We start from the raw sequence: 144179 nt of genomic DNA on the forward strand, positions 1-144179 counted from the left end.
TGTTTCATCGTCAATGAGTATGTCCAAGGAATACATTGAACCTGGAGTGGTGTATCGGAAACTAATACTGGTCTCACAGGGAAAGCTCAAAGCACCGACTGTACGAGGAGTCTCTATTCTTGCACTTATGGCGGCATTGTGCCATTTGTATTTAATTCCGATGTAATTTCAGTGTTTCATCGTCAATGTGTATGTCTAAGCACTACATTGAACCTGCAGTGGTGTATCGGAAAATAATACTGGTCTGACAGGGAATGCTCAAAGCACCGACTGTAAGAAGAGTCTCTATTCTTGTACTTATTGCGGCATTGTGCCTTTTGTATTTAGTTCCGACTCGATTTCTGTGTTTCATCGTCAATGCGAAGGTCCAAGGAATACATTGAACCTGCAGTGGTGTATCGGAAACTAATACTGGTCTCACAGGAAAGGATCAAAGCACAGACTCTAGGAAGTCTTACTCATCTTGCCGTTAAGGCGGCATAGTTCCTTTTGTATTTAATTCCGAAGTAATTTCAGTGTTTCATCGTCAATGAGTATGTCCAAGGAATACATTGAACCTGGAGTGGTGTATCGGAAACTAATACTGGTCTCACAGGGAAAGCTCAAAGCACCGACTGTAAGAAGAGTCTCTATTCTTGCTCGTATGGCGGCATTGTGCCTTTTGTATTTAATTCCGATGTAATTTCAGTGTTTCATCGTCAATGTGTATGTCTAAGGAATTCATTGAATCTGCAGTGGTGTATCGGAATCTAATACTGGTCTCACAGGGAATGCTCAAAGCACCAACTGTAAGAAGAGTCTCTATTCTTGTACTTAGGGCGGCATTGTGCCTTTTGTATTTAATTGCGATGCGATTTCTGTGTTTCATCGTCAATGTGAAGGTACATGGAATACATTGTACCAGCAGTGGTGTATCGGAAACTAATACTGGTCTCACAGGGAATGCTCAAAGCACCGACTGTAAGAGGAGTCTCTATTCTTGCACTTATGGCGGCATTGTGCCATTTGTAATTAATTCCGATGTAATTTCAGTGTTTCATCGTCAATGTGTATGTCTAAAGAATACATTGAACCTGCAGTGGTGTATCGGAATCTAATACTGGTCTCACAGGGATTGCTCAAAGCACCGACTGTAAGAAGAGTCTCCATTCTTGTACTTATTGCGGCATTGTGCCTTTTGTATTTAGTTCCGATTCGATCTCTGTGTTTCATCGTCAATGCGAAGATCCAAGGAATACATTGAACCTGCAGTGGTGTATCGGAAACTAATAATGATCTCACAGGAAAGGATCAAAGCACAGACTCTAAGAAGTCTCACTCATCTTGCCGTTAAGGCGGCATTGTTCCTTTTGTATTTAATTCCGATGTAAATTCAGTGTTTCATCGTCAATGAGTATGTCTAAGGAATACATTGATCCTCGATTGGTGTATCGGAAACTAATACTGGTCTCACAGGGAATGCTAAAAGCACCGACTGTTATTTGAGTCTCAATTCTTGTACGTAAGGCAGCATTGTACCTTTTGTATTTAATTCCGATGCGATTTCTGTGTTTCATCGTCAATGTGGATGTTCAAGCAATACATTGAACCCGCAGTGGTGTATCGGAAACTAATATTGGTCTCACACGAAATGCTCAAAGCGCCGACTGTAAGAAAAGTCTCTTTTCTTGTACTGAAGGCGGCATTATGCCTTTAGTATTTCATTCCGATGCGAATTATGTGTTTCATCGTCAATGTAGAGGTCCAAGGAATACATTGAACCTGGAGTGGTATATCGGAAACTAATACTGGTCTCACAGGGAATGCTCAAAGTACCGACTGCAAGAAGAGTCTCTATTCTTGTACTTATGGCGGCATTGTGCCTTTTTTATTAAATTCCGATGCAATATCTGTGTTTCATCGTCGATGTGTATGTCCAAGGAATACATTGAACCTGCAGTGGTGTATGGGAAACTAATACTGGTCTCACAGGGAAAGCTCAAAGCACCGACTGTAAGAAGAGTCTCTATACTTCTACTTAAGGCGGCATTGTGCCTTTTGTATTTAATTCCAATGCGATTTCTGTGTTTCATCGTCAATGAGAAGGTCCAAGGAATACATTGCACCTGCAATGGTGTATCGGAAACTAATACTGGTCTCACAGGAAAGGATCAAAGCACAGACTCTAAGAAGTCTCAATCTTCTTGCACTTAAGGCGGCATTGTTCCTGTTGTATTTAATACCGATGTAATATCAGTGTTTCGTTGTCAATGTGTATGTCTAAGGAATACATTGAACCAGCAGTGGTGTATCAGAAACTACTACTGGTCTCACAGGGAATGCTCAAAGCAACGACTGTAAGAAGAGTCTCTAGTCTTGTGCTTATTGCGGCATTGTGCCTTTTGTATTTAGTTCCGATGTGATTTCTGTGTTTCTTCGTCAATGCGAAGGTGCAAGGAATACATTGAACCTGCAGTGGTGTATCGGAAACTAATACTGGTCTCACATGAAAGGATCAAAGCACAGACTCTAAGAAGTCTCACTCATCTTGCAGATAAGGCGGCATTGTTCCTTTTGTATTTAATACCGATGTAATTTCAGTGTTTCATCGTCAATGAGTATGTCCAAGGAATACATTGAACCTGATGTGGTGTATCGGAAACTAATACTGGTCTCACAGCGAATGCTCAAAGCACCGACTGTAAGAAGAGTCTCTATTCTTGTACGTAAGGCGGCATTGTGCCTTTTGTATTTAGTTTCGATTCGATTTCTGTGTTTCATCGTCAATGCGAAGGTCCAAGGAACACATTGAACCTGCAGTGGTGTATCGGAAAATAATACTGGTCTCACATTGAGTGCTTAAAGCACCGACTGTAAGAAGAGTCTCTATTCTTGTACTTATTGCGGCATTGTGCCTTTTGTATTTAGTTCCGATTCGATTTCTGTGTTTCATCGTCAATGCGAAGGTCCAAGGAACACATTGAACCTGCAGTGGTGTATCGGAAAATAATACTGGCCTCACAGGAAAGGATCAATGCACAGACCCTAAGAAGTCTTACTCATCTTGCCGTTAAGGCGGCATTGTTCCTTTTGTATTTAATTCCGATGTAATTTCAGTGTTTCATCGTCAATGAGTATGTCCAAGGAATACATTGAACCTGGAGTGGTGTATCGGAAACTAATACTGGTCTCACAGCGAATGCTCAAAGCACCGAGTGTAAGAAGAGGCTCTATTCTTGTATGTAAGGCGGCATTGTGCCTTTTGTATTAATTCCGAGGCGATTTCTGTGTTTCATCGTAAATGTGTATGTCCATGGAATCCATTGAACCTGTAGTGGTGTATCGGAAACTAATACTTTTCTCACAGGGAATGCTCAAAGCACCGACTGTAAGAAGGGTCTCTATTCTGGCACTTATGGCGGCATTGTGCTTTTTGTGTTTAATTCCGATGCGATTTCTGTGTTTCATTGTCAATGTCTATGTCCAAGGAATACATTGAACCTGCAGTGGTGTATCGGAAAACAATACTGGTCTCAAAGGGAATGCTCAAAGCACCGACTGTTAGAAGAGCCTCTATTCTTGTACTTAAGGCGGCATTGTGCATTTTGTATTTAATTCCGATGCGATTTCTGTGTTTCATCGTCAATTTGAAAGCCCAAGGAATACATTGTACCTGCAGTGGTGTATCGGAAACTAATACTGGCCTCACAGGGAATGCTCAAAGCACCGACTGTAAGAAGAGTCTCTATTCATGCACTTATGGCGGTATTGTGCCTTTTGTATTTCATTCCGATGTAATTTCAGTGCTTCATCGTCAAGGTGAACGTCTAAGGAATATATTGAACCTGCAGTGGTGTATCGGAAACTAATACTGGTCTCACAGGGAATGCTCAAAGCACCGACTTTAAAAGAGTCTCTATTCTTGTACGTAAGGCGGCATTTTTTCTTTTGTATTTAATTCCGATGCGATATCTGTGTTTCATCGGCAATGCGTATGTCGAAGGAATACATTGAACCTGCAATGGTATATCGGAAACTAATACTGGTCTCACAGTTAATGCTCAAAGCACCGACTGTAAGAAGAGTCTCTATTCTTGTACTTAAGGCGGCATTGTGCCTTTTGTATTTAATTCCCATGTGACTTCAATGTTTCATCGTCAATGTGAAGGTCCAAGGAACACATTGATCCTGCAGTGATGTATCGGAAACTAATACTGGTCTCACAGGAAAGGATCAAAGCACAGACTCTAAGAAGTCTCACACATCTTGCAATCAAGGCGGCATTGTCCCTTTTGTATTTCATCCCGATTTAATTTCAGTGTTTCATCGTCAATGTGTATGTCCAAGGAATACATTGAACCTGGAGTGGTGTGTCGGAAACTAATACTGGTCTCACAGGGAATGTTCAAAGCACCGACTGTCAGAAGAGTCTCCATACTTGTACTAATTTCATGGTCTCACAGGGAATGCTCAAAACACCGACTGTAAGACTGTAAGAAGAGTCTCTATTCTTGTACTTAAGGGGGCATTGTGCCTTTTGTATTTAATTCCGATGCGATTTCTGTGTTTCATCGTCAAGGTGTATGTCCAAGGAATACATTGAACATGCAGTGGTGAATCGGAAACTAATACTGGTCTCACAGGAAAGGATCAAAGCACAGACTCAAAGAAGTCTCACTTTACTTGTACATAAGGCGGCATTGTGCCTTTTGTATTTAATTCCGATGTAATTTCAGGGTTTCATTGTCAATGTGTATGTCTAAGGAATACATTGAACCTGCAGTGGTGTATCAGAAACTAATAATGGTCTCACAGGATATGCTGAAAGCACCGACTGTAAGAGGAGTCTCTATTCTTGTACGTAAGGCGGCATTGTGCCTTTTGAATTTAGTTCCACTGCGATTTCTTTGTTTCTTCGTCAATGCGAAGGTCCAAGGAATACAATGAACCTGCAGTGGTGAATCGGAAACTAATACAGGTCTCACAGGAAAGGATCAAAGCACAGACTCTAAGAAGTCTCACTCATCTTGCAGTTAAGGCGGCATTGTCCTTTTTGTATTTAATACCGAAGAAATATCAGTGTTTCATCGCCAATGAGTATGTACAAGGAATACATTGAACCTGCAGTGATGTATCGGAAACTAATACTGGTCTCACAGGAAAGGATCAAAGCACGGACTCTAAGAAGTCTCACACATCTTGCACTCAAGGCGGCATTGTCCCTTTTGTATTTCATTCCGATTTAATTTCAGTGGTTCATCGTCAATGTGTAAGTCCAAGGAATACATTGAACCTGGAGTGGTGTGTCGGGAACTAATACTGGTCTCACAGGTAATGTTCAAAGCACCGACTGTAAGAAGAGTCTCCATACTTGTACTAATTTCATGGTCTCACAGGGAATGCTCGAAACACCGACTGTAAGACTGTAAGAAGAGTCTCTATTCTTGTACTTAAGGGGGCATTGTGCCTTTTGTATTTAATTCCGATGCGATTTATGTGTTTCATCGTCAAGGTGTATGTCCAAGGAATACATTGAACCTGCAGTGGTGAATCGGAAACTAATACTGGTCTCACAGGAAAGGATCAAAGCACAGACTCAAAGAAGTCTCTCTTTACTTGTACTTAAGGCGGCATTGTGCCTTTTGTATTTAATTCCGATGTAATTTCATGGTTTCATCGTCAATGTGTATGTCTAAGGAATACATTGGACCTGCAGTGGTGTATCGGAAACTAATACTGGTCTCACAGGGATTGCTCGAACACCGACTGTAAGAAGAGTCTCTATTCTTGTACTTAAGGCGGCATTGCGCCTTTTGTATTTAATTCCGATGCGAGTTCGGTGTTTCATCGTCAATGTGAAGGTCCAAGGAATACATTGAACTTGCTGTGGTGTATCGGAAACTAATACTGGTCTCACAGGGAATGCTCAAACAACGACTATAAGAAGAGTCTCTATTCCTGTACATAAGGCGGCATTGTGCCTTTTGTATTTAATTCCGATGCGATTTCTGTGTTTCGTCGTCAATGTGTATGTCCAAGGAATACATTGAACCTGCAGTGGCGTACCGGAAGCTAATACTCGTCTCACAGGAATGGATCAAAGCACAGACTCTAAGAAGTCCCACTCTTCTTGCACTTAAGGCGGCATTGTGCGTTTTGTATTTAATTCCGATGTAATTTCAGTGTTTCATCGTCAATGTGTATGTCCATGGAATACATTGGACCTGCAGTGGTGTATCGCAAGATAATACTGGTCTCACGGGGAATGCTCAAAGCACCGACTGTAAGAAGAGTCTCTATTCTTGTACTTAAGGCGGCATTGTGCCGTTTGTATTTAATTCCGATGCGATTGCTGTGTTTCATAGTCAATGTGAAGGTCCAAGGAATTCACTGAACCTGCTATGGTGTATCGGAAACTAATACTGGTCTCAAAGGGAATGCTCAAAGAACCGACTGTAAGAAGAGTCTCTATTCTTGTACTTAAGGTGGCATTGTGCATTTTGTATTTAATTCCGATGCGAATTCTGTGTTACATCGTCAATGTGAAGGTCCAAAGAATTCATTGAACCGGCAATGGTGTATCGGAAACTAATACTTGTCTCACAAGGAATGCTCAATGCACCGACTATAAGAAGAGTCTCTATTCTTGTACTTAAGGCGGCATTGTGCCTTTTGTATTTAATTCCGATGCGATTCCGGTAATTCATCGTCTATGTGAAGGTCCAAGGAATACATTGAACCTGCAGTGGTGTATCGGAAACTAAAACTGGTCTCACAGGAAAGGATCAAAGCACAGATTTTAAGAAGTTTCACTCTTCTTGCACTTAAGGCGGAATTGTTCCTTTTGTATTTAATTCCGATGTAATTTCAATGTTTCATTGTCATTGTGTATGTCCAAGGAATACATTGAACCTGCAGTGGTGTATCGGCAACTAATACTGGTCTCACAGGGAATGCTCAAAGCACAGCCTGTTATATGAGTCTGCATTATTGTCCCTAAGGCTGCATTGTTTCTTTTGTATTTTATTCCGATGCGGTTTCGGTGTTTCATCGTCAATGTGAAGGTCCAAGGAATACATTGAACCTGTAGTGGTGTATCGGAAACTAATACTGGTCTCACAGGAAAGGATCAAAGCACAGAATTTAAGAAGTTTCACTCTTCTTGCACTTAAGGCGGAATTGTTCCTTTTGTATTTAATTCCGATGAAATTTCAGTGTTTCATTGTCATTGTGTATGTCCAAGGAATACATAGAACCTGCAGTGGTGTATCGGAAACTAATACTGGTCTCACACGGAATGCTCAAAGCACCGACTTTAAGAGGAGTCTCTATTCTTGTACTTAAGGCGGCATTGTGCCTTTTCTATTTAATTCCGATGCGATTTCTGTGTTTCATCGTCAATGTGAATGTCAAAGGAATACATTGAACCTGCAGTGGCGTATCGGAAGCGAATACTGGTCTCACAGGAATGGATCAAATCACAGACTCTAAGAAGTCCCACTCTTCTTGCACTTATGGCGGCATTGTGCGTTTTGTATTTAATTCCGATGTAATTTCAGTGTTTCATCGTCAATGTGTATGTCCATATAATACATTGGACCTGCAGTGGTGTATCGCAAGCTAATACTAATCTCACGGGGAATGCTCGAAGCACCGACTGTAAGAAGAGTCTCTATTCTTGTACTTAAGGCGGCATTGTGCCGTTTGTATTTAATTCCGATGCGATTTCTGTGTTTCATCGTCATTGTGAAGGTCCAAGGAACTTACTGAACCTGCTATGGTGTATCGGAAACTAATACTGGTCTCAAAGGGAATGCTCAAAGAACCGACTGTAAGAAATGTCTCTATTCTTGTACTTAAGGTGGCATTGTGCATTTTGTATTTAATTCCGATGCGAATTCTGTGTTACATCGTCAATGTGAAGGTCCAAAGAATTCATTGAACCGGCAATGGTGTATCGGAAACTAATACTGGTCTCACAGGGAATGCTCAATGCACCGACTGTAAGAAGAGTCTCTATTCCTGTACTTAAAGCGGCATTGTGCCTTTTGTATTTAATGCCGATGCGATTTCGGTGTTTCATCGTCAATGTGAAGGTCCAAGGAATACATTGAACCTGTAGTGGTGTATCGGAAACTAATACTGGTCTCAAAGGGAATGCTCAAAGAACCGACTGTAAGAAGAGTCTCTATTCTTGTACTTAAGGTGGCATTGTGCATTTTGTATTTAATTCCGATGCGAATTCTGTGTTACATCGTCAATGTGAAGGTCCAAAGAATTCATTGAACCGGCAATGGTGTATCGGAAACTAATACTTGTCTCACAGGGAATGCTCAATGCACCGACTATAAGAAGAGTCCCTATTCTTGTACTTAAGGCGGCATTGTGCCTTTTGTATTTAATTCCGATGCGATTCCGGTAATCCATCGTCTATGTGAAGGTCCAAGGAATACATTGAACCTGCAGTGGTGTATCGGAAACTAATACTGGTCTCACAGGAAAGGAGCAAAGCACAGATTTTAAGAGGTTTCACTCTTCTTGCACTTAAGGCGGAATTGTTCCTTTTGTATTTAATTCCGATGTAATTTCAGTGATTCATTGTCATTGTGTATGTCCAAGGAATACATTGAACCTGCAGTGGTGTATCGGCAACTAATACTGGTCTCACAGGGAATGCTCAAAGCACAGCCTGTTATATGAGTCTGCATTATTGTCCTTAAGGCTGCATTGTTTCTTTTGTATTTTATTCCGATGCGGTTTCGGTGTTTCATCGTCAATGTGAAGGTCCAAGGAATACATTGAACCTGTAGTGGTGTATCGGAAACTAATACTGGTCTCACACGGAATGCTCAAAGCACCGACTTTAAGAGGAGTCTCTATTCTTGTACTTAAGGCGGCATTGTGCCTTTTCTATTTAATTCCGATGCGATTTCTGTGTTTCATCGTCAATGTGTATGTCCAAGGAATACATTGAACCTGCGGTGGCGTATCGGAAGCGAATACTGGTCTCACAGGAATGGATCAAATCACAGACTCTAAGAAGTCCCACTCTTCTTGCACTTATGGCGGCATTGTGCGTTTTGTATTTAATTCCGATGTAATTTCAGTGTTTCATCGTCAATGTGTATGTCCATATAATACATTGGACCTGCAGTGGTGTATCGCAAGCTAATACTGGTCTCACGGGGAATGCTCGAAGCACCGACTGTAAGAAGAGTCTCTATTCTTGTACTTAAGGCGGCATTGTGCCGTTTGTATTTAATTCCGATGCGATTTCTGTGTTTCATCGTCATTGTGAAGGTCCAAGGAATTTACTGAACCTGCTATGGTGTATCGGAAACTAATACTGGTCTCAAAGGGAATGCTCATAGAACCGACAGTAAGAAGAGTCTCTATTCTTGTACTTAAGGTGGCATTGTGCATTTTGTATTTAATTACGATGCGAATTCTGTGTTACATCGTCAATGTGAAGGTCCAAAGAATTCATTGAACCGGCAATGGTGTATCGGAAACTAATACTGGTCTCACAGGGAATGCTCAATGCACCGACTGTAAGAAGAGTCTCTATTCCTGTACTTAAAGCGGCATTGTGCCTTTTGTATTTAATGCCGATGCGATTTCTGTGTTTCATCGTCAATGTGAAGGTCCATGGAATACATAGACCCTGCAGTGGTGTATAGGAAACTAATACTGTTCTCACAGGGAATGCTCAAAGTACCGACTAAGAAGACTCTCTATTCTAGTACTTAAGGCGGCATTGTGCTATTTGTATTTAATTCCGATGCCATTTCTGTGTTCCATCGGCAATGTGAATGTCCAAGGAATACATTGTACCTGCAGTTGTGTATCGGAAACTAGTACTGGTCTCGCAGGGAATGCTCAAAGCACCGACTGTAAGAAGAGTCTATGTTCTAGCACTTATGGCAGCATTGTGACTTTTGTATTTAATTCCGATGTAATTTTAGTGTTTCATTGTCAATGTGTATGTCTAAGGAATACATTGAACCTGCAGTGGTGTATCAGAAACTAATACTGGTCACACAGGGAATGCTCAAAGCACCGACTGTAAGAGCAGTCTCTATTCTTGTACGTAAGGCGGCATTGTGCCTTTCGAATTTAATTCCACTGCGATTTCTGTGTTTCTTCGTCAATGCGAAGGTCCAAGGAATACAATGAACCTGCAGTGGTATTTCGGAAACTAATACAGGTCTCACACGAAAGGATCAAAGCACAGACTCTAAGAAGTCTCACTCATCTTGCAGTTAAGGCGGCATTGTCCCTTTTGTATTTAATACCGATGTAATATCAGTGTTTCATCGTCAATGAGTATGTCCAAGGAATACATTGAACCTGGAGTGGTGTATCGGAAACTAATACTGGTCTCACAGCGAATGCTCAAAGCACCGAGTGTAAGAAGAGGCTCTATTCTTGTATGTAAGGCGGCATTGTGACTTTTGTATTAATTCCGAGGCGATTTCTGTGTTTCATCGTAAATGTGTATGTCCAAGGAATTAATTGAACCTGCAGTGGTGTATCGGAAACTAATACTGGTCTCACAGGGAATGATCAAAGCATCGACGGTAGGAAGATTCTCAATTCATGTACTTAAGGCGGCATTGTGAATTTTGTATTTAATTCCGATGCGATTTCTGTGTTTCATCGTCAATTGGAAGTTCCAACTAATACATTGTACCTTCTGTGGTGTATCGGAAACTAATACTGGTCTCACAGGGAATGCTCAAAGCACAGACTGTAAGAAGGGTCTCTATACTGGCACTTATGGCGGCATTGTGCCTTTTGTGTTTAATTCCGATGCGATTTCTGTGTTTCATTGTCAACGTGTATGTCCAAGGAATACATTGAACCTGCAGTGGTGTATCGGAAAACAATACTGGTCTCAGAGGGAATGTTCAAAGCACCGACTGTAAGAAGAGTCTCTATTCTTGTACTTAAGGCGGCATTGTGCATTTTGTATTTAATTCCGATGCGATTTTTGTGTTTTATCGTCAATTTGAAGGTCCAAGGAATACATTGTACCTGCAGTGGTGTATCGGAAACTAATACTGGTCTCACAGGGATTGCTCAAACACCGACTGTAAGAAGAGTCTCTATTCTTGTACTTAAGGCGGCATTGCGCCTTTTGTATTTAATTCCGATGCGATTTCGGTGTTTCATCGTCAATGTGAAGGTCCAAGGAATACATTGAACCTGCAGTGGTGTATCGGAAACTAATACTGGTCTCACAGGAAAGGATCAAAGCACAGACTCAAAGATGACTCACTTTTCTCGTAATTAAGGCGGCATTGTGCCTTTTGTATTTATTTACGATGTAATTTCAGTGTTTCATCGTCAATGTGTAAGTCTAAGGAATATATTGAAACTGTAGTGGTGTAACGGAAACTGATACTGGTCTCACAGGGAATGCTCAAAGCACCGACTGTAAGAAGAGACTTTATTCTTGCACTTAAGGCGGCATTTCGCCTTTTGTATTTAATATCGATGCGTTTCTGTGTTTCATCGTCAATGTGAAGGTCCAAGGGGTACATTGAACTTGCTGCGGTGTAACGGAAACTAATACTGGTCTCACGGGGAATGCTCAATCAACGACTGTAAGAAGAGTCTCTATTCCTGTACATAAGGCGGCATTGTGCCTTTTGTATTTAATTCCGATGCGATTTCTGTGTTTCATCGTCAATGTGTATGTCCAAGGAATACATTGAAACTGCAGTGGCGTATCGGAAGCTAATACTGGTCTCACAGGAATGGATCAAAGCACAGACTCTAAGAAGTCCCACTCTTCTTGCACTTAAGGCGGCATTGTGCGTTTTGTATTTAATTCCGATGTAATTTCAGTGTTTCATCGTCAATGTGTATGTCCATGGAATACATTGGACCTGCAGTGGTGTATCGGAAGCTAATACTGGTCTCACGGGGAATGCTCAAAGCACCGACTGTAAGAAGAGTCTCTATTCTTGTACTGAAGGCGGCATTGTGCCGTTTGTGTTTAATTCCGATGCGATTTCTGTGTTTCATCGTCAATGTGTATGTCCAAGGAATACATTGAATCTGCAGTGGTGTATCGGAAACTAATACTGGTCTCACAGGGAATGCTCAAAGCACAGCCTGTAAGATGAGTCTGCATTCTTGTCCTTAAGGCTACATTGTTTCTTTTGTATTTTATTCCGATGCGATTTCGGTGTTTCATCGTCAATGTGAAGGTCCAAGGAATATATTGAACCTGTAGTCGTGTATCGGAAACTAATACTGGTCTCACAGGGAATGGTCATAGCACCGACTGTAAGAAGAGCCTCTATTCTTGTACTTAAAGCGGCATTGTGCATTTTGTATTTAATTCCGATGCGATTTCTGTGTTTCATCGTAAATTTGAAGGTCCAAGGAATACATTGTACCTGCAGTGGTGTATCGGAAACTTATACTGGTCTCACACGGAATGCTCAAAACACCGACATCAAGAGGAGTCTCTATTCTTGTACTTAAGGCGGCATTGTGCCTTTTCTATTTAATTCCGATGCGATTTCTGTGTTTCATCGTCAATGTGTAAGTCCAAGGAATACATTGAACCTGCAGTGGTGTATGGGAAACTAATACTGGTCTCACACGGAATGCTCAAAGCACCGACTTCTGGAAGAGTCTCTATTCCTGTACATAAGGCGGCATTGTGATTTTGGTATTTAATTCCGATGCGATTTCTGTGTTTCATCGTCAATGTGTATGTCCAAGGAATACATTGAAACTGCAGTGGCGTAACGGAAGCTAATACTGGTCTCACAGGAATGGATCAAAGCACAGACTCTAAGAAGTCCCACTCTTCTTGCACTTAAGGCGGCATTGTGCGTTTTGTATTTAATTCCGATGTAATTTCAGTGTTTCATCGTCAATGTGTATGTCCATGGAATACATTGGACCTGCAGTGGTGTATCGGAAGCTAATACTGGTCTCACGGGGAATGCTCAAAGCACCGACTGTAAGAAGAGTCTCTATTCTTGTACTGAAGGCGGCATTGTGCCGTTTGTGTTTAATTCCGATGCGATTTCTGTGTTTCATCGTCAATGTGTATGTCCAAGGAATACATTGAATCTGCAGTGGTGTATCGGAAACTAATACTGGTCTCACAGGGAATGCTCAAAGCACAGCCTGTAAGATGAGTCTGCATTCTTGTCCTTAAGGCTACATTGTTTCTTTTGTATTTTATTCCGATGCGATTTCGGTGTTTCATCGTCAATGTGAAGGTCCAAGGAATATATTGAACCTGTAGTCGTGTATCGGAAACTAATACTGGTCTCACAGGGAATGGTCATAGCACCGACTGTAAGAAGAGCCTCTATTCTTGTACTTAAAGCGGCATTGTGCATTTTGTATTTAATTCCGATGCGATTTCTGTGTTTCATCGTCAATTTGAAGGTCCAAGGAATACATTGTACCTGCAGTGGTGTATCGGAAACTTATACTGGTCTCACACGGAATGCTCAAAACACCGACATCAAGAGGAGTCTCTATTCTTGTACTTAAGGCGGCATTGTGCCTTTTCTATTTAATTCCGATGCGATTTCTGTGTTTCATCGTCAATGTGTATGTCCAAGGAATACATTGAACCTGCAGTGGTGTATGGGAAACTAATACTGGTCTCACACGGAATGCTCAAAGCACCGACTTCTGGAAGAGTCTCTATTCCTGTACATAAGGCGGCATTGTGCCTTTTGTATTTAATTCCGATGCGATTTCTGTGTTTCATCGTCAATGTGTATGTCCAAGGAATACATTGAAACTGCAGTGGCGTATCGGAAGCTAATACTGGTCTCACAGGAATGGATCAAAGCACAGACTCTAAGAAGTCCCACTCTTCTTGCACTTAAGGCGGCATTGTGCGTTTTGTATTTAATTCCGATGTAATTTCAGTGTTTCATCGTCAATGTGTATGTCCATGGAATACATTGGACCTGCAGTGGTGTATCGGAAGCTAATACTGGTCTCACGGGGAATGCTCAAAGCACCGACTGTAAGAAGAGTCTCTATTCTCGTACTTAAGGCGGCATTGTGCCGTTTGTGTTTAATTCCGATGCGATTTCTGTGTTTCATCGTCAATGTGTATGTCCAAGGAATACATTGAATCTGCAGTGGTGTATCGGAAACTAATACTGGTCTCACAGGGAATGCTCAAAGCACAGCCTGTAAGATGAGTCTGCATTCTTGTCCTTAAGGCTGCATTGTTTCTTTTGTATTTTATTCCGATGCTTTTTCGGTGTTTCATCGTCAATGTGAAGGTCCAACGAATATATTGAACCTGTAGTGGTGTATCGGAAACTAATACTGGTCTCACAGGAAAGGATCAAAGCACAGATTTTAAAAAGTTTCACTCTTCTTGCACTTAAGGCGGAATTGTTCCTCTTGTATTTTATTCCGATGTAATTTCAGTGTTTCATTGTCATTGTGTATGTCCAAGGAATACAAAGAAACTGCAGTGGTGTATCGGAAACTAATACTGGTCTCACACGGAATGCTCAAAGCACCGACATTAAGAGGAGTCTCTATTCTTGTACTTAAGGCGGCATTGTGCCTTTTCTATTTAATTCCGATGCGATTTCTGTGTTTCATCGTCAATGTGTATGTCCAAGGAATACATTGAACCTGCAGTGGTGTATAGGAAACTAATACTGGTCTCACACGGAATGCTCAAAGCACCGACTTCTGGAAGAGTCTTTTTTCTTGTACTTAAGGTGGCATTGTGACTTTTGTATTTAATTCCGATGCGATTTCTGTTTTTCATCGTCAATGTGTATGTCCAAGGAATACATTGAACCTGCAGTGGTGTATCGGAAACTAATACTGTTCTCACAGGAACGGATCAGAGCACAGTCTCTAAGAAGTCTCACTCTTCTTGCACTAAAGGCGGCTTTGTGCCTTTTGTATTTAATTCCGATGTAATTTCAGTGTTTGATCGTCAATGTGTATGTCCAAGGAATAACTTGAACCTGCTGTGGTGTATCGGAAACTAATACTGGTCTCACAGGGAATGATCAAAGCACCGACTGTAAGAAGAATCTCTATTCTTGTGCTTACGGCGGCATTGTGCCTTTTGTATTTAATTCCGATCCGATTTCTGTGTCTCATCGTCAATGTGAATTTCCATGGAATACATTGAACCTGCAGTGGTGTATCGGAAACTAATACTGGTCTCACAGGGAATGCTCAAAGATCCGACTGTAAGAAATGTCACTCTTCTTGCACTTAAGGCGGTATTGTGCCATTTGTATTTAATTCCAATGCGATTTCAGTGTTTCATCGTCAATTTGAAAGTCCGTGGAATACATTGAACCTGCAGTGCAGTATCGGAAACTAATACTGGTCTCACAGGAAAGGATCAAAGCACAGACACTAAGAAGTCTCACTCTTCTTGCACTTAAGGCGGCATTGTGCATTTTGTATTTAATTCCGATGTAATTTCAGTTTTCCATCGTCAATGTGTATGTCCAAGAAATACATTGAACCTGCAGTGGTGTATCGGAAACTAATACTGGTCTCACAGGGAATGGTCATAGCACCGACTGTAAGAAGAGTCTCTATTCTTGTACTTAAGTCGGCATTGTGATTTTTGTATTTAATTCCGATGCGATTTCTGTGTTTCATCGTCAATGTGATGGTCCAAGGAATACATTGAACGTGCAGTGGTGTATCGGAATCGAATACTGGTCTCACAGGGTATGTCCAAAGCACCGACTGTAAGAAGAGTCTCTATTCTTGCACTTAAGGCGACATTGTGCCTTTTGTATTTAATTCCGCTGCGATTTCTGTGTTTCATTGTCAATGTGATGCTCCAAAGAATACATTGAACCTGCAGTGGTGTATCGGAAACATACTGGTCTCACAGCAAAGGATCAAATCACAGACTTTAAGAAGTCTCACTCTTCTTGCACTTAAGGCGGCATTGTGCCTTTTGTATCTAATTCCGATTTAATTTCAGTGTTTCTCCGTCAATGTGTGTGTCTAAGGAATACATTGAACCTGCAATAGTGTATCGGAAACTAATACTGGTCTCTCAGGGAATGCTCAAAGCACCGACTGTAAGAAGAGTCTCTATTCTTGTAGTTATGGAGGCATTGTACATTTTGTATTTAATTCCGATGCCATTTCTGTGTTTCATCGTCAATGTGATGGTCAAAGGAATACACGGAACCTGCAGTGGTGTATCGGAAACTAATAATGGTCTCACAGGGAATGCTCTAACAACGACTGTAAGAAGAGTCTCTATTCTTGTACTTAAGGCGGCATTGTGCTTTTTGTGTTTAATTCCGATGCGATTTCTGTGTTTCATCGTCAATGTGAAGGCCCAAGGAATACATTGAACCTGCAGTGGTATATCGGAAACTAATACTGGTGTCACAGGGAATGCTCAAAGCACCGACTGTAAGAAAAGTCTCTATTCTTGTACTTAAGGCGGCATTGTGCCATTTGTATTTAATTCCGATGCTATTTCTATGTTTTATCGACAATGTGAATGTCCAAGGAATACATTGAACCTGCAGTGGCGTATCGGCAACTAATACTGGTCGCACAGGAAAGGATGAAAGCACAGACTCTAAGAAGACTTATTCTTCTTGCTCTTAAGGCGGCATTGTACCTTTTGTATTTATTTACGATGTAATTCCTGTGTTTCATCGTCAATGTATATGTCCAAGGGATACATTGAATCTGCAGTGGTGTATCGGAAACTAAAACTGGTCTCACAGGAAAGGATCAAAGCACAGACTCTAAGAAGACTCACTCTTCTTGCACATAGGGCGGCATTGTGCCTTTTGTATTTAATTCCGATGTAATTTCAGTGTTTCATCGTCAACGTGTATGTCCAAGGAATACATTGTACCTGCAGTGGTGTATCGGAAACTAATACTGGTCTCACAGGAAAGGATCAAAGCACAGATTTTATGAAGTTTCACACTTCTTGCACTTAGGGCGGAATTAATTTCAGTGTTTCATTGTCAATGTGTATGTCCAAGGAATACATTGAACCTGCAGTGGTATCGGAAACTAACACTGATCTCACAGGGAGAGCTCAAAGCACCGACTGTAAGAAGAGTCTCTATTCTTGTACTTAAGGCGGCATTGTGCCTTTTGTATTTAATTCCAATGCAATTTCTGTGCTTCATCGTCAATGTGTATGTCCAAGGAATACATTGAACCTGCAGTGGTGTATCGGAAATTAATACTAGTCTCACACGGAATGCCTAAGCAACGACTTTAAGAAGAGTCTCTATTCTTGTACTTAAGGGGGCACTGTGCCTTTTGTATTTAATTCCGATGCGATTTCTGTGTTTCATCGTCAATGTGAAGGTCTAAGGAATACAATGAACCTGCAGTGGTGTATCGGAAATTAATACTGGTCTCACAATGAATGCTCAAATCACCGACCGTATGAAGAGTCTTTATTCTTGTACTTACGGCGGCATTGTGCCTTTTGTATTCAATTCCGATGTAATTTCAGTGTTTCATCGTCAATGTGTATGTCCAAGGAATACATTGAACCTGGAGTTGTGTGTCGGAAACTAATCCTGGTCTCACAGGGAACGCTCAAAGCACCGACTGTAAGAAGAGTAGCTACACTTGTACTTATTTCATGGTCTCACAGGGAATGCTCAAAACACCGACTGTAAGACTGTAAGAAAAGTCTCTATTCTTGTACTTAAGTCGGCACTGTGCCTTTTGTGTTTAAGTCCGATGCGATTTCTGTGTTTCATCGTCAAGGTGTATGTCCAAGGAATACATTGAACCTGCAGTGGTGGATCGGAAACTAATACTGGTGTCACAGGGAATGCTCAAAACACCGACTGTAAGAAGAGTCTCTATTCTTGCACTTAAGGCGGCATTGTGCCTTTTGTATTTAATTCCGATGCGATTTCTGTGTTTCATCGTCAATGTGTATGTCCAAGGAATACATTGAACCTGCAGTGGAATGCTCAAAGCACCGACTGTAAGAAGAGTCTCTATTCTTGCACTTATGGCGGCATTGTGCCTTTTGTATTTAATTCCGATGTAATTTCAGTGTTTCATGGTCAATGTGTATGTCTAAGGAATACATAGAACCTGCAGTGGTGTATCGGAAACTAATACTGGTCTGACAGGGAATGCTCAAAGCACCGACTATAAGAAGAGACTCTATTCGTGTACCTAAGGCGGCATTGTAATTTTTGTATTTAATTCCGATGCGATATCTGTGTTTCATCGTCAATGTGTATGTCCAAGGAATACATTGAACCTGCAGTGGTGTATCGGAAACTAATACTGGTCTCAAAGGGAATGCTCAAAGCACCGACTGTAAGAAGAGTCTCTATTCTTTTACTTGAGGCGGCATTGGGCCTTTTGTATTTAATTCCGATGTGATTTCTGTGTTTCATCGACAATGTGAAGGTCCAAGGAATACATTAAACCTGCAGTGGTGTATCGGAAACTAATACTGGTCTCACAGAAAAGGATCAAAGCGCAGACTCTACGAAGTATCACCCTTCTTGCACTTAAGGCGGCATTGTGCGTTTTGTATGTAATTCCGATGTAATTTCAGTGTTTCATCGTCAATGTGTATGTCCAAGGAATACATTGAACTTGCAGTGGTGTATCGAAAGCTAATACTGGTCTCACGGGGAATGCTCAAGGCACCGACTGTAAGAAGAGTCTCTATTCTTGTACTTAAGGCGGCATTGTGCCGTTTGTATTTAATTCCGATGCGATTTCTGTGTTTCATCGTCAATTGGAAGTTCCAAGGAATACATTGTACCTGCTGTGGTGTATCGGAAACTAATACTGGTCTCACAGGGAATGCTCAAAGCACCGACTGTAAGAAGGGTCTCTATTATGGCACTTATAGCGGCATTGTGCCTTTTGTGTTTAATTCCGATGCCATTTCTGTGTTTCATTGTCAATGTGTATGTCCAAGGAATACATTGAACCTGCAGTGGTGTATCGGAAAACAATACTGGTCTCAAAGGGAATGCTCAAAGCACCAACTGTAAGAAGAGTCTCTATTCTTGTACGTAAGGCGGCATTGTGCATTTTGTATTTAATTCCGATGCGATTTCTGTGTTTCATCGTCAATTTGAATGTCCAAGGAATACATTGTACCTGCAGTGGTGTATCGGAAACTAATACTGGCCTCACAGGGAATGCTCAAAGCACCGACTGTAAGAAGAGTCTTTATTCATGCACTTATGGCGGCATTGTGCCTTTTGTATTTCATTCCGATGTAATTTCAGTGTTTCATAGTCAAGGTGTAAGTCTAAGGAATATATTGAAGCTGCAGTGGAGTAACGGAAACTGATACTGGTCTCACAGGAAATGCTCAAAGCACCGACTGTAAGAAGAGACTATTTTCTTGCACTTAAGGTGGCATTGTGCCTTTTGTATTTAATACCGATGCGTTACTGTGTTTCATCGTCAATGTGAAGGTCCAAGGTGTACATTGAACCTGCAGTGGTATATCGGAAACTAATACTGGTCTCACAGGGAATGCTCAAAGCACCGACTGTAAGAAGAGTCTCTATTCTTGTACTTAAGGCGGCATTGTGCCTTTTGTATTTAATTCCCATGTGACTTCTATGTTTCATCGTCAATGTGAAGGTCCAAGGAACACATTGAACCTGCAGTGATGTATCGGAAACTAATACTGGTCTCACAGGAAAGGATCAAAGCACGGACTCTAAGAAGTCTCACACATCTTGCACTTAAGGCGGCAATGTCCCTTTTGTATTTCATTCCGATTTAATTTCAGTGTTTCATCGTCAATGTGTATGTCCAAGGAATACATTGAACCTGGAGTGGTGTGTCGGAAACTAATACTGGTCTCACAGGGAATGCTCAAAGCACCGACTGTAAGAAGAGTCTCCATACTTGTACTAATTTCATGGTCTCACAGGGAATGCTCAAAACACCGACTGTAAGACTGTAAGAAGAGTCTCTATTCTTGTACTTAAGGGGGCATTGTGCCTTTTGTATTTAATTCCGAATCGATTTCTGTGTTTCATCGTCAAGGTGTATGTCCAAGGAATACATTGAACCTGCAGTGGTGAATCGGAAACTAATACTGGTCTCACAGGAAAGGATCAAAGCACAGACTCAAAGAAGTCTCACTTTTCTTGTACTTAAGGCGGCATTGTGCCTTTTGTATTTAATTCCTATGTAATGACAGGGTTTCATTGTCAATGTGTATGTCTAAGGAATACATTGGACCTGCAGTGGTGTATCGGAAACTAATACTGGTCTCACGGCGATTGCTCAAACACCGACTGTAAGAAGAGTCCCTATTCTTGTACTTAAGGCGGCATTGCGCCTTCTGTATTTAATTCCGATGTAATTTCAGTGTTTCATCGTCAATGTGTAAGTCTAAGGAATATATTGATGCTGCTGTGGAGTAACGGAAACTGATACTGGTCTCACAGGAAATGCTCAAAGCACCGACTGTAAGAAGAGACTTTTTTCTTGCACTTAAGGCGGCATTGTGCATTTTGTATTTAATACCGATGCGTTACTGTGTTTCATCGTCAATGTGATGGTCCAAGGAGTACACTGAACTTGCTGTGGCGTATCGGAAACTAATACTGGTCTCACAGGGAATGCTCAAACAACGACTGTAAGAAGAGTCTCTATTCCTGTACATAAGGCGGCATTGCGCCTTTTGTATTTAATTCCGATGCGATTTCTGTGTTTCATCGTCAATGTATATGTCCAAGGAATACATTGGACCTGCAGTGGTGTATCGCAAGCTAATACTGGTCTCACGGGGAATGCTCATAGCACCGACAGTAAGAAGAGTCTCTATTCTTGTACTTAAGGCGGCATTGTGCCGTTTGTATTTAATTCCGATGCGATTTCTGTGTTTCATCGTCAATGTGAAGTCCAAGGAATACACTGAACCTGCTATGGTGTATCGGAAACTAATACTGGTCTCAAAGGGAATGCTCAAAGAACCGACTGTAAGAAGAGTCTCTATTCTTGTACTTAAGGTGACATTGTGCCATTTGTATTTAATTCCGATTGGAATTCTGTGTTACATCGTGAATGTGAAGGTCCAAAGAATTCATTGAACCGACAATGGTGTATCGTAAACTAATACTGGTCTCACGGGGAATGCTCAAAGCACCGACAGTAAGAAGAGTCTCTATTCCTGTTCTTAAGGCGGCATTGTGCCATTTGTATTTAATTCCGATGCGATTCCTGTGTTTCATCGACTATGTGAAGGTCGAAGGGATACATTGAACCTGCAGTGGCGTATCGGAAACTGATACTGGTCGCACAGGAATGGATAAAAGGACAGACTCTAAGAAGTCTCACTCTTCTTGCACTTAAGGCGGCATTGTACCTTTTGTATTTAATTACGATGTAATTTCAGTGTTTCATCGTCAATGTGTATGTCCAAGGAATACATCGAACCTGCAGTGGTGTATCGGAAACTAATACTGGTCTCACAGGGAATGCTCAAAACACCGACTGTAAGAAGAGTCTCTACTCTTGTACTTAAGGCGACATTATGCATTTTGTATTTAATTCCGATGCGATTTCTGTGTTTCATCGTCAATGTGTATGTCCAAGGAATACATTGAACCTGCAGTGGCGTACCGGAAGCTAATACTCGTCTCACAGGAATGGATCAAAGCACAGACTCTAAGAAGTCCCACTCTTCTTGCACTTAAGGCGGCATTGTGCGTTTTGTATTTAATTCCGATGTAATTTCAGTGTTTCATAGTCAATGTGTATGTCCATGGAATACATTGGACCTGCAGTGGTGTATCGCAAGCTAATACTGGTCTCACGGGGAATGCTCAAAGCACCGACTGAAAGAAGAGTCTCTATTCTTGTACTTAAGGCGGCATTGTGCATTTGTATTTAATTCCGATGCGATTTCTGTGTTTCATAGTCAATGTGAAGGTCCAAGGAATTCACTGAACCTGCTATGGTGTATCGGAAACTAATACTGGTCTCAAAGGGAATGCTCAAAGAACCGACTGTAAGAAGAGTCTCTGTCCTTGTACTTAAGGTGGCATTGTGCATTTTGTATTTAATTCCGATGCGAATTCTGTGTTACATCGTCAATGTGAAGGTCCAAAGAATTCATTGAACCGGCAATGGTGTATCGGAAACTAATACTTGTCTCACAGGGAATGCACAATGCACCGACTATAAGAAGAGTCTCTATTCTTGTGCTTAAGGCGGCATTGTGCCTTTTGTATTTAATTCCGATGCGATTCCGGTGTTTCATCGTCTATGTGAAGGTCCGAGGAATACATTGAACCTGCAGTGGTGTATCGGAAACTAATACTGGTCTCACAGGAAAGGAACAAAGCACAGATTTTAAGAAGTTTCACTCTTCTTGCACTTAAGGCGGAATTGTTTCTTTTGTATTTAATTCCGATGTAATTTCAGTGTTTCATTGTCATTGTGTATGTCCAAGGAATACATTGAACCTGCAGTGGTGTATCGGAAACTAATACTGGTCTCACAGGGAATGCTCAAAGCACAGCCTGTAATATGAGTCTGCATTATTGTCCTTAAATCTGCATTGTTTCTTTTGTATTTTATTCCGATGCGGTTTCGGTGTTTCATCGTCAATGTGAAGGTCCAAGGAATACATTGAACCTGTAGTGGTGTATCGGAAACTAATACTGGTCTCACAGGAAAGGATCAAAGCACAGATTTTAAGAAGTTTCACTCTTCTTGCACTTAAGGCGGAATTGTTCCTTTTGTATTTAATTCCGATGTAATTTCAGTGTTTCATTGTCATTGTGTATGTTTAAGGAATACATGGAACCTGCAGTGGTGTATCGGAAACTAATACTGGTCTCACACGGAATGCTCAAAGCACCGACTTTAAGAGGAGTCTCTATTCTTGTACTTAAGGCGGCATTGTGCCTTTTCTATTTAATTCCGATGCGATTTCTGTGTTTCATCGTCAATGTGGATGTCCAAGGAATACATTGAACATGCAGTGGCGTATCGGAAACTAGTACTGGTCTCGCAGGGAATGCTCAAAGCACCGACTGTAAGAAGAGTCTATGTTCTAGCACTTATGGCAGCATTGTGACTTTTGTATTTAATTCCGATGTAATTTCAGTGTTTCATTGTCAATGTGTATGTCTAAGGAATACATTGAACCTGCAGTGGTGTATCAGAAACTAATACTGGTCTCACAGGGAATGCTCAAAGCACCGACTGTAAGAGGAGTCTCTATTCTTGTACGTAAGGCGGCATTGTGCCTTTCGAATTTAGTTCCACTGCGATTTCTGTGTCTCTTCGTCAATGCGAAGGTCCAAGGAATACAATGAACCTGCAGTGGTATTTCGGAAACTAATACAGGTCTCACACGAAAGGATCAAAGCATTGACTCTAAGAAGTCTCACTCATCTTGCAGTTAAGGCGGCATTGTCCCTTTTGTATTTAATACCGATGTAATATCAGTGTTTCATCGTCAATGAGTATGTCCAAGGAATACATTGAACCTGGAGTGGTGTATCGGAAACTAATACTGGTCTCACAGCGAATGCTCAAAGCACCGAGTGTAAGAAGAGGCTCTATTCTTGTATGTAAGGCGGCATTGTGACTTTTGTATTAATTCCGAGGCGATTTCTGTGTTTCATCGTAAATGTGTATGTCCAAGGAATCCATTGAACCTGCAGTGGTGTATCGGAAACTAATACTGGTCTCACAGGGAATGATCAAAGCATCGACGGTAGGAAGATTCTCAATTCATGTACTTAAGGCGGCATTGTGAATTTTGTATTTAATTCCGATGCGATTTCTGTGTTTCATCGTCAATTGGAAGTTCCAACGAATACATTGTACCTTCTGTGGTGTATCGGAAACTAATACTGGTCTCACAGGGAATGCTCAAAGCACAGACTGTAAGTAGGGTCTCTATACTGGCACTTATGGCGGCATTGTGCCTTTTGTGTTTAATTCCAATGCGATTTCTGTGTTTCATTGTCAATGTGTATGTCCAAGGAATACATTGAACCTGCAGTGGTGTATCGGAAAACAATACTGGTCTCAGAGGGAATGCTCAAAGCACCGACTGTAAGAAGAGTCTATATTCTTGTGCTTAAGGCGGCATTGTGCATTTTGTATTTAATTCCGATGCGATTTCTGTGTTTCATCGTCAATTTGAAGGTCCAAGGAATACATTGTACCTGCAGTGGTTTATCGGAAACTTATACTGGCCTCACAGAGAATGCTCAAAGCACCGACTGTAAGAAGAGTCTCTATACATGTACTTAAGACGGCATTGTGCCTTTTGTATTTAATTCCCATGTGACTTCTATGTTTCATCGTCAATGTGAAGGTCCAAGGAACACATTGAACCTGCAGTGATGTATCGGAAACTAATACTGGTCTCACAGGAAAGGATCAAAGCACAGACTCAAAGGTGACTCACTTTTCTCGTACTTAAGGCGGCATTGTGCCTTTTGTATTTATTTACGATTTAATTCCAGTGTTTCATCGTCAATGTGTATGTCCAAGGAATACATGGAACCTGGAGTGGTGTGTCGGAAACTAATACTGGTCTCACAGGGAATGCTCAAAGCACCGACTGTAAGAAGAGTCTCCATACTTGTACTAATTTCATGGTCTCACAGGGAATGCTCAAAACACCGACTGTAAGACTGTAAGAAGATTCTCTATTCTTGTACTTGAGGGGGCATTGAGCCTTTTGTATTTAATTCCGATGCGATTTCTGTGTTTCATCGTCAAGGTTTATGTCCAAGGAATACATTGAACCTGCAGTGGTGAATCGGAAACTAATACTGGTCTCACAGGAAAGGATCAAAGTACAGACTCTAAGAAGTCTCACTTTACTTGTACTTAAGGCGGCATTGTGCCTTTTGTATTTAATTCCGATGTAATTTCAGGGTTTCATCGACAATGTGTATGTCTAAGTAAAACATTGGTCCTGCAGTGGTGTATCGGAAACTAATACTGGTCTCACAGGGATTGCTCAAACACCGACTGTAAGAAGAGTCTCTATTCTTGTACTTAAGGGGGCATTGCGCCTTTTGTATTTAATTCCGATGCGATTTCGGTGTTTCATCGTCAATGTGAAGGTCCAAGGAATACATTGAACCTGTAGTGGTGTATCGGAAAGTAATACTGGTCTCACAGGAAAGGATCAAAGCACAGACTCAAAGATGACTCACTTTTCTCGTACTTAAGGCGGCATTGTGCCTTTTGTATTTATTTACGATGTAATTTCAGTGTTTCATCGTCAATGTGTAAGTCTAAGGAATATATTGAAACTGTAGTGGCGTAACGGAAACTGATACTGGTCTCACAGGGAATGCTCAAAGCACCGACTGTAAGAAGAGACTTTATTCTTGCACTTAAGGCGGCATTTCGCCTTTTGTATTTAATATCGATGCGTTTCTGTGTTTCATCGTCAATGTGAAGGTCCAAGGAGTACATTGAACTTGCGGTGGTGTAACGGAAACTAATACTGGTCTCACAGGGAATGCTCAAACAACGACTGTAAGAAGAGTCTCTATTCCTATACATAAGGCGGCATTGTGCCTTTTGTATTTAATTCCGATGCGATTTCTGTGTTTCATCGTCAATGTGTATGTCCAAGGAATACATTGAAACTGCAGTGGCGTATCGGAAGCTAATACTGGTCTCACAGGAATGGATCAAAGCGCAGACTCTAAGAAGTCCCACTCTTCTTGCACTTAAGGCGGCATTGTGCGTTTTGTATTTAATTCCGATGTAATTTCAGTGTTTCATCGTCAATGTGTATGTCCATGGAATGCATTGGACCTGCAGTGGTGTATCGGAAGCTAATACTGGTCTCACGGGGAATGCTCAAAGCACCGACTGTAAGAAGAGTCTCTATTCTTGTACTAAAGGCGGCATTGTGCCGTTTGTGTTTAATTCCGATGCGATTTCTGTGTTTCATCGTCAATGTGAAGGTTCAAGGAATTCACTGAACCTGCTATGGTGTATCGGAAACTAATACTGGTCTCAAAGGGAATGCTCAAAAAACCGACTGTAAGAAGAGTCTCTATTCTTGTACTTAAGGTGGCATTGTGCATTTTGTATTTAATTCCGATGCGAATTCTGTGTTACATCGTCAATGTGAAGGTCCAAATAATTCATTGAACCGGCAATGGTGTATCGGAAACTAATACTGGTCTCACAGGGAATGCTCAATGCACCGACTGTAAGAAGAGTCTATATTCTTGTACTTAAGGCGCCATTGTGCCTTTTGTATTTAATTCCGATGCGATTCCGGTGTTTCATCGTCTATGTGAAGGTCCATGGAATACATTGAACCTGCAGTGGCGTATCGGAAACTGATACTGGTCGCACAGGAATGGATAAAAGCACAGACTCTAAGAAGTCTCACTCTTGTTGCACTTAAGGCAGCATTGTACCTTTTGTATTTAATTACGATTTATTTTCAGTGTTTCATCGTCAATGTGTATGTCCAAGGAATACATCGAACCTGCAGTGGTGTATGGGAAACTAATACTGGTCTCACAGGGAATGCTCAAAACACCGACTGTAAGAAGAGTCTCTATTCTTCTACTTAAGGCAGCATTGTGCCTTTTGTATTTAATTCCGATGCGATTTCTGTGTTTCATCGTCAATGTGTATGTCCAAGGAATACATTGAATCTGCAGTGGTGTATCGGAAACTTATACTGGTCTCACAGGGAATGCTCAAAGCACAGCCTGTAAGATGAGTCTGCATTCTTGTCCTTAAGGCTGCATTGTTTCTTTTGTATTTTATTCCGATGCGATTTCGGTGTTTCATCGTCAATGTGAAGGTCCAAGGAGTACATTGAACTTGCGGTGGTGTAACGGAAACTAATACTGGTCTCACAGGGAATGCTCAAACAACGACTGTAAGAAGAGTCTCTATTCCTGTACATAAGGCGGCATTGTGCCTTTTGTATTTAATTCCGATGTAATTTCAGTGTTTCATCGTCAATGTGTATGTCCATGGAATGCATTGGACCTGCAGTGGTGTATCGGAAAGTAATACTGGTCTCACAGGATAGGATCAAAGCACAGATTTTAAAAAGTTTCACTCTTCTTGCACTTAAGGCGGAATTGTTCCTCTTGTATTTAATTCCGATGTAATTTCAGTGTTTCATTGCCATTGTGTATGTCCAAGGAATACATAGAACCTGCAGTGGTGTATCGGAAACTAATACTGGTCTCACACGGAATGCTCAAAGCACCGACATTAAGAGGAGTCTCTATTCTTGTACTTAAGGCGGCATTGTGCCTTTTCTATTTAATTCCGATGCGATTTCTGTGTTTCATCGTCAATGTGTATGTCCAAGGAGTACATTGAACCTGCAGTGGTGTATGGGAAACTAATACTGGTCTCACACGGAATGCTCAAAGCACCGACTTCTGGAAGAGTCTGTATTCTTGTACTTCAGGTGGCATTGTGCCTTTTGTATTTAATTCCGATGCGATTTCTGTGTTTCATCGTCAATGTGTATGTCCAAGGAATACATTGAACCTGCAGTGGTGTATCGGAAACTAATACTGTTCTCACAGGAACGGATCAAAGCACAGTCTCTAAGAAGTCTCACTCTTCTTGCACTTAAGGCGGTATTGTGCCATTTGTATTTAATTCCGATGCGATTTCAGTGTTTCATCGTCAATTTGAAAGTCCGTGGAATACATTGAACCTGCAGTGCAGTTTCGGAAACTAATACTGGTCTCACAGGAAAGGATCAAAGCACAGACACTAAGAAGTCTCACTCTTCTTGCACTTAAGGCGGCATTGTGCCTTTTGTATTTAATTCCGATGTAATTTCAGTTTTCCATCGTCAATGTGTATGTCCAAGAAATACATTGAACCTGCAGTGGTGTATCGGAAACTAATACTGGTCTCACAGGGAATGGTCATAGCACCGACTGTAAGAAGAGTCTCTATTCTTGTACTTAAGTCGGCATTGTGATTTTTGTATTTAATTCCGATGCGATTTCTGTCTTTCATCGTCAATGTGATGGTCCAAGGAATACACTGAACCTGCAGTGGTGTATCGGAAACATACTGGTCTCACAGCAAAGGATCAAATCACAGACTTTAAGAAGTCTCACTCTTCTTGCACTTAAGGCGGCATTGTGCATTTTGTATCTAATTCCGATTTAATTTCAGTGTTTCTCCGTCAATGTGTGTGTCTAAGGTATACATTGAACCTGCAGTGGTGTAACGGAAGATAATACTCGTCTTGCAGGAAATGCTCAAAGCACCGACTGTGCGAAGAGTCTCTATCCTTGTACTTATGGTGGCATTGTGCCTTTTGTATTTAATTCCGATGCGATGTCTGTGTTTCATCGTCAATATGAAGGTCCAAGGAACACATAGAACCTGCAGTGGTGTATCACAAGCTAATACTGGTCTCACAGGGAATGCTCAAAGCACCGACTGTAGGAAGAGTCTCTATTCTTGTACTTACGGCGGCATTGTGCCATTTGTATTTAATTCCAATGCGATTCTGTGTTTCATCGTCAACGTGAAGGTCCAAGGAATACATTGAACCTGCAATGGTGTATCGGAAACTAATACTGGTCTCTCAGGGAATGCTCAAAGCACCGACTGTAAGAAGAGTCTCTATTCTTGTAGTTATGGAGGCATTGTACATTTTGTATTTAATTCCGATGCCATTTCTGTGTTTCATCGTCAATGTGATGGTCAAAGGAATACACGGAACCTGCAGTGGTGTATCGGAAACTAATAATGGTCTCACAGGGAATGCTCTATCAACGACTGTAAGAAGAGTCTCTATTCTTGTACTTAAGGCGGCATTGTGCTTTTTGTGTTTAATTCCGATGCGATTTCTGTGTTTCATCGTCAATGTGAAGGCCCAAGGAATACATTGAACCTGCAGTGGTATATCGGATACTAATACTGGTGTCACAGGGAATGCTCAAAGCACCGACTGTAAGAAAAGTCTCTATTCTTGTACTTAAGGCGGCATTGTGCCATTTGTATTTAATTCCGATGCGATTTCTATGTTTCATCGACAATGTGAATGTCCAAGGAATACATTGAACCTGCAGTGGCGTTTCGGCAACTAATACTGGTCGCACAGGAAAGGATGAAAGCACAGACTCTAAGAAGACTTACTCTTCTTGCTCTTAAGGCGGCATTGTACCTTTTGTATTTATTTACGATGTAATTCCTGTGTTTCATCGTCAATGTATATGTCCAAGGAATACATTGAATCTGCAGTGGTGTATCGGAAACTAAAACTGGTCTCACAGGAAAGGATCAAAGCACAGACTCTAAGAAGACTCACTCTTCTTGCACTTAGGGCGGCATTGTGCCTTTTGTATTTAATTCCGATGTAATTTCAGTGTTTCATCGTCAACGTGTATGTCCAAGGAATACATTGTACCTGCAGTGGTGTATCGGAAACTAATACTGGTCTCACAGGAAAGGATCAAAGCACAGATTTTAAGAAGTTTCACACTTCTTGCACTTAGGGCGGAATTAATTTCAGTGTTTCATGGTCAATGTGTATGTCCAAGGAATACATTGAACCTGCAGTGGTATCGGAAACTAACACTGATCTCACAGGGAGAGCTCAAAGCACCGACAGTAAGAAGAGTCTCTATTCTTGTACTTAAGGGGGCATTGTGCCTTTTGTATTTAATTCCGATGCGATTTCTGTGTTTCATCGTCAATGTGAAGGTCTAAGGAATACATTGAACCTGCAGTGGTGTATCGGAAATTAATACTGGTCTCACAATGAATGCCCAAATCACCGACCGTATGAAGAGTCTCTATTCTTGTACTTACGGCGGCATTGTGCCTTTTGTATTTAGTTCCGATGTAATTTCAGTGTTTCATCGTCAATGTGTATGTCCAAGGAATACATTGAACCTGGAGTTGTGTGTCGGAAACTAATACTGGTCTCACAGGGAATGCTCAAAGCACCGACTGTAAGAAGAGTAGCTATACTTGTACTTATTTCATGGTCTCACAGGGAATGCTCAAAACACCGACTGTAAGACTGTAAGAAAAGTCTCTATTCTTGTACTTAAGTCGGCACTGTGCCTTTTGTATTTAAGTCCGATGCGATTTCTGTGTTTCATCGTCAAGGTGTATGTCCAAGGAATACATTGAACCTGCAGTGGTGTATCGGAAACTAATACTGGTGTCACAGGGAATGCTCAAAACACCGACTGTAAGAAGAGTCTCTATTCTTGCACTTAAGGCGGCATTGTGCCTTTTGTATTTAATTCCGGTGCGATTTCTGTGTTTCATCGTCAATGTGTATGTCCAAGGAATACATTGAACCTGCAGTGGAAAGCTCAAAGCACCGACTGTAGGAAGAGTCTCTATTCTTGCACTTATGGCGGCATTGTGCCTTTTGTATTTAATTCCGATGTAATTTCAGTGTTTCATGGTCAATGTGTATGTCTAAGGAATACATTGAACCTGCAGTGGTGTATCGGAAACTAATACTGGTCTGACAGGGAATGCTCAAAGCACCGACTATAAGAAGAGTCTCTATTCGTGTACCTAAGGCGGCATTGTGATTTTTGTATTTAATTCCGATGCGATATCTGTGTTTCATCGTCAATGTGTATGTCCAAGGAATACATTGAACCTGCAGTGGTGTATCGGAAACTAATACTGGTCTCAAAGGGAATGCTCAAAGCACCGACTGTAAGAAGAGTCACTATTCTTGTACTTGAGGCGGCATTGTGCCTTTTGTATTTAATTCCGATGTGATTTCTGTGTTTCATCGTCAATGTGAAGGTCCAAGGAATACATTAAACCTGCAGTGGTGTATCGGAAACTAATACTGGTCTCACAGGAAAGGATCAAAGCGCAAACTCTAAGAAGTCTCACTCTTCTCGCACTTAAGGGCGCTTTGTGCCTTTTGTATTTAATTCCGATGTAATTTCAGTGTTTGATCGTCAATGTGTATGTCCAAGGAATACCTTGAATTTGCTGTGGTGTATCGGAAACTAATACTGGTCTCACAGGGAATGCTCAAAGAACCGACTGTAAGAAGTGTCACTCTTCTTGCAATGAAGGCGGTATTGTGCCTTTCGTATTTAATTCCGATGCGATTTCAGTGTTTCATCGTCAATTGAAAGTCCGTGGAATACATTGAACCTGCAGTGCTGTATCGGAAACTAATACTGGTCTCACAGGAAAGGATCAAAGCACAGACTCTAAGAAGTCTCACTCTTCTTGCACTTAAGGCGGCATTGTGCCTTTTGTATTTAATTCCGATGTAATTTCAGTTTTCCATCGTCAATGTGTATGTCCAAGAAATACATGGAACCTGCAGTGGTGTATCGGAAACTAATACTGGTCTCACAGGGAATGGGCATAGCACCGACTGTAAGAAGAGTCTCTATTCTTGTACTTAAGTTGGCATTGTGATTTTTGTATTTAATTCCAATGCGATTTCTGTGTTTCATCGTCAATGTGATGGTCCAAGGAATACATTGAACTTGCAGTGGTGTATCGGAATCGAATACTGGTCTCACGGAGTATGTCCAAAGCACCGACTGTAAGAAGAGTCTCTATTCTTGTACTTAAGGCGGCATTGTGCCTTTTGTATTTAATTCCCATGCGATTTCTGTGTTTCATTGTCAATGTGATGGTCCAAAGAATGCATTGAAGCTGCAGTGGTGTATCGGAAACATACTGGTCTCACAGCAAATGAACAAATCACAGACTTTAAGACGTCTCACTCTTTTTGCACTTAAGGCGGCATTTAGCCTTTTGTATCTAATTCTGATTTAATTTCAGTGTATCTTCGTCAATGTGTGTGTCTAAGGTACCCATTGAACCTGCAGTGGTGTATCGGAAACTAATACTCGTCTTGCAGGTAATGCTCAAAGCACCGACTGTAAGATGAGTCTCTATTCTTGTACTTATGGTGGCATTGTGCCTTTTGTATTTAATTCCGATGCGATTTCTGTGTTTCATCATCATTATGAAGGTCCAAGGAACACATTGAACCTGCTGTGGTGTATCACAAGCTAATAGTGGTCTCACAGGGAATGCTCAAAGCACCGACTGTAAGAAGGGTCTCTATTCTTGTACTTAAGGCGGCATTATGCCTTTTGTATTTAATTCCGATGCGACTTCTGTGTTTCATCGACAATGTGAAGGTCCAGGGAATACGTTGAACCTGCAGTGGCGTATCGGCAACTAATACTGGTCGCACAGGAAAGGATAAAAGCACAAATCCTAAGAAGACTCACTGTTCTTGCTCTTAAGGCGGCATTGTACCTTTTGTATTTATTTACGATGTAATTTCTGTGTTTCATCGTCAATGTGTATGTCCAAGGAATACATTGAATCTGCAGTGGTGTATCGGAAACTAAAACTGGTCTCACAGGAAAGGATCAAAGCATAGAATCTAAGAAGACTCACTCTTCGTGCACTTAGGGCGGCATTGTGCCTTTTGTATTTAATTCCGATGTAATTTCAGTGTTTCATCGTCAACGTGTATGTCCAAGGAATACATTGTACCTGCAGTGGTGTATCGGAAACTAATACTGGTCTCACAGGAAAGTATCAAAGCACAGATTTTAAGAAGTTTCACTCTTCTTGCACTCTGGGCGGAATTAACTTCAGTGTTTCATTGTCAAAGTGTATGTCCAAGGAATACATTGAACCTGCAGTGGTATCGGAAACTAACACTGATCTCACAGGGAGTGCTCAAAGCACCGACTGTAAGAAGAGTCTCTATTCTTGTACTTAAGGCGGCATTGTGCCTTTTGTATTTAATTCCGATACGATTTCTGTGCTTCATCGTCAATGTGTATGTCCAAGGAATACATTGAACCTGCAGTGGTGATCGGAAATTAATACTGGTCTCACACGGAATGCATAAGCACCGACATTAAGAAGAGTCTCTATACTTGTACTTAAGGGGGCATAGTGCCTTTTGTATTTAATTCTGATGCGATTTCTGTGTTTCATCGTCAATGTGAAGGTCCAAGGAATTCATTGAACCTGCAGTGGTGTATCGGAAACTAATACTGGTCTCACAATGAATGTTCAAAGCACCGACTGTATGAAGAGTCTCTATTCTTGTACTTACGGCGGCATTGTGCCTTTTGTATTTAATTCCGATGTAATTTCAGTGTTTCATCGACAATGTGTATGTCCAAGGAATACATTGAACCTGGAATGGTGTGTCGGAAACTAATACTGGTCTCACGGGGAATGCTCAAAGCACCGACTGTAAGAAGAGTAGCTATACTTGTACTCATTTCATGGCCTCACGGGGAATGCTCAAAACACCGACTGTAAGACTGTAAGAAAAGTCTCTATTCTTGTCCTTAAGTCGGCATTGTGCCTTTTGTATTTAATTCCGATGCGATTTCTGTGTTTCATCGTTAAGGTGTATGTCCAAGAAATACATTGAACCTGCAGTGGTGTATCGGAAACTAATACTGATGTCACAGGGAATGCTCAAAACACCGACTGTAAGAAGAGTCTCTATTCTTGTACTTAAGGCGGCATTGTGCCTTTTGTATTTAATTCCGATGCGATTTCTGTGTTTCGTCGTCAATGTGTATGTCCAAGGAATACATTGAACCTGCAGTGGAATGCTAAAAGCACCGACTGTAAGAAGAGTCTCTATTCTTGCACTTATGGCGGCATTGTGCTTTTTGTATTTAATTCCGATGTAATTTCAGTGTTTCATCATCAATGTGTATGTCCAAGGAATACATTGAACCTGCAGTGGTGATCGGAAATTAATACTGGTCTCACACGGAATGCCTAAGCACTGACTTTAAGAAGAGTCTCTATACTTGTACTTAAGGGGGCATAGTGCCTTTTGTATTTAATTCCGATGCGATTTCTGTGTTTCATCGTCAATGTGAAGGTCCAAGGAATACACTGAACCTGCTATGGTGTATCGGATACTAATACTGGTCTCAGAGGGAATGCTCAAAGATCCGACTGTAAGAAGAGTCTCTATTCTTGTACTTAATACGGCATTGTGCCTTTTGTATTTAATTGCGATGCGATATCTGTGTTTCATCGTCAATATGAAGGTCCAAGGATTACGTTGAACCTGCAGTGGCGTATCGGAAACTGATACTGGTCGCACAGGAAAGGATAAAATCACAGACTCTAAGAAGTCTCACTCTTCTTGCACTTAAGGCGGCATTGTACCTTTTGTATTTAATTACTATGTAATTTCAGTGTTTCATCGTCAATGAGTATGTCCAAGGAATACATTGAACGTGAAGTGGTGTATCGGAAACTAATACTGGTCCTGCAGGGAATGCTCAAACACCGACTGTAAGAGGAGTCTCCACTCTTGCACTTAAGGCGGCATTGTGCCTTTTGTATTTAATTCCGACGTAATTTCAGTGTTTCATCGTCAACGTGTATGTCCAAAGAATACATTGAACCTGCAGTGGTGTATCGGAAACTAATACTGGTCTCACAGGGAATGCTCAAAACACCGACTGTAAGAAGAGTCTCTATTCTTCTACTTAGGGCGGCACTGTGCCTTTTGTATTTAATTCCGATGCGATTTCAGTTTTTCATCGTCAATTTGAAAGTCCGTGGAATACATGGAACCTGCAGTGCTGTATCGGAAACTAATACTGGTCTCACAGGAAAGGATCAAAGCACAGACTCTAAGAAGTCTCACTCTTCTTGCACTTAAGGCGGCATTGTTCCTTTTGTATTTAATTCCGATGTAATTTCAGTGTTTCATCGTCAATGTGTATGTCCAAGGAATACATTGAACCTGGAGTGGTGTGTCAGAAACTAATACTGGTCTCACAGGGAATGCTCAAAGCACCGACTGTAAGCAGAGTCTCTGTTCTTGTACTTAAGGCGGCATAGTGCCTTTTGTATTTTATTCCGATGCGATTTCTGTGTTTCATCGTCAATGTGAAGGTCCAAGGAATACATTGAACCTGCAGTGGTGTATCGGAAACTAATACTGGTCTCACTGGAAAGGATCAAAGCACAGACTCCAAGAAGTGTCACTCTTCTTGCAATTAAGGCGACATTGTGCCTTTTGTATTTAATTCCGATGCGATTTCAGTTTTTCATCGTCAATTTGAAAGTCCGTGGAATACATTGAACCTGCAGTGCTGTATCGGAAACTAATACTGGTCTCACAGGAAAGGATCAAAGCACAGACTCTAAGAAGTCTCACTCTTCTTGCATTAAAGGCGGCATTGTACCTTTTGTATTTAATTACGATGTAATTTCTGTGTTTCATCGTCAATGTGTATGTCCAAGGAATACATTGAACCTGCAGTGGTGTATCGGAAACTAATACTGGTCTCTCAGGAAATGCTCAAAGCACCTACTGTAATAAGAGTCTCTATTATTGTAGTTAAGGCGGCATTGTACATTTTTTATTTATTTCCGATGCCATTTCTGTGTTTCATCGTCAATGTGATGAACCAAGGAATACACGGAACCTGCAGTGGTGTATCGGAAACTAATAATGGTCTCACAGGGAATGATCTAAGCACCGACTGTAAGAAGAGTCTCAATTCTTGTACTTAAGGCGGCATTGTGAATTTTGTGTTTAATTCCGATGCGATCTCTGTATTTCATCGTCAATGTGAAGGTCCAAGGAATACATTGAACCTGCAGTAGTGTATCGGAAACTAATGCTGGAGTCACAGGGAATGCTCAAAGCACCGACTGTAAGAAGAGTCTCTACTCTTGTACTTAAGGCGGCATTGTGCCATTTGTATTTAATTCCGATGCCATTTCTGTGTTTCTTCGACAATGTGAAGGTCCAAGGAATACATTGAACCTGCAGTGGCGTATCGGAAACTAATACTGGTCGCACAGGAAAGGATGAAGGCACAGACTCTAAGGATTCTCACTCTTGTTGCACTTAAGGCGGCATTGAACCTTTTGTATTTAGTTTTGATGTAATTTCTGTGTTTCATCGTCAATGTGTATGTCCAAGGAATACATTGAACCTGCAGTGGTGTATCGGTAACTAATACTGGTCCCGCAGGGTATGCTCAAAGCACCGACTGTAAGAAGAGTCTCTACTCTTGCACTTAAGGCGCCATTGTGCCTTTTGTATTTAATTCCGATGTAATTTCAGTGTTTCATCGTCAATGTGTATGTCCATGGAATACATTGAACCTGCAGTGGTGTATCGGACTCTAATACTGGTCTCACAGGGAATGCTCAAATCACCGACTGTAAGAAGAGTCTGTATTCTTGTACTTAAGCCTGCATTGTGCCTTTTGTATTTTATTCCGATGCGATTTCTGTGTTTCATTGTCAATGTGAAGGTCCAAGGAATACATTGAACGTGCAGTGGTGTATCGGAAACAAATACTGGTCTCACAGAGAATGCTCAAAGCACCGACTGTAAGAGGAGCCTCTATTCTTGCACTTAAGGCAGCATTGTGCCTATTGTATTTAATTCCCATGTAATTTCAGTGTTTCATCGTCAATGTGTATGTTCAAGGAATACATAGAACTGGCAGTGGTATATCGGAAACTAATACTGGTCTCAAACGGAATGCTCAAAGCCCCGACTGTAAAAAGAGTCTGTATTATCTACTTAAGGCAGCACTCTGCCTCTTGTATTTAATTCCGATGCGATTTCTGTGTTTCATCGTCAATGTGTATGTCAAAGGAATACATTGAACCTGCAGTGGCGTATTGGAAGCTAATACTGGTCTCAAAGGAATGGATGAAAGCACAGACTGTAAGAAGTCTCACTCTTCTTGCACTTAAGGCGGCATTGTGCGTTTTGTATTTAAATCCGATGTAATTTCAGTGTTTCATCGTCAATGTGTATGTCCAAGGAGTACATTGAACCTGCAGTGGTGTATCGCAAGCTAATACTGGTCTCACGGGGAATGCTCAAAACACCGACTGTAAGAAGAGTCTCTATTCTTGTACTTAAGGCGGCATTGTGCCGTTTGTATTTAATTCCGATGCGATTTCTGTGTTTCATCGTCAATGTGAAGGTCCAAGGAATGCACTGAACCTGCTATGGTGTATCGGAAACTAATACTGGCCTCAAAGGGAATGCTCAAAGAACCGACTGTAAGAAGAGTCTCTATTCTTCTACTTAAGGCAGCATTCTGCCTCTTGTATTCAATTCCGATGCGATTTCTGTGTTACATCGTCTATGTGAAGGTCCAAAGAACACATTGAACCTGTAGTGGTATATCGGAAACTAATACTGGTCTCACAGGAAAGGATCAAAGCACAGATTTTAAGAAGTTTCACTCTTCTTGCACTTAAGGCGGAATTGTTCCTTTTGTATTTAATTCCCATGTAATTTCAGTGTTACATCGTCAATGTGTATGTTCAAGGAATACATTGATCTGGCAGTGGTATATCGGAAACTAATACTGATCTCACACGGAATGCGCAAAGCACCGACTTCAAGAAGAGTCTCTATTCTTGTACTTAAGGCTTAATTGTGAATTTTGTATTTAATTCCGATGCGATTTCTGTGTTTCATCGTCAATGTGAAGGTCCAAGGAATACATTGAATCTGCAGTGGTGTATCGGAAACTAATACTGGTCTCACAGAAAAGGATCAAAGCACAGACTCTAAGAAGTCTCACTCTTCTTGCACTTAAGGCGGCCTTGTGCGTTTTGTATTTAATTCCGATGTAATTTCAGTGTTTCATCGTCAATGTGTATGTCCAAGGAATACATTGAACGTCCAGTGGTGTATCGCAAGCTAATACTGGTCTCACGGGCAATGCTCAAAGCACCGATTGCAAGAAGAGTCCCTATTCCTGTACTTAAGGCGGCATTGTGCCGTTTGTATTTAATTCCGATGCGATTTCTCTGTTTCATCGTCAATGTGAAGGTCCAAGGAATACATTGAACCTGCAGTGGCGTATCGGAAACTAATAATAGTCTCGCAGGGAATGCTCAAACACCGACTGTAAGAAGAGTCTCTATTCTTGTACTTAAGGGGGCATTGTGACTTTTGTATTTCATTCCGATGCGATTTCTGTGTTTCATCGTCAATGTGAAGGTCCAAGGAATACATTGAACCTGCTATGGTGTATCGGAAACTAATACTGGTCTCAAAGGGAATGCTCAAAGAACCGACTGTAAGAAGAGTCTCTTTTCTTGTACTTAAGGCGGCATTGTGCCTTTTGTATTGAATTCGGATGCGATTTCTGTGTTACATCGTCAATGTGAAGGTCCAAAGAATACATTGAACCTGCAGTGGTGTATCGGAAACTTATACTGGTCTCACAGGGAATGCTCAAAGCACCGACTGTAAGAAGAGTCTCTATTCTTGTACTTAAGGCGGCATTGTGCCAATTGTATTTAATTCCGATGCGATTTCTGTGTTTCATCGTCAATGTGTAGGTCCAAGGAATACATTGAACCTGCAGTGGCGTATCGGAAACTGATACTGGTCGCGCAGGAAAGGATAAAAGCACAGACTCTAAGAAGTCTCACCCTTCTTGCACTTAAGACGGCATTATACCTTTTGTATTTAATTACGACGTAATTTCAGTGTTTCATCGTCAATGTGTATGTCCAAGGAATACATTGAACGTGCAGTGGTGTATCGGAATCTAATACTGGTCTCACACGGAATGCTCAAAGCACCGACTTCAAGAAGAGTCTCTATTCTTGTACTTAAGGCGGCATTGTGCCTTTTGTACTTAATTCCGATGCGATTTCAGTGTTTCATCGTCAATGTGTATGTCCAAGGAATACATTGAAACTGCTGTGGAGTATCGGAAACTAATACTGTTCTTACAGGAAAGGATCAAAGCACAGACTCTAAGAAGTCTCACGCTTCTTGCTCTTGATGCGACTTTGTGCCTTTTGTATTTAATTCCGATGTAATTTCGGTGTTTGATCGTCAATGTGTATGTCCGAGGAATACATTGAACCTGCTGTGGTGTATCAGAAACTAATACTGGTCTCACAGGGAATGCTCAAAGCACCGACTGTAAGAAGAGTCTCTATTCTTGTACTTAAGGCGGCATTGTGCCAATTGTATTTAATTCCGATGCGATTTCTGTGTTTCATCGTCAATGTGTAGGTCCAAGGAATACATTGAACCTGCAGTGGCGTATCGGAAACTGATACTGGTCGCGCAGGAAAGGATAAAAGCACAGACTCTAAGAAGTCTCACTCTTCTTGCACTTAAGACGGCATTATACCTTTTGTATTTAATTACGACGTAATTTCAGTGTTTCATCGTCAATGTGAATTTCCAAGGAATACATTGAACCTGCAGTGGTGTATCGGACACTAATACTGGTCTCACAGGGAATGCTCAAAGCACCGACTGTAAGAAGAGTCTCTATTCTTGTACTTAAGGCGGCATTGTAACTTTTGTATTTATTTCCGATGCGATTTCTGTGCTTCATCGTCAATCTGAAGGTCCAAGGAATACATTGAACCTGAAGTGGTGTACCGCAATCTAATACTGGTCTCGCAGGAAAGGAACAAACAACAGACTCTAAGAAGACTCACTCTTCTTGCACTTAAGGAGTCATTGTGCCTTTTGTATTTAATTCCCATGTAATTTCGGTGTTTCATCGTCAATGTGTATGTCCAAGGAATACAATGAACCTGCTGTGGTGTATCGGAAGCTAATAATGGTCTCACAGGGAATGCTCAAAGCACCGACTGTAAGAAGAGTCTGTACTCTTGCACTTAAGGCGGCATTGTGCCTTTTATATTTAATTCCGATGTAATATCAGTGTTTCATCGTCAACGTGTATGTCCAAGGAATACATTGAACCTGCAGTGGTGTATCGGAAACTAATTCTGGTCTCACAGGGAATGCTCAAAACACCGACTGTAAGAAGAGTCTCTATTCTTGTATTTAGGGCGGCATTGTGAATTTTGTATTTAATTCCAATGCGATTTCTGTGTTTCATCGTCAATGTGACGGTCCAAGGAACACATTGAACCTGCAGTGATGTATCGGAAGCTAATACCGGTCTCACAGGAATGGATCAAAGCACAGACTCTAAGAAGTCTCACATAGCTTGCACTTAAGGCGGCATTGTCCCTTTTGTATTTAATTCCGATGTAATTTCAGTGTTTCATCGTCAATGTGTATGTCAAAGGAATACATTGAACCTGGAGTGGTGTATCGGAAACTAATACTGGTCTCACAGGAAAGGATCAAAGCACAGATTTTAAGAAGTTTCACTCTTCTAGCACTTAAGGCGGAAATGTTCCATTTGTATTTAATTCTGATGTAATTTCAGTGTTTCATTGTCATTGTGTATGTCCAAGGAATACATTGAACCTGCAGTGGTGTATCGGAAACTAATAGTGGTCTCACACGGAATGCTCAAAGCACCGACCTTAAGAAGAGTCTCTATTCTTGTACTTAAGGAGGCATTGTGCCTTTTGTACTTAATTCCGATGCGATTTCTGTGTTTCATCGTCAATGTGTATGTCCAAGGAATACATTGAACCTGCAGTGGTGTATGGGAAACTAATACTGGTCTCAATGGGAATGCTCAAAACACCGACTTGAAGAAGAGTCTCTATTCTTGTACTTAGGGCGGCATTGTGCCTTTTGTATTTAATTCCAATGCGATTTCTGTGTTTCATCGTCAATGTGAAGGTCCAAGGAACACATTGAACCTGCAGTGATGTATCGGAAACCAATACTGGTCTCAGAGGAAAGGATCAAAGCACAGACTCTAAGAAGTCTCAAATATCTTGCACTTAAGGCGGCATTGTTCTCTTGTATTTAATTCCGATGTAATTTCAGTGATTCATTGTCATTGTGTATGTCCAAGGAATTCATTGAACCTGCAGTGGTGTATCGGAAACTAATACTGGTCTCACACGGAATGCTCAAAGCACCAACCTTAAGATGAGTCTCTATTCTTGTACTTATGGCGGCATTGTGCCTTTTGTATTTAATTCCGATGCGATTTCTGTGTTTCATCGTCAATGTGTATGTCCAAGGAAAACATTGAACCTGCAGTGGTGTATGGGAAACTAATACTGGTCTCACAGGGAATGCTCAAAGCACCGACTTCAAGAAGAGTCTCTATTCTTGTACTTAAGGCGGCATTGTGCCTTTTGTATTTAATTCCGATGCGATTTCTGTGTTTCATCATCAATGTGTATGTCCAAGGAATACATTGAACCTACTGTGGAGTGTCGGAAACTAATACTGTTCTTACAGGAAAGGATCAAAACACAGACTCTAAGAAGTCTCACGCTTCTTGCACTTGATGCGGCTTTGTGCCTTTTGTATTTAATTCCAATGCGATTTCTGTGTTTCATCGTCAATGTGAATTTCCAAGGAATACATTGAACCTGCTATGGTGTATCGGAAACTAATACTGGTCTCAAAGGGAATGCTCAAAGAACCGACTGTAAGAAGAGTCTCTATTCTTGTACTTAAGGCGGCATTGTGCCTTTTGTATTGAATTCGGATGCGATTTCTGTGTTACATCGTCAATGTGAAGGTCCAAAGAATACATTGAACCTGCAGTGGTGTATCGAAAACTTATACTGGTCTCACAGGGAATGCTCAAAGCACCGACTGTAAGAAGAGTCTCTATTCTTGTACTTAAGGCGGCATTGTGCCATGTGTATTTAATTCCGATGCGATTTCTGTGTTTCATCGTCAATGTGAAGGTCCAAGGAATACATTGAACCTGCAGTGGCGTATCGGAAACTGATACTGGTCGCGCAGAAAAGGATAAAAGCACAGACTCTAAGAAGTCTCACTCTTCTTGCACTTAAGACGGCATTATACCTTTTGTATTTAATTACGATGTAATTTCAGTGTTTCATCGTTAATGTATATGTCCAAGGAATACATTGAACCTGGAGTGGTGTATCGGAAACTAATACTGGTCTCACAGGGAATGCTCAAACACCGACTGTAAGAAGAGTCTCTACTCTAGCACTTAAGGCGGCATTGTGCCTTTTATATTTAATTCCGATGTAATTTCAGTGTTTCTTCGTCTACGTGTATGTCCAAGGAATACATTGAACCTGCAGTGGTGTACCGGAATCTAATACTCGTCTCGCAGGAAAGGATCAAAGAACAGACTCTAAGAAGACTCACTCTTCTTGCACTTAGCTCGCCATTGTGAATTTTGTATTTAATTCCGATGCTATTTCTGTGTTTCATCGTCAATGTGTATGTCCAAGGAATCCATTGAACCTGCAGTGGTGTATCGGAAACTAATACTGGTCTCACAGGAATAGATCAAAGCACAGACTATAAGAAGTCTCACTCTTCTTGTATTTAAGGAGTCATTGTGCCTTTTGTATTTAATTCCGTTGTTATTTCGGTGTTTCATCGTCAATGTGTATGTCCAAGGAATACAATGAACCTGCTCTGGTGTATCGGAAACTAATACTGGTCTCACAGGGAATGCTCAAACACCGACTGTAAGAAGAGTCTCTACTCTAGCACTTAAGGCGGCATTGTGCCTTTTATATTTAATTCCGATGTAATTTCAGTGTTTCTTCGTCTACGTGTATGTCCAAGGAATACATTGAACCTGCAGTGGTGTATCGGAATCTAATACTGGTCTCGCAGGAAAGGAACAAAGCACAGACTCTAAGAAGTCTCACATAGCTTGCACTTAAGGCTGCATTGTCCCTTTTGTATTTAATTCCGATGTAATTTCAGTGTTTCATCGTTAATGTATATGTCCAAGGAATACATTGAACCTGGAGTGGTGTATCGGAAACTAATACTGGTCTCACAGGAAAGGATCAAAGCACAGATTTTAAGAAGTTTCACTCTCCTAGCACTTAAGGCGGAATTGTTCCATTTGTATTTAATTCTGATGTAATTTCAGTGTTTCATTGTCATTGTGTATGTCCAAGGAATACATTGAACCTGCAGTGGTGTATCGGAAACTAATACTGGTCTCACAGGGAATGCTCAAAGCACCGACTGTAAGAAGAGTCTCTATTCTTGTACTTAAGGCGGCATTGTGCCTTTTGTATTTAATTCCGATGCCATTTCTGTGTTTCATCGTCAATGTGAAGGTCCAAGGAATAAACTGAACCTGCAGAGGTGTAGCGGAAACTAATACTGGTCTCACAGGGAATGCTCAAATCACCGACTGTAAGAAGAGTCTCTATTCTTGTACTTAAGGCGGCATTGTGCCTTTTGTATTTAATTCCGATGCATCTCTGTGTTTCATCGTCAATGTGAAGGTCCAAGGAATAAACTGAACCTGCAGAGGTGTAGCGGAAACTAATACTGGTCTCACAGGGAATGCTCAAAGCACCGACGGTAAGAACAGTCTCTATTCTTGTACTTAAGGCGGCATTGTGAATTTTGTATTTAATTCCGATGTAATTTCAGTGTTTCATCGTCAATTTGAATGTCCAAGGAATTCATTGAACCTCCAGTGGTGTATCGGAAACTAATACTGGTCTCACAGGGAATGCTCAAAGCACCGACTGTAAGAAGAGTCTCTATTCTTGTACTTAAGGCGGCATTGTGCCTTTTGTATTTAATTCCGATGCCATTTCTGTGTTTCATCGTCAATGTGAAGGTCCAAGGAATAAACTGAAACTGCAGAGGTGTAGCGGAAACTAATACTGGTCTCACAGGGAATGCTCAAAGCACCGACTGTAAGAAGAGTCTCTATTCTTGTACTTAAGGCGGCATTGTGCCTTTTGTATTTAATTCCGATGCATTTCTGTGTTTCATCGTCAATGTGAAGGTCCAAGGAATAAACTGAACCTGCAGAGGTGTAGCGGAAACTAATACTGGTCTCACAGGGAATGCTCAAAGCACCGACGGTAAGAACAGTCTCTATTCTTGTACTTAAGGCGGCATTGTGAATTTTGTATTTAATTGCGATGTAATTTCAGTGTTTCATCGTCAATGTGAATGTCCAAGGAATTCATTGAACCTCCAGTGGTGTATCGGAAACTAATACTTGTCTCACAGGGAATGCTCAAAGCACCGACGGTAAGAAGAGTCTCTATTCTTGTACTTAAGGCGGCATTGTCCCTTTTGTATATAATTCCGATGTAATTTCAGTGTTTCATCGTCAATGGGTATGTCCAAGGAATAGATTGAACCTGCAGTGGTGTATCGGATACTATTACTGGTCTCACAGGGAATGCTCAAAGCACCGACTGTAGGAAGAGTCTCTATTCTTGTACTTAAGGCGGCATTGTGCCTTTTGTATTTGATTCCGATGCGATTTCTGTGTTTCATCGTCAATGTGAAGGTCCAAGGAATACATTGAACCTGCAGTGGTGTATCGGAAACTAATACTGGTCTCACAGGGAATGCTCAAAGCACCGACTGTGAGAAGAGTCTCTATTTTTGTACTTAAGGCGGCATTGTGCCTTTTGTATTTAATTCCGATGCCATTTCTGTGTTTCATCGTCAAATTCAAGGTCCAAGGAATACATTGAACCGGCAGTGGTGTGTCGGAAACTAATACTGGTCTCACAGGGAATGCTCAAAGCACCGACTGTAAGAAGAGTCTCTATTCCTGTACTTATGGCTGCATTGTGCGTTTTGTATTTAATTCCGATGCGATTTCTGTGTTTCATCGTCAATGTGAAGGTCCAAGGAATACATTGAACCTGCAGTGGTGTATCGGAAACTAATAATGGTCTCACAGGGAATGCTCAAAACACCGACTGTAAGAAGAGTCTCTATTCTTGTTTTTAAGGCGGCATTGTTCCTTTTGTATTTAATTCCGATGCCATTTCTGTGTTTCATCGTCAATGTGAAGCTCCAAGGAATAAACTGAACCTGCAGAGGTGTAGCGGAAACAAATACTGGTCTCACAGGGAATGCTCAAATCACCGACTGTAAGAAGAGTCTCTATTCTTGTACTTAAGGCTGCATTGTGCCTTTTGTATTTGATTCCGATGCGATTTCTGTGTTTCATCGTCAATGTGAAGGTCCAAGGAATACATTGAACCTGCAGTGGCGTATCGAAAACTAATACAGGTCGCACAGGAAAGGATCAAAACAAAGTCTCACTCTTCTTGCACTTATGGCGGCATTGTGCCTTTTGTATTTAATTCCGATGTGATATCAGTATTTCATCGTCAATGTGTATGTCCGAGGAATACATTGAACCTGCAGTGGTGTATCAGAAACTAATACTGGTCTCACAGGGAATGCTCAAAGCACCGACTGTAAGAAGTGTATCTATTCTTGTACTTAAGGCGGCATTGTGCCTTTTGTATTTAATTCCGATGTAATTTCAGTGTCTCATCGTCAATGTGAATGTCCAAGGAATTCATTGAACCTCCAGTGGTGTATCGGAAGCTAATACTGGTCTCACAGGGAATGCTCAAAGCACCGACTGTAAGAAGAGTCTCTATTCTTGTACTTAAGGCGGCATTGTGCCTTTTGTATTTAATTCCGATGCGATTTCTGTGTTTCATCGTCAATGTGAAGGTCCAAGGAATACATTGAACCTGCAGTGGTGTATCGGAAACTAATACTGGTCTCACAGGGAATGCTCAAAGCACCGACTGTAAGAAGAGTCTCTATTCTTGTACTTAAGGCGGCATTGTGCCTTTTGTATTTAATTCCGATGCCATTACTGTGTTTCATCGTCAATGAGAAGGTCCAAGGAATAAACTGAACCTGCAGTGGTGTATCGGAAACTAATACTGGTCTCACAGGGAATGCTCAAAACACCGACTGTAAGAAGAGTCTCTATTCTTGTACTTAAGGCGGCATTGTGCCTTTTGTATTTAATTCCGATGCCATTTCTGTGTTTCATCGTCAATGTGAAGGTCCAAGGAATAAACTGAACCTGCAGAGGTGTAGCGGAAACTAATACTGGTCTCACAGGAAATGCTCAAAGCACCGGCTGTAAGAAGAGTCACTATTCTTGTACTTAAGGCGGCGATGTGCCTTTTGTGTTTAATTCCGATGCCATTTCTGTGATTCATTGTCAATGTGAAGGTCCAAGGAATAAACTGAACCTGCAGAGGTGTAGCGGAAACTAATACTGGTCTCACAGGGAACGATCATAGCACCGACTGTAAGAAGAGTCTCTATTCTTGTATTTAAGGCGCATTGAGCTTTTGTATTTAATTCCGATGCCATTTCTGTGTTTCATCGTCAATGTGAAGGTCCAAGGAATAAACTGAACCTGCAGAGGTGTAGCGGAAACTAATACTGGTCTCACAGGGAATGCTCAAAGCACCGACTGTAAGAAGAGTCTCTATTCTTGTACTTAAGGCGGCAATTTGCCTTTTGTATTTAATTCCGATGCGATTTTTGTGTTTCATCGTCAATGTGAAGTTCCAAGGAATACATTGAACCTGCAGTGGTGTATCGGAAACTAATACTGGTCTCAGAGGGAATGCTCAAAGCTCCGACTGTAAGAAGAGTCTCTATTCTTGTACTTAAGGCGGCATTGTGCATTTTGTATTTAATTCCGAAGCCATTTCTGTGTTTCATTGTCATTGTGAAGGTCCAAGGAATAAACTGAACATGCAGAGGTGTAGCGGAAACTAATACTGGTCTCACAGGGAATGCTCAAAGCACCGACTGTAAGAGGAGTCTCTATTCTTGTACTTAAGGCGGCATTGTGCCTTTTGTATTTAATTCCGCAGCCATTTCTGTGTTTCATCGTCAATGTGCAGGTCCAAGGAATAAACTGAACCTGCAGTGGTGTAGCGGAATCTAATACTGGTCTCACAGGGAATGCTCAAAGCACCGACTGTAAGAAGAGTCTCTATTCTTGTACTTAAGGCGGCATTGCGCCTTTTGTATTTAATTCCGATGTAATTTCAGTGTTTCATCGTCAATGTGTATGTCCAAGGAATAGATTGAACCTGCAGTGGTGTATCGGATACTATTACTGGTCTCACAGGGAATGCTCAAAGCACCGACTGTAAGAAGAGTCTCTATTCTTGTACTTAAGGCGGCATTGTGCCTTTTGTATTTGATTCCGATGCCATTTCTGTGTTTCATCGTCAATGTGAAGGTCCAAGGAATACATTGAACCTGCAGTGGTGTATCGGAAACTAATACTGGTTTCACAGGGAATGCTCAAAGCACCGACTGTAAGTAGAGTCTGTATTCTTGTACATAAGGCGGCATTGAGCGTTTTGGATTTAATTCCGATGCGATTTCTGTGTTTCATCGTCAATGTGAAGGTCCAAGGAATACATTGAACCAGCAGTGGTGTATCGGAAACTAATACTGGTCTCACAGGGAATGCTCAAAGCACCGACTGTGAAAAGAGCCTCTATTCTTGTACTTAAGGCGGCATTTTGCCTTTTGTATTTAATTCTGATGCCATTTCTGTGTTTCATCGTCAATGTGAAGGTCCAAGGAGTAAACTGAACCTGCGGAGGTGTAGCGGAAACTAATACTGGTCTCACAGGGAATGCTCAAAGCACCGACTGTAAGAAGGGTCTCTATTCTTGTACTTAAGGCGGCATTGTGTCTTTTGTATTTAATTCCCATGCCATTTCTGTGTTTCATCGTCAATGTGAAGGTCCAAGGAATACATTGAACCTGCAGTGGTGTATCGGAAACTAATACTGGTCTCACAGGGAATGCTCAAAGCACCGACTGTAAGAAGAGTGTCTATTCTTGTACTTAAGGCGGCATTGTCCCTTTTGTATTTAATTCCGATGTAATTTCAGTGTTTCATCGTCAATGTGTATGTCCAAGGAATAGATTGAACCTGCAGTGGAGTATCGGATACTATTACTGGTCTCAGAGGGAATGCTCAAAGCACCGACTGTAAGAAGAGTCTCTATTCTTGTACTTAAGGCGGCATTGTGCCTTTTGTATTTGCTTCCGATGCGATTTCTGTGTTTCATCGTCAATGTGAAGGTCCAAGGAATACATTGAACCTGCAGTGGTGTATCGGAAACTAATACTGGTCTCACAGGGAATGCTCAAAGCACCGACTGTAAGTAGAGTCTGTATTCTTGTACATAAGGCGGCATTGAGCGTTTTGGATTTAATTCTGATGCGATTTCTGTGTTTCATCGTCAATGTGGAGGTCCAAGGAATACATTGAACCTGCAGTGGTGTATCGGAAACTAATACTGCTCTCACAGGGAATGCTCAAAGCACCGACTGTGAAAAGAGTCTCTATTCTTGTACTTAAGGCGGCATTTTGCCTTTTGTATTTAATTCCGATGCCATTTCTGTGTTTCATCGTCAATGTGAAGGTCCAAGGAATAAACTGAACCTGCGGAGGTGTAGCGGAAACTAATACTGGTCTCACAGGGAATGCTCAAATCACCGACTGTAAGAAGAGTCTCTATTCTTGTACTTAAGGCGGAATTGTGTCTTTTGTATTTAAATCCGATGCCATTTCTGTGTTTCATCGTCAATGTGAAGGTCCAAGGAATACATTGAACCTGCAGTGGCGTATCAAAAACTAATACACGTCGCACAGGAAAGGATCAAAACACAGACTCTAAGAAGTCTCACTCTTCTTGCACTTATGGCGGTATTGTGCCTTTTGTATTTAATTCCGATGTGATATCAGTATTTCATCGTCAATGTGTATGTCCGAGGAATACATTGAACCTGCATTGGTGTATCGGAAACTAATACTGGTCTCACAGGGAATGCTCAAAGCACCGACTGTAAGAAGAGTCTCTATTCTTGGACTTAAGGCGGCATTGTGCCTTTTGTATTTAATTCCGATGTAATTTCAGTGTCGCATCGTCAATGTGAATGTCCAAGGAATTCATTGAACCTCCAGTGGTGTATCGGAAGCTAATACTGGTCTCACAGGGAATGCTCAAAGCACCGACGGTAAGAAGAGTCTCTATTCTTGTACTTAAGGCGGCATTGTCCCTTTTGTATTTAATTCCGATGTAATTTCAGTGTTTCATCGTCAATGTGTATGTCCAAGGAATAGATTGAACCTGCAGTGGTGTATCGGATACTATTACTGGTCTCACAGGGAATGCTCAAAGCACCGACTGTAAGAAGAGTCTCTATTCTTGTACTTAAGGCGGCATTCTGCCTTTATATTTAATTCCGATGCCATTACTGTGTTTCATCGTCAATGTGAAGGTCCAAGGAATAAACTGAATCTGCAGTGGTGTATCGGAAACTAATACTGGTCTCACAGGGAATGCTCAAAGCACCGACTGTAAGAAGAGTCTCTATTCTTGTACTTAAGGCGGCATTGTGCCTTTTGTATTTAATTCCGATGCCATTTCTGTGTTTCATCGTCAATGGGAAGGTCCAACGAGTAAACTGAACCTGCAGAGGTGTAGCGGAAACTAATACTGGTCTCACAGGGATTGATCATAGCACCGACTGTAAGAAGAGTCTCTATTCTTGTACTTAAGGCGCATTGTGCCTTTTGTATTTAATTCCGATGCCATTTCTGTGTTTCATCGTCAATGTGAAGGTCCAAGGAATAAACTGAACCTGCAGAGGTGTAGCGGAAACTAATACTGGTCTCACAGGGAATGCTCAAAGCACCGACTGTAAGAAGAGTCTCTATTCTTGTACTTAAGGCGGCATTGTGCCTTTTGTATTTAATTCCGACGCGATTTCTGTGTTTCATCGTCAATGTGAAGTTCCAAGGAATACATTGAACCTGCAGTGGTGTATCGGAAACTAATACTGGTCTCACAGGGAATGCTAAAAGCTCCGACTGTAAGAAGAGTCTCTATTCTTGTACTTAAGGCGGCATTGTGCATTTTGTATTTAATTCCGATGCCATTTCTGTGTTTCATCGTCTATGTGAAGGTCCAAGGAATAAACTGAACCTGCAGAGGTGTAGCGGAAACTAATACTGGTCTCACAGGGAATGCTCAAAGCACCGACTGTAAGAGGAGTCTCTATTCTTGTACTTAAGGCGGCATTGTGCCTTTTGTATTTAATTCCGATGCCATTTCTGTGTTTCATCCTCAATGTGCAGGTCCAAGGAATAAACTGAACCTGCAGTGGTGTAGCGGAATCTAATACTGGTCTCACAGGGAATGCTTAAAGCACCGACTGTAAGAAGAGTCTCTATTCTTGTACTTAAGGCGGCATTGCGCCTTTTGTATTTAATTCCGATGCGATTTCTATGTTTCATCGTCAATGTGAAGTTCCAAGGAACACATTGTACCCGCAGTGGTGTATCGGAAACTAATACTGGACTCACAGGGAATGCTCAAAGCACCGACTGTAAGAAGAGTCTCTATTCTTGTACTTAAGGCAGCATTGTGCCTTTTGTATTTAATTCCGATGCCATTTCTGTGTTTCATCGTCAATGTGAAGGTCCAAGGAATAAACTGAACCTGCAGAGGTGTAGCGGAAACTAATACTGGTCTCACAGGGAATGCTCAAAGCACCGACTGTAAGAAGAGTCTCTATTCTTGTACTTAAGGCGGCATTGTGCCTTTTGTATTTAATTCCGATGCGATTTCTGTGTTTCATCGTCAATGTGAAGTTCCAAGGAATACATTGAACCTGCAGTGGTGTATCGGAAACTAATACTGGTCTCACAGGGAATGCTCAAAGCTCCGACTGTAAGAAGAGTCTCTATTCTTGTACTTAAGGCGGCATTGTGCATTTTGTATTTAATTCCGATGCCATTTCTGTGTTTCATCGTCTATGTGAAGGTCCAAGGAATAAACTGAACCTGCAGAGGTGTAGCGGAAACTAATACTGGTCTTACAGGGAATGCTCAAAGCACCGACTGTAAGAGGAGTCTCTATTCTTGTACTTAAGGCGGCATTGTGCCTTTTGTATTTAATTCCGATGCCATTTCTGTGTTTCATCCTCAATGTGCAGGTCCAAGGAATAAACTGAACCTGCAGTGGTGTAGCGGAATCTAATACTGGTCTCACAGGGAATGCTCAAAGCACCGACTGTAAGAAGAGTCTGTATTCTTGTACTTAAGGCGGCATTGCGCCTTTTGTATTTAATTCCGATGCGATTTCTATGTTTCATCGTCAATGTGAAGTTCCAAGGAACACATTGTACCCGCAGTGGTGTATCGGAAACTAATACTGGACTCACAGGGAATGCTCAAAGCACCGACTGTAAGAAGAGTCTCTATTCTTGTACTTAAGGCAGCATTGTGCCTTTTGTATTTAATTCCGATGCCATTTCTGTGTTTCATCGTCAATGTGAAGGTCCAAGGAATAAACTGAACCTGCAGAGGTGTAGCGGAAACTAATACTGGTCTCAAAGGGAATGCTCAAAACACCGACTGTAAGAAGAGTCTCTATTCTTGTACTTAAGGCGGCATTGTGCCTTTTGTATTTAATTCCGATGCCATTTCTGTGTTTCATCGTCAATGTGAAGGTCCAAGGAATACATTGAACCTGCAGTGGTGTATCGGAAACTAATACTGGTCTCACAGGGAATGCTCAAAGCACCGACTGTAAGAAGAGTCTCTATTCTTGTACTTAAGGCGGCATTGTTCCTTTTGTATTTAATTCCGATGCCATTTCTGTGTTTCAACGTCAATGTGAAGGTCCAAAGAATAAACTGAACCTGCAGAGGTGTAGCGGAAACTAATACTGGTCCCACAGGGAATGCTAAAAGCACCGACTGTAAGAAGAGTCTCTATTCTTGTACTTAAGGCTGCATTGTGCCTTTTGTATTTGATTCCGATGCGATTTCTGTGTTTCATCGTCAATGTGAAGGTCCAAGGAATAAACTGAACCTGCAGAGGTGTATCGGAAACTAATACTGGTCTCACAGGGAATGCTCAAAGCACCGACTGTAAGTAGAGTCTGTATTCTTGTACATAAGGCGGCATTGAGCGTTTTGGATTTAATTCTGATGCGATTTCTGTGTTTCATCGTCAATGTGGAGGTCCAAGGAATACATTGAACCTGCAGTGGTGTATCGGAAACTAATACTGCTCTCACAGGGAATGCTCAAAGCACCGACTGTGAAAAGAGTCTCTATTCTTGTACTTAAGGCGGCATTTTGCCTTTTGTATTTAATTCCGATGCCATTTCTGTGTTTCATCGTCAATGTGAAGGTCCAAGGAATAAACTGAACCTGCGGAGGTGTAGCGGAAACTAATACTGGTCTCACAGGGAATGCTCAAAGCACCGACTGTAAGAAGAGTCTCTATTCTTGTACTTAAGGCGGAATTGTGTCTTTTGTATTTAAATCCGATGCCATTTCTGTGTTTCATCGTCAATGTGAAGGTCCAAGGAATACATTGAACCTGCAGTGGCGTATCAAAAACTAATACACGTCGCACAGGAAAGGATCAAAACACAGACTCTAAGAAGTCTCACTCTTCTTGCACTTATGGCGGTATTGTGCCTTTTGTATTTAATTCCGATGTGATATCAGTATTTCATCGTCAATGTGTATGTCCGAGGAATACATTGAACCTGCATTGGTGTATCGGAAACTAATACTGGTCTCACAGGGAATGCTCAAAGCACCGACTGTAAGAAGAGTCTCTATTCTTGGACTTAAGGCGGCATTGTGCCTTTTGTATTTAATTCCGATGTAATTTCAGTGTCGCATCGTCAATGTGAATGTCCAAGGAATTCATTGAACCTCCAGTGGTGTATCGGAAGCTAATACTGGTCTCACAGGGAATGCTCAAAGCACCGACGGTAAGAAGAGTCTCTATTCTTGTACTTAAGGCGGCATTGTCCCTTTTGTATTTAATTCCGATGTAATTTCAGTGTTTCATCGTCAATGTGTATGTCCAAGGAATAGATTGAACCTGCAGTGGTGTATCGGATACTATTACTGGTCTCACAGGGAATGCTCAAAGCACCGACTGTAAGAAGAGTCTCTATTCTTGTACTTAAGGCGGCATTCTGCCTTTATATTTAATTCCGATGCCATTACTGTGTTTCATCGTCAATGTGAAGGTCCAAGGAATAAACTGAATCTGCAGTGGTGTATCGGAAACTAACACTGGTCTCACAGGGAATGCTCAAAGCACCGACTGTAAGAAGAGTCTCTATTCTTGTACTTAAGGCGGCATTGTGCCTTTTGTATTTAATTCCGATGCCATTTCTGTGTTTCATCGTCAATGGGAAGGTCCAACGAGTAAACTGAACCTGCAGAGGTGTAGCGGAAACTAATACTGGTCTCACAGGGATTGATCATAGCACCGACTGTAAGAAGAGTCTCTATTCTTGTACTTAAGGCGCATTGTGCCTTTTGTATTTAATTCCGATGCCATTTCTGTGTTTCATCGTCAATGTGAAGGTCCAAGGAATAAACTGAACCTGCAGAGGTGTAGCGGAAACTAATACTGGTCTCACAGGGAATGCTCAAAGCACCGACTGTAAGAAGAGTCTCTATTCTTGTACTTAAGGCGGCATTGTGCCTTTTGTATTTAATTCCGATGCGATTTCTGTGTTTCATCGTCAATGTGAAGTTCCAAGGAATACATTGAACCTGCAGTGGTGTATCGGAAACTAATACTGGTCTCACAGGGAATGCTAAAAGCTCCGACTGTAAGAAGAGTCTCTATTCTTGTACTTAAGGCGGCATTGTGCATTTTGTATTTAATTCCGATGCCATTTCTGTGTTTCATCGTCTATGTGAAGGTCCAAGGAATAAACTGAACCTGCAGAGGTGTAGCGGAAACTAATACTGGTCTCACAGGGAATGCTCAAAGCACCGACTGTAAGAGGAGTCTCTATTCTTGTACTTAAGGCGGCATTGTGCCTTTTGTATTTAATTCCGATGCCATTTCTGTGTTTCATCCTCAATGTGCAGGTCCAAGGAATAAACTGAACCTGCAGTGGTGTAGCGGAATCTAATACTGGTCTCACAGGGAATGCTTAAAGCACCGACTGTAAGAAGAGTCTCTATTCTTGTACTTAAGGCGGCATTGCGCCTTTTGTATTTAATTCCGATGCGATTTCTATGTTTCATCGTCAATGTGAAGTTCCAAGGAACACATTGTACCCGCAGTGGTGTATCGGAAACTAATACTGGACTCACAGGGAATGCTCAAAGCACCGACTGTAAGAAGAGTCTCTATTCTTGTACTTAAGGCAGCATTGTGCCTTTTGTATTTAATTCCGATGCCATTTCTGTGTTTCATCGTCAATGTGAAGGTCCAAGGAATAAACTGAACCTGCAGAGGTGTAGCGGAAACTAATACTGGTCTCACAGGGAATGCTCAAAGCACCGACTGTAAGAAGAGTCTCTATTCTTGTACTTAAGGCGGCATTGTGCCTTTTGTATTTAATTCCGATGCGATTTCTGTGTTTCATCGTCAATGTGAAGTTCCAAGGAATACATTGAACCTGCAGTGGTGTATCGGAAACTAATACTGGTCTCACAGGGAATGCTCAAAGCTCCGACTGTAAGAAGAGTCTCTATTCTTGTACTTAAGGCGGCATTGTGCATTTTGTATTTAATTCCGATGCCATTTCTGTGTTTCATCGTCTATGTGAAGGTCCAAGGAATAAACTGAACCTGCAGAGGTGTAGCGGAAACTAATACTGGTCTTACAGGGAATGCTCAAAGCACCGACTGTAAGAGGAGTCTCTATTCTTGTACTTAAGGCGGCATTGTGCCTTTTGTATTTAATTCCGATGCCATTTCTGTGTTTCATCCTCAATGTGCAGGTCCAAGGAATAAACTGAACCTGCAGTGGTGTAGCGGAATCTAATACTGGTCTCACAGGGAATGCTCAAAGCACCGACTGTAAGAAGAGTCTCTATTCTTGTACTTAAGGCGGCATTGCGCCTTTTGTATTTAATTCCGATGCGATTTCTATGTTTCATCGTCAATGTGAAGTTCCAAGGAACACATTGTACCCGCAGTGGTGTATCGGAAACTAATACTGGACTCACAGGGAATGCTCAAAGCACCGACTGTAAGAAGAGTCTCTATTCTTGTACTTAAGGCAGCATTGTGCCTTTTGTATTTAATTCCGATGCCATTTCTGTGTTTCATCGTCAATGTGAAGGTCCAAGGAATAAACTGAACCTGCAGAGGTGTAGCGGAAACTAATACTGGTCTCAAAGGGAATGCTCAAAACACCGACTGTAAGAAGAGTCTCTATTCTTGTACTTAAGGCGGCATTGTGCCTTTTGTATTTAATTCCGATGCCATTTCTGTGTTTCATCGTCAATGTGAAGGTCCAAGGAATACATTGAACCTGCAGTGGTGTATCGGAAACTAATACTGGTCTCACAGGGAATGCTCAAAGCACCGACTGTAAGAAGAGTCTCTATTCTTGTACTTAAGGCGGCATTGTTCCTTTTGTATTTAATTCCGATGCCATTTCTGTGTTTCAACGTCAATGTGAAGGTCCAAAGAATAAACTGAACCTGCAGAGGTGTAGCGGAAACTAATACTGGTCCCACAGGGAATGCTCAAAGCACCGACTGTAAGAAGAGTCTCTATTCTTGTACTTAAGGCTGCATTGTGCCTTTTGTATTTGATTCCGATGCGATTTCTGTGTTTCATCGTCAATGTGAAGGTCCAAGGAATACATTGAACCTGCAGTGGCGTATCGAAAACTAATACAGGTCGCACAGGAATGGATCAAAACACAGACTCTAAGAAGTCTCACTCTTCTTGCACTTATGGCGGCATTGTGCCTTTTGTATTTAATTCCGATGTGATATCAGTATTTAATCGTCCATGTGTATGTCCGAGGAATACATTGAACCTGCAGTGGTGTATCGGAAACTGATACTGGTCTCACAGGGAATGCTCAAAGCACCGACTGTAAGAAGAGTCTCTATTCTTGTACTTAAGACGGCATTGTGACTTTTGTATTTAATTCCGATGTAATTTCAGTGTCTCATCGTCAATGTGATATCAGAGGAATACATTGAACCTGCAATGGTGTATCGGAATCTAATACTGGTCTCACAGGGAATGCTCCAAGCACCGACTGGAAGAAAAGTCTCTATTCTTGTACTTAAGGCGGCATTGTTCCTATTGTATTTCATTCCGATGCGATTTATGTGCTTCATCCTCAATGTGAAGGTCCAAGGAATACACTGAAATTGCAGTGGTGTATCGGAAACTAATACTGGTCTCACAAGGAATGCTCAAAGCCCCGACTGTAAGAAGGGTCTCTATTCTTGTACTTATGGCGGCATTGTGCTTCTTGTATTTAATTCCGATGCGATTTCTGTGTTTCATCGTCAATGCGAAGGTCCATGGAATACACTGAACCTGCACTAATGTATTGGAAACTGATACTGGTCTCACAGGAAATGCTCAAAGCACCGATTGTGAGAAGAGTCTCTATATTTGTACTTAAGGCGGCTTTGCGGCTTTTGTATTTAATTCCGATGCGATTTCTTTGTTTAATCGTCAATGTGAAGGTCCAAGGAATACATTGAACCTGCAGTCGTGTATCGGAAACTAATACTGGTCTCACAGTAGAAAGGATCGAAGCACAGACTCTAAGAAGTCTCACTCATCTTGCATTTAAGGCGGCATTGTTCCTTTTGTATTTAATTCCGATGTAATTTCAGTGTTTCATCGTCAATGAGTATGTCCAAGGAATACATTGAATTTTGAGTGGTGTATCGGAAACTAATACTGGTCTCACAGGTAATGCTCAAAGCACCGACTGTATGAAGAGTCTCTATTCTTGTACGTAAGGCGGCATTGTGCCTTTTGTATTTAATTCCGATGCGATATCTGTGTTTCATCGTCAATGTGTATGTCCAAGGAATTCATTGAACCTGCAGTGGTGTATCAGAAACTAATACTGGTCTCACAGGGAATGCTCAAAGCACCGACTGTTAGAAGAGTCTCTATTCTTGTACTTAAGGCGGCATTGTGCCTTTTGTATTTAATTCCGATGCGATTTCTTTGTTTCATCGTCGATGTGAAGGTACAAGGAATACACTGTACCTGCTGTGGTGTATCGGAAACTAATACTGGTCTCACAGGGAATGCTCAAAGCACCGACTGTAAGAGGAGTCTCTATTCTTGCACCTATGGCGACATTGTGCCATTTGTATTTAATTCCGATGTAATTTCAGTGTTTCATCGTCAATGAGTATGTCCAAGGAATACATTGAACCTGGAGTGGTGTATCGGAAACTAATACTGGTCTCACGGGTAATGCTCAAAGCACCGACCGTCAGAAGAGTCTCTCCTCTTGTACGTATGGCGGCATTGTGCCTTTTGTATTTAATTCCGATGTGATTTCTGTGTTTCATCGTCAATGTGTATGTCCAAGAAATACATTGAATCTGCAGTGGTGTATCGGAAACTAATACTGGTCTCACAGGGAATGCTCAAACACCGACTGTAAGAAGAGTCTCTATTCTAGTACGAAAGGTGGCATTGTGCCTTTTGTATTTAATTCCGACGCGAGTTCTGTGTTTCATCGACAATGTGTATGTCCAAGGAATACATTGTACCTGCAGTGGTGTATCGGAAACTAATACTGGTCTCAGAGGGAATGCTCAAAGCACCGACTGTAAGAGGAGTCTCTATTCTTGCACTTATGGCGGCATTGTGCCATTTGTATTTAATTCCGATGTAATTTCAGTGTTTCATCGTCAATGTGTATGTCTAAGGAATACTTTGAACCTGCAGTGGTGTATCGGAAACTAATACTGGTCTCGCAGGGAATGCTCAAAGCACCGACTGTAAGAAGAGTCTCTATTCTTGTACTTATTGCGGCATTGTGCCTTTTGTATTTAGTTCCGATTCGATTTCTGTGTTTCATCGTCAATGCGAAGGTCCAAGGAATACATTGAACCTGCAATGGTGTATCGGAAACTAATACTGGTCTCACAGTAGAAAGGATCAAAGCACAGACTCTAAGAAGTCTCACTCATCTTGCAGTTAAGGCGGCATTGTTCCTTTTGTATTTAATTCCGATGTAATTTCAGTGTTTCATCGTCAATAAGTATGTCCAAGGAATACATTGAACCTGGAGTGGTGTATCGGGAACTAATACTGGTCTCACAGGGAATGCTCAAAGCACCGACTGTAAGAAGAGTCCCTATTCTTGTACGAAAGGCGGCATTGTGCCTTTTGTATTTAATTCCGATGCGAGTTCTGTGTTTCATCGTCAATGTGTATGTCCAAGGAATGCATTGAACCTGCGGTGGTATATCGGAAACTAATACTGGTCTCATAGGGAATGCTCAAAGCACCGACTGTAAGAAGAGTCTCTATTCTTGTACTTAACGCGGCATTGTGCCTTTTGTATTTAATTCCAATGCGATTTCTGTGTTTCATCGTCTATGTGAAGGTCCAAGGAATACATTGTACCTGCAGTGGTGTATCGGAAACTAATACTGGTCTCACAGGGAATGCTCAAAGCAATGACTGTAAGAAAATTCTCTATTCTTGCACTTATGGCGGCATTGTGACTTTTGTATTCAATTCCAATGTAATTTCAGTGTTTCTTCGGCAATGTGTATGTCTAAGGAATACATTGTACCTGCAGTGGTGTATCGGAAACTAATACTGGTCTCACTGGGAAAGCTCAAAGCACCGACTGTAAGAAGAGTCTCTATTCTTGCACTTATGGCGGCATTGTGCCTTTTGTATTTAATTCCGATGTAATTTCAGTGTTTCATCGTCAATGCGTATGTCTAAGGAATTCATTGAACCTGCAGTGGTGTATTGGTAACTAATACTGGTCTCACAGGGAATGCTCAAAGCACCGACTGTAAGAAGAGTCTCTATTCTTGTACTTATTGCGGCATTGTGCGTATTGTATTTAGTTCCGATGCCATTTCTGTGTTTCATCGTCAATGCGAAGGTTCATGGAATACATTGAACCTGCAGTGGTGTATCGGAAACTAATACTGGTCTCAAAGTAGAAAGGATCAAAGCACAGACTCTAAGAAGTCTCAGTCATCTTGCAGTTAAGGTGGCATTGTTCCTTTTGTAATTAATTCCGATGTAATTTCAGTGTTTCATCGTCAATGAGTATGTCCAAGGAATACATTGAACCTTGAGTGGTGTATCGGAAACTAATACTGGTCTCACAGGTAATGCTCAAAGCACCGACTGTAAGAAGAGTCTCTATTCTTGTACGTAAGGCGGCATTGTGCCTTCTGTATTTAATTCCGATGCGATATCTGTGTTTCATCGTCAATGTGTATGTCCAAGGAATACATTGAACCTGCAGTGGTGTATCAGAAACTAATACTGGTCTCACAGGGAATGCTCAAAGCACCGACTGTTAGAAGAGTCTCTATTCTTGTACTTAAGGCGGCATTGTGCCTATTGTATTTAATTCCGATGCGATTTCTGTGTTTCATCGTCGATGTGAAGGTACAAGGAATACACTGTACCTGCTGTGGTGTATCGGAAACTAATACTGGTCTCACAGGGAATGCTCAAAGCACCGACTGTAAGAGGAGTCTCTATTCTTGCACCTATGGCGACATTGTGCCATTTGTATTTAATTCCGATGTAATTTCAGTGTTTCATCGTCAATGAGTATGTCCAAGGAATACATTGAACCTGGAGTGGTGTATCGGAAACTAATACTGGTCTCACAGGTAATGCTCAAAGCACCGACCGTAAGAAGAGTCTCTCCTCTTGTACGTAAGGCGGCATTGTGCCTTTTGTATTTAATTCCGATGTGATTTCTGTGTTTCATCGTCAATGTGTATGTCCAAGAAATACATTGAATCTGCAGTGGTGTATCGGAAACTAATACTGGTCTCACAGGGAATGCTCAAACACCGACTGTAAGAAGAGTCTCTATTCTTGTACTTAAGGCTGCATTGTGCCTTTTGTATTTCATTCCGATATGATTTCTGTGTTTCATCGTCAATGCGAAGGTCCAAAAAATACATTGAACCTGCAGTGGTGTATCGGAAACTAATACTGGTCTCACAGGAAAGGATCAAATCACAGACTCTAAGAAGTCTCACTCACCTTGCAGTTATATCGGCATTGTTCCTTTTGTATTTAATTCCGATGTAATTTCAGTGTTCCATCGTCAATGAGTATGTCCAGGGAAAACTTTTAAACCTGGAGTGGTGTATCGGAAACTAATACTGGTCTCACAGGGAATGCTCAAAGCCCCGACTGTAAGAAGTGTCTCTATTCTTGTACGAAAGGTGGCATTGTGCCTTTTGTATTTAATTCCGATGCGAGTACTGTGTTTCATCGACAATGTGTATGTCTAAGGAATACATTGTTCCTGCAGTGGTGTATCGGAAACTAATACTGGTCTCAGAGGGAATGCTCAAAGCACCGACTGTAAGAGGAGTCTCTATTCTTGCACTTATGGCGGCATTGTGCCATTTGTATTTAATTCCGATGTAATTTCAGTGTTTCATCGTCAATGTGTATGTCTAAGGAATACTTTGAACCTGCAGTGGTGTATCGGAAGCTAATACAGGTCTCACAGGGAATGCTCAAAGCACCGACTGTAAGAAGAGTCTCTATTCTTGTACTTATTGCGGCATTGTGCATTTTGTATTTAGTTCCGATTCGATTTCTGTGTTTCATCGTCAATGCGAAGGTCCAAGGAATACATTGAACCTGGAGTGGTGTATCGGGAACTAATACTGGTCTCACAGGTAATGCTCAAAGCACCGACCGTAAGAAGAGTCTCCATTGTTGTATGTAAGGCGGCATTGTGCCTTTTGTTTTTAATTAGGATGTGATTTCTGTGTTTCATCGTCAATGTGTATGTCCAAGGAATACATTGAATCTGCAGTGGTGTATCGGAAACTAATACTGGTCTCACAGGGAATGCTCAAACACCGACTGTAAGAAGAGTCTCTATTCTTGTACTTAAGGCGGCATTGTGCCTTTTGTATTTCATTCCGATATGATTTCTGTGTTTCATCGTCAATGCGAAGGTCCAAATAACACATTGAACCTGCAGTGGTGTATCGGAAACTAATACTGGTCTCACAGGAAAAGATCAAAGCACAGACTCTAAGAAGTCTCACTCACCTTGCAGTTATATCGGCATTGTTCCTTTTGTATTTAATTCCAATGCGATTTCTATGTTTCATCGTCTATGTGAAGGTCCAAGGAATACATTGTACCTGCAGTGGTGTATCGGAAACTAATACTGGTCTCACAGGAAATGCTCAAACCACCGACTGTAAGAAGAGTCTCTATTCTTGTACGAAAGGCGGCATTGTGCCTTTTGTATTTAATTCCGATGCGAGTTCTGTGTTTCATCGTCAATGTGTATGTCCAAGGAATGCATTGAACCTGCGGTGGTATATCGGAAACTAATACTGGTCTCACAGGGAATGCTCAAAGCACCGACTGTAAGAAGAGTCTCTATTCTTGTACTTAAGGCGGCATTGTGCCTTTTGCATTTACTTCCAATGCGATTTCTGTGTTTCATCGTCTATGTGAAGGTCCAAGGAATACATTGTACCTGCAGTGGTGTATCGGAAACTAATACTGGTCTCACAGGGAATGCTCAAAGCACCGACTGTAAGAAAATTCTCTATTCTTGCACTTATGGCGGCATTGTGACTTTTGTATTTAATTCCAATGTAATTTCAGTGTTTCTTCGGCAATGTGTATGTCTAAGGAATACATTGTACCTGCAGTGGTGTATCGGAAATTAATACTGGTCTCACAGGGAATGCTCAAAGCACCGACTGTAAGAAGAGTCTCTATTCTTGTACTTATTGCGGCATTGTGCATGTTGTATTTAGTTCCGATGCGATTTCTGTGTTTCATCGTCAATGCGAAGGTCCATGGAATACATTGAACCTGCAGTGGTGTATCGGAAACTAATACTGGTCTCACAGGAAAGGATCAAAGCACAGACTCAAAGAAGTCTCACTCACGTTGCAGTTATATCGGCATTGTTCCTTTTGTATTTAATTCCGATGTAATTTCAGTGTTTCATCGTTAATGAGTATGTCCAGGGAAAACATTGAACCTGGAGTGGTGTATCGGAAACTAATACTGGTCTCACAGGGAATGCTCAAAGCACCGACTGTAAGAAGAGGCTCTATTCTTGTACGAAAGGCGGCATTGTGCCTTTTGTATTTAATTCCGATGCGAGTTCTGTGTTTCATCGTCAATGTGTATGTCCAAGGAATGCATTGAACCTGCGGTGGTGTATCGGAAACTAATACTGGTCTCACAGGGAATGCTCAAGGCACCGACTATAAGAAGAGTCTCTATTCTTGTACTTAAGGCGGCATTGTGCCTTTTGCATTTAATTCCGATGCGATTTCTGTGTTTCATCGTCTATGTGAAGGTCCAAGGAATACATTGTACCTGCAGTGGTGTATCGGAAACTAATACTGGTCTCACAGGGAATGCTCAAAGCACCGACTGTAAGAAGTGTCTCTATTCTTGCACTTATGGCGGCATTGTGACTTTTGTATTTAATTCCAATGTAATTTCAGTGTTTCTTCGGCAATGTGTATGTCTAAGGAATACATTGAACCTGCAGTGGTGTATCGGAACCTAAAACTGGTCTCACTGGGAAAGCTCAAAGCACCGACTGTAAGGAGAGTCTCTATTCTTGCACTTATGGCGGCATTGTGCCTTTTGTATTTACTTCCGATGTAATTTCAGTGTTTCATCGTCAATGTGTATGTCTAAGGAATTCATTAAACCAGCAGTGGTGTATCGGAAACTAATACTGGTCTCACAGGGAATGCTCAAACCACCGACTGAAAGAAGAGTCTCTATTCTTGTACATATTGCGGCATTGTGCATTTTGTATTTAGTTCCGATGCGATTTCTGTGTTTCATCGTCAATGCGAAGGTCCATGGAATACATTGAACATGCAGTGGTGTATCGGAAACTAATACTGGTCTCACAGGAAAGGATCAAAGCACAGACTCAAAGAAGTCTCACTCATCTTGCAGTTAAGGCGGTATTGTTCCTTTTGTATTTAATTCCGATGTAATTTCAGTATTTCATCGTCAATGAGTATGTCCAAGGAATACATTGAACCTGGAGTGGTGTATCAGAAACTAATACTTGTCTCACAGGGAATGCTCAAAGCACCGACTGTTAGAAGAGTCTCTATTCTTGTACTTAAGGCGGCATTGTGCCTTTTGTATTTAATTCCGATGCGATTTCTGTGTTTCGTCGTCAATGTGAAGGTACAAGGAATACATTGTACCTGCAGTGGTGTATCGGAAACTAATACTGGTCTCACAGGGAATGCTCAAAGCACCGACTGTAAGAGGAGTCTCTATTCTTGCACTTATGGCGGCATTGTGCCATTTGTATTTAATTCCGATGTAATTTCAGTGTTTCTTCGGCAATGTGTATGTCTAAGGAATACATTGAACCTGCAGTGGTGTATCGGAACCTAATACTGGTCTCACTGGGAAAGCTCAAAGCACCGACTGTAAGAAGAGTCTCTATTCTTGCACTTATGGCGGCATTGTGCCTTTTGTATTTAATTCCGATGTAATTTCAGTGTTTCATCGTCAATATGTATGTCTAAGGAATTCATTGAACCTGCAGTGGTGTATCGGAAACTAATACTGGTCTCACAGGGAATGCTCAAAGCACCGACTGTAAGAAGAGTCTCTATTCTTGTACTTATTGCGGCATTGTGCATTTTGTATTTAGTTCCGATGCGATATCTGTGTTTCATCGTCAATGCGAAGGTCCATGGAATACATTGAACCTGCAGTGGTTTATCGGAAGCTAATACTGGTCTCACAGGAAAGGATCAAAGCACAGACTCAAAGAAGTCTCACTCATCTTGCAGTGAAGGCGGTATTGTTCCTTTTGTATTTAATTCCGATGTAATTTCAGTGTTTCATCGTCAATGAGTATGTCCAAGGAATACATTGAACCTGGAGTGTGTGATATTCGCTATTTTTGGCTTAATTAAAACAGCAAATTCAGGCAGAAGGCAAATACTTGTTTATAAAGAATGATTAATATATAATAAGGCGTTGCATGGCGACGGTGGAATTTTTCTAGATAATGTAGTTCGTCGTCTTTGGGCGGCAATATAAACAGAAAAGTACGGATGGATATGCGATCCTTCACTATTTTGTTCGCTGGAGAACAAATGAAGCCTTGAGCGCTAAAAAGACTTTTACTGATTTTCTCGAGTAAGACGGACGCAGATTTGTGGCGGTCTGATCTAATTATTTTTACTAAATAAATAAAAACGTGTTCCGTCTAAGTTTTGAGTGAAGTGTAGGAAGAAGAACTGTTGTAACTTACCGTGACGAAGCACGAGCGACTCAAGAGGACAATGGCTACATAAAAGAGCGCTCAATGGACATGATATGGACATAAAAATCTACCGTCATTGTAGTATTAAGCTTAAGGTACGATATATGTTTTAGTTATAATAAATATTTGTTCTGGGAATACTGAATCATTTAGCAGTGCTCATTTCTATTATCTCCTCAGTATTATTTTCATTTTAATTATGCAATTTGCTAATATTACAGACTCCAAGATCAGCAGTCCAATGTGCGTGTTACATTGATAAAAAGAAAACTGTTTTATCGTCTTCTTGCATCAGCTTTAATATTGAATTTCTCTTTTGTGTGATGTTACAGTTGTTTTTGCGCCCTTAAGAACTTTCTGGTCCCTTAGGAAATATTTTTTGTCATAACAAAAACTTCACAACCGGGTATGATCGTATCTACGATCATGAAGTAATTAGAAAGACGATAACGCAACTTCTTAATCAATAGCACGCTAGTTGTGACTGCCTCAAGCCACGCGAAACCGCAAGTAAAACTATTCACATCTCATAATGCAATATTTTATGACAATGGTCAATCCATGATTCTTACGCCAATTGTAATTGATAAAACAGTTAGTTAAATCTCAATTTCCAACTTTCCATTGAATAGCAACATCACTTCTATTTTGTAACATCACACTTGGCGCCTGAACAGGGACTTGACCAAAAATTAGTTCAAATTCTTGGAAAATTTCTATGTGCTTGTGTTAATATATGTTCTGTCGTTTCATGTACACATCATCTCTCTGTGAGAATGCCAGAAAATACGCTGGTCGATAACGCAGTTTAATTATCGAGAGAAAGGAAAAGAAAAGAGATGCGAATTTGCTGAGACAACATAGCGGTAACCAAGCCATCAAAAAGTAAGTCAGAATTTTGCATACGCAGTGTAGTGCTTCAGTAGCAACGTTGCTTTTCCAAGTCGATCCACATCCTTTCTATCTCCTTCCCGCTATAGAAAATCTGCTTTATTTTATCTTTCAAAGTAAAATTCTTCGTAGTCTGATAATAGAAATTATTTCTCCCCATTGTTAGTATACCTGTATTGCATTTTCAACATGGTGGATAGTGTGCGCAATTTGCAGTGAAGAGCATCTTCATTCATTTGTCTGAAACGGTTAGGTTCCATCTTGTCTTCTCGCCAGATAGAGTTTCATTTGTTGCTCACGCGAGAGCGGTGCTCTTAGCGGACTCACCACGTCACTGACAAACGACGAAAGCCTTGCGTAGCACCTGATTTACTGACGAAAATGGCAGATAGTAAACAGAGACAGGTGACAACAGGAGACGGGAGTGAAGACGTTAATAGTATTCCATACCCTTTACGATCGCGAATGGTAGGTTCCCGTGTGGAAACTGAACTAACCATGTCTGTAACAGGGGAAAGTGACCCTGAAGTCCAAACTCGTCCCGCTGCAGCTACAAATGACCTCTGTGCGTTAATGGAAATGCTGAAACAACAGTTTGACGCAGTAAATGAGAATATAAAAACACAAAATGAGACTATAAAAACACAAAATGAGATTGTTAACGCCCGACTAGATGCTGTAAGCGAATCATTAAAAACAGAGCTAGGCACAATCAAAACAGATCTGCATAAAGAAATTACGGCTGAATTAAATACCCATTTGGGTGAGGTGCAAACTAAGATCAGTGATCAAATTCAGAAAATGCAGAAACAGGTGAAAAGTGAAATAGCTGAAGTATCTGGAACATTAAACACAAAAATTCAGGCAGCTACCAAAGAAATAAACTCAGTTAGAAATGCAGTATCTGACATTGAAGGTGTAGTAGAGGATCTGTCGAGGCAGATAGACTCAATCAATATCGAGGAACAGGTTAAGAGCACCGTGAAAGCACACGCGGAGGCATTGTCGGAACACTACAGTGAATGGATAAAGGGTAAAGATATTTTTATCGAAAAGAAGGTCAGGGAGGAGCTTAGGGAGACTGTCAAGGATGTAACTTATGAAATCTTAGCTGCTCCTGGTAAGTCGGGAGACACAGTAGTTTCTGAATTGGGACAGATTCGGAGGACACTTACACGGGATCTTCCCGAGTGGAAGCAGCAAGTAGTGGACGAAGTCAGAATGCTGAGAAACTGGGTAGAAAATCCGCACACACATACGCAAACTATAGGGAACAACTCTTTAGACGGTGACGAATGTCAGTCAACTCCTTATCGTTCACCGCCTGATTACATGCAAAACGACAGTCATGTTGAGTCCCGAGTAGGGAAAATAAATGATCCGCCCACAATTGTGAGTTTAATGCAAGAGGAAAGTGTGATTAAGCATCGCACTTTTCCTGTTTTTCATCCGCAGAAGCGAGAAATACACCCCATCGTGTTCCTAAAGAATTTTTCCGGCATATTTCCCAGGAGCTGGACAGACAGACAGCGTATTCAGTTCGTCACTGGCTTTATTTCTGGTGATGCAGCATTATGGGGAACGGAAATGGTAGACACGTGTAGGAATTATGAAGAGTTTGAGAAAATGTTCTTGGCAAAATTTTGGAGTAATGGGGTACAGCAAAGATTAAGGAAGGAGGTGTATGGTGCGGAAATTTTCAATGAGAAGCATGGAAGTCTCCGGCGATACTTTGAGAAGTATCTAGCAAAAATTAAATTCTGGGATTCTCCGATTTCTTCCAAGGACGTAATTATGATTCTCAAAAGCAAACTCCCTGTGTCTATTAGAGAGAAACTAGTAAATGTGTCCGAAGAAGACACGAATGCATTCCTTTCTGCGCTGGATTCCTTGGATTTAATTAGCGAGGATGTGCGCTCCAAGGTTGGCAGCGGCAAATTCTTCCCTGGCAGCCAGCAGAATGCATCGCACGCGAACAACAATGCGCCCAAGGAGAGAGCGAGCTACTGCGACCGCTGTTACCAACCTGCCAGCGGTTATCAAAACGCAAACGGCAATAACTTTAAAGGGAAGCAGAAAACCAATTACAGTAATCAGCAGAGATACCACCCAATTTACAACCACCAGGTACAACATCAGTACGGAAACCCACCCTTTAATTCTGCGCCTGAGCAGTATGGAAATTCTCCACAAACGATTGGTAATTTTTCAAATGGGCCAGTGTACAATCAAAGTTATAGGTCGAAATATAGTAAGTGGCATGGGCCAGGCGGAGGCCACCCAGCACATCAGAACAACTTTTCACAGAATAGAGGACCGCGGAACAATTTTCAAATGGCACCAAATGCGAACTTTCCTTCACAAGGAAATGGTTTTGCCGGCAACCAAAAGATCGGGCGACAGCAGCCGTCTCAAGTATTTTATTCACAAGTGAATGCACCCAGTGGATTTTACCCCTCTACACCGGCATTTGTACCACATAACCAGCACCAATATGAAACGGAACAAACACTTAAGGCCATGAATAACAAACAGGTTAAACATCCTGCGGAAAATTAGAGGCAGCGCCTCTCAGCCTCAAAGAGGTCGCTGCGAATTTTGAGTGGGGGCACTAAGGAATCCTCTGATTCTGAGTATGTTAATGCGATACGGTACGACCATGAGACCGACTTACGAGATGACCTTGCACCTGACAAAGCTCAAGACATTAACGACATTTATGATGAACAGGTCCAGGCTTCGATTAAGATTTCTATTACTAACATTCCTGTCACAGCCGTTGTTGATACAGGAACAAACATCAATGTCATGTCACCATGTCTCTTCAGACAGGTGTCTTCTGTTTCAAAAGTTTTATCATTGCCGATTCAGGGGTGCTCCATATCGGGAGCGATTGGTCTATTGAAACAGAGAGTTAGTTTACAGACGCAGCTTCAACTGCAGATAGAATCTGTTTCGGTTTCCTGCCTCCTGCTTACTGGAAATTTCCTTGTGTGAACTGTTAATAATAAGTATTGTGTTGAACAGCGCACTGATTACATGGTAACGGCTACTACATGTAAACTTTAAGTATTAAATGCTATGTATGGAAAAATTGTTTGTAGTGATGGACATTGAACTGATATTTCTTCAACAAGCTGAAGCAGGAAATAGGGGTTGCACCAATAATTTCAATTTAATTTTAAGTTAGTAATAAGAAAAAAAGTGCTTGCGAGGTGATTGCCCGGAGCTAAATAAATATGTAAAGGTGAGAAATGGAGAAGGATGCGTAAATAAGCACTTCTCTCACGGTACAAGAAGATTTATAGATTTATTTTTAGTAATGTAAGTACTTGAAGTTCTGTTGTAAAAGCCCAAATTACCTGCTTAAAAAAAAAAAAAAAAAGGTACATAGTCAAACAGTCCAGACAGTGGACAGGAGTAGAAGAAATAGCTTAAAGTTCAGTTAAAGCGTGCTGTTAAATGGAAAAACAAGTGGTAACCCACATGTGTTCACGCAAGGAGACAATAAGCTGTAGTAAACTAAGTTAGGTGAAATACAGTACAAATAGAGGCAAACCATGAAGCATCAATAATGTAGCGTAAGTACTCCACGAGGCCATTAATTGCTATGAAAGTAAACTATTTCCCTGCGATCTGTGCCCAATGTAAAGAGTATATGAGGAATGTTAGCTGACGAATTGATTTCAGTAGAATAAAGGTACTAAATAACCACACAGCAAGCCCCCTTATCATAAATAAGTCCAAGTAAAGATCTTCAGAAATTTGTAGTGTAATCTAGCGACCATTCAATACCCTAATTGAAGGCTAATCTAAAGAACAAGCAATGCAGTGATATTTAAACATAATACTGACTATAACCAGAGTAAGACGTAGAAGTAGCAAAGCATGCTGTAATGAAAGAGGTTGAAATTTATATATGTGCCTATGTTTATTATGATAATTTGATTTACATGAAGATTTTATTGCAAAAATGTCTCCTAAGACACTCCTCTTATGAAATCCATTTTCCTTGTGCCCGTTCCTTTTGATCTTGGTTCATTAACCCACACCAAGGGTCGACTTGTAAAAGGCACATGTGCTTCGGGGCAAAGCAGTGCTTATGAGAAATGAGACACGTAGCGTGATGAACTTCGCTAGCTTTGGTAATGTTTGTTATGGACCGGTTGTGTAAACCCAGTGAACTGTCGGTAATTCCATTCATGCGAAAAATAGTAGACACGCGTTACCCTATTTTTTTTTAACAGAGAACGATTGCTGAGTACATGAAGCGAAGAGGGAGACCTATTGTTATCCAGTCTGCCCTCAAATATAAAAAAAAGATTTGGCAAGCACAAAAAAAAAGATTCAGCGTTAAATGTGTACTCGTTAAGTAGTAGATATGCTGCGTGGCAGTAGAAAATGATCTTGGGTGCACTAAAGAATAAATGCAACGAGTGTTGCGAAACCTGTAGTTTTCATAATGAGGAGATGAGCCCTTAAAAGAAAGTTTGAAAGAATATTTTTAGGTTCACTAGTGAAAGCAAATCTTGAGATATAAAGAGTCCATTCATAAAGCAGTTGTTCACTGGACTTAACAAAAGGAGTGACCATTAATTGTAAATATTAGCTCGTAAGTGATATTTTGTAAATAGTAGAATATAAGTCTTTCTATACCAGTGGAGGAAACGTGCAAAATTGATTGTTTTGTAAATGAACTCTATCGGCGAAGGAACTAAGCACGAATGCTGTGTGAAGATGCACACTAAAGTGCGACGTGCATAATAAAAATAACTGTTCACTGTATACTAGTGGTAGTGTTGTACTGCAAGTGTAAAAAAGGAAGTCAAGGCTACGACAACAGGTGCAACGCAAAGTTCAGTGTTGTTCTAAGTGCAGCGACAGCTAAAACACTCTTCGTCACTTACCTGTGAGCCTCATGGGAGGCAGTTGACAGAGAAGTATGGAGGCAGCTTCAGTGTCCGGCTCCTCCGGTGGAAAACGCGCGCGAGGTGTTTGTAGCGATGCACTCGTGTGATACGAAGTTCACAAAAAAAAAAAAAAGGGAGCAATCGACGACGAGCAGCTCTGTTACAGCCTGAGCGCGAACGGATACTAAGTATTGGAGCTCACGCAACACTGTGCAGCCGCTGTGAGTGGCTCACGTGTGGGTGACGAAACAATCCAAACTTTAAACTGCTAACCGCCATGACTTCAATCGTACATACTGGAGGAAAGACATTTGTACACTTGTGTGACTACATTTTCATATGTAAATTAAGCGATTTTCTTGAGTTGAAGTTAAGATGAGTGAGAAGTAAATTGTTAGATTACTGAGACCTTACAGCCATTAATACCGGCACTCCTGAACACTGCTAAAATGAATTATAAACCTGTCTCTTGATGGACAAAGAAAATGAATGTGCACTATAGGAAGACCCTAAACTCCAGACCAGTCCCGATCCTTAACAAATGTATCCAATAGGTTATAAGTTATACTAATAATTTTCCACTTCTTCTGTTTCATATTGTAAATAAAAACCCGGGAAGCCGCATGAATTCCTGGCACCACAGCGGAAAGGACAGATGTACCGCATGATGAACGCCGTAGACAGCTAACACAGAAAGTGAAAGCATCATGAAGTGTAGTGCTACGTTATTAAACTGTAATTGAACCACAATGAGTCAACAGATGCTCGAACATTGTCCACTCTAGTTTAGTGAAAATAAGCACTCACTGTACTCATGTATTAGTTGTTAAGCTCAAGAGAAAGTAATTCCTGAATTCTATCCCCTGAAGTGCGAAATGAACGTTCACTTATTGTTATAAGCAAATATGGACCAAACTTAAATATGCACATAAATGTTAATCTTGGTATTATGGAATGAAGTGACTGATGAACAAAGAATGAAAAACTTTATTTTGAAAAATGATAAATATCGGATATATGTTTATAAATGTGATTTCAATTTATGTACTTTGTACGCCAGTAACGTTATGTAAATGTCACACCAAAAATCACGAATATCTCATGAGGACATGAGGATCGAGGTAATCCTTCGGCATTCCCTCTCTCCTCATGGGAGGCAATGTGATATTCGCTATTTTTGCTTAATTAAAACAGCAAATTCAGCCAGAAGGCAAATACTTGTTTATAAAGAATGATTAATATATAATAAGGCGTCGCATGGCGACGGTGGAATTTTCTAGATAATGTAATTCGTCGTCTTTGGGCGGCAATATAAACAGAAAAGTACGGATGGATATGCGATCCTTCACTATTTTGTTCGCTGGAGAACAAATGAAGCCTTGAGCGCTAAAAAGACTTTTACTGTTTTTCTCGAGTAAGACGGACGCAGATTTGTGGCGGTCTGATCTAATTATTTTTACTAAATAAATAAAAACGTGTTCCGTCTAAGTTTTGAGTGATGTGTAGGAAGAAGAACTGTTGTAACTTACCGTGACGAAGCACGAGCGACTCAAGAGGACAATGGCTATATAAAAGAGCGCTCAATGGACATGATATGGACATAACAATCTACCGTCATTGTAGTATTAAGCTTAAGGTACGATATATGTTTTAGTTATAATAAATATTTGTTCTGGGAATACTGAATCATTTAGCAGTGCTCATTTCTATTATCTCCTCAGTATTATTTTCATTTTAATTATGCAATTTGCTAATATTACAGACTCCAAGATCAGCAGTCCAATGTGCGTGTTACATTGATAAAAAGAAAACTGTTTTATCGTATTCTTGCATCAGCTTTAATATTGAATTTCTCTTTTGTGTGATGTTACAGTTGTTTTTGCGCCCTTAAGAACTTTCTGGTCCCTTAGGAAATATTTTTTGTCATAACAAAAACTTCACAACCGGGTATGATCGTATCTACGATCATGAAGTAATTAGAAAAACGATAACGCAACTTCTTAATCAATAGCACGCTAGTTGTGACTGCCTCAAGCCACGCGAAACCGCAAGTAAAAACTATTCACATCTCATAATGCAATATTTTATGACAATGGTCAATCCATGATTCTTACGCCAATTGTGATTGATAAAATAGTTAGTTAAATCTCAATTTCCAACTTTCCATTGAATAGCAACATCACTTCTATTTTGTAACATCACAAGTGGTGTATCGGAAACTAATACTGGTCTCACAGGGAATGCTCAAAGCACCAACTGTAAGAAGAGTCTCTATTCTTGTACGTAAGGCGGCATTGTGCCTTTTGTATTTAATTCCGATGCGATTTCTGTGTTTCATCGTCAATGTGTATGTCCAAGGAATACATTGAACCTTCAGTGGTGTATCAGAAACTAATACTGGTCTCACAGGGAATGCTCAAAGCACCGACTGTAAGAAGAGTCTCTATTCTTGTACTTAAGGCGGCATTGTGCCTTTTGTATTTAATTCCGATGCGATTTCTGTGTTTCATCGTCAATGTAAAGGTACAAGGAATACATTGTACCTGCAGTGGTGTATCGGAAACTAATACTGGTCTCACAGGGAATGCTCAAAGCACCGACTGTAAGAGGAGTCTCTATTCTTGCACTTATGGCGGCATTGTGCCATTTGTATTTAATTCCGATGTAATTTCAGTGTTTCATCGTCAATGTGTATGTCTAAGGAATACATTGAACCTGCAGTGGTGTATCGGAAACTAATACTGGCCTCACAGGGAATGCTCAAATCACCGACTGTAAGAAGAGGCTCTATTCCTGTACTTATTGCGGCATTGTGCCTTTTGTATTTAGTTCCGATTCGATTTCTGTGTTTCATCGTCAATGCGAAGGTCCAAGGAACACATTGAACCTGCAGTGGTGTATCGGAAACTAATACTGGTCTCACAGGAAAGGATCAAAGCACAGACTCTAAGAAGTCTTACTCATCTTGCCGTTAAGGCGGCATTGTTCCTTTTGTATTAAATTCCGATGTAATTTCAGTGTTTCATCGTCAATGAGTATGTCCAAGGAATACATTGAACCTGGAGTGGTGTATCGGAAACTAATACTGGTCTCACAGGGAAAGCTCAAAGCACCGACTATAAGAAGAGTCTCTATTCTTGCACTTATGGCGGCATTGTGCCTTTTGTATTTAATTCCGATGTAATTTCAATGTTTCATCGTCAATGTGTATGTCTAAGGAATTCTTTGAACCTGCAGTGGTGTATCGGAAACTAATACTGGTCTCACAGGGAATGCTCAAAGCACCGACTGTAAGATGAGTCTCTATTCTTGTACTTATTGCGGCATTGTGCATTTTGTAATTAGTTCCAACGTGATTTCAGTGTTTCATCGTCAATGCGAAGGTCCAAGGAATACATTGAAACTGCAGTGGTGTATCGGAAACTAATACCGGTCTCACAGGAAAGGATCAAAGCACAGACTCTAAGAAGTCTCACTCATCTTGCAGTTAAGGCGGCATAGTTCCTTTTGTATTTAATTCCGATGTAATTTCAGTGTTTCATCGTCATTGAGTATGTCCAAGAAATACATTGAACTTGGAGTGGTGTATCGGAAACTAATACTGGTCTCACAGGGAATGCTTAAAGCACCGACTGTAAGAAGAGTCTCTATTCTTGTACGTAAGGCGGCATTGTGCCTTGTGTATTTAATTCCGATGCGATTACTGTGTTTCATCGTCAATGCGTATGTCCAAGGAATACATTGAACCTGCAGTGGTGTATCAGAAACTAATACTGGTCTCACAGGGAATGCTCAAAGCACCGACTGTAAGAAGAGTCTCTATTCTTGTACGTAAGGCGGCATTGTGCCTTTTGTATTTAATTCCGATGCGATTACTGTGTTTCATCGTCAATGCGTATGTCCAAGGAATACATTGAACCTGCAGTGGTGTATCAGAAACTAATACTGGTCTCACAGGGAATGCTCAAAGCACCGACTGTAAGAAGAGTCTCTATTCTTGTACTTAAGGCGGCATTGTGCCTTTTGTATTTAATTCCGATGCGATTCCTGTGTTTCATCGTCAATGTGAAGGTACAAGGAATACATTGTAACTGCAGTGGAGTATCGGAAACTAATACTGGTCTCACAGGGAATGCTCAAAGCACCGACTGTAAGAAGAGTCTCTATTCTTGCACTTATGGCGGCATTGTGACGTTTGTATTTAATTCCAATGTAATTTCAGTGTTCCTTCGGCAATGTGTATGTCTAAGGAATACATTGAACCTGCAGTGGTGTATCGGAAACTAATACTGGTCTCACTGGGAAAGGTCAAAGCACCGACTGTAAGAAGAGTCTCTATTCTTGCACTTATGGCGGCATTGTGCCTTTTGTATTTAATTCCGATGTCATTTCAGTGTTTCATCGTCAATGTGTATGTCTAAGGAATTCATTGAACCTGCAGTGGTGTATCGGAAACTAATACTGGTCTCACAGGGAATGCTCAAAGCACCGACTGTAAGAAGAGCCTCTATTCTTGTACTTATTGCGGCATTGTGCATTTTTTATTTAGTTCCGATGCGATTTCTGTGTTTCATCGTCAATGCGAAGGTCCATGGAATACATTGAACCTGCAGTGGTGTATCGGAAACTAAACTGGTCTCACAGGAAAGGATCAAAGCACAGACTCAAAGAAGTCTCACTCATCTTGCAGTTAAGGCGGTATTGTTCGTTTTGTATTTAATTCCGATGTAATTTCAGTGTTTCATCGTCAATGAGTATGTCTAAGGAATTCATTGAACCTGCAGTGGTGTATCGGAAACTAATACTGGTCTCACAGGGAATGCTCAAAGCACCGGCTGTAAGAAGAGTCTCTATTCTTGTACTTATTGCGGCATTGTGCCTTTTGTATTTAATTCCGATGCGATTCCTGTGTTTCATCGTCAATGTGAAGGTACAAGGAATACATTGTACCTGCAGTGGTGTATCGAAAACTAATACTGGTCTCACAGGGAATGCTCGAAGCACCGACTGTAAGAGGAGTCTCTATTCTTGCAGTTATGGCAGCATTGTGCCATTTGTATTTAATTCCGATGTAATATCAGTGTTTCATCGTCAATGTGTATGTCTAAGGAATACATTGAACCTGCAGTGGTGCATCGGAAACTACTACTGGCCTCACAGGGAATGCTCAAAGCACCGACTGTAAGAAGAGTCTCTATTCCTGTACTTATTGCGGCATTGTGCCTTTTGTATTTAGTTCCGATTCGATCTCTGTGTTTCATCGTCAATGTGAAGGTCCAAGGAATACATTGCACCTGCAGTGGTGTATCGGAAACTAATACTGGTCTCACAGGAAAGGATCAAAGCACAGACTCTAAGAAGTCTCATTCTTCTTCCACTTCAGGCGGCATTGTTCCTTTTGTATTTAATTCCGATGTAATTTCAGTGTTTCATCGTCAATGTGTATGTCCTAGGAATACATGGAATCTGCAGTGGTGTATCGGAAACTAATACTGGTCTCACAGGGAATGCTCAAAGCACCGACTGTAAGAAGAGTCCACATTCTTGTACTTAAGGCGGCATTGTGCCATTCGTATCTAATTCCGATGCCATATCTGTGTTCCATCGTCAATGTGAAGGTCTAAGGAATACGTTGAACCGGGAGTGGTGTATCGGAAACTAATACTGGTCTCACAGGGAATGCTCAAAAGCACCGACTGTAAGAAGAGTCTCTATTCTTGTATTTAAGGCGGCATTGTGCCTTTTGTATTTAATTCCGATGCGATTCCTGTGTTTCATCGTCAATGAGAAGGTACAAGGAATACATTGTACCTGTAGTGGTGTATCGGAAACTAATACTGGTCTCACAGGGAATGCTCAAAGCACCGACTGTAAGAGGAGTCTCTATTCTTGCACTTATGGCGGCATTGTGCCATTTGTATTTAATTCCGATGTAATATCAGTGTTTCATCGTCAATGTGTATGTCTAAGGAATACATTGAACCTGCAGTGGTGCATCGGAAACTAATACTGGCCTCACAGGGAATGCTCAAAGCACCGACTGTAAGAAGAGTTTATATTCTTGTACTTATTGCGGCATTGTGCCTTTTGTATTTAGTTCCGATTCGATCTCTGTAATTCATCGTCAATGTGAAGGACCAAGGAATACATTGAACCTGCAGTGGTGTATCGGAAACTAATACTGGTCTCACAGGAAATGATCAAAGCACCGACTGTAAGAGGAGACTCTATTCTTGTACTGAAGGCGGCATTATGCCTTTAGTATTTAATTCCGATGCGAATTCTGTGTTTCATCGTCAATGTGAAGGTCCAAGGAATACATTGAACCTGCAGTGGTGTATCGGAAACTAATACCGGTCTCACAGGAATTGCTCAAAGCACCGACTGTAAGAAGAGACTCTATTCTTGTACTGAAGGCGGCATTATGCCTTTAGAATTTAATTCCCATGCGAATTCTGTGTTTCATCGTCAATGTGAAGGTCCAAGGAATACATTGAACCTGCAGTGGTGTATCGGAAACTAATACTGGTCTCACAGGGAAAGCTCAAAGAACCGACTGTAAGAAGAGTCTCTATTCTTGTACTTAAGGCGGCATTGTGCCTTTTGTATTTGATTCCGATGCGATTTCTGTGTTTCAACGTCAATGTGAAAGTCCAAGGAATACATTGAACCTGCAGTGGTGTATCGGATACTATTACTGGTCTCACAGGCAATGCTCAAAGCACCGACTGTAAGAAGAGTCTCTATTCTTGTACTTAAGGCGGCATTGTGCCTTTTGCATTTAATTCCGATGCGATTTCTGTGTTTCATCGTCAATGTGAAGGTACAAGGAATACATTGTACCTGCAGTGGTGTATCGGAAACTAATACTGATCTCACAGGGAATGCTCAAAGCACCGACTGTAAGAGGAGTCTCTATACTTGCACTTATGGTGGCATTGTGCCTTTTGTATTTAATTCCAATGTAATTTCAGTGTTTCATCGTCAATGTGTGTGTCTAAGTAATACATTGAACCTGCAGTGGTGTATCGAAAACTAATACTGGTCTCACAGGAAATGCTCAAAGCACCGACTGTAAGAAGAGTTTATATTCTTGTACTTATTGCGGCATTGTGCCTTTTGTATTTAGTTCCGATTCGATCTCTGTGTTTCATCGTCAATGTGAAGGTCCAAGGAATACATTGAACCTGCAGTGGTGTATCGGAAACTAATACTGGTCTCACAGGAAATGATCAAAGCACCGACTGTAAGAAGAGACTCTATTCTTGTACTGAAGGCGGCATTATGCCTTTAGTATTTAATTCCGATGCGAATTCTGTGTTTCATCGTCAATGTGAAGGTCCAAGGAATACATTGAACCTGCAGTGGTGTATCGGAAACTAATACTGGTCTCACAGGAATTGCTCAAAGCACCGACTGTAAGAAGAGACTCTATTCTTGTACTGAAGCCGGCATTATGCCTTTAGAATTTAATTCCCATGCGAATTCTGTGTTTCATCGTCAATGTGAAGGTCCAAGGAATACATTGAACCTGCAGTGGTGTATCGGAAACTAATACTGGTCTCACAGGTAAAGCTCAAAGAACCGACTGTAAGAAGAGCCTCTATTCTTGTACTTAAGGCGGCACTGTGCCTTTTGTATTTGATTCCGATGCGATTTCTGTGTTTCATCGTCAATGTGAAAGTCCAAGGAATACATTGAACCTGCAGTGGTGTATCGGATACTATTACTGGTCTCACAGGCAATGCTCAAAGCACCGACTGTAAGAAGAGTCTCTATTCTTGTACTTAAGGCGGCATTGTGCCTTTTGCATTTAATTCCGATGCGATTTCTGTGTTTCATCGTCAATGTGAAGGTACAAGGAATACAGTGTACCTGCAGTGGTGTATCGGAAACTAATACTGATCTCACAGGGAATGCTCACAGCACCGACTGTAAGAGGAGTCTCTATACTTGCACTTATGGTGGCATTGTGCCTTTTGTATTTAATTCCAATGTAATTTCAGTGTTTCATCGTCAATGTGTGTGTCTAAGTAATACATTGAACCTGCAGTGGTGTATCGAAAACTAATACTGGTCTCACAGGAAATGCTCAAAGCACCGACTGTAAGAAGAGTCTCTATTCTTGTGCTTATTGCGGCATTGTGCCTTTAGTATTTAATTCCGATGCGATTTCTGTGTTTCATCGTCAATGTGAAGTTCCAAGGAATATATTGTACATGCTGAGGTGTATCGGAAACTAATACTGGTCTCACAGGGAATGCTCAAAGCACCGACTGTAAGAAGGGTCTCTATTCTGGCACTTATGGCGGCATTGTGCCTTTTGCATTTAATTCCGATGCGATTTCTGTGTTTCATTGTCAATGTGTATGTGTATGGAATACATTGAACCTGCAGTGGTGTATCGGTAACTAATACCGGTCTCACAGGGAATGCTCAAAGCACCGAATGTAAGAAGAGTCTCTATTCTTGCACGTAGGGCGACATTGTGCATTTTGTATTTAATTCCGACGCGATTTCTGTGTTTCATCGTCAATGCGTATGTCCAAGGAATTCATTGAACCTGCAGTGGTATATCGGAAACTAATACTGGTCTCACAGGGAATGCTCAAAGCACCGACTGTAAGAAGAGTCTCTATTCCTGTACTTAAGGAGGCATTGTGCCGTTTGTATTTAATTCCGATGCGATTTCTGTGTTTCATCGTCAATGAGAAGGTCCAAGGAATACATTGAACCTGCAGTGGTGTATCGGAAACTAATATTGGTCTCACAGGAAAGGATCAAAGCACAGACTCTAAGAAGTCTCACTCATCTTGCAGTTAAGGCGGCATTGTTCCTTTTGTATTTAATTCCGATGTAATTTCAGTGTTTCATCGTCAATGAGTATGTCCAAGGAATACATTGAACTTGGAGTGGTGTATCGGAAACTAATACTGGTCTCACACGGAATGGTCAAAGCACCGACTGTAAGAAGAGTCTCTATTCTTCTACGAAAGGCGGCATTGTGCCTTTTGTATTTAATTCCGATGCGATTTCTGTGTTTCATCGTCAATGTGTATGTCCAAGGAATACATTGAACCTGCAGTGGTGTATCAGAAACTAATACTGGTCTCACAGGGAATGCTCAAAGCACCGACTGTAAGAAGAGTCTCTATTCTTGTACTTAAAGCGGCATTGTGCCTTTTGTATTTAATTCTGATGCGATTTCTGTGTTTCATCGTCAATGTGAAGTTCCAAGGAATACATTGTACCTGCTGAGGTGTATCGGAATCTAATACTGGTCTCACAGGGAATGCTCAAAGCACCGACTGTAAAAAGAGTCTCTATTCTTGTACTTATTGCGGCATTGTGCCTTTTGTATTTATTTCCGATTCGATTTCTGTGTTTCATTGTCAATGCGAAGGTCCAAGGAATACATTGAACCTGCAGTGGTGTATCGGAAACTAATACTGGTCTCACAGGAAAGGATGAAGGCACAGACCTTAAGAAGTCTTACTCATCTTGCCGTTAAGGCGGCATTGTTCCTTTTGTATTTAATTCCGATGTAATTTCAGTGTTTCATCGTCAATGAGTATGTCCAAGGAATACATTGAACCTGGAGTGGTGTATCGGAAACTAATACTGGTCTCACAGGAAAGGATCAAAGCAAAGACTCTAAGAAGTCTCACTCATCTTGCAGGTAAGGTGGCATTGTTCCTTTTGTATTTAATTCCGATGTAATTTCAGTGTTTCATCGTCAATGAGTATGTCCAAGCAATACATTGAACCTGCAGTGGTGTATCGGAAACTAATACTGGTCCCACAGGGGATGCTCAAAGCACCGACTGTAAGAAGAGTCTCTATTCTTGTACTAATTGCGGCATTGTGCCTTTTGTATTTAGTTCCGATTCGATCTCTGTGTTTCATCGTCAATGCGATGGTCCAAGGAAAACATTGAACCTGCAATGGTGTATCGGAAACTAATACTGGTCTCACAGGAAAGGATCAAAGCACAGACTCTAAGAAGCCTCACTTATCTTGCCGTTAAGGCGGCATTGTTCCTTTTGAATTTAATTCCGATGTAATTTCAGTGTTCCATCGTCAATGAGTATGTCCAAGGAATACATTGAACCTGGTGTGGTGTATCGGAAACTATTACTGGTCTCACAGGCAATGCTCAAAGCACTGACTGTAAGAAGAGTCTCTATTTTTGTACTTATTGCTGCATTGTGCCTTTTGTATTTATTTCCGATTCGATTTCTGTGTTTCATTGTCAATGCGAAGGTCCAAGGAATACATTGAACCTGCAGTGGTGTATCGGAAACTAATACTAGTCTCACAGGAAAGGATCAAAGCACAGACCTTAAGAAGTCTTACTCATCTTGCCGTTAAGGCGGCATTGTTCCTTTTGTATTTAATTCCGATGTAATTTCAGTGTTTCATCGTCAATGAGTATGTCAAAGGAATACATTGAACCTGGAGTGGTGTATCGGAAACTAATACTGGTCTCACAGGAAAGGATCAAAGCAAAGACTCTAAGAAGTCTCACTCATCTTGCAGTTAAAGCGGCATTGTTCCTTTTGTATTTAATTCCGATGTAATTTCAGTGTTTCATCGACAATGAGTATGTCCAAGCAATACATTGAACCTGCAGTGGTATATCGGAAACTAATACTGGTCTCACAGGAATTGCCCAAAGCACCGACTGTAAGAAGAGTCTCTATTCCTGTACTCAAGGCGGCATTGTGAATTTTGTATTTAATTCCGATGCGATTTCTGTGTTTCATCGTCAATGCGAAGGTCCAAGGAATACATTGAACCTGCAGTGGTGTATCGGAAACTAATACTGGTCTCACAGGAAAGGATCAAAGCACAGACTCTAAGAAGTTTCACTCATCTTGCAGTTAAGGCGGCATTGTTCCTTTTGTATTTAATTCCGATGTAATTTCAGTGTTTCATCGTCAATGAGTATGTCCAAGGAATACATTGAACTTGGAGTGGTGTATCGGAAACTAATACTGGTCTCACAGGGAATGCTCAAGGCACCGACTGTAAGAAGAGTCTCTATTCTTGTACGAAAGGCGGCATTCTGCCTTTTGTATTTAATTCCGATGCGATTTCTGTGTTTCATCGTCAATGTGTATGTCCAAGGAATACATTGAACCTGCAGTGGTGTATCAGAAACTAATACTGGTCTCACAGGGAATGCTCAAAGCACCGAGTGTAAGAAGAGTCTCTATTCTTGTACTTAAGGCGGCATTGTGCCTTTTGTATTTAATTCCGATGCGATTTCTGTGTTTCATCGTCAATGTGAAGGTACAAGGAATACATTGTACATGCAGTGGTGTATCGGAAACTAATACTGGTCTCACAGGGAATGCTCAAATCACCGACTGTAAGAGGCGTCTCTATTCTTGCACTTATGGCGGCATTGTGCCATTTGTATTTAATTCCGATGTAATTTCAATGTTTCATCGCCAATGTGTATGTCTAAGGAATAAATTTAACCTGCAGTGGTGTATCGGAAACTAATACTGGTCTCACAGGGAATGCTCAAAGCACCGACTGTAAGAAGAGTCTCTATTCTTGTACTTATTGCGGCATTGTGCCTTTTGTATTTAGTTCCGATTCGATTTCTGTGTTTCATTGCCAATGCGAAGGTCCAAGGAATACATTGAACCTGCAGTGGTGTATCGGAAACTAATACTGGTCTCACAGGAAAGGATGAAAGCACAGACCTTAAGAAGTCTTTCTCATCTTGCCGTTAAGGTGGCATTGTTCCTTTTGTATTTAATTCCGATGTAATTTCAGTGTTTCATCGTCAATGTGAAGTTCCAAGGAATACATTGTACCTGCTGAGGTGTATCAGAAACTAATACTGGTCTCACAGGGAATGCTCAAAGCACCGACTGTAAGAAGGGTCTCTATTCTGGCACTTATGGCGGCATTGTGCCTTTTGAGTTTAATTCCGATGCGATTTCTGTGTTTCATTGTCAATGTGTATGTCTAAGGAATACATTGAACCTGCAGTGGTGTATCGGAAACTAATACCGGTCTCACAGGGAATGCTCAAAGCACCGAATGTAAGAAGAGTCTCTATTCTTGTACGTAGGGCTTCATTGTGCCTTTTGTATTTCATTCCGATGCGATTTCTGTGTTTCATCGTCAATGCGTATGTCCAAGGAATACATTGAACCTGCAGTGGTATATCGGAAACTAATACTGGTCACACAGGGAATGCTCAAAGCACCGACTGTAAGAAGAGTCTCTTTTCCTGTACTTAAGGCGGCATTGTGCCTTTTGTATTTAATTCCGATGCGATTTCTGTGTTTCATCGTCAATGCGAAGGTCCAAGGAATACATTGAACCTGCAGTGGTGTATCGGAAACTAATACTGGTCCACAGGGAATGCTCAAAGCACCGACTGTAAGAAGAGTCTCTATTCTTGTACTTATTGCGGCATTGTGCCTTTTGTATTTAGTTCCGATTCGATCTCTGTGTTTCATCGTCAATGCGATGGTCCAAGGAAAACATTGAACCTGCAATGGTGTATCGGAAACTAATACTGGTCTCACAGGAAAGGATCAAAGCACAGACTCTAAGAAGCCTCACTTATCTTGCCGTTAAGGCGGCATTGTTCCTTTTGAATTTAATTCCGATGTAATTTCAGTGTTCCATCGTCAGTGAGTATGTCCAAGGAATACATTGAACCTGGTGTGGTGTATCGGAAACTATTACTGGTCTCACAGGCAATGCTCAAAGCACCGACTGCAAGAAGAGTCTCTATTTTTGTACTTATTGCGGCATTGTGCCTTATGTATTTGTTTCCGATTCGATTTCTGTGTTTCATTGTCAATGCGAAGGTCCAAGGAATACATTGAACCTGCAGTGGTGTATCGGAAACTAATACTGGTCTCACAGGAAAGGATCAAATCACAGACCTTAAGAAGTCTTACTCATCTTGCCGTTAAGGCGGCATTGTTCCTTTTGTATTTAATTCCGACGTAATTTCAGTGTTTCATCGTCAATGAGTATGTCCAAGGAATACATTGAACCTGGAGTGGTGTATCGGAGACTAATACTGGTCTCACAGGAAAGGATCAAAGCAAAGACTCTAAGAAGTCTCACTCATCTTGCAGTTAAGGCGGCATTGTTCCTTTTGTATTTAATTCCGATGTAATTTCAGTGTTTCATCGTCAATGAGTATGTCCAAGCAATACATTGAACCTGCAGTGGTATATCGGGAACTAATACTGGTCTCACAGGAACTGCTCAAAGCACCGACTGTTAGAAGAGTCTCTATTCCTGTACTTAAGGCGGCATTGTGCCTTTTGTATTTAATTCCGATGCGATTTCTGTGTTTCATCGTCAATGCGAAGGTCCAAGGAATACATTGAACCTGCAGTGGTGTATCGGAAACTAATACTGGTCTCACAGGAAAGGATCAAAGCACAGACTCTAAGAAGTCTCACTCATCTTGCAGTTAAGGCGGCATTGTTCCTTTTGTATTTAATTCCGATGTAATTTCAGTGTTTCATCGTCAATGAGTATGTCCAAGGAATACATTGAACTTGGAGTGGTGTATCGGAAACTAATACTGGTCTCACAGGGAATGCTCAAAGCACCGACTGTAAGAAGAGTCTCAATTCTTGTACGAAAGGCGGCATTGTGCCTTTTGTATTTAATTCCGATGCGATTTCTGTGTTTCATCGTCAATGTGTATGTCCAAGGAATGCATTGAACCTGCAGTGGTGTATCAGAAACTAATACTGGTCTCACAGGGAATGCTCAAAGCACCGACTGTAAGAAGAGTCTCTATTCTTGTACTTAAGGCGGCATTGTGCCTTTTGTATTTAATTCCGATGCGATTTCTGTGTTTCATCGTCAATGTGAAGGTACAAGGAATACATTGTACATGCAGTGGTGTATCGCAAACTAATACTGGTCTCACAGGGAATGCTCAAATCACCGACTGTAAGAGGCGTCTCTATTCTTGCACTTATGGCGGCATTGTGCCATTTGTATTTAATTCCGATGTAATTTCAATGTTTCATCGCCAATTTGTATGTCTAAGGAATACATTGAACCTGCAGTGGTGTATCGGAAACTAATTCTGGTCTCACAGGGAATGCTCAAAGCACCGACTGTAAGAAGAGTCTCTATTCTTGTACTTATTGTGGCATTGTGCCTTTTGTATTTAGTTCCGATTCGATTTCTGTGTTTCATTGCCAATGCGAAGGTCCAAGGAATACATTGAACCTGCAGTGGTGTATCGGAAACTAAAACTGGTCTCACAGGAAAGGATGAAAGCACAGACCTTAAGAAGTCTTACTCATCTTGCCGTTAAGGTGGCATTGTTCCTTTTGTATTTAATTCCGATGTAATTTCAGTGTTTCATCGCCAATGTGAAGTTCCAAGGAATACATTGTACCTGCTGATGTGTATCAGAAACTAAAACTGGTCTCACAGGGAATGCTCAAAGCACCGACTGTAAGAAGGGTCTCTATTATGGCACTTATGGCGGCATTGTGCCTTTTGAGTTTAATTCCGATGCGATTTCTGTGTTTCATTGTCAATGTGTATGTCTAAGGAATACATTGAACCTGCAGGGGTGTATCGGAAACTAATACCGGTCTCACAGGGAATGCTCAAAGCACCGAATGTAAGAAGAGTCTCTATTCATTTACGTATGGCTTCATTGTGCCTTTTGTATTTAATTCCGATGCGACTTCTGTGTTTCATCGTCAATGCGTATGTCCAAGGAATACATTGAACCTGCAGTGGTATATCGGAAACTAATACTGGTCACACAGGGAATGCTGAAAGCACCGACTGTAAGAAGAGTCTCTATTCCTGTACTTAAGGCGGCATTGTGCCTTTTGTATTTAATTCCGATGCGATTTCTGTGTTTCATCGTCAATGCGAAGGTCCAAGGAATACATTGAACCTGCAGTGGTGTATCGGAAACTAATACTGGTCTCACAGGAAAGGATCAAAGCACAGACTCTAAGAAGTCTCACTCATCTTGCAGTTAAGGCAGCATTGTTCCTTTTGTATTTAATTCCGATGTAATTTCAGTGTTTCATCGTCAATGAGTATGTCCAAGGAATACATTGAACTTGGAGTGGTGTATCGGAAACTAATACTGGTCTCACAGGGAATGCTCAAAGCACCGACTGTAAGAAGAGTCTCTATTCTTGTACGAAAGGCGGCATTGTGCCTTTTGTATTTAATTCCGATGCCATTTCTGTGTTTCATCGTCAATGTGAAGGTCCAAGGAATACATTGAACCTGCAGTGGTGTATCGGAAACTAATACTGGTCTCACAGGGAAAGCTCAAAGAACCGACTGTAAGAAGAGCCTCTATTCTTGTACTTAAGGCGGCATTGTGCCTTTTGTATTTGATTCCGATGCGATTTCTGTGTTTCATCGTCAATGTGAAAGTCCAAGGAATACATTGAACCTGCAGTGGTGTATCGGATACTATTACTGGTCTCACAGGCAATGCTCAAAGCACCGACTGTAAGAAGAGTCTCTATTCTTGTACTTAAGGCGGCATTGTGCCTTTTGCATTTAATTCCGATGCGATTTCTGTGTTTCATCGTCAATGTGAAGGTACAAGGAATACATTGTACCTGCAGTGGTGTATCGGAAACTAATACTGATCTCACAGGGAATGCTCAAAGCACCGACTGTAAGAGGAGTCTCTATACTTGCACTTATGGTGGCATTGTGCCTTTTGTATTTAATTCCAATGTAATTTCAGTGTTTCATCGTCAATGTGTGTGTCTAAGTAATACATTGAACCTGCAGTGGTGTATCGAAAACTAATACTGGTCTCACAGGAAATGCTCAAAGCACCGACTGTAAGAAGAGTCTCTATTCTTGTGCTTATTGCGGCATTGTGCCTTTTGTATTAATTCCGAGGCGATTTCTGTGTTTCATCGTCAATGCGTATGTCCAAGGAATCCATTGAACCTGCAGTGGTGTATCGGAAACAAATACTTGTCTCACAGGGAATGCTCAAAGCATCGACTGTAGGAAGAGTCTCAATTCTTGTACTTAAGGCGGCATTGTGCCTTTTGTATTTAATTCCGATGCGATTTCTGTGTTTCATCGTCAATGTGAAGTTCCAAGGAATATATTGTACATGCTGAGGTGTATCGGAAACTAATACTGGTCTCACAGGGAATGCTCAAAGCACCGACTGTAAGAAGGGTCTCTATTCTGGCACTTATGGCGGCATTGTGCCTTTTGCATTTAATTCCGATGCGATTTCTGTGTTTCATTGTCAATGTGTATGTGTATGGAATACATTGAACCTGCAGTGGTGTATCGGTAACTAATACCGGTCTCACAGGGAATGCTCAAAGCACCGAATGTAAGAAGAGTCTCTATTCTTGTACGTAGGGCGACATTGTGCATTTTGAATTTAATTCCGACGCTATTTCTGTGTTTCATCGTCAATGCGTATGTCCAAGGAATACATTGAACCTGCAGTGGTATATCGGAAACTAATACTGGTCTCACAGGGAATGCTCAAAGCACCGACTGTAAGAAGAGTCTCTATTCCTGTACTTAAGGAGGCATTGTGCCTTTTGTATTTAATTCCGATGCGATTTCTGTGTTTCATCGTCAATGAGAAGGTCCAAGGAATACATTGAACCTGCAGTGGTGTATCGGAAACTAATATTGGTCTCACAGGAAAGGATCAAAGCACAGACTCTAAGAAGTCTCACTCATCTTGCAGTTAAGGCGGCATTGTTCCTTTTGTATTTAATTCCGATTTAATTTCAGTGTTTCATCGTCAATGAGTATGTCCAAGGAATACATTGAACTTGGAGTGGTGTATCGGAAACTAATACTGGTCTCACACGGAATGGTCAAAGCACCGACTGTAAGAAGAGTCTCTATTCTTCTACGAAAGGCGGCATTGTGCCTTTTGTATTTAATTCCGATGCGATTTCTGTGTTTCATCGTCAATGTGTATGTCCAAGGAATACATTGAACCTGCAGTGGTGTATCAGAAACTAATACTGGTCTCACAGGGAATGCTCAAAGCACCGACTGTAAGAAGAGTCTCTATTCTTGTACTTAAAGCGGCATTGTGCCTTTTGTATTTAATTCTGATGCGATTTCTGTGTTTCATCGTCAATGTGAAGTTCCAAGGAATACATTGTACCTGCTGAGGTGTATCGGAATCTAATACTGGTCTCACAGGGAATGCTCAAAGCACCGACTGTAAAAAGAGTCTCTATTCTTGTACTTATTGCGGCATTGTGCCTTTTGTATTTATTTCGGATTCGATTTCTGTGTTTCATTGTCAATGCGAAGGTCCAAGTAATACATTGAACCTGCAGTGGTGTATCGGAAACTAATACTGGTCTCACAGGAAAGGATGAAAGCACAGACCTTAAGAAGTCTTACTCATCTTGCCGTTAAGGCGGCATTTTTCCTTTTGTATTTAATTCCGATGTAATTTCAGTGTTTCATCGTCAATGAGTATGGCCAAGGAATACATTGAACCTGGAGTGGTGTATCGGAAACTAATACTGGTCTCACAGGAAAGGATCAAAGCAAAGACTCTAAGAAGTCTCACTCATCTTGCAGGTAAGGTGGCATTGTTCCTTTTGTATTTAATTCCGATGTAATTTCAGTGTTTCATCGTCAATGAGTATGTCCAAGCAATACATTGAACCTGCAGTGGTGTATCGGAAACTAATACTGGTCCCACAGGGGATGCTCAAAGCACCGACTGTAAGAAGAGTCTCTATTCTTGTACTTATTGCGGCATTGTGCCTTTTGTATTTAGTTCCGATTCGATCTCTGTGCTTCATCGTCAATGCGATGGTCCAAGGAAAACATTGAACCTGCAATGGCGTATCGGAAACTAATACTGGTCTCACAGGAAAGGATCAAAGCACAGACTCTAAGAAGCCTCACTTATCTTGCCGTTAAGGCGGCATTGTTCCTTTTGAATTTAATTCCGATGTAATTTCAGTGTTCCATCGTCAATGAGTATGTCCAAGGAATACATTGAACCTGGTGTGGTGTATCGGAAACTATTACTGGTCTCACAGGCAATGCTCAAAGCACTGACTGTAAGAAGAGTCTCTATTTTTGTACTTATTGCGGCATTGTGCCTTTTGTAATTATTTCCGATTCGATTTCTGTGTTTCATTGTCAATGCGAAGGTCCAAGGAATACATTGAACCTGCAGTGGCGTATCGGAAACTAATACTAGTCTCACAGGAAAGGATCAAAGCACAGACCTTAAGAAGTCTTACTCATCTTGCCGTTAAGGCGGCATTGTTCCTTTTGTATTTAATTCCGATGTAATTTCAGTGTTTCATCGTCAATGAGTATGTCCAAGGAATACATTGAACCTGGAGTGGTGTATCGGAAACTAATACTGGTCTCACAGGATAGGATCAAAGCAAAGACTCTAAGAAGTCTCACTCATCTTGCAGTTAAAGCGGCATTGTTCCTTTTGTATTTAATTCCGATGTAATTTCAGTGTTTCATCGTCAATGAGTATGTCCAAGCAATACATTGAACCTGCAGTGGTATATCGGAAACTAATACTGGTCTCACAGGAATTGCTCAAAGCACCGACTGTAAGAAGAGTCTCTATTCCTGTACTTAAGGCGGCATTGTGCCTTTTGTATTTAATTCCGATGCGATTTCTGTGTTTCATCGTCAATGCGAAGGTCCAAGGAATACATTGAACCTGCAGTGGTGTATCGGAAACTAATACTGGTCTCACAGGAAAGGATCAAAGCACAGACTCTAAGAAGTCTCACTCATCTTGCAGTTAAGGCGGCATTGTTCCTTTTGTATTTAATTCCGATGTAATTTCAGTGTTTCATCGTCAATGAGTATGTCCAAGGAATACATTGAACTTGGAGTGGTGTATCGGAAACTAATACTGGTCTCACAGGAATTGCTCAAAGCACCGACTGTAAGAAGAGTCTCTATTCCTGTACTTAAGGCGGCATTGTGCCTTTTGTATTTAATTCGGATGCGATTTCTGTGTTTCATCGTCAATGTGTATGTCCAAGGAATACATTGAACCTGCAGTGGTGTATCAGAAACTAATACTGGTCTCACAGGGAATGCTCAAAGCACCGACTGTAAGAAGAGTCTCTATTCTTGTACTTAAGGCGGCATTGTGCCTTTTGTATTTAATTCCGATGCGATTTCTGTGTTTCATCGTCAATGTGAAGGTACAAGGAATACATTGTACATGCAGTGGTGTATCGGAAACTAATACTGGTCTCACAGGGAATGCTCAAATCACCGACTGTAAGAGGCGTCTCTATTCTTGCACTTATGGCGGCATTGTGCCATTTGTATTTAATTCCGATGTAATTTCAATGTTTCATCGCCAATGTGTATGTCTAAGGAATAAATTTAACCTGCAGTGGTGTATCGGAAACTAATACTGGTCTCACAGGGAATGCTCAAAGCACCGACTGTAAGAAGAGTCTCTATTCTTGTACATATTGCGGCATTGTGCCTTTTGTATTTAGTTCCGATTCGATTTCTGTGTTTCATTGCCAATGCGAAGGTCCAAGGAATACATTGAACCTGCAGTGGTGTATCGGAAACTAATACTGGTCTCACAGGAAAGGATGAAAGCACAGACCTTAAGAAGTCTTTCTCATCTTGCCGTTAAGGTGGCATTGTTCCTTTTGTATTTATTTCCGATGTAATTTCAGTGTTTCATCGTCAATGTGAAGTTCCAAGGAATACATTGTACCTGCTGAGGTGTATCAGAAACTAATACTGGTCTCACAGGGAATGCTCAAAGCACCGACTGTAAGAAGAGTCTCTATTCTTGTACTTAAGGCGGCATTGTGCCTTTTGTATTTAATTCCGATGCGATTTCTGTGTTTCATTGTCAATTTGTATGTCTAAGGAATACATTGAACCTGCAGTGGTGTATCGGAAACTAATACCGGTCTCACAGGGAATGCTCAAAGCACCGAATGTAAGAAGAGTCTCTATTCTTGTACGTAGGGCTTCATTGTGCCTTTTGTATTTCATTCCGATGCGATTTCTGTGTTTCATCGTCAATGCGTATGTCCAAGGAATACATTGAACCTGCAGTGGTATATCGGAAACTAATACTGGTCACACAGGGAATGCTCAAAGCACCGACTGTAAGAAGAGTCTCTTTTCCTGTACTTAAGGCGGCATTGTGCCTTTTGTATTTAATTCCGATGCGATTTCTGTGTTTCATCGTCAATGCGAAGGTCCAAGGAATACATTGAACCTGCAGTGGTGTATCGGAAACTAATACTGGTCCACAGGGAATGCTCAAAGCACCGACCGTAAGAAGAGTCTCTATTCTTGTACTTATTGCGGCATTGTGCCTTTTGTATTTAGTTCCGATTCGATCTCTGTGTTTCATCGTCAATGCGATGGTCCAAGGAAAACATTGAACCTGCAATGGTGTATCGAAAACTAATACTGGTCTCACAGGAAAGGATCAAAGCACAGGCTCTAAGAAGCCTCACTTATCTTGCCGTTAAGGCGGCATTGTTCCTTTTGAATTTAATTCCGATGTAATTTCAGTGTTCCATCATCAGTGAGTATGTCCAAGGAATACATTGAACCTGGTGTGGTGTATCGGAAACTATTACTGGTCTCACAGGCAATGCTCAAAGCACCGACTGCAAGAAGAGTCTCTATTTTTGTACTTATTGCGGCATTGTGCCTTATGTATTTATTTCCGATTTGATTTCTGTGTTTCATTGTCAATGCGAAGGTCCAAGGAATACATTGAACCTGCAGTGGTGTATCGGAAACTAATACTGGTCTCACAGGAAAGGATCAAATCACAGACCTTAAGAAGTCTTACTCATCTTGCCGTTAAGGCGGCATTGTTCCTCTTGTATTTAATTCCGACGTAATTTCAGTGTTTCATCGTCAATGAGTATGTCCAAGGAATACATTGAACCTGGAGTGGTGTATCGGAGACTAATACTGGTCTCACAGGAAAGGATCAAAGCAAAGACTCTAAGAAGTCTCACTCATCTTGCAGTTAAGGCGGCATTGTTCCTTTTGTATTTAATTCCGATGTAATTTCAGTGTTTCATCGTCAATGAGTATGTCCAAGCAATACATTGAACCTGCAGTGGTATATCGGAAACTAATACTGGTCTCACAGGAACTGCTCAAAGCACCGACTGTAAGAAGAGTCTATATTCCTGTACTTAAGGCGGCATTGTGCCTTTTGTATTTAATTCCGATGCGATTTCTGTGTTTCATCGTCAATGCGAAGGTCCAAGGAATACATTGAACCTGCAGTGGTGTATCGGAAACTAATACTGGTCTCACAGGAAAGGATCAAAGCACAGACTCTAAGAAGTCTCACTCATCTTGCAGTTAAGGCGGCATTGTTCCTTTTGTATTTAATTCCGATGTAATTTCAGTGTTTCATCGTCAATGAGTATGTCCAAGGAATACATTGAACTTGGAGTGGTGTATCGGAAACTAATACTGGTCTCACAGGGAATGCTCAAAGCACCGACTGTAAGATAAGTCTCCATTCTTGTACGAAATTCGGCATTGTGCCTTTTGTATTTAATTCCGATGCGATTTCTGTGTTTCATCGTCAATGTGTATGTCCAAGGAATACATTGAACCTGCAGTGGTGTATCAGAAACTAATACTGGTCTCACAGGGAATGCTCAAAGCACCGACTGTAAGAAGAGTCTCTATTCTTGTACTTAAGGCGGCATTGTGCCTTTTGTATTAAATTCCGATGCGATTTCTGTGTTTCATCGTCAATGTGAAGGTACAAGGAATACATTGTACATGCAGTGGTGTATCGGAAACTAATACTGGTCTCACAGGGAATGCTCAAATCACCGACTGTAAGAGGCGTCTCTATTCTTGCACTTATGGCGGCATTGTGCCATTTGTATTTAATTCCGATGTAATTTCAATGTTTCATCGCCAATTTGTATGTCTAAGGAATACATTGAACCTGCAGTGGTGTATCGGAAACTAATTCTGGTCTCACAGGGAATGCTCAAAGCACCGACTGTAAGAAGAGTCTCTATTCTTGTACTTATTGCGGCATTGTGCCTTTTGTATTTAGTTCCGATTCGATTTCTGTGTTTCATTGCCAATGCGAAGGTCCAAGGAATACATTGAACCTGCAGTGGTGTATCGGAAACTAAAACTGGTCTCACAGGAAAGGATGAAAGCACAGACCTTAAGAAGTCTTACTCATCTTGCCGTTAAGGTGGCATTGTTCCTTTTGCATTTAATTCCGATGTAATTTCAGTGTTTCATCGTCAATGAGTATGTCCAAGCAATACATTGAACCTGCAGTGGTGTATCGGAAACTAATACTGGTCCCACAGGGGATGCTCAAAGCACCGACTGTAAGAAGAGTCTCTATTCTTGTACTTATTGCGGCATTGTGCCTTTTGTATTTAGTTCCGATTCGATCTCTGTGCTTCATCGTCAATGCGATGGTCCAAGGAAAACATTGAACCTGCAATGGCGTATCGGAAACTAATACTGGTCTCACAGGAAAGGATCAAAGCACAGACTCTAAGAAGCCTCACTTATCTTGCCGTTAAGGCGGCATTGTTCCTTTTGAATTTAATTCCGATGTAATTTCAGTGTTCCATCGTCAATGAGTATGTCCAAGGAATACATTGAACCTGGTGTGGTGTATCGGAAACTATTACTGGTCTCACAGGCAATGCTCAAAGCACTGACTGTAAGAAGAGTCTCTATTTTTGTACTTATTGCGGCATTGTGCCTTTTGTATTTATTTCCGATTCGATTTCTGTGTTTCATTGTCAATGCGAAGGTCCAAGGAATACATTGAACCTGCAGTGGCGTATCGGAAACTAATACTAGTCTCACAGGAAAGGATCAAAGCACAGACCTTAAGAAGTCTTACTCATCTTGCCGTTAAGGCGGCATTGTTCCTTTTGTATTTAATTCCGATGTAATTTCAGTGTTTCATCGTCAATGAGTATGTCCAAGGAATACATTGAACCTGGAGTGGTGTATCGGAAACTAATACTGGTCTCACAGGATAGGATCAAAGCAAAGACTCTAAGAAGTCTCACTCATCTTGCAGTTAAAGCGGCATTGTTCCTTTTGTATTTAATTCCGATGTAATTTCAGTGTTTCATCGTCAATGAGTATGTCCAAGCAATACATTGAACCTGCAGTGGTATATCGGAAACTAATACTGGTCTCACAGGAATTGCTCAAAGCACCGACTGTAAGAAGAGTCTCTATTCCTGTACTTAAGGCGGCATTGTGCCTTTTGTATTTAATTCCGATGCGATTTCTGTGTTTCATCGTCAATGCGAAGGTCCAAGGAATACATTGAACCTGCAGTGGTGTATCGGAAACTAATACTGGTCTCACAGGAAAGGATCAAAGCACAGACTCTAAGAAGTCTCACTCATCTTGCAGTTAAGGCGGCATTGTTCCTTTTGTATTTAATTCCGATGTAATTTCAGTGTTTCATCGTCAATGAGTATGTCCAAGGAATACATTGAACTTGGAGTGGTGTATCGGAAACTAATACTGGTCTCACAGGGAATGCTCAAGGCACCGACTGTAAGAAGAGTCTCTATTCTTGTACGAAAGGCGGCATTGTGCCTTTTGTATTTAATTCGGATGCGATTTCTGTGTTTCATCGTCAATGTGTATGTCCAAGGAATACATTGAACCTGCAGTGGTGTATCAGAAACTAATACTGGTCTCACAGGGAATGCTCAAAGCACCGACTGTAAGAAGAGTCTCTATTCTTGTACTTAAGGCGGCATTGTGCCTTTTGTATTTAATTCCGATGCGATTTCTGTGTTTCATCGTCAATGTGAAGGTACAAGGAATACATTGTACATGCAGTGGTGTATCGGAAACTAATACTGGTCTCACAGGGAATGCTCAAATCACCGACTGTAAGAGGCGTCTCTATTCTTGCACTTATGGCGGCATTGTGCCATTTGTATTTAATTCCGATGTAATTTCAATGTTTCATCGCCAATGTGTATGTCTAAGGAATAAATTTAACCTGCAGTGGTGTATCGGAAACTAATACTGGTCTCACAGGGAATGCTCAAAGCACCGACTGTAAGAAGAGTCTCTATTCTTGTACATATTGCGGCATTGTGCCTTTTGTATTTAGTTCCGATTCGATTTCTGTGTTTCATTGCCAATGCGAAGGTCCAAGGAATACATTGAACCTGCAGTGGTGTATCGGAAACTAATACTGGTCTCACAGGAAAGGATGAAAGCACAGACCTTAAGAAGTCTTTCTCATCTTGCCGTTAAGGTGGCATTGTTCCTTTTGTATTTAATTCCGATGTAATTTCAGTGTTTCATCGTCAATGTGAAGTTCCAAGGAATACATTGTACCTGCTGAGGTGTATCAGAAACTAATACTGGTCTCACAGGGAATGCTCAAAGCACCGACTGTAAGAAGAGTCTCTATTCTTGTACTTAAGGCGGCATTGTGCCTTTTGTATTTAATTCCGATGCGATTTCTGTGTTTCATTGTCAATTTGTATGTCTAAGGAATACATTGAACCTGCAGTGGTGTATCGGAAACTAATACCGGTCTCACAGGGAATGCTCAAAGCACCGAATGTAAGAAGAGTCTCTATTCTTGTACGTAGGGCTTCATTGTGCCTTTTGTATTTCATTCCGATGCGATTTCTGTGTTTCATCGTCAATGCGTATGTCCAAGGAATACATTGAACCTGCAGTGGTATATCGGAAACTAATACTGGTCACACAGGGAATGCTCAAAGCACCGACTGTAAGAAGAGTCTCTTTTCCTGTACTTAAGGCGGCATTGTGCCTTTTGTATTTAATTCCGATGCGATTTCTGTGTTTCATCGTCAATGCGAAGGTCCAAGGAATACATTGAACCTGCAGTGGTGTATCGGAAACTAATACTGGTCCACAGGGAATGCTCAAAGCACCGACCGTAAGAAGAGTCTCTATTCTTGTACTTATTGCGGCATTGTGCCTTTTGTATTTAGTTCCGATTCGATCTCTGTGTTTCATCGTCAGTGCGATGGTCCAAGGAAAACATTGAACCTGCAATGGTGTATCGAAAACTAATACTGGTCTCACAGGAAAGGATCAAAGCACAGGCTCTAAGAAGCCTCACTTATCTTGCCGTTAGGGCGGCATTGTTCCTTTTGAATTTAATTCCGATGTAATTTCAGTGTTCCATCATCAGTGAGTATGTCCAAGGAATACATTGAACCTGGTGTGGTGTATCGGAATCTATTACTGGTCTCACAGGCAATGCTCAAAGCACCGACTGCAAGAAGAGTCTCTATTTTTGTACTTATTGCGGCATTGTGCCTTATGTATTTATTTCCGATTTGATTTCTGTGTTTCATTGTCAATGCGAAGGTCCAAGGAATACATTGAACCTGCAGTGGTGTATCGGAAACTAATACTGGTCTCACAGGAAAGGATCAAATCACAGACCTTAAGAAGTCTTACTCATCTTGCCGTTAAGGCGGCATTGTTCCTCTTGTATTTAATTCCGACGTAATTTCAGTGTTTCATCGTCAATGAGTATGTCCAAGGAATACATTGAACCTGGAGTGGTGTATCGGAGACTAATACTGGTCTCACAGGAAAGGATCAAAGCAAAGACTCTAAGAAGTCTCACTCATCTTGCAGTTAAGGCGGCATTGTTCCTTTTGTATTTAATTCCGATGTAATTTCAGTGTTTCATCGTCAATGAGTATGTCCAAGCAATACATTGAACCTGCAGTGGTATATCGGAAACTAATACTGGTCTCACAGGAACTGCTCAAAGCACCGACTGTAAGAAGAGTCTATATTCCTGTACTTAAGGCGGCATTGTGCCTTTTGTATTTAATTCCGATGCGATTTCTGTGTTTCATCGTCAATGCGAAGGTCCAAGGAATACATTGAACCTGCAGTGGTGTATCGGAAACTAATACTGGTCTCACAGGAAAGGATCAAAGCACAGACTCTAAGAAGTCTCACTCATCTTGCAGTTAAGGCGGCATTGTTCCTTTTGTATTTAATTCCGATGTAATTTCAGTGTTTCATCGTCAATGAGTATGTCCAAGGAATACATTGAACTTGGAGTGGTGTATCGGAAACTAATACTGGTCTCACAGGGAATGCTCAAAGCACCGACTGTAAGATAAGTCTCCATTCTTGTACGAAAGGCGGCATTGTGCCTTTTGTATTTAATTCCGATGCGATTTCTGTGTTTCATCGTCAATGTGTATGTCCAAGGAATACATTGAACCTGCAGTGGTGTATCAGAAACTAATACTGGTCTCACAGGGAATGCTCAAAGCACCGACTGTAAGAAGAGTCTCTATTCTTGTACTTAAGGCGGCATTGTGCCTTTTGTATTAAATTCCGATGCGATTTCTGTGTTTCATCGTCAATGTGAAGGTACAAGGAATACATTGTACATGCAGTGGTGTATCGGAAACTAATACTGGTCTCACAGGGAATGCTCAAATCACCGACTGTAAGAGGCGTCTCTATTCTTGCACTTATGGCGGCATTGTGCCATTTGTATTTAATTCCGATGTAATTTCAATGTTTCATCGCCAATTTGTATGTCTAAGGAATACATTGAACCTGCAGTGGTGTATCGGAAACTAATTCTGGTCTCACAGGGAATGCTCAAAGCACCGACTGTAAGAAGAGTCTCTATTCTTGTACTTATTGCGGCATTGTGCCTTTTGTATTTAGTTCCGATTCGATTTCTGTGTTTCATTGCCAATGCGAAGGTCCAAGGAATACATTGAACCTGCAGTGGTGTATCGGAAACTAAAACTGGTCTCACAGGAAAGGATGAAAGCACAGACCTTAAGAAGTCTTACTCATCTTGCCGTTAAGGTGGCATTGTTCCTTTTGTGTTTAATTCCGATGTAATTTCAGTGTTTAATCGCCAATGTGAAGTTCCAAGGAATACATTGTACCTGCTGAGGTGTATCAGAAACTAATACTGGTCTCACAGGGAATGCTCAAAGCACCGACTGTAAGAAGGGTCTCTATTCTGGCACTTATGGCGGCATTGTGCCTATTGAGTTTAATTCCGATGCGATTTCTGTGTTTCATTGTCAATGTGTATGTCTAAGGAATACATTGAACCTGCAGTGGTGTATCGGAAACTAATACCGGTCTCACAGGGAATGCTCAAAGCACCGAATGTAAGAAGAGTCTCTATTCTTGTACGTAGGGCTTCATTGTGCCTTTTGTATTTAATTCCGATGCGATTTCTGTGTTTCATCGTCAATGCGTATGTCCAAGGAATACATTGAACCTGCAGTGGTATATCGGAAACTAATACTGGTCACACAGGGAATGCTGAAAGCACCGACTGTAAGAAGAGTCTCTATTCCTGTACTTAAGGCGGCATTGTGCCTTTTGTATTTAATTCCGATGCGATTTCTGTGTTTCATCGTCAATGCGAAGGTCCAAGGAATACATTGAACCTGCAGTGGTGTATCGGAAACTAATACTGGTCTCACAGGAAAGGATCAAAGCACAGACTCTAAGAAGTCTCACTCATCTTGCAGTTAAGGCAGCATTGTTCCTTTTGTATTTAATTCCGATGTAATTTCAGTGTTTCATCGTCAATGAGTATGTCCAAGGAATACATTGCACTTGGAGTGGTGTATCGGAAACTAATACTGGTCTCACAGGGAATGCTCAAAGCACCGACTGTAAGAAGAGTCTCTATTCTTGTACGAAAGGCGGCATTGTGCCTTTTGTACTTAATTCCGATGCGATTTCTGTGTATCATCGTCAATGTGTATGTCCAAGGAATACATTCAACCTGCAGTGGTGTATCAGAAACTAATACTGGTCTCACAGGGAATGCTCAAAGCACCGACTGTAAGAAGAGTCTCTATTCTTGTACTTAAGGCGGCATTGTGCCTTTTGTATTTAATTCCGACGCGATTTCTGTGTTTCATCGTCAATGTGAAGGTACAGGGAATACATTGTACATGCAGTGGTGTATCGGAAACTAATACTGGTCTCACAGGGAATGCTCGAATCACCGACTGTAAGAGGCGTCTCTATTCTTGCACTTATGGCGGCATTGTGCCATTTGTATTTAATTCCGATGTAATTTCAATGTTTCATCGCCAATGTGTATGTCTAAGGAATACATTGAACCTGCAGTGGTGTATCGGAAACTAATACTGGTCTCACAGGGAATGCTCAAAGCACCGACTGTAAGAAGAGTCTCTATTCTTGTACTTATTGCGGCATTGTGCCTTTTGTATTTAGTTCCGATTCGATTTCTGTGTTTCATTGCCAATGCGAAGGTCCAAGGAATACATTGAACCTGCAGTGGTGTATCGGAAACTAATACTGGTCTCACAGGAAAGGATGAAAGCACAGACCTTAAGAAGTCTTACTCATCTTGCCGTTAAGGTGGCATTGTTCCTTTTGTATGTAATTCCGATGTAATTTCAGTGTTTCATCGTCAATGAGTATGTCCAAGGAATACATTGAACCTGGAGTGGTGTATCGGAAACTAATACTGGTCTCACAGGGAAAGCTCAAAGCACCGACTGTAAGAAGAGTCTCTATTCTTGCACTTATGGCGGCCTTGTGCCTTTTGTATTTAATTCCGATGTAATATCAGCGTTTCATCGTCAATGTGTATGTCTAAGGAATACATTGAACCTGCAGTGATGTATCGGAAACTAATACTGGTCTCACAGGGAATGCTCAAAGCACCGACTGTAAGCAGAGTCTCTATTCTTGTACTTATTGCGGCATTGTGCCTTTTGTATTTAGTTCCGATTCGATCTCTGTGTTTCATCGTCAATGCGATGGTCCAAGGAATACATTGTACCTGCAATGGTGTATTGGAAACTAATACTGGTCTTACAGGAAAGGATCAAAGCACAGACTCTAAGAACCCTCACTTATATTGCCGTTAAGGCGCATTGTTCCTTTTGAATTTAATTCCGATGTAATTTCAGTGTTCCATCGTCAATGAGTATGTCCAAGGAATACATTGAACCTGGTGTGGTGTATCGGAAACTAATACTGGTCTCACAGGGAATGCTCAAAGCACCGACTGTAAGATGAGTCTCTATTCTTGTACGTAAGGCGGCATTGTGCCTTTTGTATTTAATTCCGATGCGATTTCTATGTTTCATCGTCAGTGTGTATGTCCAAGCAATACATTGAACCTGCAGTGGTGTATCGGAAACTAATACTGGTCTCACAGGAAATGCTCAAAGCACCGACTGTAAGAAGAGACTCTATTCTTGTACTGAAGGCGGCATTATGCCTTTAGTATTTAATTCCGATGCGAATTCTGTGTTTCATCGTCAATGTGAAGGTCCAAGGAATACATTGAACCTGCAGTGGTGTATCGGAAACTAATACTGTTCTCACACTGAAAGCTCAAAGAACCGACTGTAAGAAGAGTCTCTATTCTTGTACTTTAGGCGGCATTGTGCCTTTTGTATTTGACTCCGATGCGATTTCTGTGTTTCATCGTCAATGTGAAGGTCCAAGGAATACTTTGAACCTGCAGTGGTGTATCGGATACAATTACTGGTCTCACAGGCAATGCTCAAAGCACCAACTGTAAGAAGAGTCTCTATTCTTGTACTTAAGGCGGCATTGTGCCTTTTGCATTTAATTCCGATGCGATTTCTGTGTTTCATCGTCAATGTGAAGGTACAAGGAATACATTGTACCTGCAGTGGTGTATCGAAAACTAATACTGATCTCACAGGGAATGCTCAAAGCACCGACTGTAAGAGGAGTCTCTATACTTGCACTTATGGTGGCATTGTGCCTTTTGTATATAATTCCAATGTAATTTCAGTGTTTCATCGTCAATGTGTATGTCTACGGAATACATTGAACCTGCAGTGGTGTATCGGAAACTAATACCGGTCTCACAGGGAATGCTCAAAGCACCGAATGTAAGAAGAGTCTCTATTCTTGTACGTAGGGCGGCATTGTGCCTTTTGTATTTAATTCCGATGCGATTTCTGTGTTTCATCGTCAATGCGTATGTCCAAGCAATACATTGAACCTGCAGTGGTATATCGGAAACTAATACTGGTCTCACAGGGAATGCTCAAAGCACCGACTGTAAGAAGAGTCTCTATTCCTGTACTTAAGGCGGCATTGTGCCTTTTGTATTTAATTCCGATGCGATTTCTGTGTTTCATCGTCAATGCGAAGGTCCAAGGAATACATTGAACCTGCAGTGGTGTATCAGAAACTAATACTGGTCTCACAGGAAAGGATCAAAGCACAGACTCTAAGAAGTCTCACTCATCTTGCAGTTAAGAGGGCATTGTTCCTTTTGTATTTAATTCCGATGTAATTTCAGTGTTTCATCGTCAATGAGTATGTCCAAGGAATACATTGAACCTGGAGTGGTGTATCGGAAACTAATACTGGTCTCACAGGGAATGCTCAAAGCACCGACTGTAAGAAGAGTCTCTATTCTTGTACGAAAGGCGGCATTGTGCCTTTTGTATTTAATTCCGATGCGATTTCTGTGTTTCATCGTCAATGCGTATGTCCAAGGAATACATTGAACCTGCAGTGGTATATCGGAAACTAATACTGGTCTCACAGGGAATGCTCAAAGCACCGACTGTAAGAAGAGTCTCTATTCTTGTACGAAAGGCGGCATTGTGCCTTTTGTATTTAATTCCGATGCGATTTCTGTGTTTCATCGTCAATGTGTGTGTCCAAGGAATACATTGAACCTGCAGTGGTGTATCAGAAACTAATACTGGTCTCTCATGGAATGCTCAAAGCACCGACTGTAAGAAGAGTCTCTATTCTTGTACTTAAGGCGGCATTGTGCCTTTTGTATTTAATTCCGATGCGATTTCTGTGTTTCATCGTCAATGTGAAGGTACAAGGAATACATTGTACCTGCAGTAATGTATCGGAAACTAATACTGGTCTCACAGGGAATGCTCAAAGCACCGACTGTAAGAGGAGTCTCTATTTTTGCACTTATGGCAGCATTGTGCCATTTGTATTTAATTCCGATGTAATTTCAGTGTTTCATCGTCAATGTGTATGTCTAAGGAATTCATTGAACCTGCAGTGGTGTATCGGAAACTAATACTGGTCTCACAGGGAATGCTCATGGCACCGACTGTTAGAAGAGTCTCTACTCTCGTACTTATTGCGGTATTGTGCATTTTGTATTTAGTTCCGATGTGATTTCTGTGTTTCATCGTCAATGCGAAGGTCCAAGGAATACATTGAACCTGCAGTGGTGTATCGGAAACTAGTACAGGTCTCACAGGAAAGGATCAAAGCACAGACTCTAAGAAGTCTCACTCATCTTGCAGTTAAGGCGGCATTGTTCCTTTTGTATTTAATTTCGATGTAATTTCAGTGTTTCATTGTCAATGAGTATGTCCAAGGAATACATTGAACCTGAAGTGGTGTATCGGAAACTAATACTGGTCTCACAGGGAATGCTCAAAGCACCGACTGTAAGAAGAGTCTCTATTCTTGTACGAAAGGCGGCATGTGCCTTTTGTATTTAATTCCGATGCGATTTCTGTGTTTCATCGTCGATGTGTATGTCCAAGGAATACGTTGTACCTGCAGTGGTGTATCGGAAACTAATACTGGTCTCACAGGGAATGCTCAAAGCACCGACTGTAAGAAGGGTCTCTATTCTGGCACTTATGGCGGCATTGTGCCTTTTGAGTTTAATTCCGATGCGATTTCTGTGTTTCATTGTCAATGTGTATGTCTAAGGAATACATTGAACCTGCAGTGGTGTATCGGAAACTAATACCGGTCTCACAGGGAATGCTCAAAGCACCGAATGTAAGAAGAGTCTCTATTCTTGTACGTAGGGCGGCATTGTGCCTTTTGTATTTAATTCCGATGCGATTTCTGTGTTTCATCGTCAATGCGTATGTCCAAGGAATACATTGAACCTGCAGTGGTATATCGGAAACTAATACTGGTCTCACACTGAATGCTCAAAGCACCGACTGTAAGAAGAGTCTCTATTCCTGTACTTAAGGCGGCATTGTGCCTTTTGTATTTAATTCCGATGCGAATTCTGTGTTTCATCGTCAATGCGAAGGTCCAAGGAATACATTGAACCAGCAGTGGTGTATCGGAAACTAATACTGGTCTCACAGGAAAGGATCAAAGCACAGACTCTAAGAAGTCTCACACATCTTGCAGTTAAGGCGGCAGTGCTCCTTTTGTATTTAATTCCGATGTAATTTCAGTGTTTCATCGTCAATGAGTATGTCCAAGGAATACATTGAACCTGGAGTGGTGTATCGGAAACTAATACTGGTCTCACAGGGAATGCTCAAAGCACCGACTGTAAGAAGAGTCTCTATTCTTGTACGAAAGGCGGCATTATGCCTTTTGTATTTAATTCCGATGCGATTTCTGTGTTTCATCGTCAATGTGTATGTCCAAGGAATACATTGAACGTGCAGTGGTGTATCAGAAACTAATACTGGTCTCACAGGGAATGCTCAAAGCACCGACTGTTAGAAGAGTCTCTATTCTTGTACTTGAGGCGGCATTGTGCCTTTTGTATTTATTTCCGATGCGATTTCTGTGTTTCATCGTCAATGTGAATGTACAAGGAATACATTGTACCTGCAGTAATGTATCGGAAACAAATACTGGTCTCACAGGGAATGCTCAAAGCACCGACTGTAAGAGGAGTCTCTATTCTTGCACTTATTGCGGCATTGTGCCTTTTGTATGTAGTTCCGATTCGATTTCTGTGTTTCATTGTCAATGCGAAGGTCCAAGGAATACATTGAACCTGCAGTGGTGTTTCGGAAAATTAATACTGGTCACACAGGAAAGGATCAAAGCACTGACCTTAAGAAGTCTTACTCATCTTGCCGTTAAGGCGGCATTGTTCGTTTTGTATTTAATTCCGATGTAATTTCAGTGTTTCATCGTCAATGAGTATGTCCAAGGAATACATTGAACCTGGAGTGGTGTATCGGAAACTAATACTGGTCTCACAGGGAAAGCTCAAAGCACCGACTGTAAGAAGAGTCTCTATTCTTGCACTTATGGCGGCATTGTGACTTTTGTATTTAATTCCGATGTAATTTCAGTGTTTCATCGTCAATGTGTATGTCTAAGGAATTCATTGAACCTGCGGTGGTGTATCGGAAACTAATACTGGTCTCACAGGGAATGCTCACGGCACCGACTGCTAGAAGAGTCTCTACTCTTGTACTTATTGCGGTATTGTGCATTTTGAATTTAGTTCCGATGTGATATCTGTGTTTCATCGTCAATGCGAAGGTCCAAGGAATACATTGTACCTGCAGTAATGTATCGGAAACTAATACTGGTCCCACAGGGAATGCTCAAAGCACCGACTGTAAGAGGAGTCTCTATTTTTGCACTTATGGCAGCATTGTGGCATTTGTATTTAATTCCGATGTAATTTCTATGTTTCATCGCCAATGTGTATGTCTAAGGAATACATTGAACCTGCAGTGGTGTATCGGAAACTAATACTGGTCTCACGGGGAATGCTCAAAGCACCGACTGTAAGAAGAGTCTCTATTCTTGTACTTATTGCGGCATTGTGCCTTTTGTATTTAGTTCCGATTCGATTTCTGTGTTTCATTGTCAATGCGAAGGTCCAAGGAATACATTGAACCTGCAGTGGTGTATCGGAAACTAATACTGGTCTCACAGGAAAGGATCAAAGCACAGACCTTAAGAAGTCTTACTCATCTTGCCGATAAGGCGGCATTGTTCCTTTTGTATTTAATTCCGATGTAATTTCAGTGTTTCATCGTCAATGAGTATGTCCAAGGAATACATTGAACCTGGAGTGGTGTATCGGAAACTAATACTGGTCTCACTGGAAAATCTCAAAGCACCGACTGTAAGAAGAGTCTCTATTCTTGCACTTATGGCGGCATTGTGCCTTTTGTATTTAATTCCGATGTAATTTCAGTGTTTCATCGTCAATGTGTATGTCCAAGGAATACATTGTACCTGCAGTGGTGTATCAGAAACTAATACTGGTCTCACGGGGAATGCTCAAAGCACCGACTGTAAGAAGAGTCTCTATTCTTGTACTTATTGCGGCATTGTGCCTTTTGTATTTAGTTCCGATGTGATTTCTGTGTTTCATCGTCAATGCGAAGGTCCAAGGAATACATTGAACCTGCAGTGGTGTATCGGAAACTAATACAGGTCTCACAGGAAAGGATCAAAGCACAGACTCTAAGAAGTCTCACTCATCTTGCAGTTAAGGCGGCATTGTTCCTTTTGTATTTAATTTCGATGTAATTTCAGTGTTTCATTGTCAATGAGTATGTCCAAGGAATACATTGAACCTGGAGTGGTGTATCGGAAACTAATACTGGTCTCACAGGGAATGCTCAAAGCACCGACTGTAAGAAGAGTCTCTATTCTTGTACGAAAGGCGGCATGTGCCTTTTGTATTTAATTCCGATGCGATTTCTGTGTTTCATCGTCAATGTGTATGTCCAAGGAATACATTGTACCTGCAGTGGTGTATCGGAAACTAATACTGGTCTCACAGGGAATGCTCAAAGCACCGACTGTAAGAAGGGTCTCTATTCTGGCACTTATGGCGGCATTGTGCCTTTTGAGTTAAATTCCCATGCGATTTCTGTGTTTCATTGTCAATGTGTATGTCTAAGGAATACATTGAACCTGCAGTGGTGTATCGGAAACTAATACCGGTCTCACAGGGAATGCTCAAAGCACCGAATGTAAGAAGAGTCTCTATTCTTGTACGTAGGGCGCCATTGTGCCTTTTGTATTTAATTCCGATGCGATTTCTGTGTTTCATCGTCAATGCGTATGTCCAAGGAATACATTGAACCTGCAGTGGTATATCGGAAACTAATACTGGTCTCACACTGAATGCTCAAAGCACCGACTGTAAGAAGAGTCTCTATTCCTGTACTTAAGGCGGCATTGTGCCTTTTGTATTTAATTCCGATGCGAATTCTGTGTTTCATCGTCAATGCGAACGTCCAAGGAATACATTGAACCTGCAGTGGTGTATCGGAAACTAATACTGGTCTCACAGGAAAGGATCAAAGCACAGACTCTAAGAAGTCTCACTCATCTTGCAGTTAAGGCGGCATTGTTCCTTTTGTATTTAATTCCGATGTAATTTCAGTGTTTCATCGTCAATGAGTATGTCCAAGGAATACATTGAACCTGGAGTGGTGTATCGGAAACTAATACTGGTCTCACAGGGAATGCTCAAAGCACCGACTGTAAGAAGAGTCTCTATTCTTGTACGAAAGGCGGCATTATGCCTTTTGTATTTAATTCCGATGCGATTTCTGTGTTTCATCGTCAATGAGTATGTCCAAGGAATACATTGAACGTGCAGTGGTGTATCAGAAACTAATACTGGTCTCACAGGGAATGCTCAAAGCACCGACTGTAAGAAGAGGCTCTATTCTTGTACTTAAAGCGGCATTGTGCCTTTTGTATTTAATTCCGATGCGATTTCTGTGTTTCATCGTCAATGTGAAGGTACAAGGAATACATTGTACCTGCAGTGGTGTATCGGAAACTATTACTGGTCTCACAGGGAATGCTCAAAGCGCCGACCGTAAGAGGAGTCTCTATTCTTGCACTTATTGCAGCATTGTGCCTTTTGTATTTAGTTCCGATTCGATTTCTGTGTTTCATTGTCAATGCGAAGGTCCAAGGAATACACTGAATCTGCAGTGGTGTATCGGAAACTAATACTGGTCTCACAGGAAATGATCAAAGCACAGACCTTAAGAAGTCTTACTCATCATGCCGTTAAGGCGGCATTGTTCCTTTTGTATTTAATTACGATGTAATTTCAGTGTTTCATCGTCAATGAGTATGTCCAAGGAATACATTGAACCTGGAGTGGTGTATCGGAACTATTACTGGTCTCACAGGGAAAGCTCAAAGCACCGACTGTAAGAAGAGTCTCTACTCTTGTACTTATTGCGGTATTGTGCATTTTGTATTTAGTTCCGATGTGATTTCTGTGTTTCATCGTCAATGAGTATGTCCAAGGAATACATTGAACCTGGAGTGGTGTATCGGAAACTAATACTGGTCTCACAGGGAATGCTCAAAGCACCGACTGTAAGAAGAGTCTCTATTCTTGTACGAAAGGCGGCATTATGCCTTTTGTATTTAATTCCGATGCGATTTCTGTGTTTCATCGTCAATGAGTATGTCCAAGGAATACATTGAACGTGCAGTGGTGTATCAGAAACTAATACTGGTCTCACAGGGAATGCTCAAAGCACCGACTGTAAGAAGAGGCTCTATTCTTGTACTTAAAGCGGCATTGTGCCTTTTGTATTTAATTCCGATGCGATTTCTGTGTTTCATCGTCAATGTGAAGGTACAAGGAATACATTGTACCTGCAGTGGTGTATCGGAAACTATTACTGGTCTCACAGGGAATGCTCAAAGCGCCGACCGTAAGAGGAGTCTCTATTCTTGCACTTATGGCGGCATTGTGCCATTTGTATTTAATTCCGATGTAATTTCAATGTTTCATCGCCAATGTGTATGTCTAAGGAATACATTGAACCTGCAGTGGTGTATCGGAAACTAATACTGGTCTCACAGGGAATGCTCAAAGCACCGACTGTAAGAAGAGTCTCTATTCTTGTACTTATTGCGGCATTGTGCCTTTTGTATTTAGTTCCGATTCGATTTCTGTGTTTCATTGTCAATGCGAAGGTCCAAGGAATACACTGAATCTGCAGTGGTGTATCGGAAACTAATACTGGTCTCACAGGAAATGATCAAAGCACAGACCTTAAGAAGTCTTACTCATCATGCCGTTAAGGCGGCATTGTTCCTTTTGTATTTAATTACGATGTAATTTCAGTGTTTCATCGTCAATGAGTATGTCCAAGGAATACATTGAACCTGGAGTGGTGTATCGGAACTATTACTGGTCTCACAGGGAAAGCTCAAAGCACCGACTGTAAGAAGAGTCTCTACTCTTGTACTTATTGCGGTATTGTGCATTTTGTATTTAGTTCCGATGTGATTTCTGTGTTTCATCGTCAATGCGAAGGTCCAAGGAATACATTGAACCTGCAGTGGTGTATCGGAAACTAATACAGGTCTCACAGGAAAGGATCAAAGCACAGACTCTAAGAAGTCTCACTCATCTTGCAGTTAAGGCGGCATTGTTCCTTTTGTATTTAATTCCGATGTAATTTCAGTGTTTCATGGTCAATGAGTATGTCCAAGGAATACATTGAACCTGGAGTGGTGTATCGGAAACTAATACTGGTCTCACAGGGAATGCTCAAAGCACCGACTGTAAGAAGAGTCTCTATTCTTGTACGAAAGGCGGCATTGTGCCTTTTGTATTTAATTCCGATGCGATTTCTGTGTTTCATCGTCAATGTGTATGTCCAAGGAATACATTGTACCTGCAGTGGTGTATCGGAAACTAATACTGGTCTCACAGGGAATGCTCAAAGCACCGACTGTAGGAAGGGTCTCTATTCTGGCACTTATGGCGGCATTGTGCCTTTTGAGTTTAATTCCGATGCGATTTCTGTGTTTCATTGTCAATGTGTATGTCTAAGGAATACATTGAACCTGCAGTGGTGTATCGGAAACTAATACCGGTCTCACAGGGAATGCTCAAAGCACCGAATGTAAGAAGAGTCTCTATTCTTGTACGTAGGGCGGCATTGTGCCTTTTGTATTTAATTCCGATGCGATTTCTGTGTTTCATTGTCAATGCGTATGTCCAAGGAATGCATTGAACCTGCAGTGGTATATCGGAAACTAATACTGGTCTCACACTGAATGCTCAAAGCACCGACTGTAAGAAGAGTCTCTATTCTTGTACTTATTGCGGCATTGTGCCTTTTGTATTTAGTTCCGATTCGATTTCTGTGTTTCATTGTCAATGCGAAGGTCCAAGGAATACATTGAACCTGCAGTGGTGTATCGGAAACTAATACTGGTCTCACAGGAAATGATCAAAGCACAGACCTTAAGAAGTCCTACTCATCTTGCCGTTAAGGCGGCATTGTTCCTTTTGTATTTAATTCCGATGTAATTTCAGTGTTTCATCGTCAATGAGTATGTCCAAGGAATACATTGAACCTGGAGTGGTGTATCGGAAACTAATACTGGTCTCACAGGGAATGCTCAAAGCACCGACTGTAAGAAGAGTCTCTATTCTTGTACGAAAGGCGGCATTGTGCCATTTGTATTTAATTCCGATGCGATTTCTGTGTTTCATCGTCAATGTGTATGTCTAAGGAATTCATTGAACCTGCACTGGTGTATCGGAAACTAATACTGGTCTCACAGGAAAGGATCAAAGCACAGACCTTAAGAAGTCCTACTCATCTTGCCGTTAAGGCGGCATTGTTCCTTTTGTATTTAATTCCGATGTAATTTCAGTGTTTCATCGTCAATGAGTATGTCCATGGAATACATTGAACCTGGAGTGGTGTATCGGAAACTAATACTGGTCTCACAGGGAAAGCTCAAAGCACCGACTGTAAGAAGAGTCTCTATTCTTGCACTTATGGCGGCATTGTGCCTTTTGTATTTAATTCCGATGTAATTTCAGTGTTTCATCGTCAATGTGTATGTCTAAGGAATTCATTGAACCTGCAGTGGTGTATCGGAAACTAATACTGGTCTCACAGGGAATGCTCACGGCACCGACTGTTAGAAGAGTCTCTACTCTTGTACTTATTGCGGTATTGTGCATTTTGTATTTAGTTCCGATGTGATTTCTGTGTTTCATCCTCAATGCGAAGGTCCAAGGAATACATTGAACCTGGAGTGGTGTATCGGAAACTAATACTGGTCTCACAGGGAATACTAAAGCACCGACTGTAAGAAGAGTCTCTATTCTTGTACGAAAGGCGGCATTGTGCCTTTTGTATTTAATTCCGATGCGATTTCTGTGTTTCATCGTCAATGTGTATGTCCAAGGAATACATTGAACCTGCAGTGGTGTATCAGAAACTAATACTGGTCTCACAGGGAATGCTCAAAGCACCGACTGTACGAAGAGTCTCTATTCTTGTACTTAAGGCGACCTTGTGCCTTTTGTATTTAATTCCGATGCGATTTCTGTGTTTCATCGTCAATGTGAAGGTACAAGGAATACATTGTACCTGCAGTGGTGTATCGGAAACTAATACTGGTCTCACAGGGAATGCTCAAAGCACCGACTGTAAGAAGGGTCGCTATTCTGGCACTTATGGCGGCATTGTGCCTTTCGAGTTTAATTCCGATGCGATTTCTGTGTTTCATTGTCAATGTGTATGTCTAAGGAATACATTGAACCTGCAGTGGTGTATCGGAAACTAATACCGGTCTCACAGGGAATGCTCAAAGCACCGAATGTAAGAAGAGTCTCTATTCTTGTACGTAGGGCGGCATTGTGCCTTTTGTATTTAATTCCGATGCGATTTCTGTGTTACATCGTCAATGCGTATGTCCTAGGAATACATTGGACCTGCAGTGGTATATCGGAAACTAATACTGGTCTCACAGGGAATGCTCAAAGCACCGACTGTAAGAAGAGTCTCTATTCTTGTACGAAAGGCGGCATTGTGCCTTTTGTATTTAATTCCGATGCGATTTCTGTGTTTCATCGTCAATGTGTATGTCCAAGGAATACATTGAACCTGCAGTGGTGTATGAGAAACTAATACTGGTCTCACAGGGAATGCTCAAAGCACCGACTGTAAGAAGAGTCTCTATTCTTGTACTTAAGGCAACCTTGTGCCTTTTGTATTTAATTCCGATGCGATTTCTCTGTTTCATCGTCAATGTGAAGGTACAAGGAATACATTGTACCTGCAGTGGTGTATCGGAATCTAATACTGGTCTCACAGGGAATGCTCAAAGCACCGACTGTAAGAAGGGTCGCTATTCTGGCACTTATGGCGGCATTGTGCCTTTCGAGTTTAATTCCGATGCGATTTCTGTGTTTCCATGTCAATGTGTATGTCTAAGGAATACATTGAACCTGCAGTGGTGTATCGGAAACTAATACCGGTCTCACAGGGAATGCTCAAAGCACCGAATGTAAGAAGAGTCTCTATTCTTGTACGTAGGGCGGCATTGTGCCTTTTGTATTTAATTCCGATGCGATTTCTGTGTTACATCGTCAATGCGTATGTCCAAGGAATACATTGAACCTGCAGTGGTATATCGGAAACTAATACTGGTCTCACACTGAATGCTCAAAGCACCGACTGTAAGAAGAGTCTCTATTCTTGTACTTAAGGCGGCATTGTGCCTTTTGTATTTAATTACGATGCGATTTCTGTGTTTCATCGTCAATGCGAAGGTCCAAGGAACACATTGAACCTGCAGTGGTGTATCGGAAACTAATACTGGTCTCACAGGAAAGGATCAAAGCACAGACTCTAAGAAGTCTCACTCATCTTGCAGTTAAGGCGGCATTGTTCCTTTTGTATTTAATTCCGATGTAATTTCAGTGTTTCATCGTCAATGAGTATGTCCAAGGAATACATTGAACCTGGAGTGGCGTATCGGACACTAATACTGGTCTCACAGGGAATGCTCAAAGCACCGACTGTAAGAAGAGTCTCTATTCTTGTACGAAAGGCTGCATTGTGCCTTTTGTATTTAATTACGATGCGATTTCTGTGTTTCATCGTCAATGTGTATGTCCAAGGAACACATTGAACCTGCAGTGGTGTATCAGAAACTAATACTGGTCTCACAGCTAATGCTCAAAGCACCGACTGTAAGAAGAGTCTCTATTCTTGTACTTAAAGCGGCATTGTGCCTTTTGTATTTAATTCCGGTGTGATTTCTGTGTTTCATCGTCAATGTGAAGGTACAAGGAATACATTGTACCTGCAGTGGTGTATCGGAAACAATTACTGGTCTCACAGGGAATGCTCAAAGCACCGACTGTAAGAGGAGTCTCTATTCTTGCACTTATGGCGGCATTGTGCCATTTGTATTTAATTCCGATGTAATTTCAGTGTTTCATCGCCAATGTGTATGTCTAAGGAATACATTGAACCTGCAGTGGTGTATCGGAAACTAATTCTGGTCTCACAGGGAATGCTCAAAGCACCGACTGTAAGAAGAGTCTCTATTCTTGTACTTATTGCTGCATTGTGCCTTTTGTATTTAGTTCCGATTCGATTTCTGTGTTTCATTGTCAATGCGAAGGTCCAAGGAATACATTGAACCTGCAGTGGTGTATCGGAAACTAATACTGGTCTCACAGGAAATGATCAAAGCACAGACCTTAAGAAGTCCTACTCATCTTGCCGTTAAGGCGGCATTGTTCCTTTTGTATTTAATTCCGATGTAATTTCAGTGTTTCATCGTCAATGAGTATGTCCAAGGAATACATTGAACCTGGAGTGGTGTATCGGAAACTAATACTGGTCTCACAGGGAATGCTCAAAGCACCGACTGTAAGAAGAGTCTCTATTCTTGTACGAAAGGCGGCATTGTGCCATTTGTATTTAATTCCGATGCGATTTCTGTGTTTCATCGTCGATGTGTATGTCTAAGGAATTCATTGAACCTGCACTGGTGTATCGGAAACTAATACTGGTCTCACAGGAAAGGATCAAAGCACAGACCTTAAGAAGTCCTACTCATCTTGCCGTTAAGGCGGCATTGTTCCTTTTGTATTTAATTCCGATGTAATTTCAGTGTTTCATCGTCAATGAGTATGTCCATGGAATACATTGAACCTGGAGTGGTGTATCGGAAACTAATACTGGTCTCACAGGGAAAGCTCAAAGCACCGACTGTAAGAAGAGTCTCTATTCTTGCACTTATGGCGGCATTGTGCCTTTTGTATTTAATTCCGATGTAATTTCAGTGTTTCATCGTCAATGTGTATGTCTAAGGAATTCATTGAACCTGCAGTGGTGTATCGGAAACTAATACTGGTCTCACAGGGAATGCTCACGGCACCGACTGTTAGAAGAGTCTCTACTCTTGTACTTATTGCGGTATTGTGCATTTTGTATTTAGTTCCGATGTGATTTCTGTGTTTCATCCTCAATGCGAAGGTCCAAGGAATACATTGAACCTGGAGTGGTGTATCGGAAACTAATACTGGTCTCACAGGGAATACTAAAGCACCGACTGTAAGAAGAGTCTCTATTCTTGTACGAAAGGCGGCATTGTGCCTTTTGTATTTAATTCCGATGCGATTTCTGTGTTTCATCGTCAATGTGTATGTCCAAGGAATACATTGAACCTGCAGTGGTGTATCAGAAACTAATACTGGTCTCACAGGGAATGCTCAAAGCACCGACTGTAAGAAGAGTCTCTATTCTTGTACTTAAGGCGACCTTGTGCCTTTTGTATTTAATTCCGATGCGATTTCTGTGTTTCATCGTCAATGTGAAGGTACAAGGAATACATTGTACCTGCAGTGGTGTATCGGAAACTAATACTGGTCTCACAGGGAATGCTCAAAGCACCGACTGTAAGAAGGGTCGCTATTCTGGCACTTATGGCGGCATTGTGCCTTTCGAGTTTAATTCCGATGCGATTTCTGTGTTTCATTGTCAATGTGTATGTCTAAGGAATACATTGAACCTGCAGTGGTGTATCGGAAACTAATACCGGTCTCACAGGGAATGCTCAAAGCACCGAATGTAAGAAGAGTCTCTATTCTTGTACGTAGGGCGGCATTGTGCCTTTTGTATTTAATTCCGATGCGATTTCTGTGTTACATCGTCAATGCGTATGTCCTAGGAATACATTGGACCTGCAGTGGTATATCGGAAACTAATACTGGTCTCACAGGGAATGCTCAAAGCACCGACTGTAAGAAGAGTCTCTATTCTTGTACGAAAGGCGGCATTGTGCCTTTTGTATTTAATTCCGATGCGATTTCTGTGTTTCATCGTCAATGTGTATGTCCAAGGAATACATTGAACCTGCAGTGGTGTATGAGAAACTAATACTGGTCTCACAGGGAATGCTCAAAGCACCGACTGTAAGAAGAGTCTCTATTCTTGTACTTAAGGCAACCTTGTGCCTTTTGTATTTAATTCCGATGCGATTTCTCTGTTTCATCGTCAATGTGAAGGTACAAGGAATACATTGTACCTGCAGTGGTGTATCGGAATCTAATACTGGTCTCACAGGGAATGCTCAAAGCACCGACTGTAAGAAGGGTCGCTATTCTGGCACTTATGGCGGCATTGTGCCTTTCGAGTTTAATTCCGATGCGATTTCTGTGTTTCCATGTCAATGTGTATGTCTAAGGAATACATTGAACCTGCAGTGGTGTATCGGAAACTAATACCGGTCTCACAGGGAATGCTCAAAGCACCGAATGTAAGAAGAGTCTCTATTCTTGTACGTAGGGCGGCATTGTGCCTTTTGTATTTAATTCCGATGCGATTTCTGTGTTACATCGTCAATGCGTATGTCCAAGGAATACATTGAACCTCCAGTGGTATATCGGAAACTAATACTGGTCTCACAGGGAATGCTCAAAGCACCGACTGTAAGAAGAGTCTCTATTCTTGTACGAAAGGCGGCATTGTGCCTTTTGTATTTAATTCCGATGCGATTTCTGTGTTTCATCGTCAATGTGTATGTCCAAGGAATACATTGAACCTGCAGTGGTGTATCAGAAACTAATACTGGTCTCACAGGGAATGCTCAAAGCACCGACTGTAAGAAGAGTCTCTATTCTTGTACTTAAGGCGGCATTGTGCCTTTTGTATTTAATTCCGATGCGATTTCTGTGTTTCTTCGTCAATGTGAAGGTACAAGGAATACATTGTACCTGCAGTAATGTATCGGAAACTAATACTGGTCTCACAGGGAATGCTCAAAGCACCGACTGTAAGAGGAGTGTATATTCTTGCACTTATGGCGGCATTGTGCCATTTGTATTTAATTCCGATGTAATTTCAATGTTTCATCGCCAATGTGTATGTCTAAGGAATACATTGAACCTGCAGTGGTGTATCGGAAACTAATACTGGTCTCACGGGGAATGCTCAAAGCACCGACTGTAAGAAGAGTCTCTATTCTTGTACTTATTGCGGCATTGTGCCTTTTGTATTTAGTTCCGATTAGATTTCTGTGTTTCATTGTCAATGCGAAGGTCCAAGGAATACATTGAACCTGCAGTGGTGTATTGGAAACTAATACTGTCTCACAGGAAAGGATCAAAGCACAGACCTTAAGAAGTCTTACTCATCTTGCCGTTAAGGCGGCATTGTTCCTTTTGTATTTAATTCCGATGTAATTTCAGTGTTTCATCGTCAATGAGTATGTCCAAGGAATACATTGAACCTGGAGTGGTGTATCGGAAACTAATACTGGTCTCACAGGGAAATCTCAAAGCACCGACTGTAAGAAGAGTCTCTATTCTTGCACTTATGGCGGCATTGTGCCTTTTGTATTTAATTCCGATGTAATTTCAGTGTTTCATCGTCAATGTGTATGTCTAAGGAATTCATTGAACCTGCAGTGGTGTATCGGAAACTAATACTGGTCTCACAGGGAATGCTCAAGGCACCGACTGTTAGAAGAGTCTCTACTCTTGTACTTATTGCGGTATTGTGCATTTTGTATTTAGTTCCGATGTGATTTCTGTGTTTCATCGTCAATGCGAAGGTCCAAGGAATACATTGAACCTGCAGTGGTGTATCGGAAACTAATACAGGTCTCACAGGAAAGGATCAAAGCACAGACTCTAAGAAGTCTCACTCATCTTGCAGTTAATTCGGCATTGTTCCTTTTGTATTTAATTCCGATGTAATTTCAGTGTTTCATCGTCAATGAGTATGTCCAAGGAATACATTGAACCTGGAGTGGTGTATCGGAAACTAATACTGGTCTCACAGGGAATGCTCAAAGCACCGACTGTAAGAAGAGTCTCTATTCTTGTACGAAAGGCGGCATTGTGCCTTTTGTATTTAATTCCGATGCGATTTCTGTGTTTCATAGTCAATGTGTATGTCCAAGGAATACAATGAACCTGCAGTGGTGTATCAGAAACTAATACTGGTCTCACAGGGAATGCTCAAAGCACCGACTGTAAGAAGAGTCTCTATTCTTGTACTTAAGGCGGCATTGTGCCTTTTGTATTTAATTCCGATGCGATTTCTGTGTTTCATCGTCAATGTGAAGGTACAAGGAATACATTGTACCTGCAGTGGTGTATCGGAAACTAATATTGGTCTCACAGGGAATGCTCAAAGCACCGACTGTAAGAAGGGTCTCTATTCTGGCACTTATGGCGGCATTGTGCCTTTTTAGTTTAATTCCGATGCGATTTCTGTGTTTCATTGTCAATGTGTATGTCTAAGGAATACATTGAACCTGCAGTGGTGTACCGGAAACTAATACCGGTCTCACAGGGAATGCTCAAAGCACCGAATGTAAGAAGAGTCTCTATTCTTGTACGTAGGGCGGCATTGTGCCTTTTTTATTTAATTCCGATGCGATTTCTGTGTTTCATCGTCAATGCGTATGTCCAAGGAATACATTGAACCTGCAGTGGTATATCGGAAACTAATACTGGTCTCACAGGGAATGCTCAAAGCACCGACTGTAACAAGAGTCTCTATTCCTGTACTTAAGGCGGCATTGTGCCTTTTGTATTTAATTCCGATGCGATTTCTGTGTTTCATCGTCAATGCGAAGGTCCAAGGAATACATTGAACCTGCAGTGGTGTATCGGAAACTAATACTGGTCTCACAGGAAAGGATCAAAGCACAGACTCTAGGAAGTCACACTCATCTTGCAGTTAAGGCGGCATTGTTCCTTTTGTATTTAATTCCGATGTAATTTCAGTGTTTCATCGTCAATGAGTATGTCCAAGGAATACATTGAACCTGGAGTGGTGAATCGGAAACTAATACTGGTCTCACAGGGAATGCTCAAAGCACCGACTGTAAGAAGAGTCTCTATTCTTGTACGAAAGGCGGCATTGTGCCTTTTGTATTTAATTCCGATGCGATTTCTGTGTTTCATCGTCAATGTGTATGTCTAAGGAATACATTGAACCTGCAGTGGTGTATCAGAAACTAATACTGGTCTCACAGGGAATGCTCAAAGCACCGACTGTAAGAAGAGTCTCTATTCTTGTACTTAAAGCGGCATTGTGCCTTTTGTATTTAATTCCGATGCGATTTCTGTGTTTCATCGTTAATGTGAAGGTACAAGGAATACATTGTACCTGCAGTGGTGTATCGGAAACTATACTGGTCTCACAGGGAATGCTCAAAGCACCGACTGTAAGAGGAGTCTCTATTCTTGCACTTATGGCGGCATTGTGCCATTTGTATTTAATTCCGATGTAATTTCAATGTTTCATCGCCAATGTGTATGTCTCAGGAATACATTGAACCTGCAGTGGTGTATCGGAAACTAATACTGGTCTCACAGGGAATGCTCAAAGCACCGACTGTAAGAAGAGTGTCTATTCTTGTACTTATTGCGGCATTGTGCCTTTTGTATTTAGTTCCGATTCGATTTCTGTGTTTCATTGTCAATGCGAAGGTCAAAGGAATACATTGAACCTGCAGTGGTGTATCGGAAACTAATACTGGTCTCACAGGAAATGATCAAAGCACAGACCTTAAGAAGTCTTACTCATCTTGCCGTTAAGGCGGCATTGTTCCTATTGTATTTAATTCCGATGTAATTTCCGTGTTTCATCGTCAATGAGTATGTCCAAGGAATACATTGAACCTGGAGTGGTGTATCGGAAACTATTACTGGTCTCACAGGGAAAGCTCAAAGCACCGAGTGTAAGAAGAGTCTCTATTCTTGCACTTATGGCGGCATTGTGCCTTTTGTATTTAATTCCGAAGTAATTTCAGTGTTTCATCGTCAATGTGTATGTCTAAGGAATTCATTGAACCTGCAGTGGTGTATCGGAAACTAATACTGCTCTCACAGGGAATGCTCAAGGCACCGACTGTAAGAAGAGTCTCTACTCTTGTACTTATTGCGGTATTGTGCATTTTGTATTTAGTTCCGATGTGATTTCTGTGTTTCATCGTCAATGCGAAGGTCCAAGGAATACATTGAACCTGCAGTGGTGTATCGGGAACTAATACAGGTCTCACAGGAAAGGATCAAAACACAGACTCTAAGAAGTCTCACTCATCTTGCAGTTAAGGCGGCACTGTTCCTTTTGTATTTAATTCCGATGTAATTTCAGTGTTTCATCGTCATTGAGTATGTCCAAGGAATACATTGAACCTGGAGTGGTGAATCGGAAACTAATACTGGTCTCACAGGGAATGCTCAAAGCAGCGACTGTAAGAAGAGTCTCTTTTCTTGTACGTAAGGCGGCCTTGTGCTTTTGTATTTAATTCAGATGCGATTTATGTGTGTCATCGTCAATGCGGATGTCCAAGGAATACATTGAACCAGCAGTGGTGTATCAGAAACTAATACTGGTCTCACAGGGAATGCTCAAAGCACCGACTGTAAGAAGAGTCTCTATTCTTGTACTGAAGGCGGCATAATGCCTTTAGTATTTAATTCCGATGCAAATTCTGTGTTTCATCCTCAATGGGAAGGTACAAGGAATATATTGTACCTGCAGTGGTGTATCGGAAACTAATATTGGTCTCACAGGGAATGCTCAAAGCACCGACTGTAAGAGGAGTCTCTATTCTTGCACTTATGGGGGCATTGTGCCATTTGTATTTAATTCCGATGTTATATCAGTGTTTCATCGTCAATGTGTATGTCTAAGGAATACATTAAACCTGCAGTGGTGTATCGGAAACTAATACTGGTCTCACAGGGAATGCTCAAAGCACCGACAGTAAGAAGAGTCTCTATTCTTGTCCTTATTGCGGCATTGTGCCTTTTGTATTTAGTTCATATTCGATCTCTGTGTTTCATCGTCAATGCGATGGTCCAAGGAATACATTGAACCTGCAATGGTGTATCGGAAACTAATACTGGTCTCACAGGAAAGGATCAAAGCACAGACTCTAAGAAGCCTCACTTATCTTGCCGTTAAGGCGGCATTGTTCCTTTTGTATTTAATTCCGATGTAATTTCAGTGTTCCATCGTCAATGAGTATGTCCAAGGAATACATTGAACCTGGTGTGGTGTATCGGAAACTAATACTGGTCTCACAGGGAATGCTCAAAGCACCGACTGTGAGATGAGTCTCTATTCTTGTACTTAAGGCGGCATTGTGCCTTTTGTATTTGATTCCGATGCGATTTCTGTGTTTCATCGTCAATGTGAAGGTCCAAGGAATACATTGAACCTGCAGTGGTGTATCGGATACTATTACTGGTCTCACAGGCAATGCTCAAAGCACCGACTGTAAGAAGAGTCTCTATTCTTGTACTTAAGGCGGCATTGTGCCTTTTGCATTTAATTCCGATGCGATTTCTGTGTTTCATCGTCAATGTGAAGGTACAAGGAATACATTGTACCTGCAGTGGTGTATCGGAAACTAATACTGATCTCACAGGGAATGCTCAAAGCACCGACTGTAAGAGGAGTCTCTATACTTGCATTTATGGTGGCATTGTGCCTTTTGTATTTAATTCCAATGTAATTTCAGTGTTTCATCGTCAAAGTGTATGTCTAAGGAATACATTGTCCCTGCAGTGGTGTATCGGAAACTAATACTGGTCTCACAGGAAATGCTCAAAGCACCGACTGCAAGAAGAGTCTCTATTCTTGTGCTTATTGCGGCATTGTGCATTTTGTATTAATTCCGAGGCGATTTCTGTGTTTCATCGTCAATGCGTATGTCCAAGGAATCCATTGAACCTGCAGTGGTGTATCGGAAACTAATACTGGTCTCACAGGGAATGCTCAAAGCATCGACTGTAGGAAGAGTCTCAATTCTTGTACTTAAGGCGGCATTGTGCCTTTTGTATTTAATTCCGATGCGATTTCTGTGTTTCATCGTCAATGTGAAGTTCCAAGGAATACATTGTACCTGCTAAGGTGTATCGGAAACTAAGACTAATCTCACAGGGAATGCTCAAAGCACCGACTGTAAGAAGGGTCTCTATTCTGGCACTTATGGCGGCATTGTGCCTTTTGAGTTTAATTCCGATGCGATTTCTGTGTATCATTGTCAATGTGTATGTCTAAGGAATACATTGAACCTGCAGTGGTGTATCGGAAACTAATACCGGTCTCACAGGGAATGCTCAAAGCACCGAATGTAAGAAGAGTCTCTATTCTTGTACGTAGGGCGGCATTGTGCCTTTTGTATTTAATTCCGATGCGATTTCTGTGTTTCATCGTCAATGCGTATGTCCAAGGAATACATTGATCCTGCAGTGGTATATCGGAAACTAATACTGGTCTCACAGGGAATGCTCAAAGCACGGACTGTAAGAAGAGTCTCTATTCCTGTATTTAAGGCGGCATTGTGCCTTTTGTATTTAATTCTGATGCGATTTCTGTGTTTCATCGTCAATGCGAAGGTCCAAGGAATACATTGAACCTGCAGTAGTGTATCGGAAACTAATACTGGTCTCACAGGAAAGGATCAAAGCACAGACTCTAAGAAGTCTCACTCATCTTGCAATTAAGGCGGCATTGTTCCTTTTGTATTTAATTCCGATGTAATTTCAGTGTTTTATCGTCAATGAGTATGTCCAAGGAATACATTGAACCTGGAGTGGTGTATCGGAAACTAATACTGGTCTCACAGGGAATGCTCAAAGCACCGACTGTAAGAAGAGTCTCTTTTCTTGTACGAAAGGCGGCATTGTGCCTTTTGTATTTAATTCCGATGCGATTTCTGTGTTTCAGCGTCAATGTGTATGTCCAAGGAATACATTGAACCTGCAGTGGTGTATCAGAAACTAATACTGGTCTCACAGGGAATGCTCAAAGCACCGACTGTAAGAAGAGTCTCTATTCTTGTACTTAAAGCAGCATTGTGCCTTTTGTATTTAACTCCGATGCGATTTCTGTGTTTCATAGTCAATGTGAAGTTCCAAGGAATACATTGTACCTGCTGAGGTGTATCGGAATCTAATACTGGTCTCACAGGGAATGCTCAAAGCACCGACTGTAAGAAGAGTCTCTATTCTTGTACTTATTGCGGCATTTTGCCTTTTGTATCTGGTTCCGATTCGATTTCTGTCTTTCATTGTCAATGCGAAGGTCCAAGGAATACATTGAACCTGCAGTGGTGTATCGGAAACTAATACTGGTCTCACAGGAAAGGATCAAAGCACAGACCTTAAGAAGTCTTACTCATCTTGCCGTTAAGGCGGCATTGTTCCTTTTGTATTTAATTCCGATGTAATTTCAGTGTTTCATCGTCAATGAGTATGTCCAAGGAATACATTGAACCTGGAGTGGTGTATCGGAAACTAATACCGGTCCCACAGGAAAGGATCAAAGCACAGACTCTAAGAAGTCTCACTCATGTTGCAGTTAAGGCGGCATTGTTCCTTTTGTATTTAATTCCGATGTAATTTCAGTGTTTCATCGTCAATGAGTATGTCCAAGCAATACATTGAACCTGCAGTGGTGTATCGGAAACTAATACTGCTCTCACAGGAAATGCTCAAAGCACCGACCGTAAGAAGAGACTCTAATCTTGTACTGAAGGCGGCATTATGCCTTTAGTATTTAATTCCGATGCAAATTCTGTGCTTCATCGTCAATGTGAAGGTACAAGGAATACATTGTACCTGCAGTGGTGTATCGGAAACTAATATTGGTCTCCCAGGGAATGCTCAAAGCACCGACTGTAAGAGGAGTCTCTATTCTTGCACTTATTACGGCATTGTGCCATTTGTATTTAATTCCGATGTAATATCAGTGTTTCATCGTCAATGTGTATGTCTAAGGAATACATTGAACCTGCAGTGGTGTATCGGAAACTAATACTGGTCTCACAGGGAATGCTCAAAACATCAACTGTGAGAAGAGTCTCTATTCTTGTACTTATTGCGGCATTGTGCCTTTTGTATTTAGTTCCGATTCGATCTCTGTGTTTCATCGTCAATGCGATGGTCCAAGGAATACATTGAACCTGCAATGGTGTATCGGAAACTAATACTGGTCTCACAGGGAAGGATCAAAGCTCAGACTCTAAGAAGTCTCACTCATCTTGCAGTTAAGGCGGCATTGTTCCTTTTGTATTTAATTCCGATGTAATTTCAGTGCTTCATCGTCAATGAGTATGTCCAAGCAATACATTGAACCTGCAGTGGTGTATCGGAAACTAATACTGGTCTCACAGGAAATGCTCTAAGCACCGACGGTAAGAAGAGACTCTATTCTTGTACTGAAGGCGGCATTATGCCTTTAGTATTTAATTCCGATGCGAATTCTGTGTTTCATCGTCAATGTAAGGGTACAAGGAATACATTGTACCTGCAGTGGTGTATCGGAAACTAATACTGATCTCACAGGGAATGCTCATAGCACCGACTGTAAGAGGAGTTTCTATACTTGCACTTATGGTGGCATTGTGCCTTTTGTATTAATTCCGAGGCGATTTCTGTGTTTCATCGTCAATGCGTATGTCCAAGGAATCCATTGAACCTGCAGTGGTGTATCGGAAACTAATACTGGTCTCACAGGGAATGCTCAAAGCATCGACTGTAGGAAGAGTCTCAATTCTTGTACTTAAGGCGGCATTGTGCCTTTTGTATTTAATTCCGATGCGATTTCTGTGTTTCATCGTCAATGTGAAGTTCCAAGGAATACATTGTACCTCCTGAGGTGTATCGGAAACTAATACTGGTCTCACAGGGCATGCTCAAAGCACCGACTGTATGAAGGGTCTCTATTCTGGCACTTATGGCGGCATTGTGCCTTTTGTGTTTAATTCCGATGCGATTTCTGTGTTTCATTGTCAATGTGTATGTCTAAGGAATACATTGAACCTGCAGTGGTGTATCGGAAACTAATACCGGTCTCACAGGGAATGCTCAAAGCACCGAATGTAAGAAGAGTCTCTATTCTTGTACGTAGGGCGGCATTGTGCCTTTTGTATTTAATTCCGATGCGATTTCTGTGTTTCATCGTCAATGCGTATGTCCAAGGAATACATTGAACCTGCAGTGGTATATCGGAAACTAATACTGGTCTCACAGGGAATGCTCAAAGCACCGACTGTAAGAAGAGTCTCTATTCCTGTACTTAAGGCGGCATTGTGCCTTTTGTATTTAACTCCGTTGCGATTTCTGTGTTTCATCGTCAATGCGAAGGTCGAAGGAATACATTGAACCTGCAGTGGTGTATCGGAAACTAATACTGGTCTCACAGGAAAGGATCAAAGCACAGACTCCAAGAAGTCTGACTCATCTTGCAGTTAAGGCGGCATTGTTCCTTTTGTATTTAATTCCGATGTAATTTCAGTGTTTCATCGTCAATGAGTATGTCCAAGGAATACATTGAACCAGGAGTGGTGTATCGGAAACTAATACTGGTCTCACAGGGAATGCCCAAAGCACCGACTGTAAGAAGAGTCCCTATTCTTGTACGAAAGGCGGCATTGTGCCTTTTGTATTTAATTCCGATGCGATTTCTGTGTTTCATCGTGAATGTGAGGGTACAAGGAATACATTGTACCTGCAGTGGTGTATCGGAAACTAATACTGGTCTCACAGGGAATGCTCAAAGCACCGACTGTAAGAGGAGTCCCTATTCTTGCACTTATGGCGGCATTGTGCAATTTGTATTTAATTCCGATGTAATTTCAATGTTTCATCGCCAATGTGTATGTCTAAGGAATACATTGAACCTGCAGTGGTGTATCGGAAACTAATACTGGTCTCACAGGGAATGCTCAAAGCACCGGCTGTAAGAAGAGTCTCTATTCTTGTACTTATTGCGGCATTGTGCCTTTTGTATTTAGTTCCGATTCGATTTCTGTGTTTCATTGTCAATGCGAAGGTCCAAGGAATACATTGAACCTGCAGTGGTGTATCGGAAACTAATCCTGGTCTCACAAGAAAGGATCAAAGCACAGACCTTAAGAAGTCTTACTCATCTTGCCGTTAAGGCCGCATTGTTCCTTTTGTATTTAATTCCGATGTAATTTCAGTGTTTCATCGTCAATGAGTATGTCCAAGGAATACATTGAACCTGGAGTGGTGTATCGGAAACTAATACTGGTCCCACAGGAAAGGATCAAAGCACAGACTCTAAGAAGTCTCACTCATCTTGCAGTTAAGGCGGCATTGTTCCTTTTGTATTTAACTCCGATGTAATTTCAGTGTTTCATCGTCAATGAGTATGTCCAAGCAATACATTGAACCCGCAGTGGTGTATCGGAAACTAATACTGGTCTCACAGGGAATGCTCAAGGCACCGACTGTAAGAAGAGTCTCTACTCTTGTACTTATTGCGGTATTGTGCATTTTGTATTTAGTTCCGATGTGATTTCTGTGTTTCATCGTCAATGCGAAGGTCCAAGGAATACATTGAACCTGCAGTGGTGTATCGGAAACTAATACAGGTGTCACAGGAAAGGATCAAAGCACAGACTCTAAGAAGTCTCACTCATCTTGCAGTTAAGGCGGCACTGTTCCTTTTGTATTTAATTCCGATGTAATTTCAGTGTTTCATCGTCGTTGAGTATGTCCAAGGAATACATTGAACCTGGAGTGGTGTATCGGAAACTAATACTGGTCTCACAGGGAATGCTCAAAGCACCGACTGTAAGAAGAGTCTCTATTCTTGTACGTAAGGCGGCATTGTGCCTTTTGTATTTAATTCAGATGCGAATTATGTGTGTCATCGTCAATGCGTATGTCCAAGGAATACATTGAACCAGCAGTGGTGTATCAGAAACTAATACTGGTCTCACAGGGAATGCTCAAAGCACCTACTGTAAGAAGAGTCTCTATTCTTGTACTTAAGGCGGCATTGTGCCTTTTGTATTTAATTCCGATGCGATTTCTGTGTTTCATCGTCAATGTGTATGTCCAAGCAATACATTGAACCTGCAGTTGTGTATCGGAAACTAATACTGGTCTCACAAGAAATGCTCAAAGCACCGACTGTAAGAAGAGACTGTATTCTTGTACTGAAGGCGGCATTATGCCTTTAGTATTTAATTCCGATGCAAATTCTGTGTTTCATCGTCAATGTGAAGGTACAAGGAATACATTGTACCTGCAGTGGTGTATCGGAAACTAATATTGGTCTCACAGGGAATGCTCAAAGCACCGACTGTAAGAGGAGTCTCTATTCTTGCACTTATGGCGGCATTGTGCCATTTGTATTTAATTCCGATGTAATATCAGTGTTTCATCGTCAATGTGTATGGCTAAGGAATAAATTGAACATTGAGTGGTGTATCGGAAACTAATACTGGTCTCACAGGGAATGCTCAAAGCACCGACTGTAAGAAGGGTCTCTATTCTTGTACTTATTGCGGCATTGTGCATTTTGTATTTAGTTCCGATTCGATCTCTGTGTATCATCGTCAATGCGATGGTCCAAGGAATACATTGAACCTGCAATGGTGTATCGGAAACTAATACTGGTCTCACAGGAAAGGATCAAAGCACAGTCTCTAAGAAGCCTCTCTTATCTTGCCGTTAAGGCGGCATTGTTCCTTTTGAATTTAATTCCGATGTAATTTCAGTGTTCCATCATCAATGAGTATGTCCAAGGAATACATTGAACCTGGTGTGGTGTATCGGAAACTAATACTGGTCTCACAGGGAATGCTCAAAGCACCGACTGTAAGATGAGTCTCTATTCTTGTACGTAAGGCGGCATTGTGCTTTTTTTGTATTTAATTCCGATGCGATTTCTATGTTTCATCGTCAGTGTGTATGTCCAAGCAATACATTTAACCTGCAGTGGTGTATCGGAAACTAATACTGGTCTCACAGGAAATGCTCAAAGCACCGACTGTAAGAAGAGTCTCTATTCTTGTACTGAAGGCGGCATTAGGCCTTTAGTATTTAATTCCGATGCGAATTCTGTGTTTCATCGTCAATGTGAAGGTCCAAGGAATACATTGAACCTGCAGTGGTGTATCGGATACTATTACTGGTCTCACAGGCAATGCTCAAAGCACCGACTGTAAGAAGAGTCTCTATTCTTGTACTTAAGTCGGCATTGTGCCTTTTGCATTTAATTCCGATGCGATTTCTGTGTTTCATCGTCAATGTGAAGGTGCAAGGAATACATTGTACCTGCAGTGGTGTATCGGAAACTAATACTGATCTCACAGGGAATGCTCAAAGCACCGACTGTAAGAGGAGTCTCTATACCCGCACTTATGGTGGCATTGTGCCTTTTGTATTTAACTCCAATGTAATTTCAGTGTTTCATCGTCAATGTGTATGTCTAAGGAATACATTGAACCTGCAGTAGTGTATCGGAAACTAATACTGGTCTCACAGAGAATGCTCAAAGCACCGCCTGTAAGAAGGGTCACTATTCTGTCACTTATGGCGGCATTGTGCCTTTTGAGTTTAATACCGATTCGATTTCTGTGTTTCATTGTCAATGTGTATGTCTAAGGAATACATTGAACCTGCAGTGGTGTATCGGAAACTAATACCGGTCTCACAGGGAATGCTCAAAGCACCGAATGTAAGAAGAGTCTCTATTCTTGTACGTAGGGCGGCATTGTGCCTTTTGTATTTAATTCCGATGCGATTTCTGTGTTTCATCGTCAATGCGTATGTCCAAGGAATCCATTGATCCTGCAGTGGTATATCGGAAACTAATACTGGTCTCACAGGGAATGCTCAAAGCACCGACTGTAAGAAGAGTCTCTATTCTTGTACTTAAGGCGGCATTGTGCCTTTTGTATTTAATTCCGATGCGATTTCTGTGTTTCATCGTCAATGCGAAGGTCCAAGGAATACATTGAACCTGCAGTGGTGTATCGGAAACTAACACTGGTCTCACAGGAAAGGATCAAAGCACCGACTGTAAGAGGAGTCTCTATTCTTGCACTTATGGTGACATTGTGCCTTTTGTATTTAATTCCAATGTAATTTCAGTGTTTCTTCGTCAATGTGTATGTCTAAGGAATACATTGATCCTGCAGTGGTGTATCGGAAACTAATACTGGTCTCACAGGGAATGCTCAAAGCACCGTCTGTAAGAAGAGAGCTTTATTCTTGTACGTAAGGCGGCATTGTCCCTTTTGTATTAATTCCGAGGCGATTTCTGTGTTTCATCGTCAATGCGTATGTCCAAGGAATCCATTGAACCTGCAGTGGTGTATCGGAAGCTAATACTGGCCTCACAGGGAATGCTCAAAGCATCGACTGTAGGAAGAGTCTCAATTCTTGTACTTAAGGCGGCATTGTGCCTTTTGTATTTAATTCCGATGCGATTTCTGTGTTTCATCGTCAATGTGATGTTCCAAGGAATACATTGAACCTGCAGTGGTGTATCGGAAACCAATACTGGTCTCAAAGAGAATGCTCAAAGCACCGACTGTAAGAAGAGTCTCTAATCTTGTACTTAAAGCGGCATTGTGCCTTTTGTATTTAATTCCGATGCGATTTCTGTGCTTCATCGTCAATGTGAAGTTCCAAGGAATACATTGTACCTGCTGAGGTGTATCGGAATCTAATAATGGTCTCACAGGGAATGCTCAAAGCACCGACTGTAAGAAGGGTCTCTATTCTTTCACTTATGGCGGCATCGTGCCTTTTGTGTTTAATTCCGATGCGATTTCTGTGTTTCATTGTCAATGTGTATGTCTAAGGAATACATTGCACCTGCAGTGGTGTATCGGAAACTAATACCGGTCTCACAGGGATTGCTCAAAGCACCGACTGTAAGAAGAGTCTCTATTCTTGCACTTAAAGCGGCATTGTGCCTTTTGTATTTAATTCCGATGCGATTTCTGTGTTTCATCGTCAATGTGAAGTTCCAAGGAATACATTGAACCAGCAGTGGTATATCGGAAACTAATACTGGTCTCACAGGGAATGCTCAAAGCACCGACTGTAAGAAGAGTCTCTATTCCTGTACTTAAGGCGGCATTGTGCCTTTTGTATTTAATTCCGATGCGATTTCTGTGTTTACCGTCAATGCGAAGGTCCAAGGAATACATTGAACCTGCAGTGGTGTATCGGAAACTAACACTGGTCTCACAGGAAAGGTGCATGGGGGCTTAATTAAATAAATTTGTTATTGAAAATACTTTTAATTTTAGTAACTGTATGGCCGATTACGCTGTGTCTCGTAATCGGCTGGCCCTGACTAGTATATTTACGCTATCTGACTGCAACAAACAATGTAAGAAAATTTTCGTAAACACAATTAATTAATTAAGTCCCCAGCAACTATAAAACCTACAAAATCCAAGCACAAATGTAACTGTTCTGTATGTGGGAGTGTGACTCAACGCCCACATCTGGCACGGTTCTTTTCCAACAAGACAAGAATTTTGATACCAATTATACTGACGTGACAAAAGAAATTTAGAAAAACTATAATTACGCAAGAAAACCAAAATTCACTCTAATACAAGAACACGAGGCAGATGCTTTGTTGACTGAACCTGTAGTGACACATTATTTCAGATACACAACTAATAAAGGAACATTATAAATTTTACCTTCATATATATTGACGAAATGCACTCATTACAATAACATCTGCTATCTCTCCCATCAAATAACTGCATAGGACATGGAACTACACTCTTTACTACATCATCTTGCTCCAACTTCACAACAACCACGAGCTCTGCCCACGCACACACTGTCTCTATGAGTTCTTAACACACACTGTCCTCTCCGATGTCACAACAAGCACTGACTTCTACGATCTCGTAACACGCACTGTCCTCTCCGATCTCTTTGGTAGCACTGACTGCCATGAACTCTCGACAACCACAGACTGCCACGAACTCTAAACACGCACTGTGGAGGCGGCTTAATAGTACTCTTTGGCGCACTCTCTGGCGCAGTGGCACAGTGTAGCCACCTTTCATATGCCCCTCCTCCACAGGCCAGAATTTGATGGTATTTTTGCCAGCATTGGTGGTGAAAATACCACCAAATTCGTCCAGAAAAATACAGACAAAAATAAAAGATAATATTAATACCTAAACATCACATAATTAGTTAAAAATTTTGGCTTTGCACTGACCTTTTACTAACCTAATATATAAAGTACAGTAGGCAATACAACTTCTTTTCATACATGTGACTTTACATAATAGTTTACACAATATACAAAAAAAACAGTTTATACAAATGTTCACATAAAATGCTTTCAATGATTAATTTATACAAAAAAAAAAAAATACTAACAGGTGACATCTTTTCAGTAGAAGCAGTCCATCAGTTGCACCCAGTAAAGTTTAGCAGGTACACACAGCAACAAGTCACATTAGTTCAGTAGAAGCAGTCCATCAGAGGCACCCAGCAATGTTGAGTAGGTGCAGACAGCAACAAGTGACACCATTCCAGTAGAAGCAGTCCATCAGTGGCACCCAGCAATGTTGAGTTGGTGCAAACACCAACAAGTGACACCATTTCAGTAAGAGTAGTCCATCAGTTGCACCCAGTAAAGTTTAGCAGGTACACACAGCAACAAGTCACATTAGTTCAGTAGAAGCAGTCCATCAGAGGCACCCAGCAATGTTGAGTTGGTGCAGACAGCAACAAGTGACATCATTTCAGTAGAAGCAGTTCACCAGTGGCACCCAGCAATGTTGAGCAGGTGCAGACACCAACAAGTGACACCATTTCAGTAGAAGCAGTCCATCAAAAGCACCCAGCAATGTTGAGTAGGTGCAGACAGCAACAAGTGACTTCATTTCAGTAAAAACAGTTCATCAGTTGCACCCAGCAATGTTGAGAGCAGGTGCAGACACCAACAAGTGACACCATTTCAGTAGAAGCAGTCCATCAAAGGCACCCAGCAATGTTGAGTAGGTGCAGACAGCAACAAGTGACTTCATTTCAGTAAAAACAGTTCATCAGTTGCACCCAGCAATGTTGAGTAGGTGCAGACACCAACAAGTGACTTCATTTCAGTAGGAGTAGTCCATCAGTTGCACCCAGCAATGTTGAGCAGGTGCAGACAGCAACAAGTGACACCATTTCAGTAGAAGCAGTCCATCAGAGGCACCCAGCAATGTTGAGTAGGTGCAGACAGCAACAAGTGACTTCATTTCAGTAAAAACAGTTCATCAGTTGCACCCAGCAATGTTGAGCAGGTGCAAACAGCAACAAGTGACTTCATTTCAGTAGAAGCAGTCAATCAGTTGCACCCAGCAATGTTGAGCAGGTGCAGACACCAACAAGTGACATCATTTCAGTAGAAGCAGACCATCAGTGGCACCCAGCAATATTGAGAGCAGGTGCAGACAGCAACAAGTGACTTCATTTCAGTAAAAACAGTTCATCAGTTGCACCCAGTAATGTTGAGTAGGTGCAGACAGCAAGAAGTAACATCTCTCAGCAGAAGCAGTTCCAAAAAAATCACTAGCACTGATCACACTGTTTATCAGCAGAAATTAAACACGACCAAATGTCACACATCATGTTGAAAAAGTGCAGGTAACAGTTCAGAATATTTGTCTTCACTAATCAGACAGTCCAGGCACGAACAATAGTTGGAATACACATACAAATGCTTTTACAGTAACATACAAATCATAACAAACACACAAATGATGTCAGATAATTGTCCTATTAACTATTACAATACACAAATACCAATAAACCTATAATATTTATGGGTGTCAGTGCAAGCCACTACAAACAAATAAAATAATATTTAGGAGATAGGTGGTTAGGATTAGTAAAGGAAAACACACAGAACACACTCACTCATCTTTCATCCACATTAAGTACTACTGTGTAACTGAATAGTGTTAATTGTGTAAATGAAATTCTGTCTAAATCTGATGTTCATCATGTGTGTCAAGTAGTACTGGCAGCAATGTATAACAGTCAATAATAGTTAAGTCAACGTCATAGTCATCATGTCAAGACCAATGTTTGCCAAACCAGATCAAAATGTACTGTTGTTGAACAACTGTCAGTGAGCCAAGATATGCAATTACTTCCTCTCTTCAAAAAAAAGTATATACTGCTTAGTGATTTAACAAAGTGTGTGTATAGACTATCTTCCTTCTACTTTAGTGTTCTAGTCTGCTATCTTCATCCTCCTTGTTCCATAAGACCAACCAAAAAGATATGCTCCTCACTTACTTTACCTCTTATACACCAAAACTCCAATAATTATCAGCATCACATAATCTCAATAATACCTCAATAATACGTCGATAAATGTAAACCTCAGCACCAATATCACCTTACCTCTTGTCCACAAACAACTTCATATACTCTCAATACCTATAATAATACATCGATAAATATAAACCTCAGCACCAATATCATTTCACTTCCATAACAACTCTTTCCTCTCGTCAGTCTCCTCGAACAAGTACAGATAAAATCCTAATGCAACTTCAATTCAGCATCCCATACAATCCGAAGACACATTGCCAACACACAACCTCTGTGTAATCCATCTGACCCAAATTTTCTACTCATTATAAATTATAAGATACATTTTGGTTCCTTGTCCATTATTAAATAAAAGAAATGCATACCTGACCTCTAACAGACTTAGTTTGAATAACTCTCAGTAACTAAGTACGATTACGGAGTGTGAATGATCATAATATTTCACAGTGTGTACACCACTTCAAGAATCATAGCAGAAGCAAACATGTGGAGTATTTTTTGTGTCAAGTGTCACTTCCTATTTCAATTGCTCACGAAAATGCAGTGTGATACTGTCAATGGTCTAAACCTAGTATTGGTATGTCATGTCGTTAGCTTCCTTCCTATTAGCATAAATTTATACAGCTTCCATAAAACCTCAGCTCATGTGACTTCTATGACTTTCTTGTACTAATGTCGTTCGTCGAATGATAGCAGTTCATTTTCTTATCTTAAAAATATAAGGCACTGAGCGTAAGCAAAACAAGCAATAGCGAGTAAATATACCAGTGGAGAACAGAATGTCAACAAGTGGATGCAGCACAATTCTTACAACGAGGCTTTGCCAAGCGAACAATCTATAATTAATACCACAGTGTAACCTAAACTCTATGTTTATACACAGTACATCAGCATTGCTATACACCAAATTAAAGAGCAGTTATGGCAACAAAACAGAAATGTGTAAATATGTAATCCATACAAAAGGCAGCAAACATATATCTTACGTAATAAACAAGTCATTAGCATCATATCAGCATAAGCAAATAAATGTTCATATGTAATCTTAATAAGTAAACATGGAGGCGCAAGCAGATAAATGACAAAGTACAACATACATACATAATCATAGTCAGCACAATTAATCAGATAACAATTATAATTTAAATAAATAAGCACAGCAGGCACATAATAGAAAAATATGACATCAGTGAAAAAGCAGTGTAGCCAAGCGATGTATAATATATACAAGTTACAACCCAGTTCATTAATCAATAATTGTCAAAATCAGTAAATGTGCGCAAGCGCGTCGCTTCACACGTAAATTCATAGAACATGAAATTAGCACAAAGTATGAATCACGTAATCGCGAGCAGCAAATTACGTCTAAAGTACGTACCTATGTGGAAATATGTTACCTGAAAAATAAACTCAATTAATAGTTACCCTTTTTTTTAGTTAATTAGTTTCTTCTTGGAAATTACATTCTTCCTGAAAATTTCTCGATAGCAGGTCGTCTTAACGTCGGAGACACACAGAGTTTACCTGAAGTTCTTAAATACCTTATACACCGTATCCTGCAAAATACTGAATGTTAATATCACAATTCAACAAGTCCTTATAGCTTTATACAGAATTTAGTCGGAGAAATTAGACTGAGTGTTTGTTTACGGCTGTCAGTGCATTCGCACTGAGCGCTCGATCAGCTGTAGGCGCGTGACGTAGGAAGCAATTGTTTGCGGTCAACGACTGCCTTGTGCGGCGCGCAGACTTGACTGTTGCTTTGAGTATGTGCCGCCGCCAAAACACAGCGCGGTATCCTTGTACTCTCCGCATGTTTACATGTAGCTGTTAGTTTCTCACAAGTATGTCATTCCACAAAAATTTTAACGTTTGATATATGATGTATTCCTTTAGAGCGTCGTGATTTAAGAGTTTCTACTTCGACAGTGTTATCATGAATAATTTTGCGAATTCTATATGGACCGTTATAAAGCAGAAAAAATTTGCGACACAAGCCTTTTCCTTTATGAGACAAACGATGAGATTTAATTAATACCTTTTGACCAACCGACAAATTTTTTAAACGACCAGGACGCTTCGCCGATTTCTCTCTTCTTGCAGCCGCAGACGCAATATTTCGTAGAGCCAGGTTGACAACTTCAGAATGCCGCAGTTTCCGTGAAGGCGGAAAAGGAACTATTTCAGAAATGCGATTTGTCGGTGCTTTATTTTTTAATACCAGTGTAGGCGGTAAAGAAGTTGAATCATTAGGGAGTTCATTCAGAATGTTTTGAAAAATATGAAGATACTGATCCCAAGTTCTGTGATTCTGATGACAATAAAGTCGACACAATTTATTGATTTCCTTCATCCATCTCTCTGAAGCATTAGATTGAGGGTGAAAAAGTGAAATGAAGATTGGTTTAATTTTACGACGCCGTAGTGTACGAAGCCAAATTTTAGAACGAAACTGTGATCCATTATCTGATATAACCTTGTCAACATGACCAACTTCTTTAAGAAAATGTTTGATAAAAGCGTTAGATACTGAACGAGCTGTTGCTTTGCGTAAAGGTGTAAAACACACATATTTTGATGTCAGTTCCACTGCTACGAAAATGTACGCAAAACCATTAGTAGAACGAACCACTGGACCAAACAAATCGACTGCAGCCATCTCCTTTAATTTCGCTGGAATGATGGGAAACAACGGTGCTCTGTGAGAAATCGTTGGAGGCTTAGCCATTTGACATAATTTGCATTTGGCAAGAACAGATCGGATACGTTTTTCCATATTACTGAAATAACAATTTTCTCGTAATTTATGAAAGCATTTTCTGGGACCAAAGTGTGCATAACTGAAATGCGTATACCAAATCAATTTATTGACCCACTCATCAGGAATACAAACTAACCAAACGGAGTTGTCGACCGATTTTCGTTTAAAAAGAATGTCATTGCGAACTAGATAATGCTGTCTAATCGCTACGCTTTCCTTTCTCCTCCACTTCTCCTTAATGTCCTTCCAGATTGGATCCTTATTTTGCTCCTTAGCGATGTCCTGGAGCGAAGACGAAATAAAGTTCTCAAACGCAACACCTTGAATATACATCAAACAATAATTGTTTTCCTTGCAGTCCTCTTCAGCACTTTGTTTCAAACCCATAGGTGCACGTGATAAAGCATCGGCAACAATATTAGAAGAACCCTGTATGTAAACAATACTAAAGTCAAATTCCTGTAGGTACAACGCCCATCGTGACAATCTGCCGTGAGTTAATTTTGTTGACATAAGAAATTCCAGAGCTCGATGATCGGTGTAAACCTTAGTATGTCTGCCAAACAAAAATGTGCGAAATTTTGTGAAAGCCCAAACAACAGCCAAAGCTTCAAGTTCCGTAATCGAATAATTCTTTTCTGATTTAGAGAGAACACGACTTCCAAATGCAATAGTCTTCTGTACTACAACGCCGTTTTCTTCTATCTCTTGAAATAAATGTGCACCTAGGCCTTTGTATGATGAGTCCGTTGCCAAACAAAATTCTTTAGATAAATCTGGATGTGAAAGAAGTGGAGCAGCAACTAAAGCATCACGAAGCTGTTCAAATTCTGACTGAGCTTCCTCATCCCAGCACCAATTAGATTTCTTTCCAGATAGTTCACATAAGCGAGGTGTGGCCAAATCGTCCAATTTAACAAAGCGTCGAAGAAAATTACAGACACCAAGGAAACTACGAACATCACGTTTTGTGGTAGGAACAGCATAATTACGAATAGCGTCTAGTTTCTCTGGATCAGGAAGAATACCTTCTGTAGAAATAATGTGACCGAGAAATTTCACCTGAGAACGACCAAATTCAGATTTTTCCAAGTTTACTGTAATGCCAACTTTTGCAAAGATACGTAATAATGAGTCCAAAATTTTGTTGTGCTCACTCCAAGAACGTTTAGCAATAAGAATGTCGTCAACATAAGAAGTAATGTTGTCACGAAGATAAACAGGTAACATTTCGTTTAAACTACAAAGAATGCTGCAATAGGTACAGTAAGTCCAATCGGTAATTTCCAAAGTCACTTTTGGGTAAAACAGTCATATCCGGTTATTGTTCTTACTCACTAGATAAATTGATAGTCGAAGAGTTGGTTTGACAGATGCAAAGAATAGTAAAAGAGTAGGCAGCGGTACAGAAAACTAAAAGAGAAATAGCACCACTACAGCTCGGGGCCCTATGCTTGCTACGACACATATTCACTTAGAGTAGTGAATCCCCTGAGGACTTTAATAGCTGCACATAATTTCAAGTTTGTGACTTAATGGCAACTTTGGCGGAAGTGCGTACGTAAATTGATCTAACCATGCACATGGATGTATGTCATTCTTAGAATTGCGGAAGATCTTAAATTTCCGGACAGTCAAAAAGTGTTTATAGTCAAAGTTTTCGCCTCGTGGCGACAAAGACCTACCGCGTCTGTCCCAGTCCGAATGCCGATTATTGTAAAGTTCGCGCGCCTGGCGCTCTCTTGTTGCATCCCGTAAATGAAACAAATTATTTTCTTCAAACCCTTCTGCTACCTGTGATTCCAAATTTCTTCTGCTATCTTTTCCTACAATTTCCCCTTCGATCTGCTTGACTTGCTTCCGTAATGCCTCAAATTCTCTTTTCACGCGTTCATTAAATTTTCCCTGATTCTCAACATGCTTATTTATGTTCTGATACTCTTCGGTTTCTGCAAATGGTAATGGGGCTGTATCATCCGAATCTCTGTCCCCATGTAAACTAAGATTTGTCAATTTATCTGAAATTTCCTCAACTCTTTCCGATAAGTCACCTATTTTTTCTTTCTGTTTGTTTACGTCTTCCGTAAGTGTCGCGACTCGGGTTTCAGTATTGACACATTTGGTAGTTAACTGTTCATATTGTTGTGTTAGGTTATTTAATCTGTCATTTGGTACGGATTCCTCGATTTTCTCAAATATTTCTTTCTTATCGTTTGCACGTTGTAAATTTAACTCTGAAAATTTTTGTACTATCACGCGATCTCTTTCTTCCTGTTCTCTATCCTGTTCCCTTTGTCTGATTTCTACTGCAATTAATCTATTATTGTGAGAATTCAGAATCGGTTGTACTTCTTCCCTGATTTCTTTCTTTAATTCATCTTTCATATTTTTGAAACATGTCCCTATTCGTGAATCTATCCGTGTTTCCAAAGTTCCCATCTCTGTTTTAAATTCAGATCCTAACCGTGTTTCCATTGTTCCCATATCAGTTTTTAATTCAGATCGTAAAGTTCCCATCTCTGTCTTCATTGTTCCCATCTGTGTTACCATTGTTCCCATTTGTGATCCCAGATTTAATATTGCACCCATCAACTGCTCCAAGGTAGCCGGTTCGCAATTCTTTTCGCGCCTAACATTTCCCGCAAAACCAGTTTCCTCCGTCATAGCTGTAAAGCTATCTGTGTTCGATACAGTTTCAGAATCTTCTATCGTTAATCTCGGATTCTGTGAATTTTCTGATTGAGAAAAATTTTGAAATGGTTCCGGACTATTTTCCCGACTTATTACATTGTTTTCCACTTCATTATCCATCATACTGTTTTCCTCTGTTGGCGAGTTCGACATGTTAACAATTTCGTTATTCTCACTATTCATCATTTTTGCCTTTTTCATTGATCGCGTAATCATTTACAAAATATACGAAAGATTCGTCACTGTACGAAAATCACACACAATGACCCCTTATCTCCAACAATACTATTCACACGCAATGTCTCCCTCAAACACGATCAATCGAACAATTGAAATAATTGCACAAAATTGTCAAATGCGTATGCAAGGCAATAAAAATTAAATTTTGAAAAATACCATTATAAGAATGCCAATTACCAAATCTACACACTCAATATAACCTACAATTACTAAACTACAAATTGCTACAACAATACTACAGTCTACAATTTCACAATCAGAAGAATTCCAAGGGACGATCCGAAGCAGCGGTCGCCACGTGCATGGGGGCTTAATTAAATAAATTTGAAAATATTTTTTAGTTTTAGTATGTCTGTCCGATTACGCAGTGTCTCGTAATCGGCTGGCCCTGACTAGTATATTTACGCTATCTGACTGCAACAAACAATGTAAGAAAATTTTCGTAAACACAATTAATTAATTAAGTCCCCAGCAACTATAAAACCTACAAAATCCAAGCACAAATGTAACTGTTCTGTATGTGGGAGTGTGACTCAACGCCCACATCTGGCACGGTTCTTTTCCAACAAGACAAGAATTTTGATACCAATTATACTGACGTGACAAAAGAAATTTAGAAAAACTATAATTACGCAAGAAAACCAAAATTCACTCTAATACAAGAACACGAGGCAGATGCTTTGTTGACTGAACCTGTAGTGACACATTATTTCAGATACACAACTAATAAAGGAACATTATAAATTTTACCTTCATATATATTGACGAAATGCACTCATTACAATAACATCTGCTATCTCTCCCATCAAATAACTGCATAGGACATGGAACTACACTCTTTACTACATCATCTTGCTCCAACTTCACAACAACCACGAGCTCTGCCCACGCACACACTGTCTCTATGAGTTCTTAACACACACTGTCCTCTCCGATGTCACAACAAGCACTGACTTCTACGATCTCGTAACACGCACTGTCCTCTCCGATCTCTTTGGTAGCACTGACTGCCATGAACTCTCGACAACCACAGACTGCCACGAACTCTAAACACGCACTGTGGAGGCGGCTTAATAGTACTCTTTGGCGCACTCTCTGGCGCAGTGGCACAGTGTAGCCACCTTTCAAAGGATCAAAGCACAGACTCTAAGAAGTCTCACTCATCTTGCAGTTAAGGCGGCATTGATCCTTTTGTATTTAATTCCGATGTAATTTCAGTGTTTCATCGTCAATGAGTATGTCCAAGGAATACATTGAACCTGGAGTGGTGTATCGGAAACTAATACTGGTCTCACAGGGAATGCTCAAAGCACCGGCTGTAGGAAGAGTCTCTATTCATGCACGTATGGCGGCATTGTGCCTTTTGTATTTAATTCCGATGTAATTTCAGTGATTCGTCGTCAATGTGTATGTCTAAGGAATACATTGAACCTGCAGTGGTGTATCGGAATCTAGTACTGGTCTCACAGGGAAAGCTCAAAGCACCGACTGTAAGAAGAGTCACTATTCTTGTACTTAAGGCGGCATTATGCCTTTTGTATTTAATTCCAATGCGATTTCTGTGTTTCATCATCAATGTGAAGGTCCAAGGAATACATTGCACCTTCGGTGGTGTATCGGAAACTAATACTGGTCTCACAGGAAAGGATCAAAGCACAGACTCTAAGAAGTCTCATTCTTCTTGCACTTAAGGCGGCATTGTTCCTTTTGTATTAAATTCCGATGTAATTTCAGTGTTTCATCGTCAATGTGTATGTCCTAGGAATACATGGAATCTACAGTGGTGTATCGGAAGCTAATACTGGATTCACAGGGAATGCTCAAAGCACCGACTGTAAGAAGAGTCTCTATTCTTGTACTTAAGGCGGCATTGTGCCTTTTGTATTTAATTCCGATGCGATTTCTGTGTTTCATCGTCAATGTGATGTTCCAAGGAATACATTGAACCTGCAGTGGTGTATCGGAAACTAATACTGGTCTCACAGGAAGGGATCAAAGCACAGACTCTAAGAAGTCTCACTCATCTTGCAGTTAAGGAGGCATTGGGACTTTTGTATTTAATTCCGATGTAATTTCAGTGTTTCATTGTGAATGTGTATGTCTAAGGAATACATTGAACCTGCAGTGGTGCATCAGAAACTAATACTGGTCTCACAGGGAATGCTCAAAGCACCGACTGTAAGAAGAGTCTCTATTCTTGTACGAAAAGCGGCATTGTGCCTTTTGTATTTAATTCCGATGCGATTTCTGTGTTTCATCGCCAATGTGTATGTCCAAGGAATACATTGAACCTGCAGTGGTGTATCAGAAACTAATACTGGTCTCACAGGGAATGCTCAAAGAACCGACTGTAAGAAGAGTCTCTATTCTTGTACTTAAAGCGGCATTGTGCCTTTTGTATTTAATTCCGATGCGATTTCTGTGTTTCATCGTCAATGTGAAGGTACAAGGAATACATTGTACACGCAGTGGTGTATCGGAAACTAATACTGGTCTCACAGGGAATGCTCAAAGCACCGACTGTAAGAGGAGGCTCTATTCTTGCACTAATGGCGGCATTGTTCCTTTTGTATTTTATTCCGATGTAATTTCAGTGTTTCATCGTCAATGTGTATGTCTAAAGAATACATAGAACCTGCAGTGGTGTATCGGAAACTAATACTGGTCTCACAAGGAATGCTCAAAGCACCGACTGTAAGAAGAGTCTCTATTTTTGTACATAAGGCGGCATTGTGCATTTTGTATTTAATTCCGATGCGATTTTTGTGTTTCCTCGTCAATTTGAATGTCCAAGGAATACATTGTACCTGCAGTGGTGTATCGGAAACTAATACTGGCCTCACAGGGAATGCTCAAAGCACCGACTGTAAGAAGAGTCTCTATTCATGCACGTATGGCGGCATTGTGCCTTTTGTATTTAATTCCGATGTAATTTCAGTGTTTCATCATCAATGTGTATGTCTAAGAAATACATTGAACCTGCAGTGGTGTACCGGAAACTAATACTGGTCACACAGGGAATGCTCAAAGCACCGACTGTAAGAAGAGTCTCTATTTTTGTACGTAAGGCGGCATTGTGCCTTTTGTATTTAATTCCGATACGATTTCTGTGTTTCATCGTCAATGCGTATGTCCAAGGAATACATTGAACCTGCAGTGGTATATCGGAAACTAATCCTGGTCGCACAGGGAATGCTCAAACCACCGACTGTAAGAGGGGTCTCTATTCTTGCACTTATGGCGGCATTGTGCCATTTGTATTTAATTCCGATGTAATTTCAGTGCTTCATCGTCAATGTGTATGTCTAAGGAATACATTGAACTTGCAGTGGTGTATCGGAATCTAATACTGGTCTCACAGGGATTGCTCGAAGCACCGACTGTAAGAAGAGTCTCTATTCTCGTACTTATAGCGGCATTGTGCCTTTTGTATTTAGTTCCGATTCGATCTCTGTGTTTCATCGTCAATGCGAAGGTCCAAGGAATACATTGAACCTGCAGTGGTGTATCGGAAACTAATAATGGTCTCACAGGAAAGGATCAAAGCACAGACTCTAAGAAGTCTCACTCATCTTGCCGTTAAGGCGGCATTGTTCCTTTTGTATTTAATTCCGATGTAATTTCAGTGTTCCATCGTCAATGAGTATGTCCAAGGAATACATTGAACCTGGAGTGGTGTATCGGAAACTAATACTGGTCTCACAGGGAATGCTAAAAGCACCGACTGTCAGATGAGTCTCTATTCTTGTACGTAAGGCGGCATTGTGCCTTTTGTATATAATTCCGATGCGATTTCTGTGTTTCATCGTCAATGTGTATGTCCAAGCAATACATTGAACCTGCAGTGGTGTATCGGAAACTAATACTGGTCTCACAGGAAATACTCAAAGCACCGACTGTAAGAAGAGTCTCTATTCTTGTCCTGAAGGCGGCATTATGCCTTCAGTATTTAATTCCGATGCGAATTCTGTGTTTCATCGTCAATGTGAAGGTCCAAGGAATACTTTGAACCTGCAGTGGTGTATCGGAAACTAATACTGGTCTCACAGGGAATGCTCAAAGCACCGACTGCAAGAAGAGTCTCTATTCTTGTACTTATGGCGGCATTGTGCCTTTTTTATTAAATTCCGATGCAATATCTGTGTTTCATCGTCAATGTGTATGTCCATGGAATACATTGAACCTGCAGTGGTGTATCGGAAACTAATACTGGTCTCACAGGGAAAGCTCAAAGCACCGACTGTAAGAAGAGTCTCTATTCTTGTACTTAAGGCGGCATTGTGCCTCTTGTATTTAATTCCAATGCGATTTCTGTGTTTCATCGTCAATGTGAAGGTCCAAGGAATACATTGCACCTGCAGTGGTGTTTCGGAAACTAATACTGGTCTCACAGGAAAGGATCGAAGCACAGACTCTAAGAAGTCTCATTCTTCTTGCACTTAAGACGGCGTTGTTCCTTTTGTATTTAATACCGATGTAATTTCAGTGTTTCATCGTCATTGTGTATCTCCTAGGAATACATGGAATCTGCAGTGGTGTATCGGAAGCTAATACTGGTCTAACAGGGGATGCTCAAAGCACCGACTGTAAGAAGAGTCTCTATTCTTGTACTTAAGGCGGCATTGTGCCATTTGTATTTAATTCCGATGCCATTTCTGTGTTCCATCGTCAATGTGAAGGTCCAAGGAATACATTGTACCTGCAGTGGTGTATCGGAAACTAGTACTGGTCTCGCAGGGAATGCTCAAAGCACTGACTGTAATAAGAGTCTATGGTCTTGCACATATGGCGGCATTGTGCCATTTGTATTTAATTCCGATGTAATTTCAGCGTTTCAACCTCAATGTGTATGTCTAAGGAATACATAGAACCTGCAGTGGTGTATCGGAAACTAATACTGGTCTCACAGGGAATGCTCAAAGCACCGACTGTAAGAAGAGTCTCTTTTCTTGTTCTTAAGGCGTCATTGTGCATTTTGTATTTAATTCCGATGCGATTTTTGTGTTTCATCGTCAATTTAAAGGTCCAAGGAATACATTGTACCTGCAGTGGTGTAACGGAAACTAATACTGGCCTCACAGGGAATGCTCAAAGCACCGACTGTAAGAAGAGTCTCTATTCTTGTACGTAAGGCGGCATTGTGCATTTTGTATTTAATTCCGATGCGATTTCTGTGTTTCATCGTCAATGCGTATGTCCAAGGAATACATTGAACCTGCAGTGGTGTATCGGAAACTAATCCTGGTCTCACAGGAGAGGATCAAAGCACAGACTCTAAGAAGTCTCACTCATCTTGCAGTTAAGGCGGCATTGTTCCTTTTGTATTTAATTCCTATGTAATTTCAGTGTTTCATCGTCAATGAGTATGTCCAAGGAGTACATTGAACCTGGAGTGGTGTATCGGAAACTAATACTGGTCTCACAGGGAGTGCTCAAAGCACCGACTGTAAGAAGAGTCTCTATTCTTGTACGAAAGGCGGCATTGTGCCTTTTGTATTTAATTCCGATGCGATTTCTGTGTTTCATCGTCAATGTGAAGGTCCAAGGAATACATTGTACCTGCAGTTGTGTATCGGAAACTAATTCTGGTGTCACAGGGAATGCTCAAAGCACCGACTGTAAGAAGAGTCTCTATTCTTGCACTTAAGGCGGCATTGTTCCTGTTGTATTTAATACCGATGTAATATCAGTGTTTCGTTGTCAATGTGTATGTCTAAGGAATACATTGAACCTGCAGTGGTGTATCGGAAACTAATACTGATCTCACAGGGAATGCTCAAAGCAACGACTGTAAGAAGAGTCTCTAGTCTTGTGCTTATTGCGGCATTGTGCCTTTTGTATTTAGTTCCGATGTGATTTCTGTGTTTCTTCGTCAATGCGAAGGTGCAAGGAATACATTGAACCTGCAGTGGTGTATCGGAAACTAATACTGGTCTCACAGGAAAGGATCAAAGCACAGACTCTAAGAAGTCTCACTCATCTTGCAGATAAGGCGGCATTGTTCCTTTTGTATCTAATACCGATGTAATTTCAGTGTTTCATCGTCAATGAGTATGTCCAAGGAATACATTGCACCTGATGTGGTGTATCGGAAACTAATACTGGTCTCACAGCGAATGCTCAAAGCACCGACTGTAAGAAGTGTCTCTATTCTTGTACGTAAGGCGGCATTGTGCCTTTTGTATTTAGTTTCGATTCGATTTCTGTGTTTCATCGTCAATGCGAAGGTCCAAGGAACACATTGAACCTGCAGTGGTGTATCGGAAAATAATACTGGTCTCACATGGAATGCTTAAAGCACCGACTGTAAGAAGAGTCTCCATTCTTGTACTTATTGCGGCATTGTGCCTTTTGTATTTAGTTCCGATTCGATTTCTGTGTTTCATCGTCAATGCGAAGGTCCAAGGAACACATTGAACCTGCAGTGGTGTATCGGAAAATAATACTGGTCTCACAGGAAAGGATCAAAGCACAGACCCTAAGAAGTCTTACTCATCTTGCCGTTAAGGCGGCATTGATCCTTTTGTATTTAATTCCGATGTAATTTCAGTGTTTCATCGTCAATGAGTATGTCCAAGGAATACATTGAACTTGGAGTGGTGTATCGGAAACCAATACTTGTCTCACAGGGAAAGCTCAAAGCACCGACTGTAAGAGGAGCCTCTGTTCTTGCACTTATGGCGGCATTGTGCCTTTTGTATTTAATTCCGATGTAATTTCAGTGTTTCATCGTCAATGTGTATGTCTAAGGAATTCATTGAACCTGCAGTGGTGTATCGGAAACTAATACTGGTCTCACAGGGAATGCTCAAAGCACCGACTGTAAGCAGAGTCTCTATTCTTGTACTTTTTGCAGCATTGTGCATTTTGTATTTAGTTCCGATGCGATTTCTGTGTTTCATCGTCAATGCGCAGGTCCAAGGAATACATAGACCCTGCTGTGGTGTATGGGAAACTAATACTGGTCTCACAGGGAATGCTCAAAGTACCGACTGTAAGAAGACTCTCTATTCTTGTACTTAAGGCGGCATTGTGCCATTTGTATTTAATTCCGATTCCATTTCTGCGTTCCATCGTCAATGTGAAGGTCCAAGGAATACATTGTACCTGCAGTTGTGTATCGGAAACTAGTACTGGTCTCACAGGGAATGCTCAAAGCACCGACTGTAAGAAGAGTCTCTATTCTTGTACGTAAGGCGGCATTGTGCCTTTTGTATTAATTCCGAGGTGATTTCTGTGTTTCATCGTCAATGCGTATGACCAAGGAATACATTGAACCTGCAGTGGTGTATCGGAAGCTACAACTGGTCTCACAGGGAATGCTCAAAGCATCGACTGTAGGAAGAGTCTCAATTCTTGTACTTAAGGCGGCATTGTGCATTTTGTATTTAATTCCGATGCGATTTCTGTGTTTCATCGTCAATGTGAAGTTCCAAGGAATACATTGTACCCGCTGTGGTGTATCGGAAACTAATACTGGTCTCACAGGAAAGGATCAAAGCACAGACTCTAAGAAGTCTCACTCATCTAGCAGTTAAGGCGGCATTGTTCCTTTTGTATTTAATACCGATGTAATTTCAGTGTTTCATCGTCATTGTGTATGTCTAAGGAATACATTGAACCTGCAGTGGTGTATGGGAAACTAATACTGGTCTCACAGGGAATGCTCAAAGAACCGACTGTAAGAAGAGTCTCTATTCCTGTACGAAAGGCGGCCTTGTGCCTTTTGTGTTTAATTCCGATGCGATTTCTGTGTTTCATCGTCAATGCGTATGTCCAAGGAATACATTGAACCTGCAGTGGTATATCGGAAACTAATACTGGTTTCACAGGGAATGCTCAAAGCACCGACTGTAAGAAGAGTCTCTATTCTTGTACTTCAGGCGGCATTGTGCCTTTTGTATTTAATTCCGATGCGATATCTGTGTTTCATCGTCAATGCGAAGGTCAAAGGAATACATTGAACCTGCAGTGGTGTATCGGAAACTAATACTGGTCTCATAGGGAATGCTCAAAGCACCGACTGTAAGAGGAGTCTCCATTCTTGCACTTATGGCGGCATTGTGCCATTTGTATTTAATTCCGATGTAATTTTAGTGTTTCATCGTCAATGTATATGTCTAAGGAATACATTGAACCTGCAGTGGTATAGCGGAAACTAAAATTGGTCTCACAGGGAATGTTCAAACCACCGACTGTAAGAAGAATCTCTATTCTTGTACTTATTGCGGTATTGTGCCATTTGTATTTAGTTCCGATTCGATATCTGTGTTTCATCGTCAATGCGAAGGTCCAAGTAATACATTGAACCTGCAGTGGTGCATCGGAAACTAAAACTGGTCTCACACAAAGGGATCAAAGCACAGACTCTAAGAAGTCTCACTCATCTTGCCGTTAAGGCGGCATTGTTCCTTTTGTATTTAATTCCGATGTAATTTCAGTGTTTCATCGTCAATGAGTATGTCCAAGGAATACAT

Source organism: Schistocerca americana, chromosome 7, assembly GCF_021461395.2.
Source record: "Schistocerca americana isolate TAMUIC-IGC-003095 chromosome 7, iqSchAmer2.1, whole genome shotgun sequence".
Lineage (NCBI taxonomy): Eukaryota > Metazoa > Arthropoda > Insecta > Orthoptera > Acrididae > Schistocerca > Schistocerca americana.